Source organism: Callospermophilus lateralis, chromosome 4 (genome assembly GCF_048772815.1).
Source record: "Callospermophilus lateralis isolate mCalLat2 chromosome 4, mCalLat2.hap1, whole genome shotgun sequence".
NCBI classification, from domain to species: Eukaryota; Metazoa; Chordata; class Mammalia; order Rodentia; family Sciuridae; genus Callospermophilus; species Callospermophilus lateralis.
The window spans coordinates 79,388,244-79,532,422 of NC_135308.1; the positions used below are offsets into that span (position 1 = coordinate 79,388,244).

The 144,179-nt window shown below is 40.2% G+C and overlaps 3 protein-coding genes across 3 annotated transcripts in view; all 3 read right to left on the minus strand.

The window, feature by feature from the left end:
- Positions 1–12,642: 12,642 nt before the first annotated feature.
- LOC143398377 (uncharacterized) lies at positions 12,643–16,402 on the minus strand. The gene is made up of 4 exons (XM_076855335.1): positions 16,339–16,402; positions 15,406–15,441; positions 13,769–14,554; positions 12,643–12,653 (listed from the first exon to the last, which is right to left on the minus strand). The coding sequence occupies exons 1-4, from the start codon at positions 16,400–16,402 to the stop codon at positions 12,643–12,645; spliced, it is 897 nt and encodes a 298-aa protein (XP_076711450.1).
- A 1,914-nt stretch (positions 16,403–18,316) lies between these two features.
- LOC143398378 (uncharacterized) lies at positions 18,317–81,410 on the minus strand. The gene is made up of 7 exons (XM_076855336.1): positions 81,347–81,410; positions 56,136–56,171; positions 54,727–55,284; positions 35,513–35,592; positions 28,923–28,989; positions 27,898–28,080; positions 18,317–18,357 (listed from the first exon to the last, which is right to left on the minus strand). The coding sequence occupies exons 1-7, from the start codon at positions 81,408–81,410 to the stop codon at positions 18,317–18,319; spliced, it is 1,029 nt and encodes a 342-aa protein (XP_076711451.1).
- Positions 81,411–141,671: 60,261 nt separating this feature from the next.
- The window catches only part of LOC143398379 (uncharacterized), a 26,402-nt gene continuing 23,894 nt past the window's right edge, over positions 141,672–144,179 (minus strand). Inside the window, exons 5-6 of the mRNA XM_076855337.1 lie at positions 142,924–142,984; positions 141,672–141,817 (exon numbers count right to left, since the gene is read on the minus strand). Coding sequence (XP_076711452.1) covers positions 141,672–141,817; positions 142,924–142,984 — 207 coding nt within the window. The remainder of the gene's footprint in view (positions 141,818–142,923; positions 142,985–144,179) is intronic.

Genomic DNA, 144,179 nt, shown 5'->3' on the forward strand with positions numbered 1-144,179 from the left:
TCCTTCCCGTCCTCTCAAGGGGGGGAGCCCTTTCCCGGGTGGGCAGGGCCGTTAGCAGAGCCGGAAGGGCACAGGCCTTCTGTCGGGCCAGGCGGGGACCCTTCTGGCTGCGCTGGGCCGCCGGGGGCGCCCACAGAGCCAGGCAGACGGCACCCGCGTGGCTAAGAGCCCGGCGGGGTGACCCTTCGCAGAGCGGGCAGGCTGCCAGGAGTGCCGGGATGGTGGGAGCTGTCTGCCGGCCGGGCAGGGACCCTTCTCGACGAGCAGGGCCGCCGGGGACGCTTGTAAAGCCGGGTGACTGCAGCCGCGTGGCTAAGAACCAGGCGGGCGGGGTGGCTGTTCGCCGGGCGAGAGCAGGGCCGCCAGGGTAGCCGGGATGGCGGGAGCTGTCTGCTGGCCGGCCGGGGACCCTTCTGCCGCGCTGCTCTGGGCCGCCTGCCGCTTGCAGAAGCGGCCGGTGGCCGCGGGATTGGACTCTGAGCCCGCGCTGCCGGTCAAGTTTCACTTTTCTGGGGCAAACTGTCACGTCTAATAAAGTTACTAATTCTCGGCAGGTCTCCTTTCAACGGAATTTTGCTAGAAGATCCTCAGTAGGTAGAATGTAGCTGTTTTAATGGGTGTTTCTGATCCCGTTAATGTGGAGATATTGAAAGTGCTGCTTCCTCGCCGGCCGCCATGTTGGATCCCCCAAGAAATTAAACAAATATTTTACAGTTTTATGTCAAACTTATGTTTAAACTGTTGTAATAGTAGGATTGTAATTTTCAGGAGATCAAGATAATGACCACAAGGAATAAACATACAAGCTAAGAGCAGAGAAACCCTGAGTTCACTGATTCTCATTGAACATTCAGAAGTCAACACTAGTAGGTCTTAGATAAAGCATCCATCTTCTTACTGTCTTATAAGGAATGATTTTCAAACCATGAAGCCTTTGCAGACACTCAAACCATATCCAACCATAGCAAAGATCATAACAGATGATTTTCAAGTTTGAATTCCACACTTTTGTCAAGTAGCCCATATATATATTTGTGCATTTTTAATTCTGATTAGGTTTAAACATCCCCCAAGGTTCCACTTCAGAATTCTTAGAGAAAATGGACTAGGTAAGTAAAGAGGTTTCAGGTGGAAGAAGTTCAAACAGACAGCAATAATGGCCACTTTTCAATCCAGGGGCCCTGATTCTCTAAATTTGTAGAAACTGGAATTTCTAGAGAATTGATGAACTTAAAAAATTGAGAGTACCATTGCCACTGAGAGGAATTTTCCACCTTAAACATGTCATAGCCACTCCGTGTTTTCTGAGGAATCTCTAAGCTGCATTAGCTCAATTCACAATAGCCAAATTATGAAACAGAACTTGATGCCCTTCAAAGAATGGATAAAGAAAATGTGGTATATATACACAATAGAATATTGCTCAACCTTAAAGAAGAATGAAATTATGGCATTTGCAGGTAAATGCATGAATATGGACAATATCATGCTCAGTGAAATAAGCATGTCTGCCAAACGAAAGGCCAAATGTTTTCTCTGATGAGTTGATGCTAATTCACAATAATGGGGATGGGCTAGAGAAAAACAGAGGTACTTTGGATAAGGTAGATGAGAGTGAAGAGGGGGGAAGTGGCATGGGGGTAGAAAGGATTATAGCATGAATCAGGCATTATAACCCTATGTATATATCTGATTACTTGACCATTGTGATTGTATAAAATGTACATCTAGAAGAATGAGGAGTTATACTCCATTTGTGCACTACATATCAAAATGCACTCTACTATCATGTGAAATTACTTAGAAGAAAATTTTACAAAGGAATAAAATCATAGCCAGCCATTGTGGCACATGCCCTTAACTTAAGTGACTTGGGAGACTGAAGCAGGTGGATTGCAAGTTCAAGGTTAGCATAACCAAATGAGCAAGGCCCTAAGCAATACAGAACTCTATCAAAGTATACAGTAAAAAGGATAGTGATTGTAGGTCAGTAGAACAGCCCTGCTCTTTTCCATCGCCATTATGAAAAGGAAAAAGATATACATATATATTGTTTTTCTCTTCAATATATTGTAAACCATCATGGATCTGAAAAGTCTTAAAAAATTAGATGTGCTCCTTGTTATTCTCTAATGCTAAATGAAAAGTATCATATCAACTTGAATCTATATATTTACAAAGAACCGTAGTAGCAACATATTAGTAAGGGAGGAGTCAGTTTGGTGGGCCTTGCAATGAATTATTCCCAGTTGGGAAGGCAGCCTGGAGGCTTCTAGTAGGCCAGAAACAAGTGTGTAATTAATGACTGCCATCCCTCTGGTTGTCAATAGCCCCCTTTCTTTCCAAATGGCTGCATGGGAGAACAGAACATGGAAGATGTATTTGGAATCTGTATATATGGAGAGAATTTTTCCCTCCCCTAGCTCGCATGTGTGGGTGGCCACTATGAGTTCAGCTTATTGGTTAGTGGTATTGGGTGGTTGTGCCTCTATGATGGATGAGAGGGAAACAAAATCATACCCCACCACTTTCACCCCTTCATGTATAAAGGAGCTACCATCTGAGAACCAGATGAGGTCCAAAGAGGGTAGGGGTCCCTCACAAATAGTGGCAGGGCCGGGTAAAATAATCTCTAATACCTCCAGGCATTTGTGGACGAGATCCTGTGAGAGAGAAGATGAAAGGAGGGAGGCAGGGTTTAATAAAGAGCAGGACTAAAAAGAGATGGAGGGATTTTCATGGAATGAGACATGGAGGGATAGAACCCTAAAAGGAGGAACTGACTATAGCCTCTTGTAAGTGAGGAAATCCTTTAGATAGTGAGGAGATGAAATGGTTAGCAGGGAGCCGAAGGTAAGCTTCTATGCTTCTTTCTGGAGCTCATGGGCCACTGCTAGGGATCTGAGACATGGGGGACAGCCCCTGACTGGGGGTCAAGATGTTTGGATAGGTAGGCCACTGTTGCAAATGTGGGGCCATATTGCTGACCCAGAAACCCAGACTTTGTCCCTGTTTTTCATGTACATAGAGGGTGAAGGGTCGGGAGAGGTCAGGGAGGTGAAGGGTGGGTGCCTGGAGGAGGGCCTTTTTAAGGATTGTAAAGGGCTTCCAACCACTTAGGGTAGGGGTTCATCTTGGGGGCCTTTGGCCAGATTATATAGTGGCCTGGTGAGGAGGCAGAAATTAGGAATCCAGGCCTGAAGTACCCAGCCAAACCCAAGAAGGAGAGTATGTCATCTTTGGTCTTTGGTATCGTTATAGACAAAATAAGCTGTTTTTTGTCTACTGTAGTAGCCTTTTTCCCTTAAGAGATAGAGAACCCTAGATATGTGACCTCTTTACATGCTATTTGGACCTTTTGTGGAGAGGCCTGATATCCCTTTATGGCTAAGAAATTAAGTAGGAGAACTGTGTCATCTATTGAGTACACTTTGGATGGGCTACAGAGGAAAAGATCATCAACATATTGCAAGAGGGTGGATTTGGGGCACTGGGGTTGAAAAGACTGGAGGTTGGAGGTCAAGGTTTGTCCAAAGGGGTGTGGACTGTCTCAAAATTCCTGAGGAAGGACAGTCCAGGTTAGTTATCGAGAATGTCTGGTGGTGGGATCTGTCCAGGTAAAGGCAAAAAGATCTTGTAATTCGGGGGCAAGGGGAATGGAGAAGAAAGCATCCTTTAAATCTATGACTGAGAAGTGGGTGGCAGTGTTGGGGATCTGAGACAGCAGGGTGTATGGGTTGAGAACCAAAGGATGTATGGGCCTAATGGAGGTGTTATGAGTCATAAGTCCTGAACTAAGCAATAGGACCCTTTGGGCTTTTGTACCGCTAGTATGGGAGTATTGTAAAGGGAATTAGGTGGACGGAGGTACCCCTTGCAAAGAAGGTCCTGAATAATAGATTGTAGGACCAGAAGAGCTTTTGTGGACAAGGAGTATTGAGCCTGATTTGGTAAGGTGTTAGGATCTTTGTGATGAATGCTCACTGGTGAGCAGGAAACCGTGGAGGGGTTGTGGGTATCCTATACAATTGGGTCAACCCGGTTTGTAGGGAAGGGGTCCTTTTTCATGTCTGTCTCACAAGTGGAGCAGAATGGCCAGTCTTCTGCCAAAAGGGCCAGAAAAGATGAACAGGTGGATTCTGGGGCCTGACTGATGCCAGGAGCCCGGATGTTGATTGTTTTATTAAATTTAGAGAGAATATCTCGGCCGAGCAAAGAAACTGGACATTGTGGTATAAATAGGAACATCTGAGAGAATGGGAAGTTGTCTATGGAACAGAGTAATAGGGGAGTTTTTTTTTAATAGATGGTCTTTCCTCCTCCCCCGCCAATAGGAGAGGTGGATGGCACTGTTTGCCTCCAGAGTTCTGTCAGGATTGAGAAGATAGCCCCGGCATCAAGGAGAAAGTCAACCTTGCACCCATCCACCTGAATCCACACCCTGGGTTCTAGTTTATTAATTGTTATGCCTGGGGACAAGGACCTAAGGCTCCATCAATCTTCCATTGCTATGCCCAGAAGGTCAGAGGGTTCCCTGGCTATAGGCTTCCTACAGAATCTGGGACATTCAGAACACCAATGACTTGTTGTTGACATTTAGGGCATGGGTTACGCAGAGTGCGTGGTGCAGGGCATGACTTGGCCCAATGTCCCTCCTTGCCACACTTGAAGCAGGCACCTGGGGGGGGGTGATGATGGGCGGTGACCCAAGGAAGCCCCCAGCAACACCTGGGCGAACATTTGAAATTTACTGCGTTTGTTCCTGTGCTTGTGGTGCTCAATTGCCTCATCCCGGTTGTGAAAAACCTTAAAGGCTACCACCAAGATCTCAGTCTAGGGGGTGGCAGGGCTTGTTCAAGCTTTTTTCATTTGGACTGCATGTTGAGGTAGCTCTGCTAGAGGAAATTTGTCATAAGGACATGATGGCCATCTGGAGTTTGGGGATCTAGGTTAGTATCCTGCTGAAGGGCTTTTGAAAGCTGATCCAGAAATTTTGATGGGGTCTCCTCTCGGTTTTGAAGAATCTCTTTTAATTTTTGAAAATTGATAGCCTTAAGTGCCACTTTTTTGAGCCCAGCAATAATACATTCAGAGAATTGGTCCCTACTCTGTAAGCCAGCTTGTGTATTATAATCCCATTCAGGAGTTTGATTTTGGGCAGCAAGTAGCCCCAAGGTGATTGGGATTAACTGGGTGAGTTTCATCCATATGGGCTCTGGCATGTTCCCAGACTCTGGTACGTTCTTCAAGAAGAAGAGTATTAGCCAATAATATATATCATGATGAGTGAGTCTATAAGCCTGGAGGACCAATTGAAACTCTCTAATGTAAGTGGTGGGTCTTGTAGTGAATGAGCCCAACCTTTACTCTAGTTGCATGAGGTCATTTATAGAGAACGGGTCATGTACCCGGATAATGCCCTCATGTCCAGCAACCTCTCTTAATGGGGCCATGGTTTGTGGGACTAGGGAGTGGGACCTAGTTTGGGAAGGACTAAGAGTGTCTGGGGGAGAAGGGGGAGCCACCGGGGGAGGTCAGTAGGGAGGGGGATCATCTGCCAGATCGAAAGAAGTGTCAGTAGTGTCATTAAGGTAAGAGCTTAGGTCAGGGTAAGAAGAAGAAGAGAAAAAGCCTCAACATAGGGGATCTCCTTCCACTTCTTGGAGCGCTCTTAGAAGTGAAAGACCCCAGCCCAGAAACCCCAGGCCCCATTGTGAAACCATCAGGGCGTGTTGCTAACCCACTAAACACCGGAGAGGTCTATCTGTTAATCAGTTAAGGGTAGTCTATTGTGAAAGGACAGGATGGTTGGAAAAGAACAAAAAAAAAAAAAAAAAAAAAAAAACAGGTCCCAGGGCATTCTTAGGCAAATAGGAACTGATAACATAAAGTGAAGAACAACTTTGCCCTTTAAGTAATCTATATGCTGGGTTCAAAATAACCAATAAGAAACCTGTTGCTTACCGTGCACACGAAACCTGCCCCATTATCCTATAAAAGACCTGTACCCCAAAGCCCGGTGTGCCAGTTCACCAAAGCTCCGGCTGAGGTTTTGCTGAGCACCCGCAGGCGTCTGTGTCTGAATAAACCTCTTGCGTTTGCAGCCAGTGCCTCGTGCATCTTTCTTGGACAGGGAATCGGTGGGTCTTTCAGAAGTTAAACAGATCTCTGAGAATTGCAGGATCTAGGGATCCTCCTGGTGGCCATTGACTTTGATTGTCCAATTTATAATAAGGACAATCTTGTCTGCAGAAGTTCATGAGAGTATTGGGATTTATATGAATAGAGAGGGAGAGCCGATCCAGATTATCCAGGGGCATTTTAAGGGGGAGTTTGCAGAGAGGGAAGAAGAGGCACCCCATAATGGTCCCTAAAAAGGAAGTGGGAAGGTGAGAAGGGTCCGGACCGCAACAGAATTGGATGAGCCTCCTCACAGGCATTCCTGCAAGGGGGCTCAACCAATATGACTCAGGAGAGTTGGGGCCGGGAGGATGGTCAAGTCGTCACACGAGAGTCCTGCTGGCAGGCCCAGAATGGCCGGAAGTCATGGACCACCTGGCACCAGATTTTTCCAGTTATTTACCACAGGAGAGGGAAAAGGGTGGTTAAAGAGAGAGAGAGAGAGAGAGAGAGAGAGAGAGAGAGAGAGAGAGAGAGGATTGCCTGTTCTTCCACCCCTCAGGACCTCCCACTGATGAGCCGGGTTACAGAGAGTCCACTGTGATAGTGAATGTCGTGGTGGGGTGCTTTCTCTCCTCCAGAATGAGCAACAGAGATTTTCCGGACGATCATGGTCAAAGCCCCTGCATAGCCAGTCTGAAGTTGGATACCCACTAGGGGAACTCACCTACTGAAGAGTCGGGGTTGTGAGCAGGCTTTGAAAGAGTTGAGAAAGACGGCAAGTCTTGAGAGAGGGGGACCTCGAGCATCGAAGAATTTCCCTTTCCCATAAATAATCGGCACAAATGAAAAAACAATCAAGGATTGCCCTCAGAGAAAATGCCCTTTATTGAGGTAACTTTGCATATTTATGGGAGCAGGGGGTGGTCTGAAGTTGAAACAATTTAACAATTTAACAGTTTGGGCAGCTGGCATGGTGGGTAAGGATCATGTGAGTCAGCAGGACTTACCAGTGGATGGTGATGGGGAAGTTCTGATTGGTGGTAAGGATCATGTGAGTCAGCAGGACTCACCTTTGGATGACCCTTCTCAGGGGTTGAGAAGTTAGTCTTTGGAGCCAGGGTGACTCCCTACAGATCTCAAATATCTCAAGAAATTGAATGTGTTTCTTGATATTCTCTAATACTAAATGAAAAGTATCAGATCAACTTGAATCTATATATGTAAAAGAACTGTTTATAGGTGTAATATTTTCCACTATATGGTACTAACTAAGGAATTGATAACTCTGTTCAAAAACTGAAGAAAAATAATGCTTATGTAAATTGAAGAATGTCTCTCAAAACTATTAAAATGACCAGAAACATTATTCAAGTTTCTGTGACTAAAGTAAATCATTAGCAAATACGACAAGTGTCACTTTTTGATTTAATAAAAATATCTATTTGATCTAACATTTCAGCTTTCAGGATTATATGAGTGAAACATTTTGTCTTCCTTGGGTTTTACATCTTTAACGAATGTGAAGGTGACACCACTCTCTGTTCAATAACAAATGTATGAATGGAAATGCAGAATCTATTACTTCATGTACATCAAACAGCAATGAGAAGATACTGTTATGGTTTGGCTATGAGGAATCCCCCAAAAGTTTCTGTGTCAATGCAGGAAATGAAGTGATTATGAGAGTCATAATGTAAGCAGTGGATTAATTCATTTAATGAATTAATAATTTGAATGTATTACTGGGCCATAGCTGTAGTGAGTGAGCTGTGGATAGAAAAGTGTGTCACTGGGATATGCTTTTGGGATTATATATTTTGTCCCAGGCTCATCACACTGATTCCCAGCTGTCATGTGCTTAATAGTTTTTATCCAGTTTGTCCTATTGCCATGATGTTCTGCTAACCTTATGCCCAGAGAAGAGGCATAAAAAAACCATGAACTGAAACTCTAAAACCAAGAGTCAAAATTTTTTTTTTCCAACTGCTAGCAGCAGTTGGAAGCAAGAAGTGGGATCATTGCTGTGACAAACCAGACCATGTTGTATAGAGTTTTTAAAATTAGTTGTTGTGAGAGTTTTGAACAGTTTGGAGATGCAGGCTAAAGAAGGCTTAAAATGTTGTAAGCACAGCTTCATGAGTGATTCTGATGAGAGTTTCAATAATCAGAAAGCAGATAGAAATGAGAAGAGTAAGGAAAGTGTTCATGAGCTTTAAAGGGGAATAGGCACTCTGTTGGAAATTGGAACAGAGGAAGGACAGCTTACACCTGGGTAAAAAAGTTGACATGAGACATTCTGCAAGGTAAATTTAAATGTTATGCACTAATGAATCTGCAAGAGAAAATATCAAGACAGCATAGCATTCATGCACTAGCATAGGTGTTACTGGAAGCTTTCAGCCATGTTTACACTGAGAATCGGGAGCAAAAACAAGAAGAAAGACTTAAAACACTTGCAGTTTAGCAAAAGAAGAAATACTGGTAATGTGTGCTTGCTGAGGAGATTACCACCACTAATGAGAAATTGAGTGCTTGTATGAGATGATAAGAAAGATGCCTTGAAGGTATCTCAGGAATCAGCATGACCACATCCATTGCAGGTTCTGGTGTGTAAAGTAAAACCCCAGAGAACATGGGAAGACCCTGTTCTCACAGGGGTGCCTAGGAAGTTGTTTCCCCAGGATTTGTTTCACCATGCTCCATCATCCAGGCACTAAGAAGCTGCTATAGGCCTGGTCCAAGGGGCTTCAGTTTTTCTCCAGCAGGCACCAGACTGGTATTTTCCAGGTGGAGCTTATTTTTCAGGAATTCAGTATGCTGGAGTTAATGGGAAATTAAAACTTCCATCAAGATTTCCAAGGAAGGCCTGAGAGATGAAGCAAAGACTGACAGGGTTAGAAGTCCTGCATGCCACCCCTGAGAGGGTGATGTATGAAGCTATAAAGATGAAATTATGGGTGGAATGGGAAATGCCAGAATTAAGATACACCAGTGCTATGATATGTCATGTCCGCTGAGGAAAGACATTGTCTATGAACAGAGCCAGCTTAAGAGAGGGTCCATGTGGACTGAAACTGGCAAGGCCATAGGTGCGGGGTTGCCCAGGCCCCTTTGAGATCACACCTCATACCATAGGGCCCAAAAGCTGAATGTGGGATCCCTGGACCTAATGTTTACCTGCTGGGGTTTAATCTTATTTTTGTCCCAACCCTTCAGTGTGTTGCCCTATTCTTCCCTTTTGTAATGAAAGGTTTCCTCTGTGTCTTTATAAATTGGTTGCATAACTTGCTTTCAATTTGGGGGTTAGGACTCAAAGTCAAGATTTTCCCTTTAGTCTCAGAGCAGAATTGGGGCTTGGGTTTTGGGGAAGTGCTAAAATTGTTAAGGGTATGGGGACCCTGGAAATGGACTAATCGCATTTTACATTGTGAGATGAAGATGAGCTTTCTTGGACCAGGGTTAGAATGTTATGGTTGGGATATAAGGTATTGCCCAAGGGCCCCCGTGTTCAGGTGAAAAGTGAAATGATTCAATTCTAAAGCCAAAAAATAACCATAACCAGTGGATTAATCTAATGAATCAATAATTTGAATGGATAATCTTATGAATTAATTATTTAAATGAATTACCAAGTGGTAACTGCAGGCAGGTGGGTCATGGGTAGAGGAGGTGGGCCACTGAGACCATGCATTGGGTATTCTATATTTTGTTCCTATCTCCTTGTGTTCTCTCTCTCTCTCTCTCTCTCTCTCTCTCTCTCTCTCTCTCTCTCTCTGTCTCTCTCCCAGCTTACCTCTACCATTTCCTTCTGTCTTGATATTTTCCCTTGCCTTGGCAAAGAGAATGAAATTGGCTAAGCATAAACTGAAAGTCTTAAAGAGTGGTCCAAAATCAACTTTCCAAGTTTTTGTTGGCAGGTATTTCTGTCACAGAGATGAAAAGAATGACATAAGCATTCACCCAAAATACACATTTTACATGAATGCTGTTTTAGGGTACTTGTGAAATGGCAAAGAAGAAGCATCCTCTTTGCCTGCCTCATATCTGCTCAAAAACAGAATAGCAATTCTTTCTTGAAAATAACCTAAGACTTCAGTCATCACAGAAGTTGACACCAGTGCAAACTACAAACAAACTCTTTAAACTTCCTCTTTTCCTTTAAGGAATTTGTGAAATCTCCATGTGGAAGACATCCCCTCCTGTCAGCAAATACTAACATGCTTGTTATTTAGGACTGGAAGTTTACCATCAGGGAAAAGTGCACAAACCATCACTTTCTTCTCAAGGATGATAATAAAAACAGCAAAATCTAGGTATTTAACTTTTATAGTTTCACTCTGATGACAGGCAAATATTTCAGCCAGAATTAACATAAGATGATGGTTAGCTTTGTCAATCATGATAAAATTTTCATGAGTATTCTAAATGTAATTATTAATAACAGATGAATATGTGCAAGAAAGTTAAAAGTGTATTAAGGGGTTTTGGCACTGATTATATTTATAACATGTCTGTTAAAATATTTTCCAATTCTCAGACCTTGAACTCCTAAGTATTCATAAGTTCAGTTATGTAATGCATATTTAGGAAATATCTAAATCATTACTAATTTAGATTACCTAAGATAATTTTAATAGCTAATGGTAAACAGAAATATATCTACTCTTGTCTTACTACATGAAAAAGAAACACTACTCAATGTGCTAAGAATTCCATTCTGTGGCACAAAAATAGTTATAAAAGCACTAAATGTAACTTAATAAAATCAAAGAAAGTACATAAAAAATTCAAAATAAATAAGGAAAGCAGTTCTATATATGAGAAAGGTAAAACATGTTTCCAACAAGCAAAGAGATAAGTTCTGAAGTGACGAAAAGCAGAGGAATTCTTTTTGTTAATTAGAATTAATTGTTTCACAACAGGGAAAAAAACCAAATAGATATTAGAAAATCATAGTTATTTCTGGAATGGGAATTTTGAAAAACAAATTATATGTGCAATTAACCTAGCTAAGATTTGATTGCATTTATTCATAAATTATGATTTAAACTGGTTTATACTTCCAATATCGTATGGATTTTGGAAGAAAAAGTGAAGCGGTTTTGATCTCTGTTGAAATAATAAATTTCTCTGAGTATTCATCTTAAAATGTAGAGGATTTTCTTTTCCTTTCATGCAAATGGTCCAGGAAGCAAACATTTTGTTTCCTCAAGATACTTTCCATATGCTTCCTGTTGCATTTTATTCAGACCTTGACTTCTTAAGAAACGTGAGTCTTCCCAATATTACAACACCTCAGTTTCCATCTTAAAACTACCTCACCCAATTTTTTTTTGTAATATTTTGACACTTGGGTTTGTTTGAAATTGAGCCATGATTGTATTTAATCAAATGTTGTTAAACCTTTGAACAGGTTTGAATACTTCCAAAAATCATATTGTAATTCAAGACATTTGGTACTTTAAAGGATCTTAGAAAATTCTAGTGAGATTCAAAATATCTCAAGTTATTTTCACTTTAACCAAAATAGGGGGAGTAAAATTAATTAGGAATGAATTGTCATGGGATCCAACATTTTCAATCTCAGTTACTTGGGAATATAAAGTAGGAGTTGTATGAGTTCAAGGTCACCCTCAGGAACAAAGCAAGACCCTATATTAAATACCAAATAGATAATTAAATAATAAATAAAAATTATATAAAAAATTAATAAATAATCATATAAAATACCTGGAATGTTTCAATGTGTTATAATTTCTTTAAAGATACGATGTTTTAACTTTGTTGAGTAATATAAATCCACATCATTGAGTATGTCCAAGAAACTGTATGAAATTCTCAAATGCCTGATACATCATAGTGCGCTATGATCAGCCCAGTCACTACTCTATAAGCCTGATGATGACCCAGAGACTGAGGAAAACTAGAAGTCATGTCTGAAGGTCACCAAGTTTCATGTCTCAAAAAATGCACCTTACTGTCTATTGACCAAATTCCCACAGGTTCCAAAGAAAGGTGGGAATCTAGAGAGGGACAGGAATTAGGCAATGATGAACTCAGGAGAGAAATGATGGGTTCTAGGGGAAAGCTGGCTGAACCTCCATTCTCATTCTTGGAAAAAGGGGTCAAAGATTTTCACAATGTGTAGAACCTGTCAGCCTTTGCAAATTCCTCACTGATATTCTATATCCTTTCTTTCCTGAAAATTGACAACCATTTAGTACATATATTCTCAAATAGTTTTAAAGCTTGCACTTGTGATGTAAGGGATGCTGGAAACAAGGCAGTGATTACACTTGACTTGTGGATGAAGAAGGAGGGAAGCTTTCTGGAGGCCTCCATGAGGGAGGTGCAGGATATTCTTACACTGTGTCCATGACCTTCAGATTCCACACTCTCCCACCCCAGAAAGAGAGACAGCAATCAGAAAATGCATGCTGATTATTTTATTAGTCTATAGAGGACATGACTATGACCGTATTGTTCCAATGGCAGAATTTTCCAAAGGACATGGTCTTCTTAGTCACTCTCTGAAACAAAAAAAAGGGGGGAGAAATTTGTAAGGAAGATGTGACATGCAGGAGGTTTGTAAAATCTGGCTGGCATCACTAAAGGCCTGCAGGGGAGAGCCCATGTCCTCTTCTCCTGCTTCTCCTTCCACCCTGGTTAGACAACTTGCACTGAGCATGATCTACTTTCACACTTACAATATGAGGAATTAAAGATAACCCCTGGAAAGAGAGGTATAAGGATTGAAACTCAACAAGTTACATTTTTTCACTGTGTGAATGTGTGATTTTTAACACATCCCAATATCATGTTGAAGTCGCACCCCTTTCTCCACAGAAAAGCCCTCTTCACAATGGCTGTTTTTAGGACTGTCAACAAAAAAGTCTCTGCAAAAGAATCCAATGTAGATAAACTTCCTATTTTCATGTGTATGAATATTCCAAGAGGATATACCAAAAAATTAATGATCCAGATTTATGGTAGAGGTTTGGAGAAGGTAGGATAAGTGCATTCCTGATTTAGTTGAACACCTTTTTATTCAGTTGCACTTTCCAGTCAGGTGTAGATTAATTTGCCAAAAAGCATATAAAAATCGAGGGTTCATTGGAGCAGAGAGGTGAATTCACGTAGCAGGGATTCTGGACTGAGAGGCCCAGTGGTTGATAGAACTGATTTTTCATGGTCACAAGGAAACAGGAAATGGGCAATCATCTGAGTCTGAGCAAGGAGACACAGAACAAAGGGAGATCAATGCCCTGCCCCCCAAAAGCAACCATGCTCAGTAAACAATGACAGAAAGGACATTTGGTACAGGATGATAGATGATCAGAGTTACCTTCAAGAACTTAAATGGTCATCCTATACTGCCCAAGAATGCCTGATTATACACATTTAGAAATGGGTTCCATGACCATGTATTTTCAACATGTTTCCAGATGATTTGTTAGCACCTTCAATTTTGAGAAGCACAACAATTAGGGCCTTTGTTAGAGAGTGAGCTTAAAAAACAGTTGCCCCAGACTTCTATACCTGGGGTAGATTGCGCTGGGGAGGACGTTATAATCTATCCACTTGGGAAAGTGAAGGTGATGCCCAGGATTTTGCAAGATAATATGAGGCAGAAGCTCCCAATTACCTTCTGATTGGGGGGGTCCCTGCTGCTGTCCAGGACGAGGAGGGCGACCTTGCTGCTGCTGTTGCTGGCCTCCTTGCTGAGGGGGTCCCTGCTGCTGTCCAGGACGAGGAGGGCGACCTTGCTGCTGCTGCGGCTGCTGCTGGCCTCCTTGCTGGGGGGGTCCCTGCTGCTGGCCTCCTTGCTGGGGGGGTCCCTGCTGCTGGCCTCCTTGCTGGGGGGGTCCCTGCTGCTGGCCTCCTTGCTGGGGGGGTCCCTGCTGCTGGCCTCCTTGCTGAGGGGGTCCCTGCTGCTGTCCAGGGCGAGGAGGGCGACCTTGCTGCTGCTGCTGCTGCTGGCGTCCTTGCTGTGGGGGTCCCTGCTGCTGTCCAGGACGAGGAGGGCGACCTTGCTGCTGCTGCTGCTGCTGGCGTCCTTGCTGTGGGGGTCCCTGCTGCTGTCCAGGACGAGGAGGGCGACCTTGCTGCTGCTGGCCTCCTTGCTGGGGGGGTCCCTGCTGCTGGCCTCCTTGCTGAGGGGGTCCCTGCTGCTGTCCAGGACGAGGAGGGCGACCTTGCTGCTGCTGCTGCTGCTGGCGTCCTTGCTGGGGGGGTCCCTGCTGCTGTCCAGGACGAGGGGGATGACCTGGCTGCTGCTGATTGCCTCCTTCTGGTGGTCCCTGCTCTGAGTCATCACCTTCATCTTCATCTTCATTGTCATCTCCACCATCAGCAGGGGGTCTGGGTGGGCGTCCTCCAGGAGGTGGTTTATGAGGGACTTGTTCGGAGCTCTGGCTTGGGTCCTCAACCTCTGTGTGAGTACAGCACAAGAGTAGATGTGATTGCTGGTAGAAGAACCTCAGCAGGCACCTCTCTGGAATTGGTACACAGACCCTTTATTCTAGAACTTTCTTCTCAACTCTAACCTCCATTTCCATTTCCTCCTCACGGGGAGATCTCTTAACTGATATACTCATCACGTGGACTGTTTCATACCCAGATTTGAAAGTTTTTCGCCTCTGAATTTGCATTAAGGAAAATCTTTGATACCTTCCAGTTGCCAAGCAAAGCTAAGGGATTGTATATCTGAATGCTACCAGCTATCACTGCATGCAGTGATAACTTGTTGTCTATGAATTCATGTCAGACATGTAAGCCACATGTTGAATCAAGACATGTAGTCGTTTAGTGACCTACACTAACCTTGATAACATATAATAGAGTGAAGGAAACCCAAGGTGATGGGTCACAGGGAGTTGGTTTAGACTGTGCAGCATGTGTTGATCCTCTAGAAGTACTGATCAACAGTATCACAAGGTACACAGAAACAGAATTTTGTGCATTTCGTTCCAGAGCTCTATCATCCAAGGGATTTAGGAAGAACTGAATGACATCTGAGGATGCAGATTAGCTCATTTGCATTTTTCTGTCACCTCTCAGAAATTCTTTCTCTCTGGGAAACACCCTAACACTGCCCCTTGTTATCATGCTGTAGTTCTGGTCATTTTCCCAGAATAAATCTTTGGAAAGGCTTTTCATATTATTGAGGGAAATGACCTCCGTTAGTTGCTGAAAATAAAAATGATGGTAAGCAGAGGTGGTAGAAATGAACTTTCCTGAGGAACAGGAAGAGAAGGTCAACTGAGGATGAACTGGCCTTACCTGTTGATAGGGTGGAAGGGCCTTCATAGCTGACCTCTAGGAAATAAGAACAGATGAAGTGAAAAGTTAGTCACATATCTCTGGGGTCACCCATGTTCTACTGGGAAAGATGACTTCCAACCACAACCTGGACCCCTCTAAGAGAGATCAGCCATGCTCTCTGATGCTGATGGAAAGGGACGAAGATGTGAGAGAAAGGCCTGGTGGTGCCCCTCCTAGCCTCACCTTTCATGAAAATATGAAAACCATTTAGGTCTTAACTAGCATCTGTGGAACATTATGGTTAATATATGATAAGAGTTCTGGGTATTTCAATATCACACGTGGGTATTTTCTTTTTTTCCACCTCTTTAAACCCTTAGTGCTTCTTCACTTCATTTTTCGAGTATGGAAATCTTCCATGAACTTTTATTCCCACCTCATGCACACAGCTCATTGAAATACTGAGTGTAAGTCAGAGATAAATGAGAAATTGGGCCCTGGTATTTATCTCCATCTCTATAGACAGAGTCCAGTTTAGTCTCTGGATCTCTGTCTCTGACATAGCTCTGATGTTGGGATTTCTCCTTCCTGTGTCCTGCATCTGCTGTAGAGCCAGTAAGCCTGCAGCCTATCTGCTGGGAATACAATAATGTCTCCACAGCAGGCTTCCCTGTGTCAGTCTCCCACCTTCCTTGCATCTCTGACAACATGGAACAATCTTTCTTCAAATGCAAAACTTACATCTCCATGCTTCTGCTTGAAAATTTAGAGGGATGTTCCAACTTTACCTAAAAGTCTAAAGCCCTGGAATGAAACAGAGCCATATGTGGTATTACACTTTTCATAAAAACTCTGAAGTCCTGTCCGCATAATTTTGCCTCCCTCCCCTTCCCTCTCTGTAGTGTGGCTTTCTAAACCACAGAAGTTCCTACAATCCCCATTTGCTTTTACCTTCATTTGAGCTCCTTGCTGGGCTCAGGGCCAGCAAGGCCACTGTGAGCAGGACCACCAGCATCTTGGAGGATGTTCTGCAGTTGCTCCCAAATCTGTGCTGGGGGAAGCCAGGCAACTCCCTTTATAAGGAGGAGCAGAACAGTGGTGCCTCTGAGCTCCATGCTGGGTGACCTCACAGCTGACACACAAGGATGTCTTGCATCCTTGCTTTCTCTTTGGGACCTCAGCCCAGCAGGATGGGGTGGCCAGGAGGTTGTCAGTATGTCCTTTCTAGGAGGCACAGTATGTGAGTTGAGCAACAGTGTTGAAGCCAAACTGTCCTCACAATCAGCACCAATATTAGAACAGAAGATCCACAATTATGTGAATTTGTCTGTTTAATGAGACTATGAATCTGTCCTTCTACTGTGAATGTGTTTGTGGGAAGTTGTACTGCACACATGTTTTTTTTTTTTTTTTCTCTGTGTGTGTGTCAACAATGACCTTATTTGCAATGTTATTTGGTTGGTGCAAATTTGGGTTTTTAAAATCCAAACTTAGTCAATGAAGATGTAGGAGTCCCTATGTGTATTGAATATTGTGAAGGTGTGATGAGTTACTGCTATTTCTCCTCAGTTCTCTGATCAGTCAGGAGCTGCACATGAATACCTGTCAACGAAACATTGACCCTTAGCCTGCTAGAATCCAAAAAATTGCCCAGAAATCATAGGACTGGCTTCTATAGTGGAAGTCTTGATGTTGTACTAACACACATGGGCATAAAAAGTTCTGTTTTCACTAACATCTTTGGGTGGATTTAAAGCAAAGTTGTCAGATGATACCCTGTGAAATTTCCATAGCAGTGAAACACAGATAGACATTTCCAAGATGAGCAGTGCTATTCCACAATCTCACACTTGTTCAAAGCATTGCCATATTCCACAGTGTTCTTTAACACTTCCAGTGAAAATGGGTTGACATAATTATGCACTTCATTAATGCAGGCTCATAGCACCTGTAAAGTCTCAATTTCATTGCATTCACATTCTGTGTTACAGTCAGATTCTATCTGGTTGTCGGAGATTGGTATTCACAGTGAGGAACATTCTTTGCAATAATCTGATTGGTCTTCATTCCTACTCTCACAAAACTAGGTGATTTATTGTGCTCTGAGCTCATACTCCTGCATTTATTTATCATTTTATGTTTCCTCCCTCCTTCATTTTGGGAGAATTCCTTTATTTAATCTTACACATCAACTTTTATTCCATTCTTCACTAGCTGTGTTTCATTTTTTATTCCAGAATTCTGGAGCAGGGTACTGTGTTTCTAACAGGTCTCTGCATGACTTGCTGTACCATCTGCTATTCATTGTGCTCTCTAGTAGTTACCTGCTCACCCTTATCAGGGACAATCTAAACCCTTCTCTACTACCAGCTGCATCTCATCTTTTCAGACATTCTCCAGGTGTGTGCAAGTGTTCAGTTATGCAGGACTGGTGATGAGTTGAGGAAATTGTTTGGAGGTATGGCAGGGAGAGGTATGGGATTGGAAATGGTAAAGACAGGTCTCTTATGAAGCGAATGCAACTGGATCCTTTGTTGTGTATGTGAGTGAAATTTTTGCCTCATTTTTCCAGAGCATACTAAAGGAAGGCTTCTTAAATAATGGGGTTGCCTGCAGATATGAGTAACTCTTACAATGTGACCAGGCTGGTGGATATAATTATTATTATAATTAATATATGAAATGAAACATTGACCCTTATATATTAATATATATTGAGATATATTCCAGACGGGGTGATGGGGTGCATATTACAAATTGGCAATCCTTTGCAAACAATGTTAAAAAAAGAGACATTGTTCCTAGGCTAATGGGTTTATTGGGAGACACAGCAGAGCTGCTTTGGCCTGGCACATTCCTCTATTCACTGCCATGACAGCCTTATTTCTGCAGACACAATATGAGAAGAGAACCAGGTGATGAGTGGTCCTCACCAGACGACATATTGTAGATCTTCAGATGGGAAAGGAGCTACAGAGAGAGGGAGAAAAAGGGAGAGCCAGTCTGAGGTTCCTCCTGCTCCATGTGAACAACTATGGATGTTGCAGTCTGGTGGCAGTCATCCTTGTCCTTGGCTTAGTGGGTCCTGGCAGAGAGTTGGTGATTTTTCCAAATATCACTCATTCTGGGCCTCTTCCTGCCCTTTTCCTATATCAGCAATGCATGAAAGCAGCTAGTGTATCCTGAAAGAAAAATATCACATTTGAACGCACCAGACACAACCACACTGAGGCAATAGAGCACTGATAGAGCATCTGACAGTTAAGAAAGGTGTGGTTGAAGCCTTGAGCGAGGCCACAGCAGGAAGTTTTGGGAGCCCTAGGTGAGTACACCCCGTCCAGCAAGGGTCTTGTCTGAAATGTGTACTCTGTCTTGGTGTAGAATTATTCCAGTTAATCTGGATGCACAGAAGAGAATCATAGGCTGGAAAACACACTGGGAAGTTTAGAAAGATGCTGTCTGAAAACACAATAAAATGAGCTGGAGTTCAATTCACTAGTACAGTGAATCTGTTTTCAATGTCCAGTACACAAAAAACACATTCAAAATATGAACAAATGAAATATTCCAATATAGAAATCTAGATTTCTAATATGAATCACTCATCTTTCTTCATGTTGTCTGCCCAAAATAAACATGTGCTGGGTCTAATTAATGACATTAAATTATTTTCACTCAAATGTGGAGACTCTGGTCAGCATTTAAGTTATGTTCTCTTTATTAAAAAAAAAAAAAGGAAGGAGTAAAATTAAGTAGGATTGACAGAGCATTGGTTCCCACATTTATAATCTCAGGGTCTGGGAATATAAAATAGGAGGAGTGTGAGTTCAAGGTCAGACTCACCAGTATAGCAATATCCTACATTAAATAATAAATAGATAATTAAATCATAAATCAAAATTATATAAAATAACAAATAATTATATGAAATACTTAGAATTTTCAATATGTTATAATCTCTTGGGAAATAAGATATGTCTTTTCAAATTGTTGAGTCTTATAAATTCATATGATTGGTATTGATATTGGTATTGGTATTGACCCAAGAGATTGTATAAAATTCTCATATGCCTGATACATCATGGTGCATTATTATCAGCTACAGCTCTATTCTATAAACCTCATGATGGTCCAGAGACTGAAAAAAAAACTAAAAGTTATGTATGAAGGTCTCCAGGTTTCATGTCTTTACAAATCCACCCTACTGCCTATGTACCACATTCACACAGGTTTGGATGCAGAAACATGGGAATCTTGAGAGGGACAGATTTAAGCAATGATAAATCTGAGGAGAGAAAAGTTGCGTTCTAGGGAAAAGGTGTCTAAATTTACATCCCCATAATTGGAAAATGGAACAATGATTTTGGAAATGTGTAGAACCTCTCAGCCTGTGCAAATTCCTCACTGATATTCTATATCCCTTCTTTCTTGAAAATTTACAAACACCTTAGTACATATATTCTCCAAGACTTTTAAAGCTTGCAGTTGTCTTATGAACAGTAAGTGATGCAGGAAACACTGCAATAATTACACCTGACTTATGGATGAAGAGGAAGGGAAGCTTTCTGGAGGTATCCATGAGAGGAATCCAGGATGTTCTTACATGGTGTCTATGACCCTCACATTCCCCAGAAAGAGACAGCAATGAGAAAATGCATGCTTATTATTTTGTTGGTCTATAACTATTACTGAAGGACATTGTCTTTCTATTCCCCCTCTGAAACAAAACAAAAGGGGAAGGTTGTATCTACCATGCGGCCAGCGCAATGGTTTCATTAATGAGGTTCTTGGCATAAAAGTTAGCTAGCAGAGATCGAAATAAACACACAGACTCAGTTACCTTTTTCTATGACCAGGTCCCAGATGGCTCCCCTCTCTGGTTCCCTCCTCTAACCGCCCGGCAGGGCAGCAAGGATTACTCAGGGCTAGCAGGAGAGAGAGAGAGCGAGCACGCCAGGGAGTAGCCTTTTATTGGGGAGCAAGAAATTCAGGGGAGAATTCCATCCAATGAAGGTTGAAGGGGGGCCGCACTCCAAGGTCAGGGTCAGTGATTGGGCCTCCGGGGTCAGTGGTCAGTTACACCCCCACACGGACAGGTTCTCTCAACAGGAGAGGGCCGGGAAAGCTCCGACACAGCCAGAGCGCCTCAGACCCTAACCGGGAGTCACCCAGTCACGTGTGAGAATGGCTCCCGACATATTCCCCCTTTCTTTTCGCAAAAATGAGGCGGCGGTTCACTCTCTGGAGTTTTTGTATTTTTGTTCTGAAGACTCGCCATCCTACAATTACAATGCAATAAAGAATTAGCAGCAAAGAGAATAATCCAATAATGTACCAGGCCAAGTGTTTAAGAATGTTTCCAGGGTTGAATCCATTTAACTCCTTCAATATTTGGTTAGCCAAAGAAGAAGGATCTGAAAAATCAGCTCTATTATTTTGAATGTCTTGGATATGGTGATGAAGTTCCAGAATATCCAAGCTATTATTACTATTTTGCCAAATACCTAACAAATGGTTTTTAACCTTCTCCCAATCCCAGAGAGAAGCATTGTACTTGGCAGCTGTAACACACACATACTTATAATTAGCATGGCATTTAAGCCTTTCTTTAAATTTTAAGGCTGAAAGTTCATTACCTATGTCAATAACAGTTGCCTCTAAGGCGTTTAATTTAGTTTCAATCTTTTCATCAATATTTACTTGATTGCGCAGAGCCTTGGAAGTATTTTGAGTTAAATTATTAAGAAATTTTGCATGCTGAATATTTTGAGACAATGTCAGAGACGCAGAGACAGTTGATGCAATAAAAGAGACTAGTGCCAAAACACCAACAATTATAACTCCAATAGCACGTTTAGGTCTTGCCAGCTGGGCATGAATTTGTTATAAGACTTGTAAACCAGCATCAGCATACCATGGCTCTGAAATATTAGCAGGTAATAAAACGAAAGAGGGCTGACTAAGTATCAGCACTCCTTTTCCTCCATTATACCTAGTAATACAATTGGTATGGTTACATTTTTTACAAGTAACAATATATCTGTCATCTATCCATTTAACTTTTACATTTCCAATAATTAAAACATAAGGAGATTGGACACAAGCTCGTAAGCCATAGCAAGATCCCTCTTTACAGTTCTTGCCAATAAATCTTGGTAAGGGTTTGTCTGTAAAATGTAAGAATTCTGAGGCAGCAATTAAACGCCAAATATCTTTTTGAACACCACCTTTACTATAAGTCAAAATATTACTAACAAATCCTGCAGGTGTCATAGCAGAATTTCTTCGTAATTGTCTCTTATCAATTTTTGGAGACCAGTCTAAAATATACCCACTATATTTAGACACCTTATGTTGTACAGGAAAGGGATTTATACAATCCATCCATTTAGGAAAGGTGCCAATCTCAATTGTAGAACTATTTGGACAGTGGTGTATCTGTAGAGGCTTTGCAGAAATGACTGGCTTATTATGGGAAAGTCCCATCTTAATTACTGATCTAGTATTAGGTTTTAAATCTCCATAAATAGAATTATTTGTCAGTCTAGGTCTACCAATCGCTGTCTTTTCTTCGAATGATACTTTCAGACAGCCAGCATGTTTATCATGGGACCAACACAAGGGTAATTGGGCACTATAGCCAGAATAATTAAATCTAGTCACATGATTGGGAGTAATATGAGTATCTGTAAATCCTCCCATCATGAATGAGTCATTAGTAAATACTGGAATAGATTCTCTAGTCCACACAGCTGGGTGTACCAGGGGTGGATCTGGGAAATATGTCCAGTAAGTGTCTACTTGATCCCCCTTTACCTGACAGCCCAGTAGGGCAATTACTGTTGTTACCATCATCATTGGGGTCCTGTTTTCTCCTAGGTCTCGAAGTATTCGGGAAGCCTGGGTTGTTAGCTTCTTCACGTCTTTCCATGAAATCAGCTTTTTGGCTGGGTCAATCTGGTCTTTCCTCATCCTTTTCCGATATCTCCTCCTTCTGGATGGGGGCTCCTCTGGGTCGATCCTCAGTCGCTTGAATCTGGGTTCTATCTCTTCCATGTCTGATAGCACGTTCAGGCACCCAAATAGGATGAGAAGAATTTTCTGGGAAAATACAAGCATGCCCTCTGCCCCATATAAGCACTGGGTCTGGGCCCTTCCACTGACCGGTCTGTAAATCTTTCCACAAAACTCTGCCTAAAGGGCCTGTTACTGAGGGAGACATTTGTCTCTCAACAGCAGTGTGACCTTCTGCGTCACAGTTTAAAAAATTTAGAACAAACAAGGCATGATTAAGGCTATTTTGGGGAGTCATAAGCCTATCCCCCCTTTTTAATTTTTGTAATTGAAGTTTAATAGATAAATGAGCTCGTTCTACAATGGCTTGACCTTGGGGGTTATAAGGAATTCCTGTTTTATGATTAATTTTAAACTCTTGACAAAATTGTTGAAAAGAAGAGCTCACATAAGCTGGAGCATTATCTGTTTTAATCTGCATAGGGCATCCTAAAACAGAAAAAGCTGCTAGGCAATGAGAAATTACATTTTGAGAATTTTCCTTAGTACGTGCTGTGGCAAAAATAAATCTAGAATAAGTGTCCACTATGACATGCACATAACACTGCTTACCAAATTGAGGAATATGAGTTACGTCCATTTGCCAGATTTGATTTGGTTTTAATCCACGGGGATTTACCCCTGATGGCAGAGATGGAGTGTGAATAACACACTTAGGGCATTGGCTTACAATCTGACGAGCTTGTGCTCTAGTAATATTAAATTTTTTACATAAGCTAGAAGCATTTTGATGATGCAAGGAATGGGAAGCTAGTGCACAGTCATATGAAGACATCTGTTGACAAAAAGCTACGAGTTTGTCAATTTTGTTATTACCTGAAGCTAAAGGTCCTGGAAGATTAGTATGAGCTCGTATATGTCCTATGAAACATGGATATTTCCGCATTAGCACTGCCTTTTGTAAATTATGAAATAATTTAAATAACTCTTGTGATGAAGTATACCCAATAACTGAAGTTTCAATATTTTTAGTAACTCCGACTGCATATAAGCTGTCAGAATAAATATTAATAGGTTCATTTGTAAAGTAAGTTAAGGCACAAATCAGAGCTTGAAGCTCTGCTCTTTGGGCAGAAGTATAAGAAGTTTGTATTACCTCTGTGTGAACACGACTATAAAATCCTGCTTTACCTGAACTTGATCCATCAGTGAACACTGATAAGGCTTCATCTATAGGATGGGCACGTACAATCTTTGGAAAAATAAGTGACGTTAGTGATGCAAATTGTATAATCTTATCACGAGGATAGTGACTATCTATCTGGCCAGGAAAATCAGCAAAAGTTATTTGCCATGGGCTAGAAGTTTGAAAAAGCCAATTAATCTGTTGAACAGAAAATGGAATAATTATGATATCAGGTTCAGATCCAATTAATTGTAAAATCCTAGTTCTACCCTTAATTACTAATTGAGCTATAGAATCATGAAAAGGAATTAATGTTTTTTGAGGGGAGTGGGATAAATAAATCCACTCAATAACTCCTAATTTTTGCCATATGGCTCCTGTTGGTGTATGTTCAGTTGGAAATATTAATAAATACACCATTTCCTTAGGATCAACTCTAGTAAGCTGTGCATTTTTAATTGCATTTTCAACTTTCCTTAAAGCTGTTTTAGCCTCTAAAGTTAGCTGACGTGGAGAGGTTGGAGAAGGATTTCCTTGTAATATCTGAAATAAAGGACTTAACTCAGAAGTAGTTAGTTTTAAGGATGGCCTCAGCCAATTAATATCTCCTAATAGTTTTTGAAAATCATTAAGGGTATGTAACTCCTTAATTCTTATCTGAAGATTTTGAGGACGGATTGTACGTCCTTGAATTATCTGACCTAGATATTGAAAAGGTGACACTTTTTGAATTTTTTGAGGAGCTATGCATAAACCCATTGCTGTAAGCGAAGTCTCTAACTGAGTAAAAATTTCTGAAAGTACCTCTGGATTAGCATGAGCCAATAATATATCATCCATAAAATGAATAATATATGCATCAGGAAAGCTACTTCTTATGGGATCTATCGCTTGGTCTACGTATTTTTGGCACAGAGTAGGACTATTACGCATTCCCTGTGGGAGTACTTTCCAGCAATATCTCTTAACAGGTTCCTTAAAATTAATTGTTGGGACAGTGAAAGCAAATCTCTGACAATCTCCAGGATGTAACCTTATAGAGAAAAAACAGTCTTTTAAATCTATTACCATCAAGCTATAAACTAAAGGAATGGCTGTGGGAGAGGGAAGTCCTGGCTATAAGGATCCCATAGGCTGAATTGCATGATTTATTGCCCTTAAATCCTGCAGCAATCTCCAATTTCCTGACTTTTTCTTAATAACAAAAATAGGTGTGTTCCAAGGACTAAGCGTTGGTTCTATATGACCAGCCTGAAGTTGTTCCTCAACTAGTCTGTGAATTATTTTAAGCTTTTCCCCTGAGATGGGCCACTGAGAAATCCATATAGACTCCTCTGTGAGCCAGGTGATTTTTTTCAGCTGTCTTAGGGATCGGGGAAGTACTCAGGGCCCCTAATAAAAATTTTGGCTTGGAGCATTTACTAATCTTTGTCGTGGAGACTGGTTTGTAAACAGATACTCTTCCTGAAGGGTCTCCCTATCATCTCCAGGAAAATACCTTTGACTAACTTCCTCAACTGACCTTATAGAGTTAGGAGTAACTAATAACAATCCCATTTTGGTTAAAATATCTCTTCCCCATAGATTAGCTGGTAAAGGTTCTGTGCTGTCGCTATTTTGAATTTGGGCTTCTAAGTCACGTGGCTGAGAAGAACTCTGAGCCCCTCTAGGAACCTCTTCCGCATTTTCCTCTCCAGGAAGATCGTCTACCTCCCTTGGAGGGCTCTCTAGGACCTCGGAGGTATCTCCTTTCTGATATTGCTCTCCATACTCTCCCTGCAGAGTAGCCTGATTTTGCAAGTTTAAATTTACATTTTTAACTTTGGGCTTGGCCCCTAGCGCCTTCGTTTTTAAGGGGCTTAAAGGAAAAGGAATTAACGTAGGATTTTCCATTTGAATAGACTTGATAGCCCATTGAATGTCTTTTAGCAGGTCCTCAGGGGGCCACGAATCCTGGCCCATATATTTAAAAAGACAAACTTCCAAAGCTGTCCAGGTTCTCTGAATATTATCTATGCCTCCAGGTAATTCATTAGAAAGACAGACCTTTTGTAACTTTCTTCCTAATTTCTCCCAAGTAAGTAAATTTGGAGATTCTTGTTCACAAAACCAAGGACAATATTTACCTACAATCTCTAAGAATTGTAATAACTGAGCTTTCTTTATCTGTTTTCCTTTCTGATTAATTATACTGTCTAAAATAGTTACATTTCCTTATAGGTAGAAGTTGAATTTTTTATTTTAATTAATTTAACGTCTCTTTCCTTCAATATCTTAAGGTACTTTTGTGACCCAAATTGTCACCACTTCCTTTATCTTTACTTTTTTCTTTATCCTTATAGCGCGCGCTCCCACTCAATCTAGCTAATCTAGAATGCCCCCCTCGTGGGCGCCAATTCTACCATGCGGCCAGCGCAATGGTTTCATTAATGAGGTTCTTGGCATAAAAGTTAGCTAGTGAGATCGAAATAAACACACAGACTCAGTTACCTTTTTCTATGACCACGTCCGAGACGGCTCCCCTCTCTGGTTCCCTCCTCTAAACACCCGGCAGGGCAGCAAGGATTACTCAGGGCTAGCAGGAGAGAGAGAGAGCGAGCACGCCAGGGAGTAGCCTTTTATTGGGGAGCAAGAAATTCAGGGGAGAATTCCATCCAATGAAGGTTGAAGGGGGGGCCGCACTCCAAGGTCAGGGTCAGTGATTGGGCCTCCGGGGTCAGTGGTCAGTTACACCCCCACACGGACAGGTTCTCTCAACAGGAGAGGGCCTGGAAAGCTCCGACACAGCCAGAGCGCCTCAGACCCTAACCGGGAGTCACCCAGTCACGTGTGAGAATGGCTCCCGACAGTTGTAGGGAAGATGTGACATGCAGGAGTTTTCTAATCCATGCCTGACATCAACTGAAGCTCTGCAGGGGAGAGCCCACCTTCTCTGCTTCATTTTCTTACCATTCCCTTTTTGATTTCTTTTTCCTTCACTCTGGTTAGGCAGTAGCCTGGAGCCTGCTCTACATTGCTGCTTAAAAGCTGACGAGTAAAATATTATTCCTGGAAGGGGAATATTTATACATATTTAGAAATGGGTTCCATGACCATGTTATTCCAACATGTTCAGAGATTGAAACTCTACAAGTTTTAAGTGTGGATGTATGATTTTAACAACACATTCTAATATCATGTATAATTATGATGCATCAATAAAAATAATAATATTACTTCTACATTACTAATTCTGGGGACACTCTTGAAAATTGTCATAATTATATTTAAAAGAGGATGACTGCAACATTGAACCATAATACTAGTATTAAATAAGCATATTACCAGGAATTAATTAGAGAAATTATGGTTAGTATCTTCATGGAATACTTCATATCATTTCAAATTAATAGATAAGGAGGCAGAGGGAATGGATACGGGGGAATTTTAGAAAGCAAGCAATGAAAATTCAAAAATAAGACAGATTTTCATTTGGAAATAAGAATAAAGAACAACAGGATGAAATGAAGTAAGGGCTATGGTAGAATGATGAAAAGCTCTGAATGTATTGTAACATATGGCACTTGATGTGAGCAACATAGAGCAAAATTGAGGCATGTGCTTACATGTGTCTCAATGTTTTCAAGAGAACACATAAAAAAATTAATGATCCAGACTTATGTTGGGAGTTGTGAGGAGGTGGGATAAGGCTTTCCTGATTTAGTTGCATACTTCTCTATTCTGTTGAATATTCCAGCACAACATGGATCGATTTACAATACTGCATTGAAAAATCAAACTTATATTTGTCAGCACAGACTTGAATTCATGTAGCAGGGATTCTGAACTGAGAGCCCCAATGAGAGATAAAACTGATTAGTCCTGGTGACATGTACAGTAAATGTGAAAGTATTTCAGTCTGAGCTATGGGACAAGGACCAAAAGAAAACACTGCTGGTCTTCAAAAAGCAGTTACTTTCAGTAAATATTGGGAGAAAAGATGTTTGGTGCAGTATGACTCCAATCAGAATTACCTTGCAGAACTTAAAGGGTCATCCTACACTATGCAAGAATATTTATACATATCTAGAAATGGGTTCCATGACCATGTCCTTCCAACATGTTCGCAGATGATTTGTTAGCATCCTGAATTATGAGAAGCACAAGAGTTATGGCCTTTGCTGAAGAGTAAGCTTAAATCACAGCTGCCCCTGAATTCTAGACCTGGGGTAGATTGAGCTGGGGAACAGTTTATACTCTATCCACTTGGGAAAGTGAAGGGGATGTCCAGGGCTTTGCAGGATGATAAGTGTCAGGAAGCTCCCAATTACCTTCTGACTGGGTTGGTCCTTGTTGGTTTCCTGGATGAGGATGATTGTGTTGCCATTGTTGTTGCTTCTGGACTCCTTGAAAAGTCAGCTGGTGTTCAGGAGGAGGAGGTTTAGGAGGCTGCTGATTGCCTCCTTGTGGTGGTCCCTGCTGTGAGTCATCAACTTCATCTTCATCATTCTCATCTCCATGAACACCAGGGGGTCAGTGTGGGCATCCTCAAGGAGGGGGTCATTGAGGGCCTTGTTAAGACTTCTGGCTTGGGTCCTCCACCACTGTGTGGCTACAGTGTAAATGTAGATGAGATGCATGGTGGAAGATCCTCTTCACTGTACACCTCTCTGTCTTTGGCATTGAAAAAAAATTTTTTTCAGAACTTACCTCTCAATAGCAGTCTCCCTGGTTACCACTGTCTCCACATGAAACTCTCCTGTTATCCAAGGACACAGTTATAACATGTTGCCTATGAATCCAAGTCTGACACCTAAGCAAAATTTTGAATCAAGACATAGATGCTTAGTGACCTAGACCCATGTTGATAAAGTATAGGACTGTGTAGAGAAAAGATGGTGGTGGCTAACAAGGAACTCATCGATTATCTGTGGCATATAATCTGCTACAAGCCTCAGCTAAATGAAGAAACCCAGAGAAATGGGCCACAGACACATATTTCAATAAATAGTCATATAATTGGAGAGGGAAACATTGGGGGCTAAGGCAACTTTGAATGGTAAACTTTGAGTGATAAACTTTATATTACCACTGAGAAGTCAGAATTAGAACATATATAAATAATCTACCACCTCTCAGCATTTATCTGTCCCTGGGGCTATAGCAAATTATTCCTTTTGTCACTGAAGCCGTTCCCTGCCATTCCTGCTAATACAATCCAGAATCAAAATTTGGCAAGGTTTCTCTATGTTATTAGGGGAACTGACCTTCAGTATTTCCTGACAACAAAATGATGGTAATGAGACATTCCTGTGGAAATGGTAGAGAAGGTGGACTGAGGATAAACAGGCTTTACCTGTTGATAGGTCTGCCTTGCGACCATCACTGGCTTCATGAAAGCAGGTTTGGTTCATAAGTAATTTCTAGGGAAAATGAAATGAAGAGAAAAGACTCTCATTATCTTTAATACCAGCTCTGGGATGGCTTCTCCTAGTTCCGCCTGCAGCCACCTAATGCTGTGGCAAGGTTTACAGAAGAGACTAGCGAGAGACAGAGAACATGCCAGGGAGTGGACTTTTATTGGGGAACAAAAACTTCCCATCCAAAGAAGGTTAAAAGGGGGCAGCATCCCAAGGTCAAGGGTGACAATTGGGTGTTTGGGGCAGTGGCCAGGCATGCCTCTGCACAAACAAATTCTCAGAACTGGAAAAGGGTGGGGAAGGCTCTAACACAGTTGTGTCTAAGCACCTTCCACCCAGCCAGGGAGGTAACTCAAATACGTGCGAAGATGGCCTCACACATATTGCCCTTTTTTTCTTTTAAAAATCAGGGGATGATTTACTCTCTGGAGTCTCTGCACTCTCTCTCTCTCTGAAGACTCGCCATCCTATAATTACAACACAAAAAAGAATTCACAGCAAAGAGAATAATCCAATAATGTACCAGGCTGAGTGTTTAAGAATATTTCCAGGGTTAAATTCGTTTAATTCCTTCAATATTTGATTAGCCAAAGAAGCATCTGAAAAATCAGCTCTATTATTTTGAATATCTTGGATATGATGACGGAGCTCCAAAAGATCCAAGCTATTATTATTCTTTTGCTAAATACCCAACAAATTGTTCTTAACCTTCTCACAATGCCAGAGAGAAGCATTGTACTTGGCAGCTGTAACATACACATATTTATAACATGCATGGCATTTAAGACTTTCTTTAAAATTTAAAGGTGAAAGTTCATTACCTATATTTATAACAGTCGCCTCTAATGCGTTTAACTTAGTCTCAATCCTTTCATTAATATTTACTTGATTATGCCGAGCCTTGGAAGTATTTTGGGCTAAATTATTAAGAAATTTTGCATGTTGAATATTTTGAGATAAAGTTATCCATGCTGTGACTGTGGATACAATGAACAAAACCAAGGCCAAATTCCCACAATTATAATTCCAATGGCATGTCTAGCTGGATATGAATTTGCTGTAAGACTTGAAAACCACTATCAGTTACCATGGCTCTGAAATATTAGCAGGCAATAAAACAAAAGAGGGCTGATGAAGTACCAGCACTCCTTTTCCTCTATTATATCTAGTAATACAATTGGTTAGGTTACATTTGTTACATGTTACAACATATCTGTCATCTATTCATTTAACTTTTACATTTCCAATGATTAAACATACAGAGATTGGACACACGCTCATAAGCCATAGCAAGATTCCTCCTTACAGCTCTTGCCAACAAATTTTGGTAAAGTCTTTTCTGTAAAATGTAAGAATTGTGAGGTAGCAACTAAGTGCCAGACATCTTTTTGAATACCACATGCACTGTAAGTCAAAATATTACTAACAAATCCTGCAGGTGTCATAGAAGAATTTTTTCATAATTGTTTTTTATCAATTTTTGGAGACGAGTCTAAAATATACCCACTATTTTAGACATATTATGTTGTACTGGAAAAGTATTTATACAATCCATCCAGGTAGAAAAGGTGCCAATCTCAATTGTAGAACTATTTGGACAGTGAGGTATTTGTAGAGGTTTTGCAGAAATGACTGATTTGTTATGGGAAAGTCCCATTTTAATCACTGATCTTGTATAAGGTTTTAAGTCTCCATAAATAGTATGATTAGTCAGTCTAGGTCTCCCAACCGCTATGTATTCCTCAAATGATACTCTCGGACAGCCAGCATGTTTATCCTGAGACCAACACAAAGGTAATTGGGCACTGTAGTCAGAATAATTACATCTAGTCACATGATTGGGAGTAATATGAGTATCTGTAAATCCTCCCATCATGAATGAGTCATTAGTAAACAATGGAATAGATTCTCCAGTCCACACAGCTGGATATACCACAGGTGGATCTGGGAAATACACCAGTTAGTGTCTGCTCGACTCCCTTTTACCTGACAGACCAGCAGGGCAATCACTTTAGCTACCATCATCAATGGAGGCTTATTCCTTCCTAGGAGTGGAATTATTTGTGAAGCGTGTGTTGTCAGCTTCTTCACATCTTCCCATGAGATCAGCTTTTCAGCTGGGTCATGTTGCTTCCTCTTCATTCTTCTTTGATATCTCTTCCTTTTGAGTGGAGATCTCTCCGAGTTGATAATCAGTCATTTGAATCTCAGTTCTATCTCTTCCATGTCTGATTGCATGTTCAGGCACCCAAATAGGATGAAAAGCACCTTCTGGAAAAATACAAGCATGACCTCTGCCCCACATAATCACTGGATCTGGGCCTCTCCATTGACCAGTCTTTAAGTCTTTCCACAAAACTCTGCCTAAAGATCTGTTGTTTGAAAGACATATGTCTCTCAGCTGCAGTCTTACCTTCTGTGTCACAATTTAAAAAATTTAAAACAAACAAGGCATGGTTGAGGCTATTTTGGGGAGTCATAAACCTATTTCCCCCTTTTAATTTTTGTAATTGCAGCTTAATAGATAAATGAGCTTATTCCACAATGGCTTGACCTTGGGGGTTTTAAGAAATTCCTGTTTTATGGTCAATTTGAAACTCTTGGCAACATTGTTGAAAAGAAGAGCTTACATAAGCTGGTGCATTATCTGTTTTAATCTGTATAGGGCATCCTAACAGAGCAAAGGCTGCTAGGCAATGAGAAATCACATGCTGAGTATTTTCTTTTGTATATGCTGTAGCAAAAATAAATCTGGAATTTGTATCAACTATCACATGTACATAACATTGTTTACCAAATTGAGGAATATGAGTTACATCCATTTGCCATTTTTGATTGGTTTAAATCCACAGGGATTTACCGCTGATGGCAGGGATGGAGTGTGAATAACACACTTAGGGCAGTGACTTACAATTTGATGAGTTTGTTGTCTGGTAATATTGAATTTTTTAACATAAGCTAGAAGCATTCTTATGATGCAAGGAATGTGAAGTTTGTGCAAAATCATATGCAGACATCTGATGACAAACAGCTACTAATTTATCAATCTTGTCATTACCTGAAGTTAAATGTCCTGGAAGATTAGTGTGAGCTCATATGTGTCCTATGAAACATGGGTAGTTTTGCATTTGCATTGCCTTTTGTAGATTAGGAAATAATTTAAATAGCTCTTTTGATGAGGCATACCCAATAACTGAAGTTTTCATATTTTTGGTAACTCCAACTGCATGTAAGCCGTCAGAATAAATATTAATAGGCTTATTTGTAAAGTAATTTAAGGCACAAATGAGAGCTTGTACCTCTGCTCTTTGGGCAGAAGTATATGAGGTTTGTATTACCTCTGGGTGAACATGGCTATAAAAACCTGCTTTACCTGAGCTTGAACCATCAGTGAACACTGATAGGGCTCCATCTATGGGCTGGGCACGTACAATCTTTGGAAAAATAAGCAGTGTTATTGATGCAAATTGAAAAATTTTATCACGAGTGTAATGACTTTCTATCTGACCAGGAAAATCAGCAAAAGCTATTTGCCATAAACTAGAAGCTTGAAATAGCCAATTATTTTGATGAACAGAAAAGGGAATAATTATAATATCAGGTTAAGATCCAATTAATTGTAAAACTCTTGTTCTACTTTTATTTACTAATTTTCCAATAGAGTCATGAAAAGGAATGAATGTCTTTGGGAGAGTGGGCTAAATGAATCCACTCAGTAACTCCTAATCTTTGCCATATGGCTCCCATTGTGTTATGCACAGTTGGAAATATTGATAAATCTACTAGCTTTTTAGTATTAATTCTCATAAGCTGTGCATTTTAATTGCATTTTCAACCTTTTTTTAAAGCTGTACTGGCCTCTATTGTCAGCTGACATGGAGAGGTTAGAGAAGGATCTCCTTGTAATATCTGAAATAAAAGACTTAAATCAGAAGTAGTCAGTTTTAAGGATGGCCTCAGCCAATTAATATCTCCTAATAATTTTTGAAAGTCATTAAGGGTATGTAATTCCTCAACATTTATCTATAGATTTTGAGGATGAATTGTATGTCCTTGAATATTCTGAAATAAATATTGAAAGGGAGGCATCTTTTGTATCTTTTGAGGAGCAATGCACAAACCAATTGCTGTAAGTGAAGCCTCTAACTGAGTAAAAATTTCTGAAAGTACTTCTGCATTAGCATGAGCCAATAGTATAGCATACATAAAATGAGTGATATATGTATCAAGAAAGTTATCTCTTATAGGAGCTATCGCTTGAACCACAAATTTTTGACATAAAGTAGGACTATTACAAATCCCTTGAGGCAAGACCTTCCAGCAGTATCTTTTAACAGGTTCTTTAAAATTAATTGCTGAGAAAGTGAAAGCAAATTTTTCACAATCATCAGGATGCAACCTTACTGAGTAAAAACAATCTTTTAGATCTATTACCATTGAGGTATAGTTTAGAGCAATTGCTGTGGGGGAAGGAAGTCCGGGCTGCAAGGATCCCATAGGCTGAATTGCATGGTTTCTTGCCCTTAAATCCTGTAGTAACCTCCAATTACCTGGCATTTTCTTAATAAAAAAAGGGGTGTATTCCAAGGACTAAGCATTGATTCTATATGACCAGCCTGAAATTGTTCCTCAACTAACATATGAAATATCTTAAGTATATCCACTGAGATGGGCCACTGAGAAATCCATATAGGCTCTTCTGTGAGCCAGATGATCTCTTCTGCTGTCTTTTGTATTGGGGAGACACTCAGGGCCCCTAGGAAAAATTTTGGTTTGGAGTATTTACTAATCTCTGTCAAGGAGACTGGTTTATAAGCAGATACTCTCCTAGATAAGTTCCCTCATTATATCCAGAAGAAGCCCTTCATTAATTTCCTCAAATGATCTCATAGAATTTGGAGTTACTAATAACAATCTTATTTTGCTTAATATATCTCTTCCCCATAGGTTTACTGGTAAGGACTCTAACACATAAGGTTTTAAAACTCCACTGTTCCCATCAGGATCCTCCCAATGGAGATAATTTGCACTTTGAGCAGGCTGTGAGATTTGTGCAATTCCCTCTAGGTTAGTTGGTGCTATATATAAGGGCCAAATTTTAGGACAGAAAGGACTAAGATATGACTAAAGATATGTCAGCTCCTGTGTCCTCCATGCCTTTAATTTTTTTATGATTAATTTTAAGTTCCAGTAGGCGGCACTGCTGCCGCAATAATTGAGATTAGTACACTGTGTCTGGTGGTTTGGAAACTGAATTTACTTGTGGGTGTCCATCCGAATTACAGGGTAATAAAATCAATTGAGCAAATGTATTTTTTGGAGTAAGCCAAAGGGCATAATTTGACTTTACAGTAACACTTAATTCTCCTTCAAAATAAGAATCTATTACTCCAGGTATTACCTCGATGGCCCCTTTAAAATTGTTACGTCCCAAAATTAACCCTATACTTTCTCTGGGGAGTACCCTGAAAATCCCAGTAGGAATTTGTTGTGGCCCTAATTCAGGATTTAATTCAATTATCATTGAGGGTCCTAAAGAAACTGTGAGATTCACTCGGGTAAAAATGGTGGCTCCCGTGGTCGGCGGTGATGACGTTAAATTGCAAGACCTTCCTTCTAGTTCCCCTGATTTTTCTGCCAGGGGATGGGCCAACCACAAGTGTTTTGATTTCTTACCAGGCTGAAGTGACAGCTAGAAGTCACTGATCAGCGCCATCTTGGTCTGCCAAGTGGTCTTCCACCATGTGATATCTAATACCAACAGCAGAGGGAGCCCTGGGTTTAAAATTATAAGCATTACAGTTTTGCAAGTAAGGACCACTCCTTCCACAATGAAAGCACCTTCAGCGGGGTCTGCATACCAATTCTTGGGGCTACAGAGTTTGTTTTAAAGCTGCAGCAAGCATAATTATTTGTAAATGGGCTCAGGCAATTTTTGCATTTGAATAGACTTAATGGATCTCTGAGTACCTTTCAATAGATCTTCCATGGGCCACAGACTATGGCCCATGTAATCAAAAAGACAGATCTCTAATGCAGTCTAAACTTTTTGTATATTCTCAAAGTTTCCAGGTAATTCATTAGAAATGCAAATTTTATGTAATTTCCTTCTTAATTTGTCTCAAGTATGTAAATTTGGTGAATCTGGGTCACAAAACCAAGGGCAAAATTCACCTACAACCTTTAAGAATTGTAGCAACTGAGTCTTTTTAACTTGCTTTCCCATCTGATTAATTATTATCTCTATAATAGTCAAATACATGTCTTTATCAGTAGCAGTTAAATTCCCCTTATTAAGATTTTTAACGCCCCTTCACTCCAAAAGCTTCCTAGTACTTCCGCGACCCTAAAAAGGTCAAAAATTCCGTACTTTTTTACCCACTCCAAACTCAACCTAGTCAATTTACTTATGCCTCAGTCCTGGGTGCCACTACTGCACGTGACCAGCACTGGCTTCATGAAAGAAGGTTCAATTCATAAGTAATGGATAGGGAGTTTAAAATTAAAGAGGCAAGACTCTCATTACCTTTAATTCCAGCTCTAGGATGGCTTCTCGTAGCTCCCGCTTCCAGCCACTTAATGTGGTGGCGAGGTTTGCAGAAGAGACTAGGGAGAGAGAGAGAGAACATGCTAGGGAGTGGACTTTTATTGGGGAACAAACACTTCTGGGGAAAATCCCATCAAATAACGGTTATGGGGGGCAGCATCCCAAAGTCAGGGGTGAAAATTAGGTCTTTGGGGAAGTGGCCAGGCCCATCTCTGCTCAGACAAGACCTCAGACCTGGAAAAGGGTGGGGAAGGCTCTAACACAGCTGTGTCTAAGCGCCTCTCACCCAGCCAGGGAGGTAACTCAAATCACATGCGAGGATGGCCTCCCACAGATAGGTAAGCAGAAACTTCATAGTTGATCTCTAGGAAATAAGAAAGTGTGAAATGAAAAGTAAGTCACCAATCTAGTGTTCCCTGGATCCTACTGTGAAAGATGACTTCCTTTCCAACGTGGAAACCCTAATGTGAACTCTCATCCACCCTTTGTGATGCTGGTGAAAAGGGAGGAAGATGTGAGAGAAAGGCCTGGGGGTGCCTCTGCCTATTTGCCATCTTTGAGTGAAAATATGAAAACCATTTTGGGCTTCACTAGCATCAGTGAAATCTATCAACAATATTCTTTAAATATTTTTCAAATTTCAATGTCAAAGTTAGTATTTTTTTAACCCCTTTCTTTTTTAAACCCTTTGCTCCCATTTACTGCTTTTCCACGTTTGGAAACCAGCAATGAATCTTTGCATCCAGGGGTGCTAATAGTTCTCACAGAACAGTGAAACACTGAATATATATAGTTTAGAGGCAAATGAGAAAGTAATTGGGCCCTGATATTTTTAAGTCACTCAGTAGAGAGAGTCCAGTTTAGTCTGTAGATCTCCATCTCTGACATAGGCTGATGCATGGATTTCTCCTTCTTTTTCCTGCATCTGCTTGCACTACAATAATGCCTCCCCAGGAGGCTTCTCTGTGCCAGTCCCCCCACTTTCCTGTATCTCTGACAAGAGGGAGACACCTATCCTCAAATGTGAATTTTTCCTTTGAAGGGGCGAGCACTTCCAATTGTATCTGAAATCTGAAATCCTACCAGGAATTGGGGACATAACTAGACTTACACTTTTCTTAAACATTCTACAGACCTGTCCTTCTTATAATCTTTCCTCCCTCACCCTCCCTCTCTGCATTCAGATTTCCTAAGCCCAGTGGTCACAATCCTCCTCCTTTCTTATACCTCCACTTGAGCTCTGGGCTGGGCTTAGGGCAGAAAGGCCACTGTGCGCAAGACCACCAGCATCTTGGAGGAGACTCTGAAGTTGTTCCCAAGTCTGTGCTGGGGGAAGCAGGGCAGCTCCCTTTATAAGGAGGAGTAGAACAGTGGAGCCCTTGAACTCCATGCTGGGTGACCTCATTGCTTTCTCTTTGGGGCACACCAGGAGGATGGGGTAGGCAGCAAGTTGTTAGTGTCTCCTTTCTGAAACATACAACATGTGATTTGGGCAACAGTGTTGAAAATTGGTTGCACATTCAGTACAGATATTAGAACTGAAGGTCTGTCATTATTTGAGTTTTACTCTGTATTATGATAGTGTGATTCATCTGCACTGTGTTCTGTTTTGCTAGGACTTTCATCCTATCCAAGTGTCCCTGTTTATGTCAACACTAAGTGTATACCAAAAAGGAATATGGTCACTATGTCTGAATATATTTATAACTCTACCCCATCTAACATGATGGATATATCCACAAGAGAAAGGGGAGTACAGGGAAACAATATTGATCATATTATATAATTACATTGATGCATGTATTAGCTAACTAAAAATCCCACTATCATAAATAATTATAATACACTGATACATTGATGAGAAAATAATGCTTTATATTCATGTTCTTTTCTGCAGTCTTATTAATTTTAAAAAAGTGAACCTTCTCAACATTAAATGCCTGTTTTCATCATGCCGCTACATAAGTTATGCATTTGCCTTAGAAACCTTTCTCACTTTAGTGTGGTTTTACAGTAAGGTGTGTTTTTATTTATTGAAGTATTTAAAACTATTTTTTTTGCATTTGACTACTTTCTAAAATCAAAAGTAAATGAACTCTTTTTGTCTTTTTGTATGAGGAGATTCTAGAGAGTCTTGGAATATCCCCCAAATAACTTACTTTCTGTTCTAATTAAGGTAAGATATTACCTTAATTAAGATTTCAGTTTTTTCATTTGATTCCATCCCATTTATTGATTCTTGGTTTTACTTGTTGTGCTATAGAAGTCTTATTAAGGAAGTTGGGGTCTAATCCCACATGAAGAAGATTAGGACCTACTTTTTCTTCTATTAGGTGCAGAGTCTCTGGTTCCTTGATTTATTTTGAGATAAGATTTGTGCATGGTGACAGACAAGGAGTTAATTTCATTTTGTTGCATACGGATTTCCAGTTTTCTTAGCACCATTTGTTGAAAATGCTATCTTTTCTCTAGTGCATGTTGTTGGCACCTTTGTCTGACATAAGATAATTGTAATTTTGTGGGTTAGTCTCTATGTCGTCTATTCCACACTATTGCTCTACCAGTCTGTTTGGGTGTCAATACCATGCTGTTTTTGTTACTCTTGCTCTGTAGTATAGTTTAAGGTCTGGTATACCAATACCACCTGCTTCACTCTTCCTGCTAATGATTGATTAAGCTATTCTGGATCCCTTATTTTTCCAGATGAATTTCATGATTTCCTTTTCTATTTCTAAGAAGGATTCCATTAGGGTTTTGATCAGAATGGCATTAAATCTATATATACCATCCTTGGTAGGATGGTCATTTTGTTAATATTAATTCTGCTTAACCCAGAGAAAGGCAGATCTCTTCATCTTCTAAGGTCTTCTTTGATTTCTTTCTTTATGGTTCTGTAGTTTTCATTGTATATATCTTTCACCTCTTTCATTAAGTTGATTCACAAGTATCTTTTTTTTGAGGTTTTTATGAGTGGTTAGTTTTCCTCATTTCCTTTTTAGAGGCTTTGTCTCTAATATACAGAAATGCTTTTGATTTATGGGTGTTGATTTTGTATCCTGCTATTTTGCTGAATTCATTTACTAGTTCTAGAAATTTTCTGTTGGAACTTTTAGGGTCTTCTAGGTACAGAATCATATTTTCAGCAAATAGTGCTAATTTGTGTTTTTCTTTACCTATGCGTATTCCTTTAATTTCTTTCATCTGTCTAATTGCTCTTTCCAGTGTTTCAGCAACTATGTTAAACAGAAATGGTGAAAGAGGGCATCCCTGTCTTGTTGCAGTTTTTAGATGGAATGCTTTCAACTTTTCTCCATTTGCAATGATATTGCCCTTGAATTTAGCATGCAAACCTTTTACAATATTGAGTCATGTTCCTGTTATTTCTAGTTTTTCTAGTGTTTTGAACATGAAATGGTGCTGTCTTTTGCTGAAAGCTTTTTCTGTATCTATTGAGATGATGACATGGTTCTTATCTTTAAGTCTATTGATGTAATGATATACATTTATTTTTTTCTGTATGTTGAACCAACGTTGCATTTTTGGCATGAGTCCCCACTTGATCACGGTGTAAGACAGCTTTTCATGGTGTGCATGCATGGACAAAGAGGAAAGAGTGAGACTGAACATAGAAGAAGAAAAAGAAATGTCATTTATCTCTGAAGCTTCTTCTGCAAATGCACTTATCTCATTGACATCTTCTCTTTCCTGAAGAGGAAAATGATTCTGTATTCACAATCAATGGTAAATTCCCAGTGTCATTCCAGAAAAAGAAAGTCATTTAATATTTATTTGAAAAATGAGGTTTATTTGATAATACAGAATGGAGCAACTGGGCAACAAAAATGTTATTCAGATGCAAACAGTACCATGGAAATACAGGAAGAGAGTGTTCTAAGTAAGACAGGATTATAAGTTCTGTCTATTATTGCTGAGAAGCAAGTTCAAAAGAATATAGAGCCTGCTCCAGTGGCACACACTTGCAATCTCAGTATCTCTTGGGAGGATGAGACAGGTGGATCATGAGTTCAAGCCAGCCTCAGGAACAGAGAGTAGTTAAACAACTCAGTGAGACCCTACCTCTAAATATAATAATAATAATAAAAGGGTATTGGTATGTGGCTCAGGTTTTGAGTGCCCCTGAATTCAATCCTCTGTACACCCAGCAAAATAAGACAATTGACAAATTCCATTGATTGCAGCCAGGTCGAAATCTTTCTTTACCTGGATGGAATCTGTTTCAGTAGACTGATGGGGACAGTGTCTTTGTCTAGGGGTATGGGGATGCCTTTTATTTTGATTCATTAGTATGTTGGCTAAACAAGTTATAATGTGGTTCTGCTGAATGAGGAAATGTGAAGTGCTCACATTCTTGCAAATTAGAGGAGATAAAGCCAGGATGCAGCTAAGTAAGATAATCTAAAGAGCATCTGATCAGGGATGCCAAATTGAGTAGGTACTTGCGCACCAAACTACCTTCCTTAGAATGAAGAATGCCAGATGAGAAATCATAGTGTCTAGATTTCATATACTAAAGGAAAAAAAGTATTGAAAAACTCTGGAGGAGAAGAGATGGTCATGTAACTCCTTCTTGAACTCCAGGCAGGCAAGTTGGGAGATACCTACTCTTGTGGGGCAAAGAGGGAATTCAGGCCAGGATTTAAACTTCAAACCCAGTATTAGGCATAGTTTGATGAATCCCACTTCCAGGCAGATGCTCACAATCCCTCTCTAAAGCCCATTCTTAAAGCCTGACTTGCTATACCTGCATTGAACAAGTGGCCAAGGGGCTGCTGCCAGCATTCCTTACTCACCTTGGAAGAAGAGGGGATGTAAGGGTCCACTACTGGAAAACAGGGCAAGAAATATAGGGCAGGCTTCTGTCTTGAAGTTGAGTGTCCATCATGGAGAAACTCACCACTGGGCAGACATCAAAACTGCTTTTCTTATAGCAGATCCTGTGTAAGACAGTCTTGAGATCTGTCTGCCATTAGGAAAAGAACACTCTTACCAGGTGAACTGTGTTGAGTTCAGGCGTCCATTATTCCCCAACTTGGAGTGGGGCTGGCTCATACTCAAAGCCTGGATACTACATACACCTGCAGTTTTCACACTCAGTTGTGAATTAATCATGACATGGAAGCCAAGGTACTGCCTGCACTAACACTACTGACAATTTTATTGTCATTGTGTGAAGTAAGACTTTGATTCCAGAGGGTAATAAAAACTGCTGGGCATAATACTTGGAACTCAGGACCAGTCTGGTTCAATCTAATAGTGGGCAGAGTCTAAAAGCACACACAGCCAGACTAGTGCACATGGTTGAGCCTCTCAAATAAACCTGTACAAGGGAGAGACAAATAAGCCCATTCTAACAGAGTTCCATTGTATCCCAGGTGACCTATGACTGGTTGCAGTAGTTTTGGCTCAGGAATTCACAGACTTATTGGTGATCAAGAAAGGGGTGTTTTGTCCTTCCCAGTGTTTCACTAGTCTCAGAGAGCCTTAAGTTCTGAATGTAACAGCATTAAGGTGTGCATGGCCATAGTTCTGGCAGAGTCCTGTGACCTGTCACCCACCCCTAGATGATTCTTTACAGAGTAGAACAGAAATAAGCAGTGACTGATCACAGGCAGGTGACTGATGATGAAAACTCTTTGCATTCTCCAGCTCCAGAGAGAAGGTTGAAGGGACAAAGTACCATTCTGAGGTGCTCAACCTGTTTGTTTGGGACATACCAGGTAGGAATTGGGAGCTAACTTGGACTTAAATTGCCCTCTGCTGCTGAAATAGTGACAACACACCAAAACCAACCCACAGTACACCTCTACTTTGGTCATCCTTGAGTGCTAAAAGAGCAGAAGTGAATAGAGACTCAGAGAAAAGAAGAAGCCTTCTTGGATTTATGGCAAGATAATCACAATGGCTTTCACATTGTGAAGACTGGTATAAGTACCCATCCTTGAATAGGCATAGTATCTTTCATACCAAAAAGCTTACAAAGCTTTCAGGGAATCAGGGCCTTATTTATAGGTTAAAGTAAATTGACAGACTCTGACCAGAAAATATCCCAGATGAGCAAAGGTGTACATGAAGAAACTAACATATCTGATTTATGGAAAATGAAGAAGCTTCAAGAGAACCCAGAGAAATAATTCAATATTATAGCAGAAAATCTTAATAGAGAGATGGAAACAATTAAAAGATCTAACTGAAATTCTCAAAGTGAAAAATACATGTTTATGGAATTAAAAACATTATAAGAAGAATCAATACCAGAAATGGTTACACAAAAAGAAAAATTAATTATTTTGTATTGTGGATTTGAAATTGCAAAGTTAGTGGAGAAAGATGGAAAAATATTAAAGTAGAAGGAAGAAATGTGGTGGAAACTGGAACAGAATTCATAGTAAATATTCTAACTATTGGGGTTTAAGAGGGACTTGAAATACCCAAGTTGTGAAACATATGTCAAAAGAGATCATGGCAGAAAACTTCCATAGATAGAGGAAGATATAAATTCAAGGTACAATTAGGTCAATCAGTTAGACTTGACTCAAATCCACACCAATTAATATTAATAATAAATAATTAATATCAACAAAACTTGTGACCAAGAGTCAAAAAAATTTGTTTTTCCAACTGCTAACATAGCAGTTGGAAGCAAGAAGTGGGATCATTGCTGTGACTAACCAGACCATGTTGTATAGAGTTTTTAAAATTAGTTCTTGTGAGAGTTTTGAAAAGTTTGGACATGCAGGCTAAAGAAGGATTAAAATGTTGTAAGCACAGCTTCATGAGTGATTCTGATGAGAGTTTCAATAATCAGAAAGCAGATAGAAATGAGAAGAGTAAGGAATGTGTTCATGAGCTTTAAAGGGGAATAGGCACTCTGTTGGAAATTGAAACAGAGGAAGGACAGCTTACACCTGAGTAAAAAAGTTGACATGAGACATTCTGCAAGGTAAATTTAAATGATATGCACTAATGAATCTGCAAGAGAAAATATCAAGACAGCATAGCATTCATGTACTAGCATAGATGTTACTGAAAGCCCTCAGCCATGTTTACACTGAGAATCCAGAGCAAAAATAAGAAGAAAGATTTAAAACACTTGCAGTTTAGCAAAAGAAGAAATACTGGTAATGTGTGCTTGCTGAGGAGATTACCACCACTAATGAGAAATTGAGTGTTTGTATGAGATGATAAGAAAGATGCCTTGAAGGTATCTAAGGAATCAGTATGACCACATCCATTGCAGGTTCTGGGGTGTAAAGTAATACCCCAGAGAACATGGGAAGACCCTGTTCTCACAGGGGTGCCCAGGAAGTTGTTTCCCGAGGATTTGTTTCACCATGCTCCATCATCCAGGCACTAAGAAGCTACTACAGGCCAGGTCCAAGGGGCTTCAGTTTTGCTTCAGCAGGCACCAGACTGGTATTTTCCAGGTGGAGCTTATTTTTCAGGAATACAGTATGCTGGAGTTAATGGGAAATTAAAACTTCCGTCAAGATTTCCAAGGAAGGCCTGAGAGATCAAGCAAAGAGTGACAGGTTTAGAAGTCCTGCATGCCACCCCTGAGAGGGTGATGTATGAAGCTATAAAGATGAAATTATGGGTGGAATGGGAAATGCCAGAATTAAGATACACCAGTGCTATGATATGTCATGTCTGCTGAGGAAAGACATTGTCTATGAACAGAGCCAGCTTAAGAGAGGGTCCATGTGGACTGAAACTGGCAAGGCCATAGGTGCTGGGTTGCCCAGGCCCCTTTGAGATCACACCTCATACCATAGGGCCCAAAAGCTGAATGTGGGATCCCTGGACCTAATGTTTACCTGCTGGGGTTTAATCTTGTTTTTGTCCCAACCCTTCAGTGTGTTGCCCTATTCTTCCCTTTTGTAATGAAAGGTTTCCTCTGTGTCTTTATAAATTGGCTACATAACTTGCTTTCAATTTGGGGGTTAGGACTCAAAGTCAAGAGTTTCCCTTTAGTCTCAGAGCAGAATTGGGACTTGGGTTTTGGGGAAGTGCTAAAATTGTTAAGGCTATGGGGACCCTGGAAATGGACTAATCGCATTTTACATTGTGAGATGAAGATGAGCTTTCTTGGACCAGGGTTAGAATGTTATGGTTGGGATATAAGGTGTTGCCCAAGGGACCCCGTGTTCAAGTGAAAAGTGAAATGATTCAATTCTAAAGCCAAAAAATAACCATAACCAGTGGATTAATCTAATGAATCAATAATTTGAATGGATAATCTTATGAATTATTTATTTATTTATTTATTTATTTATTTTTTAAATTAATTTTTATTGTTGCTTGTTCAAAGCATTACATAGTTCTTGATATATCATATTTCATACTTGGATTCAAGTGGGATATGAACTCCCATTTTTACCTCGTATACAGATTGCAGAATCACATCAGTTGCACAACCATTGATTTACATATTGCCATTCTGGTGTCTGTTGTATTCTGCTGCCTTTCCTATCCTCTACTATCCCCCCTCCCCTCCCCTCTTCTCTCTCTACCCCCTCTGCTGTAATTCATTTCTCCCCCTTATATTTTTTCCTCTTTCCCCTCACTTCCTCTTGTATGTAATTTTTTATACCCCTGAGGGTCCCCTTCCATTTACATGAAATTTCCCTTCTCTCTCCCTTTCCCTCCCACCTCTCATCCCTGTTTAATGTTCATCTTCTTCTCATGCTCTTCATCCCTACTCTGTTCTTAGTTACTCTCCTTATATCAAAGAAGACATTTGGCATTTGTTTTAAAGGGATTGGCTACATTCACTTAGCATAATCTGCTCTAAATTCTATGATTTTGTCATTTTTTTAATGCAGAGTAATACTCCATTGTGTATAAATGCCACATTTTTTTTATCCATTCGTCTATTGAAGGGCATCTAGGTTGGTTCCACAGTCTTGCTACTGTGAATTGTGCTGCTATGAACATGGATGTAGCAGTGTCCCTATAATGTGCTCTTTTTAGGTCTTTAGGGAATAGACCAAGTAGGGGAATAGCTGGATCAAATGGTGGTTCCATTCCCAGCTTTCCAAGAAGTCTCCATACTGCTTTCCAAATTGGCCGCACCAATTTGCAGTCCCACCAGCAATGTACAAGAGTACCCTTTTCCCCACATCCTCGCCAGCACTTGTTGTTGTTTGACTTCCTAATGGCTGCCAATCTTACTGGAGTGAGATGGTATCTTAGGGTGGTTTTGATTTGCATTTCTCTGACTGCTAGAGATGGTGAGCATTTTTTCATGTACTTGTTGATTGATTGTATGTCCTCCTCTGAGAAATGTCTGTTCAGATCCTTGGCCCATTTGTTGATTGGGTTATTTGTTATCTCATTGTCTAATTTTTTTAGTTCTTTGTATATTCTGGATATTAGGGCTCTGTCTGAAGTGTGAGGAGTGAAGTTTTGTTCCCAGGTCGTAGGCTCCCTATTTACCTCTCTTATTGTTTCTTTTGCTGAGGAAAAACTTTTTAGTTTGAGTAAGTCCCATTTGTTGATTCTAGTTATTAACACTTGTGCTATGGGTGTCCTATGGAGGAATTTGGAGCCCGACCCCACAGTATGTAGATCATAGCCAACTTTTTCTTCTATCAGACGCCATGTCTCTGATTTGATATCAAGTTCCTTGATCCACTTTGAGTTAACTTTTGTGCATGGCGAGAGAAAGGGATTCAGTTTCATTTTGTTGCATATGGATTTCCAGTTTTCCCAACACCATTTGTTGAAGATGCTATCCTTCCTCCATTGCATGCTTTTAGCCCCTTTATCAAATATAAGATAGTTGTAATTTTGTGGATTGGTTTCTGTGTCCTCTATTCTGTACCATTGGTCCACCCGCCTATTTTGGTACCAGTACCATGCTGTTTTTGTTACTATTGCTCTGTAGTATAGTTTGAAGTCTGGTATAGCTATACCGCCTGATTCACTCTTCCTGCTTAGCATTGTTTTTGCTATTCTGGGTCTTTTATTTTTCCATATGAATTTCATGATTGCTTTCTCTATTTCTACAAGAAATGCCATTGGGATTTTGATTGGCATTGCATTAAACCTATAGAGAACTTTGGGTAATATCGCCATTTTGATGATATTAGTTCTACCTATCCATGAACAGGGTATATTTTTCCATCTTCTAAGATCTTCTTCTATTTCTCTCTTTAGGGTTCTGTAGTTTTCATTGTATAAGTCTTTCACCTCTTTTGTTAAGTTGATTCCCAAGTATTTTATTTTTTTTGAGGATATTGTGAATGGGGTGGTTGTCCTCATTTCCATTTCAGAGGATTTGTCGCTGATATACAGGAATGCCTTTGATTTATGTGTGTTGATTTTATATCCTGCCACTTTGCTGAATTCATTTATTAGCTCTAATAGTTTCTTTGTAGACCCTTTTGGGTCTGCTAGGTATAGAATCATGTCATCTGCAAATAGTGATAATTTGAGTTCTTCTTTTCCTATTTTTATGCCTTTAATTTCTTTCATCTGTCTAATTGCTCTGGCCAGTGATTCGAGAACTATGTTGAACAGAAGTGGTGAGAGAGGGCATCCCTGTCTTGTTCCAGATTTTAGAGGGAATGCCTTCAGTTTTTCTCCATTCAGAATGATGCTAGCCTGAGGCTTAGCATAGATTGCTTTTACAATATTGAGGTATGTTCCGGTTATCCCTAGTTTTTCTAGAGTTTTGGACATAAAGGGATGCTGTACTTTGTCGAATGCTTTTTCCGCATCTATCGAGATGATCATATGGTTCTTATTTTTAAGCCTATTGATGTGGTGAATAACATTTATTGATTTCCGTATATTGAACCAACCTTGCATCCCAGGGATAAATCCTACCTGATCATGGTGCACATTTTTTTTGATATGTTTTTGTATTCGGTTCGCCAGAAGTTTATTAAGGATTTTTACATCTAGGTTCATTAGAGATATTGGTCTGTAGTTTTCTTTCTTTGAATTGTCTTTGTCTGGTTTAGGAATCAGGGTGATGTTGGCCTCATAGAATGAATTTGGAAGTTCTCCCTCTTTTTATATTTCCTGAAATAGCTTGAAAAGTATTGGTATTAGTTCCTCTTTAAAGGTTTTGTAAAACTCTGCTGTATACCCATCCGGTCCTGGGCTTTTCTTAGTTGGTAGTCTTTTGATGGTTTCTTCTATTTCCTCAATTGATATTGGTCTGTTTAGGTTGTCAATATCCTCCTGACTCAATCTAGGCAGATCATATGACTTAAGAAATTTATCGATGCCTTCACTATCTTCTATTTTATTGGAGTAAAAGGATTCAAAATAATTTCTGATAATCTTCTGTATTTCTGAAGTGTCTGTTGTGATATTGCCTTTTTCATCCCATATGCTAGTAATTTGAGTTCGCTCTCTTCTTCTCTTCATTAGCGTGGCTAAGGGTCTGTCAATTTCATTTATTTTTTCAAAGAACCAACTTTTAGTTTTGTCAATTTTTTCAATTGTTTCTTTTGTTTCGATTTCATTAATTTCAGCTCTGATTTTAATTATTTCTTGTCTTCTACTTCTTTTGCTGTTGTTTTGCTCTTCTTTTTCTAGGATTTTGAGTTGAAGTATTAGATCATTTATTTGTTGGTTTTTTCTTTTTTTAAGGAATGAACTCCAAGCAATAAATTTTCCTCTTAGAACTGCTTTCAATGTGTCTCATAGATTCTGATATGTTGTGTCTGTGTTTTCATTTATCTCTAAGAGTTTTTTAATTTCCTCCTTGATGTCTTCTATAACCCATTGATCATTCAGTAACGTATTGTTCATTCTCCAAGTGATGCATGATTTTTCCTTACTTCTTTTATTATTGATTTTCAATTTCATTCCATTATGATCAGATAAGATGCATGGTATTATCTCTACTCCTTTATATTGTCTAAGAGTTGCCCTGTGACATAATATATTATCTATTTTGAGAAGGATCCATGTGCTGCTGAGAAAAAAGTGTAACTGCTTGATGTTGGGTGGTATATTCTATATATGTTAATTAAGTCTAGGTTATTAATTATGTTATTGAGTTCTATAGTTTCCTTATTCAACTTTTGTTTGGAAGATCTGTCCAGTGGTGAGAGAGGTGTGTTGAAGTCTCCCATGATTATTGTATGGTGGTCTATTAGACTCTTGAACTTGAGAAGAGTTTGTTTGATGAACATAGCTGCACCATTGTTTGGGGCATATATATTTATGATTGTTATGTCTTGTTGGTGTATGGTTCCCTTGAGCAGTATGTAGTGTCCCTCTTTATCCCTTTTGATTAACTTTGGCTTGAAATCTATTTTATTTGATATGAGTATGGACACTCCTGCTTGTTTCCGAAGTCCATATGAGTGATATGATTTTTCCCAACCTTTCACCTTCAGTCTATGTATGTCTTTTCCTATCAAATGTGTCTCCTGAAGGCAGCATATTGTTGGGTCTTGTTTTGTGATCCAATCTACTAGCCTGTGTCTCTTAATTGGCGAGTTTAAGCCATTAACATTTAGGGTTATTATTAAGATATGGGTTGTTCTTCCAGCCATATTTGTTTATTTATGTTACTAAACATGGTTTGTTTTCCTCTTTGATTATTCCCCCCCCCTTTACTGTACTACCTCCCGCTGTTGGTTTTCATTGATATTTTCCATTTCCTCTTCCTGTAATATTTTGCCAAGGATGTTTTGAAGAGATGGTTTTCTAGCTGCAAATTCTTTTAACTTTTGTTTATCATGGAAGGTTTTAATTTCATCTTCCATCCTGAAGCTTAATTATGCTGGATACACAATTCTTGGTTGGAACCCATTTTCTTTCAGTGTTTGAAATATGTTATTCCAGGATCTTCTAGCTTTCAGAGTCTGTGTTGAAAGATCAGCTGTTATCCTGATTGGTTTACCCCTAAATGTAATCTGCTTCCTTTCTCTTGTAGCTTTTAAAATTCTCTCCTTATTCTGTATGTTGGGCATCTTCATTATAATGTGTCTAGGTGTGGATCTCTTATGATTTTGCACATTCGGCGTCCTGTAGGCTTCTAGGATTTGGGATTCTGTCTCATTCTTCAAGTCTGGGAAGTTTTCTCGTATTATTTCATTGAATAGATTGCTCATTCCTTTGGTTTGGACCTCTATACCTTCCTGTATCCCAATGACTCTTAAGTTTGGTCTCTTTATGTTATCCCATATTTCTTGAATGTTCTGCTCATGGTTTCTTAACAGCTTTGCTGAGCTGTCTATGTTCTTCTCCAGTGGAAATACTTTGTCTTCATTGTCTGATGTTCTATCTTCTAAGTGTTCTACTCTGCTGGTAGTATACTCAATTGAGTTTTTAAGTTGGTTTATTGCTTCCTGCATTTCCAGGATTTCTGTTTGTTTGTTTTTTATAACCTCTATCTCCCTGTATATTTGATCTTTTGCTTCTTGGATTTGTTTATGTAATTCATTGTCGAAGTGGTCGAAGTGGTCTTTCATTGTCTGATTTAGCTGTCTAATGTCTTCCTTGAGACTCCTAATCATCTGAAGCATGTATATCCTGAATTCTTTATCTGACATTCCATATGCTGCAGATATTACCTCTTCTAAAGTTGAGTTGACCTGCATTGCTTGTGGTCCTTTCTTTCCTTGTCTTTTCATACTGATCACATTTCTTTCTGCTTGGTGAAACTGTTGTGTTATTGATTTTTTCCCCTATATATTTATATTGCTCTTGTATAGTTGCAAAGCCTCCCTCACAGGCTTTGGCGGTGGTTCTGCCCCTCCTCCAATTGGGGCAATGTGCCTACCACGCCAGCAGGCCGCTGGGCCTGTACTTTCGGTGGGCCTGTTCTTTCGGTGGTCACAGGTCCACCTACCTTGCAGGCGTGAGCAGCGGCTCTGCACCTCCGCTGGCCGCTAGGCCTGTTCTGTCTGTTGGTTGCAGGTCTGTCTACCTAGCAGGCTCTGGTGGCGGCTCTGACCCTCCCCCAACCGGGGCGATGTGTCTGGCGGGCCACTGGGCCTGTTTTGTCAGTGGTCACGGTTCCGCCTACCTTGCAGGCACGTGGGGCAGCTGTGCCCCTCCGAAGGTTGCTGGGCCTGAACTGCCGGTGGGTCACAGGTCTGCCTACCTTGCAGACTTGGGGGGGTGGCTCTGCCGCTCTGCGGATTGCTGTGCCTGTTCTGCTGATCGGTCATGGGTCCACCTACCTTGCAGGCGCCCGGCAGCTCTGCCCCTCCCCCAACCAGGGCGATGTGTCTGGCGGGCCACTGGGCCTGTTTTGTCGGTGGTCACGGTTCCGCCTACCTTGCACACGCGTGGAGCAGCTGTGTCCCTCCGAGAGTTGCTGGGCCTGACCTGCTGGTGGGTGGCAGGTGTGCCTACCTTGCAGGCGCGGGGGTGGCTCTAACGCTCCACGGGTCGCTGGGCCTGATCTGCTGGTGAGTCGCAGGTCTGCCTACCTTGCAGGCACCAGGCAGCTCTGCCCCTCCCCCAACCGGGGCTGGGCGATGTGTCTGGCCGGCCACTGGGCCTGGTCTGTTGGTGGTCACAGTTCTGCCTACCTAGCAGGCGCGTGGGGCAGCTGTGCCCCTCCGCAGTTTGCTGGGCCTGACCTGCTGGTGGGTCTACCTTGGAGGCTCGGGGGGTGGCTCTGCCGCTCTGAGGATTGCTGTCCCTGTTCTGCTGGTGGGTCGCGGGTCCGCCTACCTTGCAGGCGCCTGGCGGCTCTGCCCCTCCCCCAACCAGGGCGATGTGTCTGGCGGGCCACTGGGCCTGTTTTGTCGGTGGTCACGGTTCCGCCTACCTTGCACGAGCATGGAGCAGCTGTGCCCCTCCTCGGGTTGTTGGGCCTGACCTGCCGGTGGGTGTCAGGTGCACCTAACTTGCAGGCGAGGGGGGTGGTTCTGCTGCTCCACGGGTCGGAGGGCCTGATCTGCTGGTGAGTCGCAGGTCTGCCTACCTTGCAGGCGCCCAGCGGCTCTGCCCCTCCCCCAACCAAGGCGGGGCGATGTGTCTGGCCGGCCGCTGGGCCTGTTCTGTCAGTGGTCACAGTTCCGCCTACCTAGCAGGCGTGTGGGGCAGCTGTGCCCCTCCGCAGGTTGCTGGGCCTGACCTGCCAGTGGGTCGCAGGTCTGCCTACCTTGAAGGCTCGGGAGGTAGCTCTGCCGCTCTGCGGATTGCTGTGCCTGTTCTGCTGTTCGGTCGCGGGTCCGCCTGAATTAATTATTTAAATAGATTACCAAGTGGTAACTGCAGGCAGGTGGGTCATGGGTAGAGGAGGTGGGCCACTGAGATCATGCATTGGGTATTCTATATTTTGTTCCTATCTCCTTGTGTTCTCTCTCTCTCTCTCTCCCAGCTTTCCTCTACCATTTCCTTCTGTCTTGATCTTCTCCCTTGCCTTGGCAAAGAGAATGGAATTGGATAGGCATAAACTGAAACTCTTAAAGAGTCATCCAAAATCAACTTTCAAACTTTTTCTTGTCAGGGATTTCTGTCACAGAGATGAAAAGAATGACATAAGCATTCACCCAAAATACACATTTTACATGAATGCTGTTTTAGGGTATTTGTGAAATGTCAAAGGAAAAAGCATCCTCTTTGCCTGCCTGATATCTGCTCAAAAACAGAATAGCAATTTTTTTTGAAAATAACCTAAGACTTCAGTCATCACAGAAGTTGACACCAGTGCAAACTACAAACAAACTCTTTACACTTCCTTCTTTTCCTTTAAGGAATTTGTGAAATCTCCATGTGGAAGACATCCCCTCCTGTCAGCAAATACTAACATGCTTGTAATTTAGGACTGGAAGTTTACCATCAGGGAAAAGTGCACAAACCATCACTTTCTTCTCAAGGATGATAATGAAAACAGCAAAATCTAGGTATTTAACTTTTATAGTTTCACTCTGATGACAGGCAAATACTCCAGCCAGAATTAACATGAGATGATGGCTAGCTTTGTCAATCATGATAAAATTTTCATGAGTATTCTAAATATAATTATTAATAACAGATGAATATGTGCAAGAAAGTTAAAAGTGTATTAAGGAGTTTTGGCACGGATTATATTTATAACATGTCTATTAAAATATTTTCCAATTCTCAGACTTTGAACTTTTAAGTATTGATAAGTTCAGTTATGTAATGCATATTTAGGAAATATCTAAATCATTACTAATTTAGATTACCTAAGATAATTTTAATAGCTAATCGTAAACAGAAATATATCTACTCTTGTCTTTTTTACATGAAAAAGAAAAACTACTCAATGTGCTAAGAATTCCATTCTGTGGCACAAAAATAGTTATAAAAGCACTAAATGCAACTTAATAAAATCAAAGTAAGTAAATGAAGAATTCAAAATAAATAAGGAAAACAGCTCTATATATGAGAAAGGTAAATCATGTTTCCAACAAGCAAAGAGACAAGTTCTGAAGTGATGAAAAGCAGAGCAATTCTTTTTGTTAATTAGAATTAATTGTTCCACAACAGGGAAAAAAAACAAATAGATATTAGAAAATCATAGTTATTTCTGGAATGGGAATTTTGAAAAACAAATTATATGTGCAATTAACCTGGCTAAGATTTGATTGCATTTTTTCGTAAATTATGATTTAAACTGGTTTACACTTCCAATAGCGTATGGATTTTGGAAGAAAAAGTGAAGCGGTTTTGATCTCTGTTGAAATAATAAATTTCTCTGAGTATTCATCTTAAAATGTAGAGGATTTTCTTTTCCTTTCATGCAAATGGTCCAGGAAGCAAAGATTTTGTTTCCTCAAGATACTTTCCATATGCTTCCTGTTGCGTTTTATTCAGACCTTGACTTCTTAAGAAACGTGAGTCTTCTCAATATTACAACACCTCAGTTTCCATCTTAAAACTACCTCACCCAATGTTTTTTTGTAATATTTTGACACTTGGGTTTGATTGAAATTGAGCCATGATTGTACTTAATCAAATGTTGTTAAACCTTTGAACAGGTTTGAATACTTCCAAAAATCATATTGTAATTCAAGACATTTGGTACTTTATAGGATCTTGGAAAATTCTAGCGAGATTCGAAATATCTCAAGTTATTTTCACTTTAACCAAAATAGGGGGAGTAAAATTAATTAGGAATGAATTGTCATGGGATCCAACATTTTCAATCTCAGTTACTTGGGAATATAAAGTAGGAGTTGCTTGAGTTCAAAGTCACCCTCGGGAACAAAGCAAGACCCTATATTAAATACCAAATAGATAATTAAATAATAAATAAAAATTATATAAAAAACTAATAAATAATCATATAAAATACCTAGAATGTTTCAATGTGTTATAATTTCTTTAAAGATACGATGTTTTAACTTTGTTGAGTAATATAAATCAGTATCATTGATGTATGTCCGAGAAACTGTATGAAATTCTCAAATGCCTGATACATCATAGTGTGCTATGATCAGCCCAGTCAATACTCTATAAGCCTGATGACGATCCAGAGACTGAGGAAAACCAGAAGTCATGTCTGAAGGTCACCAAGTTTCATGTCTCAAAAAATGCACCTTACTGTCTATTGACCAAATTCCCACAGATTCCAAAGAAAGGTGGGAATCTAGAGAGGGACAGGAATTAGGCAATGATGAAATCAGGAGAGAAATGATGGGTTCTAGGGGAAAGGTGGCTGAACCTCCATTCTCATTCTTGGAAAAAGGGGTCAAAGATTTTCAAAATGTGTAGAACCTGTCAGCCTTTGCAAATTCCTCACTGATATTCTATATCCTTTCTTTCCTGAAAATTTACAAGCATTTAGTACATATATTCTCAAATAGTTTTAAAGCTTGCACTTGTGATGTAAGGGATGCTGGAAACAAGGCAGTGATTACACTTGACTTGTGGATGAAGAAGGAGGGAAGCTTTCTGGAGGCCACCATGAGGGAGGTGCAGGATATTCTTACACTGTGTCCATGACCTTCAGATTCCACACTCTCCCACCCCAGAAAGAGAGACAGCAATCAGAAAATGCATGCTGATTATTTTATTACTCTATAGAGGACATGACTATGACCGTATTGTTCCAATGGCAGAATTTTCCGAAGGACATGGTCTTCTTATTCACTCTCTGAAACAAAAAAAAAAAAGGGGGGGGGAGGAGTTTGTAGGGAAGATGTGACATGCAGGAGGTTTGTAAAATCTGGCTGGCATCACTAAAGGCCTACAGGGGAGAGCCCATGTCCTCTTCTCCTGCTTCTCCTTCCACCCTGGTTAGACAACTTGCACTGAGCATGATCTACTTTCACACTTACAATATGAGGAAATAATGATAACTACTGGAAGGAGAGGTATGAGGATTGAAACTCAACAAGTTACATTTTTTCACTGTGTGAATGTGTGATTTTTAACACATCCCAATATCATGTTGAAGTGGCACCCCTTTGACCACAGAAAAGCCCTCTTCACAATGGCTGATTTTAGGACTGTCAGCAAAAGAGTCTCTGCAAAAAATCCAATGTAGATAAACATCCTATTTTCATGTGTATGAATATTTCCAAGAGGATATACCAAAAAATTAATGATCCAGATTTATGGTAGAGGTTTGGAGAAGGTAGGATAAGTGCATTCCTGATTTAGTTGAACACCTTTTTATTCAGTTGCACTTTCCAGTCAGGTGTAGATTAATTTGCCAAAAAGAATATAAAAATCGAGGGTCCAATTGGAGCAGAGAGGTGAATTCACGTAACAGGGATTCTGGACTGAGAGACCCAGTGGTTGATAGAACTGATTTTTCATGGTCACAAGGAAACAGGAAATGGGCAATCATCTGAGTCTGAGCAAGGAGACACAGAACAAAGGGAGATCAATGCCCTGCCCCCCAAAAGCAACCATGCTCAGTAAACAATGACAGAAAGGACATTTGGTACAGGATGATAGATGATCAGAGTTACCTTCAAGAACTTAAATGGTCATCCTATACTGCCCAAGAATGCCTGATTATACACATTTAGAAATGGGTTCCATGACCATGTATTTTCAACATGTTTCCAGATGATTTGTTAGCACCTTCAATTTTGAGAAGCACAACAATTAGGGCCTTTGTTAGAGAGTGAACTTAAATCACAGTTGCCCCAGACTTCTATACCTGGGGTAGATTGCGCTGGGGAGGACGTTATAATCTATCCACTTGGGAAAGTGAAGGTGATGCCCAGGATTTTGCAAGATAATATGAGGCAGAAGCTCCCAATTACCTTCTGATTGGGGGGGTCCCTGCTGCTGTCCAGGACGAGGAGGGCGACCTTGCTGCTGCTGCTGGCCTCCTTGCTGAGGGGGTCCCTGCTGCTGTCCAGGACGAGGAGGGCGACCTTGCTGCTGCTGTTGCTGGCCTCCTTGCTGAGGGGGTCCCTGCTGCTGTCCAGGACGAGGAGGGCGACCTTGCTGCTGCTGCTGCTGCTGCTGGCCTCCTTGCTGGGGGGGTCCCTGTTGCTGTCCAGGACGAGGAGGGCGACCTTGCTGCTGCTGCTGCTGCTGGCCTCCTTGCTGTGGGGGTCCCTGTTGCTGTCCAGGACGAGGAGGGCAACCTTGCTGCTGCTGGCCTCCTTGCTGGGGGGGTCCCTGCTGCTGTCCAGGACGAGGGGGATGACCTGGCTGCTGCTGATTGCCTCCTTCTGGTGGTCCCTGCTCTGAGTCATCACCTTCATCTTCATCTTCATTGTCATCTCCACCATCAGCAGGGGGTCTGGGTGGGCGTCCTCCAGGAGGTGGTTTATGAGGGACTTGTTCGGAGCTCTGGCTTGGGTCCTCAACCTCTGTGTGAGTACAGCACAAGAGTAGATGTGATGGCTGGTGGAAGAACCTCAGCGGGTACCTCTCTGGCCTTGGTACACAGACTCTTTATTCTAGAACTTGCCTATCAACTCTAACCTCCATTTCCATTTCCTCCTCACGGGGAGATCTCTTAACTGATATACTCATCACGTGGACTGTTTCATACCCAGATTTGAAAGTTTTTCGCCTCTGAATTTGCATTAAGGAAAATCTTTGATACCTTCCAGTTGCCAAGCAAAGCTAAGGGATTGTATATCTGAATGCTACCAGCTATCACTGCATGCAGTGATAACTTGTTGTCTATGAATTCATGTCAGACATGTAAGCCACATGTTGAATCAAGACATGTAGTCGTTTAGTGACCTACACTAACCTTGATAACATACAATAGAGTGAAGGAAACCCAAGGTGATGGGCCACAGGGAGTTGGTTTAGACTGTGCAGCATGTGTTGATCCTCTAGAAGTACTGATCAACAGTATCACAAGGTACACAGAAACACAATTTTGTGCATTTCATTCCAGAGCTCTATCATCCAAGGGATTTAGGAAGAACTGAATGACATCTGAGGATGCAGATTAGCTCATTTGCATTTTTCTGTCACCTCTCAGAAATTCTTTCTCTCTGGGAAACACCCTAACTCTGCCCCTTCTTATCATGCTGTAGTTCTGGTCATTTTCCCAGAATAAATCTTTGGAAAGGCTTTTCATATTATTGAGGGAAATGACCTCCGTTAGTTGCTGAAAATAAAAATGATGGTAAGCAGAGGTGGTAGAAATGAACTTTCCTGAGGAACAGGAAGAGAAGGTCAACTGAGGATGAACTGGCCTTACCTGTTGATAGGGTGGAAGGGCCTTCATAGCTGACCTCTAGGAAATAAGAACAGATGAAGTGAAAAGTTAGTCACATATCTCTGGGGTCACCCATGTTCTACTGGGAAAGATGACTTCCAACCACAACCTGGACCCCTCTAAGAGAGATCAGCCATGCTCTCTGATGCTGATGGAAAGGGACGAAGATGTGAGAGAAAGGCCTGGTGGTGCCCCTCCTAGCCTCACCTTTCATGAAAATATGAAAACCATTTAGGTCTTAACTAGCATCTGTGGAACATTATGGTTAATATATGATAAGAGTTCTGGGTATTTCAATATCACACGTGGGTATTTTCTTTTTTTCCACCTCTTTAAACCCTTAGTGCTTCTTCACTTCATTTTTCGAGTATGGAAATCTTCCATGAACTTTTATTCCCACCTCATGCACACAGCTCATTGAAATACTGAGTGTAAGTCAGAGATAAATGAGAAATTGGGCCCTGGTATTTATCTCCATCTCTATAGACAGAGTCCAGTTTAGTCTCTGGATCTCTGTCTCTGACATAGCTCTGATGTTGGGATTTCTCCTTCCTGTGTCCTGCATCTGCTGTAGAGCCAGTAAGCCTGCAGCCTATCTGCTGGGAATACAATAATGTCTCCACAGCAGGCTTCCCTGTGTCAGTCTCCCACCTTCCTTGCATCTCTGACAACATGGAACAATCTTTCTTCAAATGCAAAACTTACATCTCCATGCTTCTGCTTGAAAATTTAGAGGGATGTTCCAACTTTACCTAAAAGTCTAAAGCCCTGGCATAAAACAGAGCCATATGTGGTATTACACTTTTCATAAAAACTCTGTAGTCCATTGTCATAATCTTGCCTCCTTCCCCTTCCCTCTCTGTAGTGTGGCTTTCTAAACCACAGAAGTTCCTACAATCCCCATTTGCTTTTACCTTCATTTGAGCTCCTTGCTGGGCTCAGGGACAGCAAGGCCACTGTGAGCAGGACCACCAGCATCTTGGAGGATGTTCTGCAGTTGCTCCCAAATCTGTGCTGGGGCAACCTAGGAAACTCCCTTTATAACAAGAAGAACAGTGGTGCCTTTGAGCTCCATGCTGGGTGACCTCACACCTGACATACAAGGATGTCTTGCATCCTTGCTTTCTCTTTGGGAACTCAGCCCAGCAGGATGGAGTGGACAGGCAGTTGTCAGTATGTCCTTTCTAAGAGGCACAGCATGTGAGTTGAGCAACAGTGTTGAAGCCAAACTGTCCTCACAATCAGCATGAATATTAGAACAGAAGTTCCATAATTATGTGAATTTGTCTGTTTAACAAGACTATGAATCTGTCCTTCTACAGTGAATGTGCTTGTGGGAAGTTTTACTGCACACATGTTTGTTTGTTTTCTCTGTGTGTGTGTGTCAATAATGACCTTATTTGCAATGTGATTTGGTTGGTGCATGTGTTTTTAAAACCCAAACTCAGTCAATGAAGATGTGTGAGTCCCTATGTGTATTGAATATTGTGAAGGTGTGATGAGTTACTGCTATTTCTCCTCAGTTCTCTGATCAGTCAGGAGCTGCACATGAATACCTGTCAACGAAACATTGACCCTTAGCCTGCTAGAATCCAAAAACTTGCCCAGAAATCATACGACTGGCTTTTATAAGGCAAGTCTTGATGTACTAACACACATGGGCATAAAAAGTTCTGTTTTCACTAACATCTTTGGGTGGATTTAAAGCAAAGTTGTCAGATGATACCCTGTGAAATTTCCATAGCAGTGAAACACAGATAGACATTTCCAAGATGAGCAGTGTATTCCACAATCTCACACTTGTTCAAAGCATTGCCATATTCCACAGTGTTCTTTAACACTTCCAGTGAAAATGGGTTGACATGATTATGCACTTCATTAATGCAGGCTCATAGCTCCTGTGAAGTCTCAATTTCATTGCATTCACATTCTGTGTTACAGTCAGATTCTATCTGGTTGTCGGAGATTGGTATTCACAGTGAGGAACATTCTTTGCAATAATCTGATTTGTCTTCATTCCTACTATCACAAAACTAGGTGATTTATTGTGCTCTCAGCTCATCCTCCTGCGTTTATTTATCATTTTATGTTTCCTCCCTCCTTCATTTTGGGAAAATTCCTTTATTTAATCTTACACATCAACTTTTATTCCATTCTTCACTAGCTGTGTTTCATTTTTTATTCCAGAATTCTGGAGCAGGGTACTGTGTTTCTAACAGGTCTCTGCATGACTTGCTGTACCATCTGCTATTCATTGTGCTCTCTAGTAGTTACCTGCTCACCCTTATCAGGGACAATCTAAACCCTTCTCTACTACCAGCTGCATCTCATCTTTTCAGACATTCTCCAGGTGTGTGCATGTGTTCAGTTATGCAGGACTGGTGATGAGTTGAGAAAATTGTTTGGAGGTATGGCAGGGAGAGGTATGGGAATGGAAATGGTAAAGATAGGTCTCTTATGAAGCGGATGCAACTGGATCCTTTGTTGTGTATGTGAGTGAACTTTTTGCCTCATTTTTCCAGAGCATACTAAAGGAAGGCTTCTTAAATAATGGGGTTGCCTGCAGATATGAGTAACTCTTACAATGTGACCAGGCTGGTGGATATATATATATATATATATATATATATATATATATATATATATATATATATATATATATTAATGAAACATTGACCCTTATATATTCATATATATATAGATATATTCCAGATGGGATGATGGGGTGCATATTACAAATTGGCAGTCCTTTGCAAAGAATGTTAAAAAAAGAGACATTGTTCCTAGGCTAATGGGTTTATTGGGAGACACAGCAGAGCTGCTTTGGCCTGGCACATTCCTCTATTCACTGCCATGACAGCCTTATTTCTGCAGACACAATATGAGAAGAGAACCAGGTGATGAGTGGTCCTCACCAGACGACATATTGTAGATCTTCAGATGGGAAAGGAGCTACAGAGAGAGGGAGAAAAAGGGAGAGCCAGTCTGAGGTTCCTCCTGCTCCATGTGAACAACTATGGATGTTGCAGTCTGGTGGCAGTCATCCTTGTCCTTGGCTTAGTGGGTCCTGGCAGAGAGTTGGTGATTTTTCCAAATATCACTCATTCTGGGCCTCTTCCTGCCCTTTTCCTATATCAGCAATGCATGAAAGCGGCTAGTGTATCCTGAAAGAAAAATATCACATTTGAACACACCAGACACAACCACACTTAGGCAATAGAGCACTGATAGAGCATCTGTCAGTTAAGAAAGGTGTGGTTGAAGCCTTGAGCGAGGCCACAGCAGGAAGATTTGGGAGCCCTAGGTGAGTACACCCCGTCCAGCAAGGGTCTTGTCTGAAATGTGTACTCTGTCTTGGTGTAGAATTATTCCAGTTAATCTGGATGCACAGAAGAGGATCATAGGCTGGAAAACACACTGGGAAGTTTAGAAAGATGCTGTCTGAAAACACAATAAAATGAGCTGGAGTTCAATTCACTAGTACAGTGAATCTGTTTTCAATGTCCAGTACACAAAAAACACAATCAAAAATATGAACAAATGAAATATGCCAATATAGAAATCTAGATTTCTAATATGAATCACTCATCTTTCTTCATGTTGTCTGCCCAAAATAAACATGTGCTGGGTCTAATTAATGACATTAAATTATTTTCACTCAAATGTGGAGACTCCGGTCAGCATTTAAGTTATGTTCTCTTTATTAAAAAAAAAAAAAAAAGGAAGGAGTAAAATTAAGTAGGATTGACAGAGCATTGGTTCCCACATTTATAATCTCAGGGTTTGGGAATATAAAATAGGAGGAGTGTGAGTTCAAGGTCAGACTCACCAGTATAGCAATATCCTACATTAAATAATAAATAGATAATTAAATCATAAATCAAAATTATATAAAATAACAAATAATTATATGAAATACTTAGAATTTTCAATATGTTATAATCTCTTGGGAAATAAGATATGTCTTTTCAAATTGTTGAGTCTTATAAATTCATATGATTGGTATTGATATTGGTATTGGTATTGACCCAAGAGATTGTATAAAATTCTCATATGCCTGATACATCATGGTGCATTATTATCAGCTACAGCTCTATTCTATAAGCCTCATGATGGTCCAGAGACCATCTGAAGTCTCCAGGTTTCATGTCTTTACAAATCCACCCTACTGCCTATGTACCAGATTCACACAGGTTTGGATGAAGAAACATGGGAATCTTGAGAGGGACAGATTTAAGCAATGATAATTCTGAGGAGAAAAAAGTTGGGTTCTAGGGAATAGGTGTCTAAATTTACATCCCCATAATTGGAAAATGGGAACAATGATTTTGGAAATGTGTAGAACCTCTCAGTCTGTGCAAATTCCTCACTGATATTCTATATCCCTTCTTTCTTGAAAATTTACAAGCACCTTAGTACATATATTCTCCAAGACTTTTAAAGCTTGCACTTGTCTTATGAACAGTAAGTGATGCAGGAAACGCTGCAATAATTACACCTGACTTATGGATGAGGAGGAAGGGAAGCTTTCTGGAGGTATCCATGAGAGGAATCCAGGATGTTCTTACATGGTGTCTATGACCCTCACATTCCCCAGAAAGAGACAGCAATCAGAAAATGCATGCTGATTATTTTGTTGGTCTATAACTATTACTGAAGGACATTGTCTTTCTATTCACCCTCTGAAACAAAACAAAAGGGGAAGGTTGTAGGGAAGATGTGACATGCAGGAGTTTTCTAATCCCTGCCTGACATCAACTGAAGCTCTGCAGGGGAGAGGCCACCTTCTCTGCTTCACTTTCTTACCATTCCCTTTTTTATTTCTTTTTCCTTCACTCTGGTTAGGCAACTAGCCTGGAGCCTGCTCTACATTGTTGCTTAAAAGCTGAGGAGTAAAAGATTATTCCTGGAAGGGAAATATTTATACATATTTATAAATGGGTTCCATGACCATGTCCTTCCAACATGTTCAGAGATTGAAACTCTACAAGTTTTAAGTGTGGATGTATGATTTTAACAACACATTCTAATATCATGCATTATTATGATGCATCAATAAAAATAATAATATTACTTCTACATTACTAATTCTGGGGACACTCTTGAAAATTGTCAAAATTATATTTAAAAGTGGATGACTGCAACATTGAACCATAATACTAGTATTAAATAAGCATATTACCAGGAATTAATTAGAGAAATTATGGTTAGTATCTTCATGGAATACTTCATATCATTTCAAATTAATAGATAAGGATGCAGAGGGAATGAATACGAAGGAATTTTAGAAAGCAAGCAATGAAAATTCAAAAATAAGACAGATTTTTATTTGGAAATAAGAATAAAGAACTACAGGATAGAATGAAGGAAGGACTATGGTAGAATGATGAAAAGCTCTGAATGTATTGTAACATATGGCACTTGATGTGAGCAACATAGAGCAAAATTGAGGCATGTGCTTACATGTGTCTCAATGTTTCCAAGAGAACACATAAAAAAAATTAATGATCCAGACTTATGTTGGGAGTTGTGAGGAGGTGGGATAAGGCTTTCCTGATTTAGTTGCATACTTCTCTATTCTGTTGAATATTCCAGCACAACATGGATCGATTTACAATACTGCATAGAAAAATCAAACTTATATTTGTCAGCACAGACTTGAATTCATGTAGCAGGGATTCTGAACTGAGAGCCCCAATGAGAGATAAAACTGATTAGTCCTGGTGACATGTACAGTAAATGTGAAAGTATTTCAGTCTGAGCAATGGGACAAGGACCAAAAGAAAACACTGCTGGTCTTCAAAAAGCAGTTACTTTCAGTAAATATCGGGAGAAAAGATGTTTGGTGCAGTATGACTCCAATCAGAATTACCTTGCAGAACTTAAAGGGTCATTGTACACTATGCAAGAATATTTATACATATCTAGAAATGGGTTCCATGACCATGTCCTTCCAACATGTTCGCAGATGATTTGTTAGCATCCTGAATTATGAGAAGCACAAGAGTTATGGCCTTTGTTGAAGAGTGAGCTTAAATCACAGCTGCCCCTGAATTCTAGACCTGGGGTAGATTGAGCTGGGGAACAGTTTATACTCTATCCACTTGGGAAAGTGAAGGGGATGTCCAGGGCTTTGCAGGATGATAAGTGTCAGGAAGCTCCCAATTACCTTCTGACTGGGTTGGTCCTTGTTGGTTTCCTGGATGAGGATGATTGTGTTGCCATTCTTCTTGTTACTGGACTCCTTGAAAAGTCAGCTGGTGTCCAGGAGGAGGAGGTTTAGGAGGCTGCTGATTGCCTCCTTGTGGTGGTACCTGCTGTGATTCATCAACTTCATCTTCATCTTCATTCTCATCTTCACCAACACCAGGGGGTCAGTGTGGGCATCCTCAAGGAGGGGGTCTTTGAGGGCCTTGTTAAGACCTCTGGCTTGGGTCCTCCACCACTGTGTGGCTACAGTGTAAATGTAGATGAGATGCATGGTGGAAGATCCTCTTCACTGTGCACCTCTCTGACCTTGGCATTGAAAATAATTTTTTTCAGAACGTACCTCTCAATAGCAGTCTCCCTGGTTACCACTGTCTCCACATGAAAATCTCCTGTTATCCAAGGACACAGTCATAACATGTTGCCTATGAATCTAAGTCTGACACCTAAGCAAGATGTTGAATCAAAACATAGATGCTTAGTGACCTAGACCCATGTTGATAAACTATAGGAGTGTGTAGAGAAAACAAGGTGGTGGCTCACAAGGAACTCATTGATTATCTGTGGCATATAATTATCTGCTACAAGCCTCAGCTAAATGAAGAAACCCAGAGAAATGGGCCACAGAGACATATTTCAACAAATATTCATACAATTGGAGAGAGAAACTTTGGGGGGTAATCAACTTTGAATGGTAAACTTTGAGTGGTAAACTTTATATTACCACTGAGAAGTCAGAATTAGAACATATATAAATAATCTACCACCTCTCAGCATTTATCTGTCCCTGGGGCTATAGCAAATTATTCCTTTTGTCACTGAAGCCGTTCCCTGCCATTCCTGCTAATACAATCCAGAATCAAAATTTGGCAAGGTTTCTCTATGTTATTAGGGGAACTGACCTTCAGTATTTCCTGACAACAAAATGATGGTAATGAGACATTCCTGTGGAAATGGTAGAGAAGGTGGACTGAGGATAAACAGGCTTTACCTGTTGATAGGTCTGCCTTGCGACCATCACTGGCTTCATGAAAGCAGGTTTGGTTCATAAGTAATTTCTAGGGAAAATGAAATGAAGAGAAAAGACTCTCATTATCTTTAATACCAGCTCTGGGATGGCTTCTCCTAGTTCCGCCTGCAGCCACCTAATGCTGTGGCAAGGTTTACAGAAGAGACTAGCGAGAGACAGAGAACATGCCAGGGAGTGGACTTTTATTGGGGAACAAAAACTTCTGGGCTAAATCCCATCCAATGAAGGTTAAGGGGGGGCAGCATCCCAAGGTCAGGGGTGACAATTGGGTGTTTGGGGCAGTGGCCAGGCATGCCTCTGCACAAACAAATTCTCAGAACTGGAAAAGGATGGGGAAGGCTCTAACACAGTTGTGTCTAAGCACCTTCCACCCAGCCAGGGAGGTAACTCAAATACATGCGAAGATGGCCTCACACATATTGCCCTTTTAAAAAAAAAAAAAAAAAAAAAGCAGGCGATGATTTACTCTCTGTAGTCTCTGCACTCTCGCTCTGAAGACTCGCCATTCTATAATTACAACACAAAAAAGAATTAGCAGCAAAGAGAACAATTCAATAATGTACAAGGTCAAGTGTTTAAGAATATTTCCAGGGTTTAATCCATTTAAGGAAGATGTGAGAGAAAAGCCTGGGGTGAATATGCCTACTTGCCATCTTTGAGTGAAAATATGAAAACCATTTTGGGCTTCACTAGCATCAGTGAAATCTATCAACAATATTCTTTAAATATTTTTCAAATTTCAATGTCAAAGTTAGTATTTTTTTTAACACCTTTATTTTTAATCCCTTTGCTCCCATTTACTGCTTTTCCACGTTTGGAAACCAGCAATGAATTTTTGCATCCAGGAGTGTGTAAATTGCTGCAGTCTGGCTGCAGCAAAATAACCGGGGCATGACGAACAACTTGTGTACATTGATACAGGAGGAATGGGAGCCATTTATTGTAGGACAGGAGGTGTATATATACATTCCACATAGCTTATCTTAATTAACATAAACTAGATACAGTAGTCAACCAATAAGGAATCTCCACACTTAATGGCTCCATGGCGTTACTTCAGAAACCACTCCCTCTGGCAAAATGCCAGGCCCCGTCCTGACTTGTTTACAGACTCTAACATTTCTCCCTTTTGTTTAATTTCAATAATGACCATAGTGGTTTTTACACAAACAGATAAATATTCTGCTACAAGCAGAAGGGGAGGATACAAAATGCCACAATACCAAGCCAATTGATGGCTCCATGCAAGAAGTCCTTGGAAAAATTATACCAGCAATGACATCATTAGCAAAGATACTGAGTTACAATTTGTTGTAGATTACAGTTTGTTGTCTCAGTCCAGGTAAAGCAGTGTGTCAATAGATTACCTCACAGTCCAGGTAAGTTCTGCAGGCAGCTAGCTTAAGTCAGTCCCAGTAAGTTCTGCAGGCAGCTAGCTTGATTTGAAGTCTCCTCCAGTTCTCAGCAACACTGGAAATTCTTTCACCCTCATCCTCACCGGCACTGGGACAAAGGCAGAAACTCTGGCAATGCTGGCTAAAGAAAATCCTGTAGCATTCCACTAAGAAAACAACCTTCTGAACAATTTAGTACATTATCTCAGGGTTTTTTTTTACATTTGAAATAAGCCTTAATAGTGCTCATTACTCATTAGCTTCCAGGTGTGGGAGAACCATTGTAGTTAGTGGCCTTGGAAATGATCAAACTTAGGCCCTCTTCCGCCTGCACCATCCCAGGCAGCCCCAGATGGCCTTGGGGAGAGTCCAGGGACTGTTCTGGACTCAAACTGCCACTGGGCACAGGGAGCAAGAGCCTGTGAGACTGTGCCTCCAGGTCAGGTCTAGATTTGATCTCGCAGCACTGGAAGAGCTGGCTGCCACCACTTGGAAAGTCCTTGCTGTGCCATGACTGGCTCACGCACGTGGCAGCCACCGCTCCAATTCATGCACCCTCTGGTAACAAAAAGTATTCAGTAATAGCCTTTTGCTGCAACTTTTTTCCTGATAATCCTTCCTACTCTGAACTTTATTTTTCTTTCTGACTAGAGTTCCTGGGCTTCCATCAACACATGCCCTAACTATTCTTGGTTCCATTGGGGTGCCTCCTTCCCTTAGTAATTTAGTAACACCCCTTCCATATTTTCATCACAAAGACAATACAAAACACTGAGACAAAACAAGACACAAACATACTGTATCAATCTTCTCCATTTTCTCAAAATGCCCATTTTTCCTCTCACCCTATCGGCCTAGGGACGAGCAGATTTGCCCCCGTCCTATCTAGGGACTGGCAGCTTTTTTTTTTTTCTTCATCACTTATCACCGAGTGTCCCAGGGCTCCACGTATGGGCCACCAAATGCCGCAGTCTGGCTGGGCACAAATCACGAGCCACTGAAACAGGAACAAACTTTATTTCTGAACTCTACCAGCACACTCCACACACGCTCCCGGGAAATCTGCCGAACCTCCATGTGGGTCAGCTAGGAACCAGCAGCTGGTAATATCCTCAGGAAATTACTCATCCTGCAATTCCCCAACCAATGGGAACTCTCCAGGAATCCCCATGAGAACTCCAAAGTAGCGTGAGAACTGCAAAGTAGCAGCAGAGGCGGATAGTAATGCCTTGCCTGTCAATCAATACCATTGGCAAAATGCCAGGGGATATTCCGACTCAGTTGTGGCTCTCAGCAGCAAATAGTTCTCACAGAACATTGAAACACTGAATGTATATAGTTTAGAGTCAAATGAGAAAGTAATTGGGCCCTGATATTTTTAAGTCACTTAGTAGAGAGAGTCCAGTTTAGTCTATAGACCTCCATCTCTGACATAGGCAGATGCATGGATTTCTCCTTCTTTGTCCTGCATCTGCTTGCAGTACAATAATGCCTCCCCAGCAGGCATCTCTGTGCCAGTCCCCCCACTTTCCTGTGTATCTGTGACAAGAGGGAGATACCTTTCCTCAAATGTGAATTTTCCTTGCCATGCTTCTGGTTGAATTTTTCTTTTGAAGGGGCGAGCACTTCCAATTGTATCTGAAATCTGAAATCCTACCAGGAATTGGGGACATAACTAGACTTACACTTTTCTTAAACATTCTACAGACCTGTCCTTCTTATAATCTTTCCTCCCTCACCCTCCCTCTCTGCATTCAGATTTCCTAAGCCCAGTGGTCACAATCCTCCTCCTTTCTTATACTTCCACTTGAGCTCTGAGCTGGGCTCAGGGCAGAAAGGCCACTGTGCGCAAGACCACCAGCATCTTGGAGGAGGCTCTGAAGTTGTTCCCAAGTCTGTGCTGGAGGAAGTGGGGCAGCTCCCTTTATAAGGAGGAGTAGAACAGTGGAGCCCTTGAACTCCGTGCTGGGTGACCTTACTGCTTTCCCTTTGGGGCAGCCCAGGAGGATGGGGTAGGCAGCAAGTTGTTAGTGTCTCCTTTCAGAAACATACAACATGTGATTTGGGCAACAGTGTTGAAGAAAATTGGTTGCACATTCAGTACAGATATTAGAACTGAAGGTCTGTCATTATTTGACTTTCACTCTGTATTATGATAGTGTGATTCTTCTGCACTGTGTTCTATTTTGCTAGGTCTTTCATTCTTTCCAAGTGTCCCTGTTTATGTCAACACTAACTTTATAGTCAAAAATGATTATGGACACTATGTCTGAATATATTTACAACTCTAACCTCATCTAACATTATGGATATGTCCACAAAAGAAAGGGGAGTACAGGGAAACAATATTGATCATATTATATTATTACATTGATGCATATATTAGCTAACTAAAAATCCCACTATCATAAATAATTATAATACACTAATACATTGATTAAAAAATAATGCTTTATATTCATGTTTTTTTCTGCAGTCTTATTAATTTTTTTAAAAAATGAACCTTCTCAACATTAAATGCCTGTTTTCATCATGCCGCTACATAAGTTATGCATTTGCCTTACAAACCTTTCTCATTTTAGTATGGTTTTACAGTGAGGTGTGATTTTATTTATTGACGTGTTCTAAACTTTTTTTTGCATTTGACAACTTTCTAAAATCAAAAGTAAATGAACTCTTTTTGTCCTTTTGTATGAGGAGATTCCAAGGAGTCTTGGAATAACCCCCTAATAACTTACTTTCAATTCTAATTAAGGTGAGATATTAACCTAATTAAGATTTCATTTATTTACATCCCATTTATTGATTCTTGGTTTTACTTGTTGTGCTATAGGATTCTTATTAAGGAAGTTGGGGCCTAATCCCACATGAAGAAGATTAGGGCCTACTTTCCCTTCTATTTGGTGCAGAGTCTCTCTGGTTTAATTCCTACATCCTTGATCCATTGGGAGCTAAGTTTTGTGCACAGTGACAGACAGGGATTTAATTTCATTTTGTTGCATAGGTATTTTCAGTTTTCTCAGTACCATTTGTTGAAAATGCTATCTTTTCTCTGGTGCATGTTGTTGGCACCTTTGTCTGACGTAAGATAATTGTAATTTTGTGGGTTAGTCTCTATGTCTTCTATTCCATACTATTGCTCTACCAGTCTGTTTGGGTATCAATACCATGCTGTTTTTGTTACTCTTTCTCTGTAGTAGAGTTTAAGGTCTGGTATACCAATACCACCTGCTTCACTCTTCCTGCTAATGATTGATTAAGCTATTCTGAATCTCTTATTTTTCCAGATGAATTTCATGATTTCCTTTTCTATTTCTAAGGGAAATGACATTGGGATTTTGATCAGAATGGCATTAAATCAATATAGTGCTTTTGGTAGGATGGTCATTTTGATAATATTAATTCTGCCTAACCCAGAGAAAGGTAGATCTCTTCATCTTCTAAGGTCTTCTTTGATTTCTTTCTTCTTTGTAGTTTTCATTGTATATATCTTTCACCTCTTTCATTAAGTTGATTCCCAAGTATTTTTTTTAAGTTATTATGAGTGGGTAGTTTTCCTCATTTCCTTTTTAGAGGCTTTGTCTCTGATATACAGAAATGCCTTTGATTTATGTTTGTTGGTATTGTATCCTGCTATTTTGCTGAATTCATTTACTAGTTTTACAAATTTTCTGTTGGAAACTTTAGGGTCTTCTAGGTGCAAAATTATATTTTCAGCAAATAGTGCTAATTTGTGTTTTTTGTTACCTATCTGTATTCCTTTAATTTCTTTCATCTGTCTTATTGCTATGTCCAGTGTTTCATCAACTATGTTAAACAGAAGTGATAAAAGAGGTCATCCCTCTCTTGTTGCAGTTTTTAGAGGGAATGCTTTCAACTTTTCTCCATTTGCAATGATATTGTGCTTGAATTCAACATACATACCTTTTACTATTTGAGACATGTTCCTGTAATCCCTAGTTTTTCTAGTGTTTTGAACATGAAGGGATGCTGTCTTTTGTTGAAAGCTTTTTCTGCATCTATTGAGATGATGACATGGTTCTTATCTTTAAGTCTATTGATGTGATGATTTACATTTATTGATTACAGTATGTTGAACAAACCTTGCATTTTCAGCATGAATTCCCACTTAATCATGGTGTAAGACAGTTTTTCATGGTGTACATGTATGGACAAAGAAGAAAGAATGAGATTGAACATAGAAGAAGAAAAAGAAATATCATGGATATCTCTGAAGCTTCTTCTGCAAATGCACTTATCTCATTGACAAAGATGGAGCCATTTATCTTTCATGAAAAGGAAAATGATTCTGTATTCACAATCAATGGTAAATTCCCAGTGTCATTTCAGAAAAAAGTAAGTCATTTAATATTTATTTGAAAAATGAGGTTTATTTGATAACATAGCATGGAGCAACCGGGGAACAAAAATGTTATTCACATGCAAATAGTACCATGGAAATACAGGAAGAGAGTGTTCTAAGTAAGACAGGATTATAAGTTCTGTCTATTATGGCTGAGAAGCAAGTTCAAAAAATATACAGCCAGGTGCAGTGGCACACACTTGTAATCTCGGCATCTTTTGGGAGTATGAGACAGGTGGATCATGAGTTCAAAGCCAGACTCAGGAACAGGGAGGTTCTAAGCAACTCAGCGAGAACCTACCTCTAAATAAAGTAATAATAATAATAAAAGGGTCTTGGTATGTGGCTCAGGTTTGAGTGCCCCTGAGTTCAATCCTCATTATGCTCCCCAAAATAAGACAATTGAAAAATATCCATTGATTGCAATCAGATGGAAATCTTTCTTTACCTGGATGAAATCTGTTTTAGTAGACTGATGGGGACAGTGTCTTTGTTTAGGGGTTTAAGGCTGCCTTTGTTTTGATTCATTAGCATGTTGGCTAAAAAAGTTATAATGTGGTTCCGCTGAATGAGGAAATGTGAAGTGCTCACATTCTTGCAAATTAGAGGAGATAAAGCCAGGATGCAGCTAACTGAGATAATCTCACAAGCATCTGATCAGGGACGCCAAATTGAATAGGTACTTGTGCACCAAACTACCTTCCTTAGAATTAACAATGCCAGATGAGAAATCATAGTGTCTAGATTTTGTATACTACAGGAAAAAAAGTTTTGAGAAACTCTGGAAAAGAAGAGATGGTCATTTAACTCCTTCTTGAACTCCAGGCAGGAAATTGGGAGATACCTACTGCTTGTGGGACAAAGAAGGAACTCAGGCCAGGATTTAGGCTTTGAACCCAGTATTAGGCATAGTTTGATGAATCCCACTTCCAGGCAGATGCTCACAATCCTTCTCTAAAGCCCGTTCTTAAAACAAGACTTGCTATACCTGCATTGAACAAGTGGCCAAAGGCTGCTGCCAGCACACTTTACTCACCTTGGAAGGAGAGGAGATGTAAGAGTCCACTACTGGAAAACAGGGCAAGAAATATAGGACAGATTCTGTCTTGAAGTTGAGTGTCCATCATGGAGAAACTCACCACTGGGCAGACATCAAAACTGCTTTTCTTATAGCAGATCCTGTGTGAGACAGTCTTAAAACCTGTCTGCCATTAGGAAAAAAACACTCTTACCAGGTAAACTGCGTTGAGTTCAGGCTTCCATTATTTCGCACCTTGGAGTGGGGCTGACTCATACTCAAACCCTGGATACTGCATATACTTACAGCTTTCACACTCAGTTGTGAGCTAATCATGACATGGAAGCCAAGGTACTACCTGCATAAACACTACTGACAATTTTAGTGTCATTATGTGAAGTAAGACTTTGACTTCAGAGGGGAAGACAAACAACTGGGCACAATACTTGGAACTCAGGACCAGTCTGGTTCAATCTAATAGTGGGCAGAGTCTAAAACCAAACACACCAGACTAGTGCATGTGGTTGAGCCTCTCAGATAAACCTTTACAAGGGAGAGACAAATGAGCCCAGTCTAACAGAGTTCCATTGTATCCCACGTGACGTATGGCTGTTGCAGTAGTTGTGGCTCAGTAATTCACAGACTTATTGGTAATGAAGAAAGGGGTGTCTTTTTCCTTCCCAGTGTTTCACTAGTCTCAGAGAGCCTTAAGTTCTGAATATAACAGCATTAAGGTGTGCATGGCCATAGTTCTAGCAGAGTCCTGTGAACTATCACCTCTAGATGATACTTTACAGAGTAGAACAGAAATAAGCAGTGACAGATCAAAGGCAGGTGACTGATGATGAAAACTCTTTGCATTCTCCAGCTCCACAGACAAGCTTGAAGGGATGAAGTACCATTCTGAGGTTTTCAACCTGTTTGTTTGGAACATACCAGATAGGAATTGGGAGCTAACTTGGACTTGGATTGCCCTCTGCTGCTGAAATAGTGACAACACATCAAATCCAACCCACAGTACACCTCTACTTTGGCCATCCTTGAGTGCTAAAAGAGCAGAAGTGACTAGAGACTCAGAGAAAAGAAGCAGCCTTCTTGGATTAATGGCAAGATAGCCACAAAGGCTTTCACGCTGTGAAGTCTGGTAAAAGTAACTATCCTTGAATAGGCATAGTATCTTTCATAACAAAAAGCTTCCAAAGCTTTCAGGGAATCAGGTCTTATTTATGGTTAAAGTAAATTGACAGACTCTGACAAGAAAATATCCCAGATGGGCAAAGATGTACATGAAGAAACTAACATATTTGATTTATGGAAAATGAAGAAGCTTCAAGAGAACCCAGAGAAATAATTCAATATTATAGCAAAAAAAAAAAAAAAACTTAATAGAGAGATTGAAGCAATTAAAAAATCCATCTGGAATTCTTGAAGTGAAAAATACACTAACTGGAATTAAAAACATTATAAGAAGAATCTATACCAGAATTGGTTACACAAAAAGGGAAATCAATTATTTTGTATAGTGTATTTGAAATTTCAAAGTTAGTGGAGAGAGAAGGAAAAACAATAAAGTTGAAGGAAGATATATGGTGGAAACTGGAACAGAATTAATAGTAAATATTCCAGCCATTGAGGTTTAAGAAGGAATTGAAATACCCAAGTTGTGAAACATATGTCAAAAGGAACATGGAAGAAAACTTCCAATATTAGAGGAAGATATAAAATCAATGTACAATGAGGTCAATCAGTAAGGCTTGACTCAAATCCACACCAATAAATATTAATACTAATTAATTAATATCAATACCTGTGACCAAGGTCACAGTTAAAGAGAGAATTCTCAAACCAGTAAGAAAAGGGGGAGAGGGAGCACTTAAGTGTGTCCCAGTTGGCCAGACAACCAACTTCTCCAGAAAACCTTTTTGACAAGTAAAGAAAGACATGAATATTTCATGGTAATAAATGGAAAAAAAAACGTGAACCAAGAATCCTGTACCTAGCATAGCTCTCCTTTAAAAATTAAGAAGAAATAAAGACATTCTAAGAGAATTAAAAGTGACCTGATTTATCACCACTAGAGTGATCATATAAGATTTGTGAAATGGAGTTCCTCAAACTGAGACTGAAACCTCAATGACTAAGAAGAGAACATAAGAAACAATAAGAGTCACTGGTTAGAGTAGGTAATAAGAAAAATAGAAAATGCCTTGATATTGAAAACACAGTGAGTAAGCCATTTATGTCTTTACTATGAGATTGAAATAAAACAGTTAAGAATAATAATTACAACAGTATGTTAACAAAAATGGGCAGATATTAAATGGGACATCAAAAGTTCAAAATGAGCCTGCTCATGGTTTTATATTAGTATATATTATGTTTCTTTTTTCCCATCTTATATTATGGTGATATCATTTCAAAATAGCTTTTTGAAGTCAATAGCAACTGTGGTTAGATTCAAGCAAAAGTTTGTAATTGGCAAATTCAAGGCTATACATGAAAAATCAAAAGATACTACTAGATAAGTCACTTCAGTAGAACAGAAAATTATAAGAGAAAAAGAAAGAAACACAATGAAATGACAAATAAGCTACAAATTTTGCTTTTCTAAGTCCTACATACTGAAAATTACCTGGAATATAAATGGTTAAAGTATTCAATTAAAAGACATGTTTTGATCAAATGAGTTAATAAAAATATTCAAGTATGTGTTGCCTATAAAAATCTCTATAAACATGCATAGGCTGAGATTAAGAAATTAAAAAAAATTTACAGTTTTATGTCAAACTTATGTTTAAACTGTTGTAATAATAGGATTGTAATTTTCAGGAGATCAAGATAATGACCACAAGAAATAAACATACAAGCTAAGAGCAGAGAAACCCTGAGCTCACTGATTCTCATTGAACATTCAAAAGTCAACACTACTAGTGTCTACTAGGGTCTTAGATAAAGCATTCATATTCTTACTGTTTTATAAGGAATGATTTTCAATGATTAAATTTCAAACCATGAAGCCTTTGCAGACACTCAAACCATATCCAACCATAGCAATTTCATAACAGATGATTTTCAAGTATGAATTCCACACTTTTGTCAAGTAGCCCATATATATTTTGTTATAGTTAAAGCTTCGTCCCAGGGTTTCATAAACTGACATCCAGACCACTCGTGTATAATCGAATCAGGCTTTTATTGAAGCACACCAGTGGCGGCTGACCAGAACATAAAGCTATTCCCCTGATCAACCCCGAACAATTGCAAGAGCACTCCTTATAAGCCTGAAAACTGCAAAAGGGATGTTCCAGGGGTCTAGCCAATGCAAGCAAGCCAGGTTACAGAAGTGGGACAGTGCAGTCAAGTGGAGGGAAGCCTAACCAATCACAGTTTTCCCAGTCACCCCAGTTACAGAAACAGAGCCCCCTTACCCTAGTTACAGAAACAATGCCCCATTAGGTAGTTCCGTGTTCTTAAAGGTTTCTATAGCAAAAGGAAAACAACATTTTGCCCCAGTCATGACTCTTCTACCTTCATGGTTGTTTTACAGGATGAAATCATAGAACCAAATATAGTTACATTTGCTCCTAGTATCACATTCCCCACTGGTTTTAGTAGGTTTGATGTCAATCTTGCACATCATTAGGCCTCAGTTTTTGTTCCAACCTTCTGTGTCTAAGGGACTATACTGGGCTCACAAGACCATAAGTGTGACCTCACCTACATTCTTGTGTATATGGTTTAGGAGGGTTTTTAAGAGGCATGGTCCTACAGTAATACCAATCAGGAGAAGGACTAGGGAACCAAATATGCCTGAAATGATAGTAGTCAACCAAGGGGACCATGAGAATAGGTTTTTGGAACCAATTGTCTAAAGTTTAAATTTACATCTGTTTGATGTCTAAGGGACTTGAAATTTCTAAAGCAGAAGATCCAACTATTTCCAAACCAGCCAGGAGGGGAACTAAAATGGGGCAGCCAGTCTATGTTGATAAATCAGTGGACCCTGGCCTTTTAATAAGTTCAGGTGTTCTTTTCCTTTTACTCCATCAAAATAGTAGGTTACATAGTTCAGTGTATTAACAGCTTGAAGATTTAGGCAAGGAGTTCAACGTGGGACCCAGGAAACACAAGTTTTGGTGAACAGGGAGAGTTGTCCCACTTATAAGTTGGGTTGTGGAAGCAAGTGTCTTTTTCTGGGAGATCACCCAGGGTGATCTTGGGAGCAGTTTCCCAGTACAATTTCCTGAGCTAGACATATTTGTGACCATCTATATTGACTGTAATTTTTTTTTTTTTTTTTTTTTTTAATATTAGGGAACTCAAACTGCTGTAAGAGAAAGGGGCGATGACCATTCTTGCTACTTCCAGCTGAAAGGGGGCAATGTGCAGTGGGCAAGCAGTTTTTGGAGTCCCTTTTTAGAAACTGAGTGGTTCAAGGAGTCCATGGTAAAAATCTGGTTCAGGAAGAACATGATGTAAATTCACCTGGGGTGGGCACTTCTATGAGAGAAACAAAAAGACATGAGTGCTGAAGTAAGATTAATACAAAATAGTAGTTGTAGCATCTGGAACCTATTTATGAATATCATGAAAATGACAGAAATTAATAATTGTTTACCAAGAGGTGAATTAAAACCTGAGAAATTGTCCCCATAACAAGGCCTAACAAAGCCTAATAAGGCACTTTTTTTAGGGAACATAAATCTTTAACATTGTCAGAGTTATCAGGAATGTAGACACAACATTTAGTTAAGTTAGGTAATGTCATCTGATTTTTGTAAAACATCTTTTTGGCATGACCTCTGTGTTCAGTGAAGATCCTTTTGTTACTTAGGGATAGATACTTCTATTGATAAACATTGATTACATCTACTTATGTAGGAAGTTAGGAAGATCTGTAGGACTTACACTGAATAAAATGTTTATTGGTAGTTATCAGGCATTTTTGCCTAAGAATTTTTCTTCTATTGTCTCCAGTCTTATTTATTTTGGGGGATGCTAACACTAGTGTTCATTTTAAGCTACATTAAAATAACTGTTGTTTCTTTTTAAATGTCCAGGAATGGCTGTGCTTTGAATTTAACTATTTTGCTAGGTGTTTAAGACCAAGCTGGTCAAACTGACCTTGTTCCTATCTATTGGTAAGAGTCAGCTGAGTTTCCTTAGAGGACATTCTTGGGGAATGTGTGAGTAGCATTTTAGCCTTGTTAGTGTCATCTGCATTAGGATGGGTCAAGGTCTTGTTGACCATATGGCTTCCCTTGGAAGCATCAGGCATGTCTACTTTTTAAATGTCCCTCCTCTTTTGCAGCATGTATACTCATTGGCTTTCTGTTCTCCAGTGGTCTCATTAATCTCCCTTATCGGGAGGTTATGTGGCCCGGAGTTGCAAAGCTTTTTCCCCTGTCCTGGGTTCAGGCTGATTTAGAGGGCAAGAGCCAAATATTGGTTTCTTTGGCCCCTTTATTTTAACCTTAATATTTAAATTTGGCCTTAAACAAATTCAGCAATTCAGTTTTACCAGTTTTAAAGTAAGAATGCTGGGCTTTAACTGTACAGTTAATTTTTACATAATACAATATCCTTATTTTATTTATTAATTTATGTAATGCTGAATATCTGCCTGAAGGCAGAAGATGACACCTTAGCTTCTACTGTATGATCCAATCACTGTATGACAACAAGGCAGCTTGCAGACTCAGACCCCATCAGATTTTGGCTATAAAAACTCTCTCTTGCCAGGTCCTCCTCTCTTGCTCTCTCCTTTTTCTCTCATTTTCCCTGTCTCTCATTCTCCCTCTCACTTTTTTGCACTTTCCTTTCTCTCTCTCTCTCTCTCTCTCTCTCTCTCTCTCTCTCTCTCTCTCACTTTCCTTTCTCTCTCTCTCTCTCTTTCTTTGTGTTAATCAGACACTGTCACAGTAAAGGTCTCTTGGTTGCTCTAAGTGTAGTAGTCATGGTCACTTTTTTTAGTTATAATGAAAATACAAAGTGAAATTAACAATAGTAAAAACATATTAACTTGTATATAATTTTGAACCTTGGCTGAGTTACACATTATATTTTCTATTTGAGATCACAGTAATCTTTCCAATAAACTAATCTTTGAATATAACTATAAATTAACTGAAATCTGGCCTACTTTGAAGTTATTTTGATATGCTGTAAGGTGGGAGGCAGAGCCTTATCTCAGATAAGGCAGGGATCTTCACAATCTTAGGTAAAGTGTTTTAGTTTTAAAGCTGATCTTTGTCTCTCTTTTAGATATCAATTTATAAAGTTTACATATATTGCTTTCTGACTCTGTATGAATGTTAGCTAGCACAATATGACATATATTTGAAACATTAATTAAGGAAAGGCTGAGAGCCCTTAACATTTTTTTTTCGTGTGGAAAAGTGGCAAAATGTTTTATAATATTAATATTTAAACAGATCAGGCTTTCATTATCTTTTAAAATACCTTTAAATTTTTACATCTTAGTGTAAAGTTAACATAAGATTTGGTTATAAAACATCAAATAATATAAATTCTACCATGCGGCCAGCGCAATGGTTTCATTAATGAGGTTCTTGGCATAAAAGTTAGCTAGCAGAGATCGAAATAAACACACAGACTCAGTTACCTTTTTCTATGACCAGGTCCGAGATCGCTCCCCTCTCTGGTTCCCACCTCTAACTGCCCGGCAGGGCAGCAAGGATTACTCAGGGCTAGCAGGAGAGAGAGAGAGACCATGCCAGGGAGTAGCCTTTTATTGGGGAGCAAGAAACTCAGGGGAGAATTCCATCCAATGAAGGTTGAAGGGGGGCCGCACTCCAAGGTCAGGGTCAGTGATTGGGCCTCCGGGGTCAGTGGTCAGTTACACCCCCACACGGACAGGTTCTCTCAACAGGAGAGGGCTGGGAAAGCTCCGACACAGCCAGAGTGCCTCAGACCCTGACCGGGAGTCACCCAGTCACGTGTGAGAATGGCTCCTGACAATAAATAAATTTCCAATAAAATCTATTATCTTTATAAGTTTAAATTACCATTACAGACAATTTTAGTTTGGAGAATACCAGCTTGATAAAATGTTCCTTTAAACCTTTCACCTTAAAGACTTGTTTACCTGAAAGACATTAACACATTTAATCCATAAAGAAGAGTAATGTACCACACCTTCATTGACGGCTTTATATTAACCAAAGTTAGCTTTTAAAGGAATATCTAGACTTTGTAATGTAGGACAATACTTTAAAATAACAGTTGCTATTTAGCCACAGAAGTAAAAACCTTAGTTTCTCCAAGATTACTTTTTCTTTTTCTAGGGGATAAAACTTAACAGATATAATGTAATTAATATTTTTAGAAGTTTTCGTCAATTTAACATATAAATATATCAGTACATTATTATTTGTCCTTAGGGAACAACCTTGAATATTTTAAATATTTGTGTTACATATATAACCAACTTAGTTACATATAAACCTTTAATATTTGTCTTTTATTTATAGACCTTTATGTTACTTAATTAGACCCTTTTGTTGTTTACTTAGATGTATTATTATTATACTTTATCACATAAAGATTTTTACCTGGATATGTTTTTCATTAAATGTATTTTATATTTAGAACTTTTAAAATAATTTTTAACCCATTGATCCTTTTTTGTTTGTACCTTGAAAAATTAACCCTTATAAATTTTTGAATTTAGATAAATTAATTTATATTAATAAGGTGAAATATATGTAATTTACAGTAGTTTAATTGAAATACAGTTGAAACCTCTTGACTCCTTGTATGTACAATTATACCTGTTAGGACTTTGTAACTTAGAGTAACCTTTTTTTTATAATAACACAAAATAATTTCAAATTTTTTTTAGTTTACAAATTTATTAAACACCAACATTGTTTAAGTATTTTACCTTATGTGATTTAAGGAGTTAAGAGTACTTGATATTATATTTAACAGTCAGCATTTTAACTTTGTAAACCAATTAGATGTCTCTAACAAACATATCCATGATTAATTTTATAAATGTTTAGATAAAATTTATGTATCTTTTTTTAAAAAAAACAAGGTATCAGACAAGTGCATTCAATAGTATTAGTAATCTTTTGTTGTTTTTGTTGAATAAAAATCCTAGAGACAAGGATATGGATATCAGACATTAACATTTTAACAGCTGTTTAACCATCTAGAAACAAAGCTGTGTATTAGTAACTTTAAAGATATTTGTACTTTTATTTATTTTCCCAATTTAAATTGAACCTTTTAAATTTTATTAAACAAAAGTATTTGGATCCATTTTTTTAAAATTTTAACATAGGTATATTGGCTCAAAATGATGTGTTTAACAAATATAGAATTTTCCAAGTTTTCTAACCTTTTTCCTGAGGTGGTCCTGTTCATGAAAGCTGAAAAGAGTTGAGGGAACTTAGACAAATGAAGGGGGTTTATTTTTCCCTGGAGGAACATCCCAAAGATGCAGCTTCATTGGTCTCCTCGGAGAGTCCCCCAGGTTGGGGTCCCATTTTAAACTGTTTTTTCTGGTTTCTTGGATAGCGGCCACCAACTTTTAGCCTGACATTGAAAAATCTTTAAACCATTTTTTAATAGTTGGGAGTTATTCATGCTTGCAAATACTAAGAGACAAAAGCCAAATTTTTTAGACAAAATTATGCTTTTTGTTATACAATTTAGGAATCATAAATTTATAAATACTTTAGTTTTAATCTGTCCTCTATAGGAACTGACATGATTTACCCAGTTGGCCACTGGCCCAGTTCCTAAATGAAGACAATCCTAGAATCCTTTTTCTTTTTACCATTAGCTTTTACTTTTGACAATCCTTTTAGTCCTGTTGGCAGCACTTTACATTTTAATGCAAGCTGTAGTGAGCACACTTAAAACCGTTTTAACCATATTTTTTTCCATTAGAAACAAACTGAGGTAGAAATTATCACAGAACACAAAGGGAACAAACAAAAACAAACCAACAGACAAAGTCCTGAAAATTGTTAAGAAAACAAGTTAAAGGGGTCCAGGTAGGGATCTCTGTAGTGCTTCCTTGTCTCTGATGTCGGTGGAGCAAAGGAGTCCTGGTGAAGGAAGAGTGGTTATGAACAAGAAAAGGGCCCACGCACAACACACGGACAAACACAAGACAAATGGCCAGCGAACAGACATGGGACAAATGATAAACAGCAAGACAACACTGGAGAAATGACAAACAGCCTAACAGACACAGGACAAGCAACAATAGCTGAGGTCACTCAGAGAGACCTCTAATGGGGCAGAGACCACGTCTCCTCCTGCCCCCAGACAGATGAGGCCTCCCAGGGAGGCCTCCAGTGGGCCCCAGATACAGACAGATGAGGTCTCACAGGGAGACCTCCAGGGAGACAGTGACAATATATCGTCCTGTCCTGGGGAAGGTGTAAGGGACTGCATCCAACCTGACCTTTTCCCCCAGAGAAGAGTCGACTCACCAGAACTGACAGCTGGCAGGAGGCTTTCCAGAGCATTCTAGGACAGATTGGAGTCACCCTCAGAGTGAGGCTGAGGAAGGTCTCTCAGGAGCTCCCCACTACTCCGGGGCTGAAGTCCAAAGGCCTGTCATTGGAGGCAAATTTGGCATGAGGGTAGGGAAGAAATGGATCCCAGACAAGCCCCCAAATGTTATAGGTAAAGCTTCATCCTGGTGTTTCATAAACTGACTACCAGACCACTCACATATACTCGAATCAAGCCTTTATTGAAACACACCGGTGGTGGCTGACCAGAACATAAAGCTATTCCCCTGACCAGCCCTAAACAATTGCAAGAGCACTCCTTATAAGCCTGAAAACCACAAAAGGGATGTTCCAGGGGTCTAGCCAATGCAAGCAAGCCAGGTTACAGAAGCAGGACAGTGCAGTCAAGCAAAGGGAAGCCTAACCAATCAGAGTTATCCCAGTCACCCCAGTTACAGAAACAGAGCCCCGTTACCCTGGTTACAGAAACAATACCCCATTAGGTAGTTCCATGTTCTTAAAGATTTCTATTGAAAAAGGAAAAGAACATTTTGCCCCAGTCATGACTCTTCTACTTGGCATGGTTGTTTTACAGGATGAAGTCATAAAACAAAATGGAGTCACCTTTGCTCCTACTATCACAATTTGAGCATTTTTAATTCTGATTAGGTTTAAACATCCCCCTAGTTTCCACTTCAGAATTCTTAGAGAAAATGGATTAGGTAAGTAAAGAGGTTTCCAGTGGAAGAAGTTCAAACAGACAGCAATAATGGCCACTTTTCTATCCAGGGGCTCTGATTCTCTAAACTTGTAGAAACTGGAATTTCTAGAGAATTGATGAACTAATTTAAAAAACTGAGATTACCATGGCCATTGAGAGGAGTTTTCAACCTTAAACATATCATAGCCATTCCATGTTTTCTGAGGAATCTGTATGCTTCTTTTAGCTCAATACACAATAGCCAAGTTATGAAACCTAACTTGATGCACTTCAAACAATGGATAAAGAAAATGTGGCATATATACACAATAGAATATTTCTCAACCTTAAAGAAGAATGAAATTATGGCATTTGCAGGTAAATGGAGGAGCTTGAGAATATGCATAAGCCAGTCCCCAAACCAAAGGACAAATGTTTTCTCTGATGAGTAGATGCTAATTTACAATAATTGGGATGGGCTAATGAAAAAAAAAATAGAGGTACTTTGGATTAGGTAGAGGAGAGTGAATAGGGGGGAAGTGGCATGGGGGTAGGAAGGATTGTAGCATGAATCAGGCATTTTAACCCTTTGTACATATCTGATTACTTGACCACTGTGATTGTATAAAATGTACATTAGAAGAATGAGAAGTTATACTCCATTTATGCACAACATATCAAAAAACATTCTACTGTCATGTAAAACTAATTAGAACACATTTTTACAAAGGAAAAAAATCATAGCCAGCCATTGTGGCACATGCCTGTAACTTCAGTGACACGGAAGGCCGATGCAGGTGGATTGCAAGTTCAAGGCTAGCATTACCAAATTATCAATGCCCATTTACTGAGGCAACTCTGCATGTTTATAGAGCCGAGTGTGGTCTGATGATTGAAACAGTTTAACAATTTAATGGTTTTGGCAGCTGGCATGTGTTTTTTTCTGACTGGTGGGTAAGGATCATGTGAGTCACTAGGACTCACCATTGGACAGCTCTTCTCGGGGAGTGGGGAGCTTAGTCTTTGGAGCCTGGGCGACTCCCAACATTACCCCCTCTTGGTTATTAAATGAGAGTGAGCATCAACTCACTCTGGTTGCTTCCTGCTGAAATGGGGTGGTGTGGGAGAAAGAGAGGAGGGAAGTAAGGAGCTCCCACAGAAGACAGGTATCAACCAAGGTTCCTTGCCACCACAGATCCATGATGATGTCAGTCCATTCAGCATAGATCTCCACTGGAGTATCATCAGTAGCCAGGAGTTGGTAATTCCTGAGGAGAAGCTGATTACAAGATTGATTAGAAATTTTATCCACCTGAGTCTGAATGAACTTTATGATAGGGGAAAGGAAAAGGCACAGGGAGTTTTTATAGCCCAAATCTAATGGGGTCTCTGGGTCTGCAAGCTGTCTTGTTGGCACAAGAGGGGTTAAGTGTTCAACCTTGAGTGGCGGGGGGGGGTTTGAGTGTTGAGCCTTGAACAGGGACTTGGGCATCTAGGCTTGAAGGAAACAGGTGATAAAGAACCAGACAGAGGGTTTGAGAAGCCAGGTCATTCTGCAGCTAACTTTGTTTGGCATTCCCTGTAAGCCCTGCAGACCAGCCGGTCCTGCACCTAAAACTCTCAATTCCACACTTCATTTCTAGTCCTATCTAGCTCCCTCTCCTCTCTCTTAAGGCGGCTCTTCAAACATTCTCCTACCTGGGTGTACCATCTTGCTTCTCTCTTTGCCTTTCTCGAAGGGGGCCAAGGGAGGATGGTGGCCCATTGTTACCATATTTCCCTTTGAGAGCACTCAGATCTCTCCAGGTTTTATGTGAAACACCTCAACATTAAATACTGATACTTGAAATTCTTCTGAAACTGGCAGGGTAAACAAAACACACATGTTTCTCCTTAGGCAGAGAAGGCAACTGGTAAAGTGTTCTTGTATGATCACACTTATTCTGGGGTCTCCATGCTCTAGACACCTAAGTGGTTTGTTAGAAGGACACCACAATGGTCCCACTACCAGCCAGATTTAATCAAGTAGGTGGGGTGTCTGGCTGGAGGGGGACCATAGTATCACTTGCCTTGAATCTTCAGACATAGTGTGAAGAAAGGACCCAAGAAGGGCCAGAAATAAGGGGGAGCATTGACAAGAGTACTTAATGACAGGTGACGATCGTTGGCTCTTCTGATGAAGGTGTAGGAGTGCTGGGCTTTAGCCTGGGAGTATAAATCCATGGGATAAGTTGGTTATTAGGTAGTTTGATTTTGGCCACTGAAGGTGTGCACAAAATCACCTAAGGGGGCCCTTCCATTTGGGTTTTAGAGGGGGCTTTCCCCGCGGTGGGCAATAGTAAACAAGTTGAACAAGTGTTAATGAGGTATGGTTTTGAGAGAGAGACTGGGGTCAGGAAGGAGCCAGTCTTGATAGCACCAGAGTTCAGAGCATAGATGGAAGAGGAGGGGCAGGCCATAGGTTTCGGAGATGGGTAGGGGTTCTGTAGGCAATCTGGGGGGAACGAGGGGACGGCCATACATGACTTCGAAAGGTGAGAGATTAGAAGGCTTCTTTGGCAAGGTCCTAATTCGCTATAAAGCCAAGGGTAGCAAATTTATCCAGTCCAGGTTTAATTCCATGGTGAGCTTGATGAGCGTCTCTTTAAGGGACCGATTGGTCCTTTTGACCTTTCCAGAAACCTGGGGGCAGTAAGGGCAATGGAAATGCCATGGGAATAATAGCGTGTGAGCCAGACCCTGAGTTATCTGCAAGGTGAATTCTGGGCCATTATCTAATTGGATAGAAGTGGGCATCCCAAAATGGGGGATTATGTGAGTAAGCAATAGATCAACTACTGTAGAGGCCCATTTGTTACAAGTGGGAAAGTCTTCAACCCATTCCGAAAAAGTATACACCATTACAAGAAGATATTTTATGTTTTTTACTCAGGGCATGTTGGTGAATTAAATCTGCCAGTCTGCAGCTGGGGTATGACCACGGGCCTGATGAGAAGAGAAAGGTTTAGGTTTTCATGGAGTATTGGTATTGGTTTTCTGGCAGGTCTGACAAGCGGAAGTTATCTGTTGTAGGAGGGTCTTATCACATGGGTAAAGGTGAAAAAGGAGTGAAGGAAAGTAGTAAGACTCTGTGGATTAGAAAGGAATAGAGAATGAAGAAACTGGAAGAGTTGCTGGGGATCTTTGGGCAAATCCCCGGTGGTAACAAAGAGTAGAGGAGAGGAGATAAAGCTTTGTAGGGCAGCCGATGGAGCTGCTTGATAGGCCTTGGAATTCCCCATAGTAGTAAGGGAGGAGTCAGTTTGGTGGGCCTAGCAATGGATTATTCCCAGTTGGGAAGGCAGCCTGAAGGCTCCTAGTAGGCCAGAAATAAGTGTGGAATTAATGACTGCTCTCCCTCTGGTAGTCAATAGCCCCCTTTCTTTCCAAATGGCTGCGTGGGAAATCAAGACATGGGAGACATATTTGGAATCTGTATATAGGAAGAGGGTTTTTCCTCCTCTAACTTGAATGCTGTGGTGGCAGCTATGAGTTCAGCTTGTTGGTTGACAGCATTGGGTGGAAGAGGTTTTGCCTCTATGATGGATGAGAGGGAAACAACAGCATACTCCACCACTTTAACCCCTTCATGTATAAAGGAGCTACCATCTGAGAACCAGACGAGATCCAAAGAGGGCAGGGGTCTCTCATAAATAGTGGAAGGGCAGGGTAAAATCATCTCTAATACATCCAGGCATTTGTGGACTAGATCTTGTGAGGGAGAAGATGGGAGGAGGGAGGCAGGGTTTAATGAAGATCTGTACTAAAAAGAGATGGAGGGATTTTCAAGGAATGAGACAAGGAGGAATAGAAACCTGGAAGGAGGAAGTGACTGTAGCTGCTTGTAAGTGAGGAAATCCTTTAGATGGTGAGGAGATGAGATGGCTAGCAGGGAGCCAAAGGGAAGATTTTATGCTTCTTTCTGGAGGTCATGGGCCACTCCTAGGGCTCTGAGACATGGGGGCCAGCCCCTGACAGTGGGGTCGAGATGTTTGGATAGGTAGCTACTGGTGCAAATGTGGGGCAATATTCCTGACCCAGAATGCCCAGACTTTATCCCTGTTTTTTATGTACATAAACGGTGTAGCGTCGTGAGAGGTCAGGGAGATGAAGGGTGGGTGCCTAAAGAAGGCCCTTTTTATGGATTATAAAGGGCTTCCTACCACTTAGGGTAGGGGTTCATCTTGGGGGCCTTTGGCAAGATTATATCGTGGCCTGGTGAGGATAAAAAAATTAGGAATCCAGGCCCTGAAGTACCCAGCCAAACCCAAGAAGGAGAGTATGTCATCTTTGGTCTTTGGTGTAGGTACAGACACAATAACCTGTTTTCTGTCTACTGTAATGGCCTTTTTCCCTTGAGAGATAGAGAACCCTAGATATGTGACCTCTTTACATGCTATTTGGGCCTTTTGTGGAGAGGCCTGATATCCCTTTATGGCTAAGAAATTAAGTAGGAGAACTGTGTCATCTATTGAGTGCACTTTGGATGGACTACAGAGGAGAAGATCATCAACATATTGCAAGAGGGTAGATTTGGGACACTGGGGGTGACTAGATTGGAGGTTGGAGGTCAAGGTTTGTCCAAAGGGGTGTGGACTATCTCAAAATTCCTGAGGAAGGACAGTCCAGGTTAGTTGTCGAGAATGTCTGGTGGTGGGATCTGTCCAGGTAAAGGCAAAAAGATCTTGTGATTCGGGGGCAAGGGGAATGGAGAAGAAAGCATTCTTTAAATCTATGAATGAGATGTGGGTGGCAGTGTTGGGGATCTGAGACAGCAGGGTGTATGGGTTGAGAACCAAAGGATGTATTGGCCTAATGGAGGTGTTATGAGTCATAAGTCCTGAACTAAGCAATAGGACCCGTTGGGCTTTTCTACCACTAGTATGGGAGTATTGTAAGGGGAATGAGTTGGATGGAGGTACTCCTTGCAAAGAAGGTCCTGAATAATAGATTGTAGGACCAGAAGAGCTTTTGTGGACAAGGAGTATTGAGCCTGATTGGGTAAGGTGTTAGGATCTTTGAAATGAATGCTAACTGGTGAGCAGGAAACCGTGGAGGGAGTGTGGGTATCCTATACAATTGGGTCAACCAGGTCCGTAGGGAAGGGGTCCTTTTTCAGATCTGTATCACAAGTGGCGCAAAATGGCCAGTCTTCTGCCAATAGGGCCAGAAAAGATAAACAGGCCAATTCTGGGCCCTGACTGATGCCAGGAGCCCGGATGTTGATTGTTGTATTAAATTTAGAGAGAATATTTCGGCCGAGCAAAGAAACTGGACATTAGGGCATAACTAGGAACATCTGAGAGAATGGAAAGTTGTCTATGGAACAGAGTAATAGGGGAGACTTTTTTGGATAGATGGTCTTTCCTCCAACCCTGCCAATAAGAGAGGTGGATGGCACTGTTTGCCCCCAGAATTCTGTCAGGACTGAGAAGATAGCCCCGGCATCAAGGAGAAAGTCAACCTTGTGCCCATCCACCTGAATCCACACCCTGTGTTCTTGTTTATTAATTGTTACGGCCGGGGACAAGGACCTAAGGCTTCATCAATCTTCCATTGCTATGCCCAGAAGGTCAGAAGGTTTCCTGGCTATAGGCTTCCTACAGAATCTGGGACATTCAGAACATCAATGACTTGTTGTTGACATTTAGGGCATGGGTTACGCAGAGTGCGTGGTGCAGGGCATGATTAGCCCAATGTCCCTCCTTGCCACACTTGAAGCAGGCACCTGGGGAGGTGGTGATGATGGGCGGTGACCCAAGGAAGCCCCCAGCAACACCTGGGTGAACATTTGAAATTTACTGTGTTTGTCCCTGTGCTTGGGGTGATTGATTGCCCCATCTAGGTTGTGAAAAACCTTAAAGGCGACCACCAAGATCTCAGTCTGGGGATGGCAGGGCTTGTTTAAGCTTTTTTCGTTTGGCCTGGATGTCAATGTAGCTCTGCTAGAGGAAATATGTCATAAGGACATGATGGCCATCTGGGGTTTTGGGATCTAGGTTAGTATCCTGCTGAAGGGCTTTTGAAAGCTGATCCAGATATTTTGATGGGGTCTCCTCTCAGTTTTGAAGAATATCTTTTAATTTTTGAAAATTGACAGCCTTAAGTGCCACTTTTTTGAGCCCAGCAATAATACATGCGGAGAATTGGTCCTTACTCTGTATGCCAGCTTGTGTATTATAATCCCAGTCAGGAGTTTGATTTGGGGCAGCAAGTAGCCCCAGGGTGATTGGGATTAATGGGTGAGTCATCCATTTGGGCTCTGGGAAGTTCCCAGACTCTGGTACGTTCTTCAAGAAGGAGAGTATTAGCCAATAACATATATATATATATATCTCATGGTGAGTGAGGCTATAAGCTTGGAGGACCCATGGAAACTCTCTAATGTAAGTAGTGGGTTCTGTAGTGAATGAGGCCAACCTTTACTCTAGTTGCATGAGGTCATTCATAGAGAACGGGACATGTACCTGGATAATGCCCTCAGGTCCAGCAACCTCTCTTAATGGGGCCACGGTTTGTGGGACTAGGGAGCGGGACCTAGTTTGGGGAGGACTAAGAGTGTCAGGGGGAGCAGGGGGAGCCACCAGGGGAGGTCTGTAGGGAGGGGGATTATCTGCCAGATCGAAAGAAGTGTCAGTAGTGTCATTAAGGTAAGAGCATAGGTCGGGGTAAGAAGAAAGAGAAAAAGCCTCAACATAGGGGATCTCCTTCCACTTTTTGGAGTGCTCTCAGAAGTTAACCACATCTCTGAGAATTGCGGAAACTAGGGATCCTCCTGGTGGCCATTGAATTTGATTGTCCAATTTATAATAAGGCCAATCTTGTGTGCAGAAGTTCATGAGAGTCTTGGGATTTATATCAGGAGAGAGGGAGAGCCAATCCAGATTATCCAGGGGCATTTTAAAGGGAAGTTTGCAGGGAGGAAAGAAGAGGCACCCCAAAATGGTCCCTAAAAAGGAAGTGGGAAGGTGAGAAGGGTCCGGACCGCAACAGAATTGGATGAGCGTCCTCACAGGCGTTCCTGCAAGGGGAGCTCAACCAATATGACTCAGGAGAATTGGGGCGGGGAGGACGGTAAATTTGTCACTCAAGAATCAAGCCGGCAGGCCCAGAATGTCCGGAAGTCATGGACCACCTGGCATCAGGCTTTTCTGGTTATTTAGGACAGGAGAGGAACAAGGGTGGTTAAAGAGAGAGAGAGAGAGAGAGGATTGCCTGCTCTTACACCCTTCAGGACCTTCCACTAATGAGCCAGGTTACAGACAGTCTACCATGATTATGAAGGTCCTGGTGGGGTGCGTTCTCTCCTCCAGAATGAGCCACAGGGGTTTTCAGGACAATCACGGTCAAAGCCCCTGCATAGCCAGTCTGAAGTTGGATACCCACTAGGGGAACTCACCAACTGAAAAGCCAGTGTTGTGAGCAGCGTTCAAAAGAGTTGAGGAAGATGGCAAGTCTTGAGAGAGGGGGACTTCCAGCAGCAAGGAATTTCCCTTTCCCGGGTCTTGTCACCAATGAAAGAACTATCAAGGATTGCCATCAGAGAAAATGCCCCTTTATTGAGGCAGTTCTGCATATTTATAGGAGCAGGGGTTGGTCTGAGGTTGAAACACTTTAACAATTTAACAGTTGGGCAGCTGGCATGGTGAGTAAGGATCATGTGAGTCAGCAGGACTTACCATGGGTGGTAATGGGGATGTTCTAATTGGTGGGTGAGGATCATGTGGGTCAGCAGGACTCACCTTTGGATGGCCCTTCTTGGGGGTTTGAGAAGTTAGCCTTTGGAGCCAGGGTGACTCCCTACAGATCTCAAATATCTCAAAAAATTGAATGTGTTTCTTGATATTCTCTAATATTAAATGAAAAGTATCAGATCAACTTGAATCTATATATGTAAAAGAACTGTTTATAGGTGTAATATTTTTCCACTATATGGTACTAACCAAGGAATTGATAATCCGTTCAAAAACTGAAGAAAAATAATGCTTATGTAAATTGAAGAATGTCTCTCAAAACTATTAAAATGACCAGAAATATTATTCAAGTTTCTGTGACTTAAGTAAATCATTAGCAAATATGACAAGTGTCACTTTTTGATTTAATAAAAATATCTATTTGATCTAACATTTCAGCTTTCAGGATTATATGAGTGAAACATTTTGTCTTCCTTGGGTTTTACATCTCTAATGAATGTGAAGGTGACACCACTTTCTGTTCAATAACAAATGTGTGAATGGAAATGCAGAATCTATTACTTCATGTACATCAAACAGCAATGAGAAGATACTGTTATGGTTTGGCTATGAGGAATCCCCCAAAAGTTTCTGTGTCAATGCAGGAGATGAAGTGATTATGAGAGCCATAATGTAAGCAGTGGATTAACTCATTTAATGAATTAATAATTTGAATGTATTATTGGGCCATAGCTGTAGGTGAGTGAGGTGTGGATAAAGAAAGTGTGTCACTGGGATATGCTTTTGGGATTATATATTTTGTATATAATATATAACAGGCTCCTCACACTGTTTCCAAGCTGTCATGTGCTGAATAGTTTTTATCCAGTTTGCCCTACTGCCATGAAGTTCTGCTGACCTTGTGCCCAGAGAAGAGGCATAAGCCAACCATGAACTGAAACTCTGAAACCAAGAGTCAAAAAAATTTGTTTTTCCAACTGGTAACATAGCAGTTGGAAGCAAGAAGTGGGATCATTGCTGTGACTAACCAGACCAAGTTACATAGAGTTTTTAAAATTAGTTGTTGTGAGAATTTTGAAAAGTTTGGAGATGCAGGCTAAAGAAGGCTTAAAATGTTGTAAGCACAGCTTCATGAGTGATTCTGATGAGAGTTCCAATAATCAGAAAGCAGATAGTAATGAGAAGAGTAAGGAATGTGTTCATGAGCTTTAAAGGGGAATAGGCACTCTGTTGGAAATTGGAACAGAGGAAGGACAGCTTATACCTGGGTAAAAAAGTTGACATGAGACATTCTGCAAGGTAAATTTAAATGTTATGCACTAATGAATCTGCAAGAGAAAACATCAAGACAGCATAGCATTCATGTACTAGCATGGGTGGTACTTGAAGCTTTCAGCCATATTTACACTGAGAATCCAGAGCAAAAACAAGAGGAAAGATTTAAAACACTTGCAGTTTAGCAAAAGAAGAAATACTGGTAATGTGTGCTTGCTGAGGAGATTACCACCACTAATGAGAAATTGAGTGTTTTTATGAGATGATAAGAAAGATGCCTTGAAGGTATCTCAGGAATCAGCATGACCACATCCATTGCAGGTTCTTTGGTGTAAAGTAAAACCCCAGAGAACATGGGAAGACCCTGTTGTCACAGGGGTGCCTAGGAAGTTGTTTCCCCAGGATTTGTTTCACCATGCTCCATCATCCAGGCACTAAGAAGCTACTATAGGCCAGGTCCAAGGGGCTTCAGACTGGTATTTTCCATGTGGAGCTTATTTTTCAGAAATACAGTATGCTGGAGTTAATGGGAAATTAAAACTTCCATCAAGATTTCCAAGGAAGGCCTGAGAGATGAAGCAAAGACTGACAGGGTTAGAAGTCCTGCATGCCACCCCTGAGAGGGTGATGTATGAAGCTATAAAGATGAAATTATGGGTGGAATGGAAAATGCCAGAATTAAGATACACCAGTGCTATGATATGTCATGTCCGCTGAGGAAAGACATTGTCTATGAACAGAGCCAGCTTAAGAGAGGGTCCATGTGGACTGAAACTGGCAAGGCCATAGGTGTGGGGTTGCCCAGGCCCCTTTGAGATCACACCTCATACCATAGGGCCCAAAGCTGAATGTGGGATTCCTGGACCTAATGTTTACCTGCTGGGGTTTAATCTTGTTTTTGTTCAACCCTTCAGTGTGTTGCCCTAGTCTTCCCTTTTGTAATGGAAAGGTTTCCTCTGTGTGATTATATATTGGCTGCATATAACTTGCTTTCAATTTGGGGGTTAGGACTCAAAGTCAAGAGTTTCCCTTTAGTCTCAGAGCAAAATTGGGAGTTGTGTTTTGGGGAAGTGCTAAAATTGTTAAGACTATGGGGACCCTGGAATTGGACTAATCGCCTTTTGCATTGTGAGATGAAGATGAGCTTTCGGGATCCATGGTTGGAATGTTAAGGTTTGGTTATAAGGTGTCACCCAAGGGCCCCCGTGTTCAAGTGAAAGGTGAAATGATTCAATGAAAAAACCTATAACTTAATTATTGGATTAATCTAATGAATCAATAATTTGAAAGGATAATCTAATGAGTTAATAATTTAAATGGATTACAAAGTGGTAACTGCATGCATGTGTGTCATGGGTAGAGGAGGTGGGCCACTGAGATCATGCATTGGGTATTCTATATTTTGTTCCTATCTCCTTGTGTTATCTCTCTCTCTCTCTCTCTCTCTCTCTCTCTCTCTCTCTCTCTCTCTCTCTCCCCCCAGCTTACCTCTATCATTTACTTCTGTCTTGATATTTTCCCTTGCCTTGGCAAAGAGAATGGAATTGGCTAAGCATAAACTGAAACTCTATTAAAGAGTCAACCAAAATCAATTTCCAAGTTTTTGTTGTCAGGTATTTCTGTCACAGAGATGAAAAGAATGACATAAGCATTCACCCCAAAATACATATTTTACATGAATGCTGTTTTAGGGTACTTGTGAAATGGCAAAGGAAGAAGCATCCTCTTTGCCTGCCTCATATCTGCTCAAAAACAGAATAGCAATTCTTTCTTGAAAATAACCTAAGACTTCAGTCATCACAGAAGTTGACAACAGTGCAAACTACAAACAAACTCTTTAAACTTCCTCTTTTCCTTTAAGGAATTTGTGAAATCACCATGTGGAAGACATCCCCTCCTGTCAGCAAATATTAACATGCTTGTTATTTAGGACTGGAATTTTACCATCAGGGAAAAGTGCACAAACCATCTCTTTCTTCTCAAGGATGATAATGAGAACAGCAAACTCAGAGCGAGCCTGCATAAAGACTTGGGGAAAACTAGAGACACCTGACCTTCAACTCCCCCTCCAATCAGCGGCAAAAAGAAAAGCTGTCTAGCCAGCGCTGGGGGAGGGGCAAGCGGAGAAAATCAAAACAATAGAGTGCTGGGGTTCCCATTAGCCACCCTCCACACCCAACAAACAGCAGGCCCAGAGTACAGTTTGAACTTCCGAGAGCCATCACTTAGGGGAAATCTGGTCCAGCAGGAGAAGCCAAGAGTAGTGGGAGAAACCAGGGGTCTAGAGGCCAGGCCCTCACGACTGGGCGGCTGGAAACCGCAGGCCTGCCAGCGACAGTCCACCCACTGCCCGCGTAACTGGGCGGCTGGAAAACGCCCACCCGCTGGCTACCGACCACGCGACTGGGTGGCTAGAGATCACCCACCTGCCGGCGACAGGCCGGCCTGCTGCCTGCGCGACTGGGCAGCTGGAGATCGCCTGCCTGCCATGACCGGGAGCTGAAACCAACCAGAGACAGTCCAGTCACACACCCCAGTCGGACACCCCGGCAAGGAGCCTGGGGCCCGTCATAGCAGAGATGTTACATCACTGGAGCTCGGCCGTCGGAATTCCTTCCCAGCGGAATCCACATTAGCAAGCATAGTTTGCCAACACAAAGGAGAGACAACAGAGACATACAAAGCCAAAACAAATCTATAGAAGAGAGCAGAAACACAGCAATCAAATAGAGCTGGAAAGTAACATGAACATCATGAGAAAACAAGGAAAAAAGGGAGTACAAACAATGCAGGACAACTTAATTCTACAGGAGGACCTAGAAGCATCAGAAACAAAGTTAGGGAAAGAACTCAAGGCATACCTAACTCAAATGGAAAGGAATATTAGAGAAGACATGAGACAGCAAGTCCAAGCAATAAAATTATATTTTGAAAATAAATTAAACAAACAAATTCAAATGGCAACGAACGAGCTTTACCAGGAGATAGAGATCTTAAAAAAAATCAAACAATAATCCTAGAAATGCAGGAAACTACAAACCAAATTAAAAACTCAAACGAGAACATTACAAATAGACTAGATCAAGTAGAAGTCAGAACATCAGATAATGAAGACAAGGTTTATCGACTTGAAAAGAATATAGTCAACACAGAAAAGATGCTTAAATCCCACGAGCAATCTATTCAAGAGATATGGGATGTCATTAAAAAAAACAAATTTGAGAGTCATCAGGATAGAAGAAGGCATAGAGATTCAAACCAAAGGAATGGACAGCATACTAAATGAAATAATTCTAGAAAACTTCCCAGAGATGAAAGATGGAATGGATTGCCAAATCCTGGAAACCTATAGGACCCCAAACATTCAAAACCATAATAGACCAACTCCAAGACATATAATTATGAAGATAGCCAACATACAGAACAAGGAGAAAATATTAAAAGCTACGAGAGAAAGGAGGTAGATTACATTCAGGGGTAAACCAATTAGGTTAATGACTGATTTTTCATCACAGACTTTGAAAGCAAGAAGAGCGTGGAACAATGTATTTCAAATGCTGAAAAATAATGGCCTCCAACCAAGAATACTTTATCCAGCAAAATTAAGCTTCAGATTTGAAAATGAAATTAAAATCTTTCACGATAAACAAAAGTTAAAAGAATTCACAGCAAGAAAACCAGCACTGCAAAGCATTTTGAGCAAAATACTACAAGAAGAGGAATTAAAAAATTGTGCCCAAAACTAATAGCGGGAGGTATCTCAGTAAAGGGGGAGGAAAAAAACCAAAAAGTAAAACTAGCCAAACTAAAATAAATAAATAAATAAACATGAGTGGAAGTACAAATCATATTTCAATTGTAACCTTAAATGTTAATGGCCTAAACTCACCAATCAAGAGACATAGGCTAGTAACCTGGATCAAAGAAACAAATCCAACAATATGCTGCCTTCAGGAGACTCATATGATAGGAAAAGACATACACAGGCTGAAGGTAAAATGTTGGGAAAATTCATACCACTCACATGGCCCTCGGAAGCAAGCAGGAGTTGCCATACTCATATCGAATAAAATCAACTTCAAACCTACGTTAATCAAAAGGGATAAAGAAGGACACTATACACTGTTAAAAGAAACCATCCACCTACAAGACATAACACTTATCAATTTGTATGCACCAAACGATGGAGCTGCAATGTTCATAAAACAAACTCTCCTCTAGTTCAAGAGTCAAATAAACTGCAACACAATAATTATGGGTGACTTCAACACACAGCTCTCGCCATTAGACAGATCCTCTAGACAAAAACTGAATAAAGAAACTATAGAACTCAACAGCACAATCAATAACCTAGACTTAACTGATATATATAGAATATATCAACCATCATCAAGGGGATACTCGTTCTTCTCAGCAGCACATGGATCCTACTCAAAGATAGACCATATATTATGCCATAGGGCAAATCTTAGTAAATATAAAGGCGTGGAGATAATACCATGCACCATATCTGATCATAATGGAATGAATTTGGAAATCAATGATAAAAGAAGGAAGGAAAAATCATACATCACATGGAAAATGAACAATATGTTACTGAACGGTCAATGGGTTACAGAAGACATAAAGGAGGAAATAAAAAAATTCTTAGAGACAAATGATAATACAGACACAACATACCAGAATCTATGGAACACAATGAAAGCAGTTTTAAGAGGGAAATTCATTTCTTGGAGTTCTTTCCTCAAAAAAAAAAAAAAAAGAAAAACCAACAAATAAATGAACTCACACTTCATCTCAAAGCCCTAGAAAAGGAAGAGCAAAACAACAGCAAATGTAGTAGAAGACAAGAAATAATTCAAATTAGAGCAGAAATCAATGAAATTGAAACAAACAAACAAAAAAACCATTGAAAAAAATCGATAAAACTAAAAGTTGGTTCTTTGAAAAAATAAATAAGATAGACAGGCCCTTAGCCATGCTAACGAAGAGAAGAAGAGAGAGAACTCAAATTACTAACATACAGGATGAAAAAGGCAATATCACAACAGACACTACAGAAATACAAAAGATAATTAGAAAGTATTTTGAAACCCTATATTCCAATAAAATAGAAGATAGTGAAGATATCGATAAATTTCTTAAGTCATATGATCTGCCCAGATTGAGTCAGGAAGACACACACAATTTAAACAGACCAATATCAAAGGAAGAAATAGAAGAAGCCATCAAAAGATTACCAACCAAGAAAAGCCCTGGACCGGATGGGTATACAGCAGAGTTCTACAAAACCTTCAAAGAAGAATTAATACCAATACTTTTCAAGCTATTTCAAGAAATAGAAAAAGAAGGAGCTCTTCCAAATTCATTCTATGAGGTCAACATCACCCTGATCCCGAAACCAGACAAAGACACTTCAAAGAAAGAAAACTACAGACCAATATCTCTAATGAATTTGGATGCAAAAATTCTCAATAAAATTCTGGCGAATCAAATACAAAAGCATATCAAAAAACTTGTGCACCATGATCAAGTAGGATTCATCCCTGGGATGCAGGGCTGGTTCAATATACGGAAATCAATAAATGCTATTCACCACATCAATAGACTTAAAGACAAGAACCATATGATCATCTCAATAGATGCAGAAAAATCATTTGACAAAGTACAGCATCCCTTTATGTTCAAAACACTAGAAAAACTAGGGATAACAGGAACTTACCTCAACATTGTAAAAGCTATATATGCTAAACCTCAGGCTAGCATCATCCTAAACAAAGAAAAACTGAAGGCATTCCCTATAAAATCTGGAACAAGACAGGGATGCCCTTTATCACCACTTCTATTCAATTTAGTTCTTGAAGTACTAGCCAGAGCAATTAGACAGACAAAAGAAATTGAAGGCATAAAAATAGGAAAAGAAGAACTTAAATTATCGCTATGTGCGGATGACATGATACTATATTTAACAGACCCAAAAGGGTCTACAAAGAAACTGCTAGACTTAATAAATGAATTCAGCAAAGTGGCAGGATATAAAATCAACATGCATAAATCAAAGGCATTCCTGTATATCAGCAACAGAACTTCTGAAATGGAAATGAGGAAAACCACTCCATTCACAATATCCTCAAAGAAAATAAGATAATTGGGAATCAACCTAACAAAAGAGGTGAAAGATTTATACAATGAAAACTACAGAACCCTAAAGAGAGAAATAGAAGAAGATCTCAGAAGATGGAAAAATGTACCCTGTTCATGGATAGGCAGAACTAACATCATCAAAATGGCGATATTACCCAAAGTTCTCTACAGGTTTAATGCGATGCCAATCAAAATCCCAATGGCATTTCTTGTAGAAATAGAAAAAGCAATCATGAAATTCATATGGAAAAACAAAAGTCCCAGAATAGCAAAAGCAATTCTAAGCAGGAAGTGTGAATCTGGAGGTATAGAGATACCAGAGTTCAAACTGTACTACAAAGCAATAGTAACAAAAACAGTGTGGTACTGGTACCAAAACAGGCAGGTGGACCAATGGTACAGAATAGAGGACACAAAGACTAATCCACAAAGTTACAACTATCTTATATTTGATAAAGGGGCTAAAAACATGCAATGGAGGAAGGATAGCATCTTCAACAAATGGTGCTGGGAAAATTGGAAATCCATACGCAACAAAATGAAACTGAATCCCTTTATCTCGCCATGCACAAAAGTTAACTCAAAATGGATCAAGGAGCTAGATATCAAATCAGAGACACTGTGTCTGATAGAAGAAAAAGTTGGCTACAATCTACATACTGTGGGGTCGGGCTTCAAATTCCTTAATATGATGCCCATAGCCCAAGAGTTAATAACAAGAATAAACAAATGGGACTTACTTAAACTAAAACGTTTTTTCTCAGCAAGAGAAACAATAAAAGAGGTAAATAGAGAGCCTACTTCATGGGAATAAATTTTTACCCCTCACACTTCAGATAGAGCAATAATATCCAGAATATACAAAGAACTCAAAAAGTTAAACAATAAGATAACAAATAACCCAATCAACAAATGGGCCAAGGACCTGAACAGACACTTCTCAGAGGAGGACATACAATCAATCAACAAGTACATGAAAAAATGCTCACCATCTCTAGCAATCAGAGAAATGCAAATCAAAACCACCCTAAGATACCATCTCACTCCAGTAAGATTGGCAGCCATTAGGAAGTCAAACAACAACAAGTGCTGGCGAGGATGTGGGGAAAAGGGTACATGTTGAGAGCCACAGCCGAAGGGGCCCCAGCAAACTTTCAGACTGCCAGCTGATGAGCTGAAGGGGCCCCAGCAAACTTTCAGACTGCCAGCTGATGATTGGCTCACAGCGGCCCCAGCAACATCTAGCTGATTGGCTCCTCTGCGGTGATGCTCATTGGGCTGTTTCCCTGCCCTTTCAGACCACGGAGCTGCTCATTGGGGGACTTTTTTGGCTCCGCCCATGCGACCCAGCCAATCGGCCTCAAGAACAGGAGGATTATGGGAGGAACAGGTTGTTGGGGTGTGTGGCTTGTGGGAAGCCGGTGGTGGCAGTTGGGCTCTGAGGGTTTTTTCCTGAGGAGCTGTTTTGTTTATCATGTGTGGTTCTAAAAATAAAGTTAGTTTCTTTTGACAAGTGACTCCTGAATTGTGCCCAGCCAGACTGCGGCATTTGGTGGCTCGCACGGGGAGCGACTGAAGGTAAGTAAACCGCTTGCCCCTGAGGGCAGGGCGAGAGGATGGGGAGCCATTTTAAGATTCCTCTTTTGTTTTGCTTCATTTTTGTTTTAAGTTGCCTGTCCCTGGAGATGAGTGAGACGGAAGAAAAACCGCTCACTTCTGAGGAAAAACTATTTACGTCTGAGGAACAGATAGGGAGAAAGGACGGATGCACATGTAAGGAGGATAGAAAGGCTATAATGAATTTTTGTTGTTCCATTTTTATTTCATTCTGTCTCGGTTTTGTTTGGTGTTATCTTGTTGGGTTGTATTATAGTAGAAATAAGGGATCACAAACTAGTAAAAAACAAACTGAAAGAGTGTTAAGTAAATTGTTAGAGGAAGAAGGCATCTCAGTAAAATCAAGAACAGTCAGGGCATACGTTGATACAATGCAAAAATGTAGCCCATGGCTTTTTAAGGAGGAGTTGTTAAATATATCACAATGGAACCATCATGGTGAAGATTTAAAAAGAATAGAAAAGAACAGCCCAGGAACCCTGCCAGTTGGCACATTGGCATTGTGGGCATTGGTATCTGGTTTTCTTAGTCCAAAACCTTCAATTCAGACAAAGGTAGAGGAAGGAGAAGACATATTGATTCAAGTAAAAGAGGAGGTCTCTCAAGTTAGTCAGAAAGAAGAAAAGATTCAAGTAAAAGAGAAGGTCTTTCGAGCTAATCAGACAGAGAAAGAAAGTTTAGAGCAGAAAAAGCCATCAGGGGGAAAGTTACAAAAGGAGACTGCTACTAAAACCTTTCTATCACCAGAGGGCTTAAGTGTCCAACCAACAGCACCACCTCTACAGGAGACTGCTACTAACACCTTTCTATCACCAGAGGACGTAAGTGTCCAACTGACAAGGCCACCTTCATATGCTGAGAGGCCCCCAACCCCCGCAGTGGATAGTTCAGATCCTGAGACAGGATCTCAAGTATTAACATGCCCTGTATTTGAGGTAGGAGGGCAGCGAATTTACCATACTTTAAATTTCAAAACAGTGAAGCAGCTAAAAGAGGCTGTAACAACCTATGGTCCTCAAGCACCCTTCACTGTAAGCTTGGTCAAATCCATTACCAACTTGAATATGACGCCAGCAGATTGGGCTAATATGTGTAAAGCTGTGCTAAATGGAGGACAATACCTGTTATGGAAGGTTGCCAATGAGGAATTTTGCAAGGAGACGGCTAGGCGAAATGCAGCTGGTTATCCTCAGAGAAATCTAGATATGTTGTTAGGAAAGGGACCTTATGAGGATCAGCAGCAACAAATTGCATATGATCCTGGTGTATATTTACAAATTGCTGTAGATGCAGTTAAGGCATGGAAGACTTTACAAGGACATGGAGGTTTACAAGGTCAATTATCTAAGATAATACAAGGAACTAATGAATCTTATGCTGAATTTGTAGATAGGCTTATTCAAACAGCTACCAGAGTTTTTGGGAATACAGAACAAGCAATGCCATTAATAAAACAACTGGCTTATGACCAAGCGAATCGTTGGTGCAGAGATATCAGACCATGGAAACATGAAGATTTAAACACATATATTAAATTATGTAGAGACATTAATGAACAAGAGCAAGTCATGGCAACTGCAGTAAAACAGGCTTTAGATGCCAGAGACATTAATGAACAAGGGAAAATTGTGGCAGCTGCAGTAAAACAGGCTTTAGATGCCAGAGACATTAATGAACAATGGCAAATTGTGGCAGCTGCAGTAAAACAGGCTTTAGATTCCAGGCCAAGAACATGCTACAATTCTGAACAAACAGGACATTTTAAAAGGAATTGCCCCATAGGAGGAGGGTTTAACAAAACTAGGTATCAAAGGAGTAGAATACCGGGTATTTGCCCACGATGCCGTAGAGGGAGACATTGGGCTAATGAATGCCATTCTCAAACCACCATAGAGGGTACTCCATTATCAAAAAACGAACAAGGACCAAGTGTTTATCCATGATATCGTGGAGAAAGGCATTGGGCTCCATTGCCAAAAAATGGACAGGGGGGCCCAATGCTCTGGGGCCCAAAACCACAAATATACGGAGCACTAGAGGAACCCAGCAACCCCATCAGGGTAGTGCCCAGGACACATTGTCCATCAGATCCCTCATCAGACAAACCAGAGGGAGTGCAGGGTTGGACATCTGCGCCTCCGCCAGATCAGTACTAACTCCAGAGATGGGAGTTCAAATCATTCCCACAGGGGTGAAAGGACCTCTTCCCAAAGGAACAGTAGGCTTATTATTGGGACGCAGCTCTTCTACTCTAAAAGGACTTATGATAAGTCCTGGGGTAATTGATCCCGATTATGAAGGTGAAATAAAAATTATAGCCAGTTCTCCAAATGGTATATCAGTAATTTCACCAGGAGATAGAATAGCACGTTACTAATAATACCAAGCCTACATGATAAATTTTCCAGTCGTGCTATAGAAAGAGGTTCCAAGGGATTAGGCTCCACAGGTGTAGATTGGGCTATGCTGTCTTTAAATTTAGATTCTCGCCCCATGCTAAAACTAAATATTCAAGGACATGAATTTAATGGGCTACTGGATACAGGTGCAGGCATTAGCATCATCTCTCGTCAAGAATGGCCAAAACATTGGCCATTACAACAAGCCACTCAAACGCTTCGAGGCCTAGGAGTGGCGACTAATCCCCATAGAAGTGCAATGGTATTAGATTGGAAGGATCCTGAAGGATGTGAAGGAACTATACAGCCATATGTATTGGATCATCTTCCTATAAATTTATGGGGACAAGATGTCCTAGATCAATTAGGTTTGACATTAACAAATAACATCAACCAAAATGCACCCACTATTATGACTAGACAAGGTTTTAGGAAAGGAAAAAGATTAGGAAAACAAGAACAAGGTATAGCAGCACCAATACAAATAGATCAAGGAACATACAGACATGGGTTGGATTTTCAGAAAGGGCCACTGAGACAATAAAAATTACTTGGAAATCAGAAAGACCAGTATTGGTTCCTCAGTGGCCCCTGACTAAAGAAAAGATACTAGCAGCCCATGATCTGGTCAAACAACAATTAGCAGAAGGACATATACAACCTTCTGTATTTCCCCATAATACTCCCATTTTTGTCATCAAAAAGAAATCTGGTAAATGGAGATTATTGCAAGATTTAAGAGCCATTAATAATGAGATGGTTATTATGGGACCTGCTCAATCGGGGATTCCTCAATTGTCTGCTTTGCCAAAAACTTGGTATGTTTTAGTTATAGATATTAAAGATTGTTTTTTTTTTAAATTCCAATTCATCCTGAGGATAGTCCACGTTTTGCATTTACTATCCCTGCACTGAATCATGAAGGTCCTGATCAGAGATATGAATGGAAAGTACTCCCTCAAGGGATGGCTAACAGCCCAACTATGTGCCAAATTTATGTTAACAAAGCAATCCAGCCACTTAGAAATCAAAATCCTGAACTACAAATATTTCACTATATGGATGATGTATTATTAGCACACAAAGCTAAAAACACATTGCTAGACTGTTATGCCACACTTACAAACTTATTAAAAAATTATAATCTAGAGATAGCAATAGATAAAGTACAATTAAATTTTCCAATTAATTATTTAGGAGTTCTATTATCCTCAACCATGGTCCGTCCACCAAAAATTCAAATACGAGTAGATCAACTCAAATCACTTAATGACTTTCAAAAGTTATTAGGAGACATAAATTGGATAAGGCCTTATCTAGGTATACCAACAGGAGAGTTGGGACCTTTATTTGATATCCTAAAAGGTTCATCAGATCCAAATTCACCCTGAATGTTAATGCCTGAAGCAAGAAAGGCATTAAAAATCATTGAAACTTATCTGGAAAATATGCATTTGGATAGAATTGTTATAAGTTTGCCTTTATTATTTATTGTACTACCAACAAAAAATATTCCTACAGGAGTATTTTGGCAAGAAGGCCCATTATTATGGATACATTTATCTTATTCTCCTAACACTATTCTTACTAGGTATCCTGAGGCTGTAGGACAATTAATACTCAAAGGAATAAAAGCAGCAAAGGGAGTGTTTGGAATTTCTCCCAATAAAATTATTACTCCATATACTATGAATCAAATTGATGAGTTAGCTAATGAGTTAAATACTTGGGCAATAATCATGTGCAAATCTAATGTTTCATTTGATAACCACTTACCATCTAATCCTTTATTGTCTTTTTGGTCATCGCATCCTGTAATTTTTCCAAAAATGACAAGAAAAACACCTATCGGGAATGCTCCAAATATATTCACTGATGGATCAAATAATGGTACAGCAGCAATAGTTACACCTGATCAAACTTTTACATTTTTAGTACCCAAACAATCAGCTCAAAAGGTAAAGCTTAAGGCAGTATTACAGGCTTTTGTGATGTTTAAAAATTCTGTATTTAATTTATTTTCCGATAGTCAGTATATAGTTAATGCTATAGTATCCCTTGAAGATGCTGGTAGGATTTCCCCTTCCTCTACTATTTTCTTTTTGCTTTCCACTATACAAAGTCTAATCTGGGACAGAAAAGATCCATTCTTTATAGGACATATCAGGGCACATACAGGATTGCCTGGAGCCCTTAGTTTGGGCAATGATTTAGCAGATAAAACTACACATGACATACATATTTTCTCTACACTAGAAGAAGCTATAAATTTTCATAAAAAGTTCCATGTCAATGCTAATACTTTACAAAAGCGTTTTAAAATAACTAAGGAACAAGCTAGACAAGTAATAAAACAATGTCAAAATTGTGTGACCTTTTTACCACAAGTTAATCTTGGAGTCAATCCTAAAGGATTGATACCTAACCATATTTGGCAGATGGACGTCACACACTTGCCAGAATTTGGAAAACTAAAATATTTGCATGTTACAGTTGATACTTCTTCTGGATTTTTGATGGGCTCCCTTCATGCCGGAGAAAAAACTAAAGATGTTATAGCTCATTGCTTACAAAATTTTGCCACTGTGGGCATTCCAAAACCGTTAAAAACAGATAATGCCCCTGGTTATACTTCTACCTCTTTTAAACAATTTTGCTCATCATTTGGCATTACTCATATAACAGGAATCCCATACAATCCACAGGGACAAGGCATAGTTGAAAGAGCTCATCAAACTATTAAAATATACTTATTAAAGCAAAAAGAAGGAATTGGGAAGGGGTATATATTCCCCAAAGATAAACTTAAAATAACCTTTTTTACTCTAAACTTTTTAAATTTGGATTCATCAGGGCTTAGTGCTGCGGAAAGGCATATGTGTCCAAAAAATGTATATAAGCCCAAGGTACTTTGGAAGGATATTCTAACAGGACAATGGAAAGGTCCTGACCCAGTAATTGTCTGGAGTCGGGGGTCTGTTTGTGTGTTTCCACAGGGAGAACAGCAGCTGATTTGGATTCCAGACAGATTAACTAAGGTCCTGACCCAGTGATTGCCTGGAATCGGGGGTCTGTTTATGTGTTTCCACAGGGAGAACAGCAGCTGATTTGGATTCCAGACAGATTAACTAAGGCGATTTCTACAGACCAAAAAGAAGATGTGATATCCAGAACTCCAGTTTGGTTATTCTTACATCTGCGACAGAACCAGAATGCTTTTTTCAATATCTATTTTATTATTGCCCTTTCCCATATTTTTTTTTTTGAGCTCATACAGACCTAGGTTAATGTTTTGCTGATCAGTTCTATTTTTTGACTATAGAGTTTTTAAACATTGCAATGGAGATTTCTCCTGTAAAAAGTTATAAGGCCTTTACTATTATGTTATGTGTCGTATGTATTATGTGTGCACACTTGTGTTTTGTGTTTGAATGTACGTATGTCCATATGTCATATATGATGAGCGCTCATGAAAAAATGGATCCAAATAATTTTTTTTATTCACGTGATTTAAATGGTTTAATTTAAATTGGGTAAACAGCTGTTGAAGATTGTTTTAAAATGTGAACAAAAAAGGAGGTTAACAGATCTGTTTGTTTACTTTCACCTTTCCTTTTCATTATATTTAATAATTCTCTTAAAGATAATGTAAATTGTTAAGAAAATTGTTTTCTTTTAATGCCTTCTGGAACGTTACATAATTTTTTCTTTAGTCATTATTGCCAAAATTTCTATCTTCATCCCAGTGCCGGTGAAGACAATGTAAATTGTTAAGAAAATTGTTTTCTTTTAGTGCCTTCTGGAATGTTACATAATTTTTTCTTTAGCCATTATTGCCAGAATTCCTATCTTCAGTGAAGACAATGTAAATTGTTGAGAAAATTGTTTTCTTTTAGTGCCTTCTGGAATGGTATATAATGTTATATAATTTTTCTTTAGCCATTATTGCCAGAATTCCTATCTTCATCCCAGTGCATGAAGACAAAGATAAAACCAATCTACAGCTTCTGCAATACCCATCACTGAACTGCTTGCAGAACTTGCCTGGATTATGTATCACTTATATGCATTGTGAACTCACTTGTATGCATTGTGAACTATCTGTTGGTGCAGCAACTTCTGGTAGTGTTGGGGTATTTATGCTGATGGTGTCATCGGTGGTACGATTTTTCCAAAAGGAGCCGTCAGCTGGCTTGGTGTATCTTCCTCCCTTCTGTTTGTCATGATCGTTCAGCTAAAATTTGGGGGCCAACAGAGGTGAGGCAAAGAACCTCACCCCCCCGCTGGTACGAAGACCTCTACACAGGTGTGGCTGTATACTGGACTGGTAGTCAATGACGGGTAAGATCCAATTACTATGGTACCAACCTAAGACAGGAGGCTGACGCCTTGAGGTCAGCTCATCCAATAACGGGTAAGGACCATATGTACTATTGGACAACCTAAGGCAGGCACGGTCCCTAAGGCACATGCTTGTTGTTTAAACAGAGAGGGGGAGATGTTGAGAGCCACAGCCGAAGGGGCTCCAGCAAACTTTCAGACTGCCAGCTGATGAGCTGAAGGGGCCCCAGCAAACTTTCAGACTGCCAGCTGATGATTGGCTCACAGCGGCCCCAGCAACATCTAGCTGATTGGCTCCTCTGCGGTGATGCTCATTGGGCTGTTTCCCTGCCCTTTCAGACCACGGAGCTGCTCATTGGGGGACTTTTTTGGCTCCGCCCATGCGACCCAGCCAATCGGCCTCAAGAGAAGGAGGATTGTGGGAGGAACAGGTTGTTGGGGTGTGTGGCTTGTGGGAAGCCGGTGGTGGCAGTTGGGCTCTGAGGGTTTTTTCCTGAGGAGCTGTTTTGTTTATCGTGTGTGGTTCTAAAAATAAAGTTAGTTTATTTTGACAAATGGCTCCTGAATTGTGCCCAGCCAGACTGCGGCAGGTACACTTGTACACTGCTGGTGGAACTGCAAATTGGTGAGGTCAATTTGGAAAGCAGTATGGAGATTCCTGGGAAAGCTGGGAATGGATCCACCATTTGACCCAGCGACCGCCCTTCTCGGACTATTCCCTGAGGATCTTAAAAGAGCGTACTATAGGGATACTGCCACATCAATGATTATAGCGGCACAATTCACAATAGCTAGACTGTGGAACCAACCTAGATGCCCTTCAATAGATGAATGGATAAAAAAATGTGGCATCTACACAATGGAGTATTATGCAGCACTAAAAGATGACAAAATCATAGAATTTGCAGGGAAATGGATGGCATTAGAGCAGATTATGCTAAGCGAAGCTAGCCAATTCTTAAAAAACAAATGCCAAATGTCTTCTTTGATATAAAGAGAGCAACTAAAAACAGAACAGAAAGGAAGAGCATGAGGAAAAGACTAACATTAAACAAAGACGAGAGGGGGGAGAGAAAGGGAGAGAGAAGGGAAAGCATATGGAAAAGGTAGGAGACCTTCAATGTTACGCAAAATTATGAGAGGTTGTGAGGGGAAAGGGGGGGGGAACAAGGGAGAGAATTGAACAACAGCAGAGGAGGTAGAGAGGGAAGATGGGAGGGGAGGGGAGGGGAGGGGGGATAGTAGGGAATAGGAATGGTAGCAGAACACAACAGTCACTAATATGCCATTATGTAAAAATGTGAGTGTGTAACCGATGTGATTCTGCAATTTGTATTTGGGGTAAAAATGGGAGTTCATAACCCAATCTAGTCAAATGTATGAAAGATGATATATCATGAGCTCTGTAATGTTTTGAACAATCAATAAAAAAAAATTAAAAAAAAACCCATGCTTGTTATTTAGGACTGGAAGTTTACCATCAGGGAAAAGTGCACAAACCATCACTTTCTTCTCAAGGATGATAATGAAAACAGCAAAATCCAGGTATGTAACTTTTATAGTTTCACTCTGATGACAGGCAAATACTCCAGCCAGAATTAACATGAGATGATGGATAGCTTTGTCAATCATGATAAAATTTTCATGAGTATTCTAAATATAATTGTTAATAACAGATGAATATGTACAAGAAAGTTAAAATGTATTAAGTGGTTTTGGCACTGATTATATTTATAAAATGTCTGTTAAAATATTTTCCAATTCTCAGACCTTGAACACCTAAGTATTGATAAGTTCAGTTATGTAATGCATATTTAGGAAATATCTAAATCATTACTAAGTTAGATTACCTAAGATAATTTTAATAGCTAATCATAAACAGAAATATATCTACTCTTGTCTAACTACATGAAAAAGAAACACTACTCAATGTGTTAACAATTACATTCTGTGGAACAAAAATAGTTATAAAAGCACTAAATGCAACTTAATAAAATCAAAGAAAGTAAATGAAGAATTCAAAATAAATAAGGAAAGCAGCTCTATATATGAGAAAGGTAAAACATGTTTCCAACAAGCAAAGAGATAAGCTCTGAAGTGACGAAAAGCAGAGCAATTCTTTTTGTGAATAAGAATTAATTGTTTCACAAAAGGGAAAAAAACTAAATAGATATTAGAAAATCATAGTTATTTCTTAAATGGGAATTTTGAAAAAAAATTATATGTGCAATTTACCTGGCTAAGATTTGATTGCATTTATTCACAAATTATGATTTAAACTGCATTACACTTCCAATATCATATGGATTTTGGAAGAAAAAGTGAAGTGGTTTTGATCTCTGTTGAAATAATAAATTTCTCTGAGTATTAATCTTAAAATGTAGAGAATTTTCTTTTCCTTTCATGCAAATGGTCCAGGAAGCAAAGATTTTGTTTCATCAAGATACTTTCCATATGCTTCCTGTTGTGTTTTATTCAGATCTTGAGTTCTTAAGAAACGTGAGTCTTCTCAATATTACAAACCTCAGTTTCCATCTTAAAACTACCTCACCCAATTTTTTTTGTAATATTTTGACACTTGGGTTTGTTTGAAATTGATCCATGATTGTATTTATTGAAATGTGAACAGGTTTGAATCCTTCCAAAAATCATATTGTAATTCAAGACATTTGGTACTTTATAGGATCTTGGAAAATTGTACCGAGATTCAAAATATCTCAAGTTATTTTCACTTTAACCAAAATAGGGGGAGGAAAATTAATTAGAAATGAATTGTCATGGATTCCAACATTTTCAATCTCAATTACTGGGGAATATAAAGTAGGAGTTGCGTGAGTTCAAGGTCACCCTCAGGAACAAAGCAAGACCCTATATTAAATACCAAATAGATAATTAAATAATAAATAAAAATTATATAAACAACTAATAAATAATTATATAAAATAACTAGAATGTTTCAGTGTGTTATAATTTCTTTAAAGACATGATGTTTTAACTTTGCTGAGTAATATAAATCTGTATGATTGATGTATGTCCAAGAAACTGTATGAAATTCTCAAATGCCTGATACATCATAGCACGCTATGATCAGCCCAGTCACTACTCTATAAGCCCAAGGATGATCCAGAGACTGAGGAAAACCAGAAGTCATGTCCGAAGGTCGCCAAGTTTCATGTCTCAGAAAATGCCCTTACTGTCTATTGACCAAATTCCCACAGGTTCCAAAGAAAGGTGGGAATCTAGAGAGGGACAGAATTAGGCAATGATGAACTCAGGAGAGAAATGATGGGTTCTAGGGGAAAGGTGCCTGAACCTCCATTCTCTTTCTTGGAAAAAGGGGTCAAAGATTTTCAAAATGTGTAGAACCTCTCAGCCTTTGCAAATTCCTCACTGATATTCTATATTCTTTCTTTCCTGAAAATTTACAAGCATTTAGTACATATATTCTCAAATAGTTTTAAAGCTTGCACTTGTGATGTAAGGGATGCTGGAAACAGGGCAGTGATTACACCTGACTTGTGGATGAAGAAGGAGAGAAGCTTTCTGGAGGCATCCATGAGGGAGGTGCAGGATATTCTTATACTGTGTCCATGACCTTCAGATTCCACACTCTCCCACCCCAGAAAGAGAGACAGCAATCAGAAAATGCATGCTGATTATTTTATTAGTCTATAGAGGACATGACTATGACCGTATTGTTCCAATGGCAGAATTTTCCGAAGGACATGGTCTTCTTATTCACTCTCTGAAACAAAAAAAATAAAGTGGGGGGGGGGAGTTTGAAGGCAAGATGTGACATGCAGGAGGTTTGTAAAATCTGGCTGGCATCACTAAAGGCCTGTAGGGGGGAGCCCATGTCCTCTTCTCCTGCTTCTCCTTCCACCCCGATTAGACAGCTTGCACTGAGCATGCTCTACATTCACACTTACAATATGAGGAAATAAAGACAACTACTGGATGTAGAGGAAGAGGATTGAAAGTCAACAATTTACATTTTTCACTGTGTGAATGTGTGGTTTTAACACATCCCAATATCATGTGTCATTATAAAGTATCCATAAAATTGTTAACATACACCATGTCATGGGTAATTATCATGGATCAATAAAAATATAAGAAGAATATTTCTGGGTACTAATTTTGTGGATGGTATTGAAGATAGTCATGATCAGATGTACAAAGGGAATAACTGCAAAGTCCAACAATAGTAGGGGTATTACACATGGCTTGTATAGAGAAGGTTTGAATCAGTAACATCATGAATTACTAAAAATTTCAAAATAATAAACAAATAAGGAGGCAAAAAGATGGAGAAGGAGGAGGTATTCTGAGAAGAAAAATGAATAAATTCAAAAATTAAGGGAGAAATTTGTTTAGAAAGAAGAAAAAAGAACAAAAGGAAGAAAAAAGGAGGAGGGAAGGATGATGGTGAAATGATATGTGTATCTCATGAACTGCTCTGAAATCGTTATAATTCCTTTTAATATGGTCCTTAAAAGGAGAAGCAATGAGATCTGAGTAGAATTTATGATACTCATTTGTAGAGTAAAATAGAGAGATGTGCTAATATGTGTATGAATATTTCCAAGAGGATATACAAAAAAAATAATGATCCAGATTTATGGTGGAGGTTATGAGTAGGTAGGATAAGTGCATTTCTGATTTAGTTGAACACCTTTTTATTCAATTGGACTTTCCAATCAGGTGTAGATTAATTTCCCAAAAATCATATAAAAATCAAGTGTCCAATTAGGAGCACAGAGGTGAATTCACATGGCAGGGATTCTGGACTGAGAGGCCCAGTGGTTGATAGAACTGACTTTTCATGGTCACAAGGAAACAGGATATGGGCAATCATCTGAGTCTGAGCAAGGAGACACAGAACAAAGGGAGTTCAATGCCCTGCCGCCCAAAAGCAGCCATGCTCAGTTCACACTGACAGAAAGGACATTTGGTAAAGGATGACAGATGATCAGAGTTACCTTCAAGAACTTAAATGGTCATCCTATACTGCCCAAGAATGCCTGATTATACACATTTAGAAATGGGTTCCATGACCGTGTACTTTCAACATGTTTCCAGATGATTTGTTAGCACCTTCAATTTTGAGAAGCACAACAATTAGGGCCTTTGTTAGACAGTGAGCTTAAATCACAGCAGCCCCAGAATTCTAGGGTAGACTGGGTAGACTAGCGGGGGAGGGCTTTATACTCTATCCACTTGGAAAAGTGAAGGTGATGCCCACGGATTTGAAGGATGATATGAGGCAGAAGCTCCAATTACCTTCTGATTGGGGGGGTCCCTGCTGCTGTCCAGGACGAGGAGGGCGACCTTGCTGCTGCTGCTGGCCTCCTTGCTGGGGGGGTCCCTGCTGCTGTCCAGGACGAGGGGGATGACCTGGCTGCTGCTGATTGCCTCCTTCTGGTGGTCCCTGCTCTGAGTCATTACCTTCATCTTCATCTTCATTGTCATCTCCACCATCAGCAGGGGGTCTGGGTGGGTGTCCTCCAGGAGGTGGTTTGTGAGGGACTTGTTCGGAGCTCTGACTTGGGTCCTCAACCTCTGTGTGAGTACAGCACAAGAGTAGATGTGATGGTTGGTGGAAGAACTTCAGCGGGCACCTCTCTGGCCTTGGAACACAGACTCTTTATTCTAGAACTTGCCTATCATCTCTAACCTCTATTTCCATTTCCTCCTCACGGGGAGATCTCTTAACTGATATACTCATCACGTGGACTGTTTCTTACCCAGATTTGAAAGTTTTTCTCCTCTGAATTTGCATTAAGGGAAATATTTGATACCCTCCAGTTGCCAAGCAAAGCTAAGGGATTGTATATCTGAATGCTACCAGCTTTACTTCTGCATGCAGTGATAACTTGTTATCTATGAATTCATGTCAGACATGTAAGCCACATGTTGAATCAAGACATGTAGTCGTTTAGTGACCTACACTAACCTTGATAACATATAATAGAGTGAAGGAAACCCAAGGTGATGGGCCACAGGGAATTGGCTTAGACTGTGTAGCATGTATTGATCCTCTAGAAGTACTGATCCACAGTATCACAAGGTACACAGACACACAATTCTGTGCATTTTGTTCCAGAGCTCTATCATCCAGGGGATTTAGGAAGCACTGCATGACCAATGAGGATGCAGATTAGCTCATTTGTATTTTTCTGTCACCTCTTAGAAATTCTTTCGCCCTGGGCAACAGCCTAACTCTGCCTTTTGTTATCAAGCTAGTAGTTCTGGTTATTTTCCCCAGAATAAATCTTTGAAAAGGCTTTTTATATTATTGAGGAAAATGACCTCCGTTAGTTGCTGAAAATAAAAATGATGGTAAGGAGAGGTTGTAGAAATGAACTTTCCTGAGGAAAAGGAGAAGAAGATCAACTTAGGATGAACTGGCCTTACCTGTTGATAGGGTGGAAGGGCCTTCATAGCTGACCTCTAGGAAATAAGAACAGATGGAGTGAAAAGTTAGTCACCAATCTCAGAGGTCACTCAGGTTCTACTGGGAAAGGTTACTTCCAAACACAACCTGGACCCCCTCTAAGTGAACTCAGCCGTGCTCTCTGATTCTGAGGAAAATGGAGGAATATGTGAGAGAAAGGCCTGGTGGTGCCCGTGCTTAGCCTTGCCACTTTCATGAAAATATGAAAACCATTTAGGTCTTAACTAGCATCTGAACATTATGGTTAGTATATGATAAGAGTTCTGGATATTTCAATATCACAAGTGGGTATTTTGTTTTTTTCCACCTCTTTTAAACCCTTAGTGCTTCTTCACTTCATTTTTTGAGTATGGAAATCTTCCGTGAATTTTTAGGCCCACCTCATGCACGCAGCTCATTGAAATACTGATTGTAAGTCAGAGATAAATGAGAAATTGGGCTCTGATATTTATCTCCCTCTGTATAGACAGAGTCCAGTGTTTTCGCTGGATCTCTGTCTCTGACATAACTCTAATGTTGGGATTTCTACTTCCTGTGTCCTGCATCTGCTGTCGAGCCTGGAAGCTTGCAGCCTGTCTGCTTGGAACACAATAATGTCTCCACAGCAGGCTTCCCTGTGTCAGTCTCCCACCTTCCTTGCATCTCTGAAAACATGGAACAATCTTTCTTCAAATGCAAAACTTACATCTCCATGCTTCTGCTTGAAAATTTAGAGGGATGTTTCATCTTTATCTAAAAGTCTAAAGGCCTGGCATGAAACAGAGCCATAGGTCATATTACAGTTTTCATTAAAACACTGTAGTACTGTCCTCATAATCTTCCCTCGCTCCCCTTCCCTCTCTGTAGTTTGGCTTTCTAAACCACAGAAGTTCCTACAATCCCCATTTGCTTTTACCTTCATTTGAGCTCCTTGCTGGGCTCAGGGCCAGCAAGGCCACTGTGAGTAGGACCACCAGCATCTTGGAGGAGGTTCTGCAGTTGCTCCCAAATCTGTGCTGGGGGAAGCCAGGCAACTCCCTTTATGAGGAGGAGCAGAACAGTGGTGCCTTTGAGCTCCATGCTGGGTGACCTCACAGCTGACACACAGGATGTCTTGCATCCTTGCTTTCTCTTTGGGACCTCAGCCCAGCAGGATGGGGTGGACAGAAGGTTGTTAGTGCCTCCTTTCTAGGAGGCACAGTATGTGAGTTGAGCAACAGTGTTGAAGCCAAACTGTCCTCACAGTCAGCACCAATATTAGAACCAAAGTTTCATAATTATGTGAATTTGTCTGTTTAATGAGACTATGAATCTGTCCTTCCACAGTGAATGTGTTTGTGGGAAGTTGTACTGCACACATGTTTTTTTGTGTCAACAATGACCTTATTTGAAATGTGATGTGGTTGGTGTGTGTGTTTTTAAAACCCAAACTCAGTCAATGAAGATGTATGAGACTCTATGTGTATTGAATATTGTGAAGGTGTGATGAGTTACTGCTATTTCTCCTCTGATCTCTGATCAGTCAGGAGCCACACATGAATACGTGGTAACAAAACATTGACCCTTAGCCTGCTAGAACCCGAAAAGTTGTCCAGAAATCATAGGACTGGCTTTTATAAGGGAAGTCTTGATGTTGTACTAACACACATGGGCATAAAAAGTTCTGTTTTCACTAATATCTTTGGATGGATTTAAAGCAAAGTTGTCAGATGATACCCTCTGAAATTTCCATAGCAGTGAAACACAGATAGACGTTTCCAAGATGAGCAGTGCTATTCCACAATCTCACACTTGTTCAAAGCATTGCCATATTCCACAGTGTTCTTTATCACTTCCACTGAAAATGGGTTGGGCATAATTATGCACTTCATTAATGCAGGCTCATAGCACCTTTGAAGTCTCAATATCATTGCATTCACATTCTGTGTTACAGTCAGATTCTATCTGGTTGTCTGGAATTGGTATTCACAGGGAGGAACATTCTTTGCAATAATCTGAGTGGTCATCATCCCTACTCTCACAAAAATAGGTGATTTATTGTGTTCTGAACTCAACCTCCCTGCATTTATTTATCATTTTATGTTTCCTCCCTCCTTCATTTTGGGAGAATTCCTTTATTTAATCTTACACATCAACTTTTATTCCTTTCTTCACTAGCTGTGTTTTATTTTTTATTCCAGAATTCTGGAGCAGAATACTGTGTTTCTAACAGGTCTCTGCATGAATTGCTCTACCATCTGCTATTCATTGTGCTCTCTAGTAGTTACCTGCTCACCCTTATCAGGGATGATCTAAAACCTTCTGTACTACCAGCTGCATCTCATCTTTTCAGACATTCTCCAGGTGTGTGCAAGTGCTCAGTTATGCAGGGCTGGTGATGATTGAGGGGCTTGTTTGGAGGTATGGCAGGGAGAGTTATGGGATTGGAAATGGTAAAGAGTTCTCTTATCAAGCGGGTGTAACTGGATCATTTGTTGTGTAAGTGAGTGTCCTTTTTGCCCTTTGTCCAGGGTATAAAAGGAAGGCTTCCTAAATAATGGGGTTGGCTGCAGATATGAGTAACTCTTCAAGGTGACCAGGCTGGTGGAGATATATATATATATATAATCATATATATTTGGATATATTTCATATGGGGTGATGGGGTGTATATTACAAGTTGGCAATCCTTTTCAGACAATGTTAAGAAAAGAGACATTGTCCCTCGGCTAATGGGTTTATTGGGAGACAGCAGAGCTGCTTAGGCCTGGCACATTCTTCTATTTACTGCCATGACAACCTGATTTCTGCAAACACAATATGAGAAGAGAACCAGGTGTTGAGTGGTCCTCATCAGATGACATACTGTAGATCTTCAGATGGGAAAGAAGCTACAGAGAGAGGGAGAAGAAGGGAGAGCCACTCTGAGTTTCCTCCTGCTCCATGGGAACAACTATGGATGTTATAGTCTTCTGGCAGTCATCCTTGTCCTTGGCTTAGTGTGTCCTGTCAGAGAGTAGGTGATTCTTCCAAATATCACTCATTCTGGGCCTTTTCCTGCCCTTTTCCTATATCAGCAATGAATGAAAGCGGCTAGTGTATCCTGAAAGAAAAATATCCCTTTTAAATGCACCAGACACAACCACACTGAGGCAATAGAGCACTGATAGAGCATCTGTCAGTTAAGAAGGGTGTGGTTGAAGCATTGAGCAAGGCCACAGCAGGAAGTTTTTGGAGCCCTACATGAGTAGACACCTTCCAGCAAGGGTCTTGTCTGAAATGTGTACTCTGTCTTGGTGTAGAATTATTCCAGTTAATCTGGATGCACAGAAGAGGATCATAGGTTGGAAAACACACTTGGAAGCTTAGCAAGATGCTGTCTGAAAACACAAAAAATGAGCTGGAGTTGAATTCACTAGTACAATGTATCTGTTTTCAATGCCCAGTACACAAAAAACAAAATAAAAAATATGAACAAATGAAATATGCCAACACAGAAATCTAGATTTCTACATCTGAATCACCCATCTTTCTTTGTGTTGTCTGCCCAAAATAAACATATGCTGGGTCTAATTAATAACATGAAAATATTTTCACTCAAGTGTGGAGACTTGGTCAGCATTTAAGTTATGTTCTCTTTATTAAAAAAAAAAGGAAGGATTAAAATTAAGTAAGATTGACAGGGCATTGGTTCCCACATTTATAATCTCAGGGTTTGGGAATATAAATTAGGAGGAATGTGAGCTCATGGTCAGACTCACCAGTATAGCAATATCCTACATTAAATAATAAATAGATAATTAAATCATAAATCAAAATTATATAAAATAACAAATGAATAATTATATGAAATATGTAGAATTTTCAATATATTATAATCTCTTGGGAAATAAGATGTCTTTTCAAAATGTCGAGTCTTATAAATTCATATGATTTGTATTGATATATGTATTGGTATTGGCCCAAGAAATAGTATAAAATTCTCATGTGCCTGATACATCATGGTGCACTATTATCAGCTACAGATCTATTCTATAAGTCTCATGATGGTCTAGAGACTGCAAAAAAACTAAAAGGTATGTATGAAGGTCTCCAGGTTTCATGTCTTTACAAATCCACCCTACTGCCTATATACCAGATTCACACAGGTTTGGATGAAGAAACATGGGAATCTTGAGAGGGACAGATTTAAGCAATGATAAATCTGAGGAGAGAAAAGTTGGGTTCTAGGGAAAAGGTGTCTAAATTTACATCCCCATAATTGGAAAATGGGAACAATGATTTTGGAAATGTGTAGAACCTCTCAGCCTGTGCAAATTCCTCACTGATAATCTATATCCCTTCTTTTTTGAAAATTTACAAGCACCTTAGTACATTTATTCTCCAAGACTTTTAAAGCTTGCAGTTGTCTTATGAAAAGTAAGTGATGCAGAAAACGCTGCAATAATTACACCTGACTTATGGATGAAGAGGAAGGGAAGCTTTCTGGAAGGATCCATGAGAGGAGTCCAGGATGTTTTTACACTTTTCTCTATAACCCTCACATTCCAAGAAAGAGACAGCAATCAGAAAATGCATGCTGATTATTTTGTTGGTCTATAATTATTACCGAAGGACATTGTCTTTCTATTCTCTCTCTGTAACAAACAAAAGGGGAAGGTTGTAGGGAAGATGTGACATGCAGGGGGTTTGCGGTTTTTTCTGATTGGTGGGTAAGGATCATGTGAGTCACTAGGACTCACCATTGGACAGCTCTTCTCGGGGAGTGGGGAGATTAGTCTTTGGAGCCTGGGCGACTCCCAACATTACCCCCTCTTGGTTATTAAATGAGAGTGAGCATCAACTCACTCTGGTTGCTTCCTGCTGAAATGGGGTGGTGTGGGAGAAAGAGAGGAGGGAAGTAAGGAGCTCCCACAGGAGGGCAGGGAAGACAGGTATCAACGAAGGTTCCTTGCCACCACAGATCTATGATGATGTCACTCCATTCAGCATAGGTCTCCACTGGAGGTATCATCAGTAGCCAGGAGGTGGTAATTCCTGAGGAGAAGCTGATTACAAGTTTGATTAGAAATTTTATCCACCTGAGTCTGAATGAACTTTATGATACGGTAAAGGAAAAGGCACAGGAAGTTTTTATAGCCCAAATCTAATTAGGTTTCTGTGTTTGCAAGCTGCCTTGTTGGCACAAGAGGGGTTAAATGTTCAACCTTGTTGGGAGGTTGAGTGTTGAGCCTTGAACAGGGGCTTGGGCATCTAGGCTTGCAGCAAACAGGTGATAAAGAACCTGACAGAGGGTTTGAGAAGCCAGGTCATTCTGCAGCTAACTTTGTTTGGCATGCCCTGCAGGCACTGCAGACCAGCTGGTCCTGCACCTAACACCCTCAATTCCTCTCTTCATTCCTAGTCCTATATAGCTCCCTTTCCTCTCTCTTAAGGCTGCTCTTCAAACATTCTCCTACCTGGGTGTACCATCTTGCTTCTCTCTTTGCCTTTCTCGAAGGGGGCCAAGGGAGGATGGTGGCCCATTGTTACCATATTTCCCTTTGAGAGCACTCAGATCTCTCCAGGTTTTATGTGAAACACCTCAACATTAAATACTGATACTTGAAATTCTTCTGAAACTGGCAGGGTAAACAAAACACGCATGTTCCTCCTTAGGCCAAGAAGGCAACTGGTAAAGTGTTCTTGTATGATCACACTTATTCTGGGGTCTCCATGCTCTAGACACCTAAGTGGTTTGTCAGAAGGACAACACAATGATCCCCCTACCAGCCAGATTCAATCAAGTAGGTGGGGTGTCTGTCTGGAGGGGGCCCATAGGGTCACTTGCCTTGAATCTTCAGACATAGGGTGAAGAGAGGACCCAAGAGAGGCCAGAAATGAGGGGGAGCATTGACAAGAGTACTTAATGACAGGTGAGGATCTTTGGCTCTTCTGATGAAGGTGTAGGAGAGCTGGGCTTAAGCCTGGAAGTATGAATCCATGGGGTAAGTTGGTTATCAGGTAGTTTGAGTTTGGCCACTGAGGGTGTGCACATAATCACCTGAGCAAAGCCCTTCCATTTTGGATTTTGAGGGGGATTTCCCCGCTGTGGGCAATAGTAAACAAGTTGACCAAGTGTTGACAAGGTAGGGTTTTGAGAGAGACTGGGGTCAGGAAGGAGACAGTCTTGCTAGCACCAGAGTTCAAATCATAGATGGAAGAGGAGGGGCAGGTCATAGGTTTCGGAGATGGGTAGGGGTTCTGTATGCAATCCGGGAGGAATGAGGGGACGACCATACATGACTTTGAAAGGTGGAGATTAGAAGGCTTCTTTGGCAAGGCCCTAATGCGCTATAAAGCCAAGGAGAGCACCTTTACCCAGTCCAGGCTTAATTCCATGGTGAGCTTGGTGAGGGTCTCTTTAAGGGACCGATTGGTCCTTTCAACCTTTCCAGAAGCCTGGGGGCAGTAAGGGCAATGGAAAAGCCAAGGGAGTGATAGTGTGTGAGCCAGTCCCTGAATTATCTGCAAGGTGAATTCTGGGCCATTATCTGATTGGATAGAAGTGAGCATCCCCAAAACGGGGATTATGTGAGTAAGGAATAGATCAACTACTGTAGAGGCCCGTTTGTAACAAGTGGGAAAGTCATCAACCCATCCCGAAAAAGTATACATCAATGCAAGAAGATATTTTATGTTTTTTACTCAGGGCATGTTGGTGAATTAAATCTGCCAGTCTGTAGCTGGGGTATGGCCACAGGCCTGAAGAGAAGGGAAAGGTTTAGGTTTTCATGGAGAATTGGTATTTGTTTTCTGGCAGGTCTGAGAAGCGGAAGTGATCTGTTGTAGGAGGGTCTTATCACATGGGGAAAGGTGAAATGGAGTGAAAGAAAGTAGTAAGACTCTGTGGATTAGAAAGGAATAGAGAATGAAGAAACTGGAAGAGTTGCTGGGGATCTTTGGGCCAATCCCCAGTGGTAACCAAGAGTAACAGAGTGGAGATAAAGCTTTGTAAGGCAGCTGCCGGAGCAGCTTGATTGGCCTTGGAATTCCCCATAGTAGTAAAGGAGGAGTCAGTTTGGTGGGCCTTTCAATGAATTATCCCCAGTTGGGAAGGCAGCCTGGAGGCTCCAAGTAGGCCAGAAATAAGTGTGGAATTAATGACTGCTCTCCCTCTGGTAGTCAATAGCCCCCTTTCTTTCCAAATGGCTGCGTGGGAAATCAAGACATGGGAGACATATTTGGAATCTGTATATAGGAAGAGGGTTTTTCCTCCTCTAACTCGAATGCTGTGGTGGCAGCTATGAGTTCAGCTTGTTGGTTGACATCATTGGGTGGAAGTGGTTTTGCCTCTATGATGGATGAGAGGGAAACAACATCATACCCCGCCACTTTAACCCCTTCATGTATAAAGGAGCTACCATCTGAGAACCAGACGAGGTCCAAAGAGGGCAGGGGTCTCTCATAAATAGTGGAAGGGCAGGGTAAAATGATCTCTAATACCTCCAGGCATTTGTGGACAGGATATTGTGAGGGAGAAGATGGGAGGAAGGAGGCAGGGTTTAATAAAGAGCAGGACTGAAAAGAGATGGAGGGATTTTCAAGGGATGAGACAAGGAGGGATAGAACCCTGGAAGGAGGAAGTGACTGTAGACTCTTGTAAGTGAGGAAATTCTTTATTTGGTGAGGAGATGAGATGGTTAGCAGGGAGCTGAAGGTAAGCTTTTATACTTCTTTCTGGAGGTCATGGGCCACTGCCAGGGATCTGAGACATGGTGCACAGCCCCTGACAGTGGGTTCAAGATGTTTGGATAGTAGGCCACTGTTGCAAATGTGGGGCCATATTCCTGACCTTAAACCTCAGACTTTGTCCCTGTTTTTTATACATAAAGGGTGAATGTTCAGGAGAGGTCAGGGAGATAAAGGGTGGGTTCCTGGAGTAGGGCCCTTTTATGGATTGTAAAGGGCATCCTACCACTTAGGGTAGGGGTTCATCTTGGGGGCCTTTGGCCAGAGTATATAGTGGCCTGGTGAGGAGAGAGAAATTAGGAATCCAGGCCTGAAGTACCCAGCCAAACCCAAGAAGGAGAGTATGTCATCTTTGGTCTTTGGTGTCGTTATAGACACAATAAGCTGTTTTTTGTCTATTGTAACGGCCTTTTTCCCTTGAGAGATAGAGAACCCTAGATATGTGACCTCTTTACATGCTATTTGGGCCTTTTGTGGAGAGGCCTGATATCCCTTTATGGCTAAGAAATTAAGTAGGAGAACTGTGTCATATTGAGTGTGCTTTGAATGGGCTACAGAGGAGAAGATCATCAACATATTGCAAGAGGGTGGATTTGGGGCACTGGGGGTGACTAGATTGGAGGTTGGAGGTCAAGGTTTGTCCAAAGCGGTATGAACTATCTCAAAATTAATGAGGAAGGACAGTCCAGGTTAGTTGTCAAGAATGTCTGGTGGTGGGATCTGTCCAGGTAAAGGCAAAAAGATCTTGTGATTCGGGGGCAAGGGGAATGGAGAAGAAAGCATCCTTTAAATCTATGACTGAGAAGTGAGTGGCAGTGTTGGGGATCTGAGACAGCAGGGTGTATGGGTTGAGAATCAAAGGATGTATGGGCCTAATGGAGGTGTTATGAGTCATAAGTCCTGAACTAAGCAATAGGGCCCTTTGGGCTTTTCTACCACTAGTATGGGAGTATTGTAAGGGGAATGAGCTAGATGGAGGTCCCCCTTGCTAAGAAGGTCCTGAATAATAGGTTGTAGGACCAGAAGAGCTTTTGTGGACAAGGGGTATTGAGCCTGAATGGGTAAGGTGTTAGGATCTTTGAGATGAATGCTAACTGGTGAGCAGGAAACCGAGGAGTGGATGTGGGTATCCTATACAATTGGGTCAACCAGGTTCATAGGGAAGAGGTCCTTTTTTATGTCTGTCTCACAAGTGGAGCAGAATGGCCAGTCTTCTGCCAAGAGGGCCAGAAAAGATGAATAGGCCTATTCTGGACCCTGACTGATGCCAGGAGCCCGGATGTTGATTGTTGTATTAAATTTAGAGAGAATATTTCGGCCGAGCAAAGAAACTGGACATTAGGGCATAAATAGGAACATCTGAGAGAATGTGAAGTTGTCTATGGAACAGAGTAATAGGGGAGACTTTTTTGGATAGATGGTCTTTCCTCCTACCCTGCCAATAGGAGAGGTGGATGGCATTGTTTGCCCCCAGAATTCTGTCAGGACTGAGAAGATAGCCCCGGCATCAAGGAGAAAGTCAACCTTGTGCCCATCCACCTGAATCCACACCCTGTGTTCTTGTTTATTAATTGTTATGGCCGGGGACAAGGACCTAAGGCTCCATCAACCTTCCATTGCTATGCCCAGAAGGTCAGAGGGTTCCCTGGCTATAGGCTTCCTACAGAATCTGGGACATTCAGAACACTAATGACTTGTTGTTGAAATTTAGGGCATGGGTTACACAGAGTGCTTGATTCAGGGCCTGCCTTGGTCCAATGTCCCTCCTTGCCACACTTGAAGCAGGCACCTGGGGGGGTGTTGATGATGGGCGGTGACCCAAGGAAGCCCCCAGCAACACCTGGGCGAACATTTGAAATTTACTGTGTTTGTCCCTGTGCTTGCAGTGCTCGATTTCCTCATCCTAGTTGTGAAAAACCTTAAAGGCTACCACCAAGATCTCAGTCTGGGAGGTGGCAGGGCTTGTTCAAGCTTTTTTCATTTGGCCTGGATGTCGATGTAGCTCTGTGAGAGGAAATATGTCATAAGGACATGATGGCCATCTGGAGTTTCGGGATCTAGGTTAGTATCCTGCTGAAGGGCTTTTGTAAGCTGGTCCAGAAATTTTGATGGGGTCTCATCTTATTTTTTAGAATCTCTTTTAATTTTTGGAAATTGACAGCCTTAAGTGCCACTTTTTTGAACCCAGCAATATTACATGCAGAGAATTGGTCCCTACTCTGTATGCCAGCTTGTGTATTATAATCCCAGTCAGGAGTTTGATCTGGGACAGCAAGTAGCCCCGAGGTGATTGGGATTAACTGGGTGAGTTTCATCCATATGGGCTCACAAGTTCCCAGACTCTGGTACGTTTCTCAAGAAGGAGAATATTAGCCAATAACATGTATGTATCTCATGATGAATGAGGCTATAAGCCTGGAGGACCCACTGAAACTCTCTAATGTAAGTGGTGGGATCTGTAGTGAATGAGCCCAACCTTTACTCTAGTTGCATGAGGTCATTCATAGAGAATGGGACATGTACCCGGATAATGCCCTCAGGTCCAGCAACCTCTCTTAATGGGGCCACAGTTTGTGGGACTAGGGAGTGGGACCTAGTTTGGGGAGGACTAAGAGTGTCAGGGGGAGCAGGGGGAGCTTCCGGGGGAGGTCGTTAGGAGGGGGTCATCTGCCAGATCGAAAGAAGGGTCAGTAGTGTCATTAAGGTAAGAGCATAGGTTGGAGTAAGAAGAAGAAGAGAAAAAGCCTCAACATAGGGGAACTCCCTCCACTTTTTGGAGTGCTCCCAGAAGTTAACCAGATCTCTGAGAATTGCGGGATCTAGGGATCCTCCTGGTGGCCATTGACTTTGATTGTCCAATTTATAATAAGGCTAATAAGGCCAATCTTGTGTGCAGAAGTTCATGAGAGTCTTTGGATTTATATGAGAAGAGAGGGAGAGCCGATACAGATTATCCAGGGGCATTTTAAGGGAGAGTTTGCAGGGAGGGAAGAAGAGTCACCCCATAATGGCCCCTAAAAAGGAAGTGGGAAGGTGAGAAGGGTCCGGACCGAAACAGAATTGGATGAGCCTCCTCACAGGCGTTCCTGCAAGGGGGCTCAACCAATATGACTCAGGAGAGTTGGGGCCAGGAGGATGGTCAAGTCGTCACACGAGAGTCCTGCTGGCAGGCCCAGAATGGCCGGAAGTCATCGACCACCTGGCACCAGGCTTTTTGGGTTATTTAGAAAAGGAGAGGGACAAGGGTGGTGAGAGAGAGAGGATTGCCTGTTCTTCCACCCCTCAGGACCTCCCGATCATGAGCCGGTTTCCAGAGAGTCCACCATGATCCTGAACGTTGTGGTGGGGTGCATTCTCTCCTCCAGAATGAGCGACGGGGGTTATCCGGATGATCACGGTCAAAGCCCCTGCATAGCCCCTCTGAAGTTGGATACCCACTAGGGGAACTGACCAACTGAAGAGCCGGTGTTGTGAGCAGCACTTGAAAGAGTGGAGGAAGACGGCAAGACTTGAGAGAGGGGGACCTCGAACATCGAGGAATTTTCCTTTCCCGGGTCTCGGCACCAATGAAAGAACAATCAAGGCATGCCTTCAGAGAAAATGCCCGTTTATTGAGGCAGCTTTGCATATTTATGGGAGCAGGGGGTGGTCTGAGGTTGAAACACTTTAACAATTTAACAGTTTGGGCAGCTGGCATGGTGGGTAAGGATCATGTGAGTCAGCAGGACTCACCTTTGGATGGCCCTTCTCGGGGGATTGAGAAGTTAGTCTTTGGAGCCAGGGTGACTCCCCACAGATCTCAAATATCTCAAGAAATTGAATGTGTTTCTTGATATTCTCTAATACTAAATGAAAAGTATCAGATCAACTTGAATCTATATATATATAAAAGAACTGTTTATAGGTGTAATATTTTTCCACTATATGGTACTAACCAAGGAATTGATAACTCTGTTTAACAACTGAAGAAAAATAATGCTTATGTAAATTGAAGAATGTCTCTCAAAACTATTAAAATGACCAGGAATATTATTCAAGTTTCTGTGACTTAAGTAAATTATTAGCAAATAAAACAAATGTCACTTTTTTATTTAATAAAAATATCTATTTGATCTAACATTTCAGCTTTCAGGATTATATGAATGAAACATTTTGTCTTCCTTGGGCTTTACATCTCTAATGAATGTGAAGGTGACACCACTCTCTGTTCAATAACAAATGTGTGAATGGAAATGCAGAATCTATTACTTCATGTACATCAAACAGCAATGAGAAGATACTGTTATGGTTTGGCTATGAGGAATCTCCCAAAGTTTCTGTGTCAATGCAGGAAATGAAGTGATTATGAGAGCCATAATGTAAGCAGTGGATTAACTCATTTAATGAATTAATAATTTGAATGTATTATTGGGCCATAGCTGTAGGTGAGTGAGGTGTGGATAAAGAAAGTGTGTCACTGGGATATGCTTTTGGGATTATATATTTTGTCCCAGGCTCCTCACACTGTTTCCAAGCTCTCATGTGCTGAATAGTTTTTATCCAGTTTGCCCTACTGCCATGAAGTTCTGCTGACCTTGTGCCCAGAGAAGAGGCGTAAGCCAACCATGAACTGAAACTCTGAAACCAAGAGTCAAAAAAATTTGTTTTTCCAACTGCTAACATAGCAGTTGGAAGCAAGAAGTGGGATCATTGCTGTGACTAACCAGACCAAGTTGCATAGAGTTTTTAAAATTAGTTGTTGTGAGAATTTTGAAAAGTTTGGAGATGCAGGCTAAAGAAGGCTTAAAATGTTGTAAGCACAGCCTCATGAGTGATTCTGATGAGAGTTTCAATAATCAGAAAGCAGATAGAAATGAGAAGATTAAGGAATGTGTTCATGAGCTTTAAAGGGGAATAGGCACTCTGTTGGAAATTGGAACAGAGGAAGGACAGCTTACACCTGGGTAAAAAAGTTGACATGAGACATTCTGTAAGGTAAATTTAAATGATATGCACTAATGAATCTGCAAGAGAAAACATCAAGACAGCATAGCATTCATGTACTAGCATAGGTGTTACTGGAAGCTTTCAGTCATGTTTACACTGAGAATCCAGAGCAAAAACAAGAAGAAAGATTTAAAACACTTGCAGTTTAGCAAAAGAAGAAATACTGGTAATGTGTGCTTGCTGAGGAGATTACCACCACTAATGAGAAATTGAATGTTTTTATGAGATGATAAGAAAGATGCCTTGAAGGTATCTCAGGAATCAGCATGACCACATCCATTGCAGGTTCTGGGGTGTAAAGTAAAACCCCAGAGACCATAGGAATACACTGTTCTCACAGGGGTGCCTAGGAAGTTGTTTCCCCAGGATTTGTTTCACCATGGTCCATCATCCAGGACTAAGAAGCTACTATCGGCCTGGTCCAAAGGGCTTCAGTTTTTCTCCAGCAGGCACCAGACTGGTATTTTCCATGTGGAGCTTATTTTTCAGGAATACAGTATGCTGGAGTTAATGGGAAATTAAAACTTCCACCAAGATTTCCAAGGAAGTCCTGAGAGATGAAGCAAAGAGTGACAGGGTTAGAAGTCCTGCATGCCACCCCTGAGAAGGTGATGTATGAAGCTATAAAGATGAAATTATGGGTGGAATGGGAAATGACAGAATTAAGATACACCAGTGCTATGATATGTCTGCTGAGGAAACAAATTGTCTATGAGCAGAGCCAGCTTAAGAGAGGGTCCATGTGGACTGAAACTGGCAAGGCCATAGGTGCGGGGTTGCCCAGGCCCCTTTGAGATCACACCTCATACCATAGGGCCCAAAAGCTGAATGTGGGATTCCTGGACCTAATGTTTACCTGCTGGGGTTTAATCTTGTTTTTGTCCAATCCTTAAGTGTGTTGCCCTAGTCTTCCCTTTTGTAATGAAAGGTTTCCTCTGTGTCTTTATATATTGGCTACATATAACTTGCTTTCAATTTGGGGGTTAGGACTCAAAGTCAAGTGTTTCCCTTTAGTCTCAGAACAGAATTGGGACTTGGGTTTTGGGGAAGTGCTAAAATTGTTAAGGCTATGGGGACCCTGGAAATGGACTAATCACATTTTACATTGTGAAATGGAGATGAGCTTTCTTGGACCAGGGTTGGAATGTTAAGGTTTGGATATAAGGTGTCGCCCAAGGGCCCCCTTGTTCAAGTGAAACGTGAAATAATTCAATGAAAAAACCTATAACTTAATTATTGGATTAATCTAATGATTCAATAATTTGAATTGATAATCTAATGAATTAATTATTTAAATGGATTACCAAGTGGTAACTGCAGGCAGGTGGGTCATGGGTAGAGGAGGTGGGCCACTGAGATCATGCATTGGGTATTCTTTATTTTGTTCCTATCTCCTTGTGTTATCTCTCTCTCTCTCTCTCTCTCTCTCTCTCTCTCTCTCTCTCTCTCTCTCTCTGTCTGTCTCTCTCTCCCAGCTTACCTCTACCATTTCCTTTTGTCTTGATATTCTCCCTTGCCTTGGCAAAGAGAATGGAATTGGATAGGCATAAACTGAAACTCTTAAAGAGTCATTTAAAATCAACTTTCAAACTTTTTCTTGTCAGGCATTTCTGTCACAGAGATGAAAAGAATGACATAAGCATTCACCCAAAATACACATTTTACATGAATGCTGTTTTAGGGTACTTGTGAAATGGCAAAGGAAGAAGCATCCTCTTTGCCTGCCTCATATCTGCTCAAAAACAGAATAGCAATTCTTTCTTGAAAATAACCTAAGACTTCAGTCATCACAGAAGTTGACACCAGTGCAAACTACAAACAAACTCTTTAAACTTCCTTCTTTTCCTTTAAGGAATTTGTGAAATCTCCATGTGGAAGACATCCCCTCCTGTCAGCAAATATTAACATGCTTGTTATTTAGGACTGGAAGTTTACCATCAGGGAAAAGTGCACAAACCATCACTTTCTTCTCAAGGATGATAATGAAAACAGCAAAATCCAGTTATTTAACTTTTATAGTTTCACTCTGATGACAGGCAAATACTCCAGCCACAATTAACATAAGATGATGGTTAGCTTTGTCAATCATGATAAAATTTTCATGAGTATTCTAAATATAATTATTAATAACAGATGAATATGTGCAAGAAATTTAAAAGTGTATTAAGGGGTTTTGGCATTGATTATATTTATAAAATATCTGTTAAAATATTTTCCAATTCTCAGACCTTGAACTCCTAAGTATTGATAAGTTCAGTTATGTAATGCATATTTAGGAAATATCTAAATCATTACTAATTTAGATTACCTAAGATAATTTTAATAGCTAATGGTAAACAGAAATATGTCTACTCTTGTCTTACTACATGAAAAATAAACACTACTCAATGTGCTAAGAATTCCATTCTGTGGCACAAAAATAGTTATAAAAGCACTAAATGCAACTTAATAAAATCAAAGAAAGTACACAAAGAATTCAAAATAAATAAGGAAAGCAGCTCTATATATGAGAAAGGTAAAACATGTTTCCAACAAGCAAAGAGATAAGCTCTGAAAGATTTGTTTTTGTGACGAAAAACAGAGCAATTCTTGTTGTTAATTAGAATTAATTGTTTCACAACAGGGAAAAAAAACTAAATAGATATTAGAAAATCATAGTTATTTCTGGAATGGGAATTTTGAAAAACAAATTATATGTGTGATTCACCTGGCTAAGATTTGATTTCATTTATTCACAAATTATGATTTCAACTGGTTTACACTTCCAATATTGTAAGGGTTTTGGAAGAAAAAGAGAAGTGGTTTTGATCTCTGTTGAAATAATAAACTTCTCTGAGTTTTCATCTTAAAATGTAGAGGATTTTCTTTTCCTTTCTTGCAAATGGTCCAGGAAGCAAAGATTTTGTTTCATCAAGATACTTTCCATATGTTTCCTGTTATGTTTTATGGAGACCTTGACTTCTTAAGAAACGTGAGTCTTCTCAATATTACAATACCTCATTTTCCATCTTACAACTACCTCACCTAATGTGTCTGCATAATATTTTCACACTTTAGGTTTGTTTTAAATTGAGCCATGATTGTATTTATTGAAATGTAGTTAAACCTTTGAACAGGTTTGAATTCTTCAAAAAATGATATTCTCATTCAAGCCATTTTGTACTTTATAGGATTTTGGAAGATTCTATCAAGTTTCAAAATATCTCAAGTTATTTTCACTTTAACCAAAATAGGGGGAGTAAAATTAATTAGGATGAATTGTCATGGGATCCAACATTTTCAATCTCAGTTACTTGGGAATAAAAAGTAGGAGGAGCTTGAGTTCAAGGTCAGCCTCAGGAACAAAGCAAGACCCTATATTAATTACCAAATATATAATTAAATAATAAATAAAAATTATATAAAACAACTAATAAATAATTATATAAAATACCTAGAATGTTTCAATGTGTTATAATTTCTTTAAATATACAATGTTTTAACTTTGTTGAGTAATATAAATCCATATCATTGATGTATGTCCAAGAAACTGTATGAAATTCTCAAATGCCTGATACATCATAGTGCGCTATGATCAGCCGAATCACTACTCTATAAGCCTGATGACGATCCAGAGACTGAGGAAAACCAGAAGTCATGTCTGAAGGTTGCCAAGTTTCATGTCTCAGAAAATGCCCTTATTGTCTATTGACCAAATTCCCACAGGTTCCAAAGAAAGGTGGCAATCTAGAGAGGGACAAAATTAGGCAATGATGAAATCAGGAGAGAAATGATGGGTTCTAGGGAAAAGGTGCCTGAACCTCCATTCTCATTCTTAAAAAAAGGGGTCAAAGATTTTCAAAATGTGTAGAACCTCTCAGCCTTTGCAAATTCCTCACTGATATTCTATATTCTTTCTTTCCTGAAAATTTACAAGCATTTAGTACATATATTCTCAAATAGTTTTAAAGCTTGCACATGTGATGTAAGGGATGCTGGAAATAGGGCAGTGATTACACCTGACTTGTGGATGAAGAAGGAGAGAAGCTTTCTGGAGGCCTCCATGAGGGAGGTGCAGGATATTCTTATACTGTGTCCATGACCTTCAGATTCCACACTCTCCCACCCCAGAAAGAGAGACAGCAATCAGAAAATGCATGCTGATTATTTTATTAGTCTATAGAGGACATGACTATGACCGTATTGTTCCAATGGCAGAATTTTCCGAAGGACATGGTCTTCTTATTCACTCTCTGAAACAAAAAAAAAAAGGGGGGGGGGAGGAGTTTGTAGGGAAGATGTGACATGCAGGAGGTTTGTAAAATCTGGCTGGCATCACTAAAGGCCTACAGGGGAGAGCCCATGTCCTCTTCTCCTGCTTCTCCTTCCACCCTGGTTAGACAACTTGCACTGAGCATGATCTACTTTCACACTTACAATACGAGGAAATAAAGATAAATACTGGAAGGAGAGGTATGAGGATTGAAACTCAACAAGTTGCATTTATTCACTGTGTGAATGTGTGATTTTTAACACATCCCAATATCATGTTGAAGTGGCACCCCTTTCTCCACAGAAAAGCCCTCTTCACAATGGCTGATTTTAGGACTGTCAGCAAAACAGGAATTAGGCAATGATGAAGTCAGGAGAGAAATGATTCTTTTCTCTATGCAAAAGAATCCAATATAGATAAACTTCCTATTTTCATTGTATGAATATTTCCAAGAGGATATACCAAAAAATTAATGATCCATATTTATGGTAGAGGTTTGGAGAAGGCAGGATAAGTGCATTCCTGATTTAGTTGAACACCTTTTTATTCAGTTGCACTTTCCAGTCAGGTGTAGATTAATTTGCCAAAAAGCATATAAAAATCGAGAGTCCAATTGGAGCAGAGAGGTGAATTCACGTAACAGGGATTCTGGACTGAGAGGCCCAGTGGTTGATAGAACTGATTTTTCATGGTCACAAGGAAACAGGAAATGGGCAATCATCTGAGTCTGAGCAAGGAGACACAGAACAAAGGGAGATCAATGCCCTGCCCCCCAAAAGCAACCATGCTCAGTAAACAATGACAGAAAGGACATTTGGTACAGGATGATAGATGATCAGAGTTACCTTCAAGAACTTAAATGGTCATCCTATACTGCCCAAGAATGCCTGATTATACACATTTAGAAATGGGTTCCATGACCATGTATTTTCAACATGTTTCCAGATGATTTGTTAGCACCTTCAATTTTGAGAAGCACAACAATTAGGGCCTTTGTTAGAGAGTGAGCTTAAAAAACAGTTGCCCCAGACTTCTATACCTGGGGTAGATTGCGCTGGGGAGGACGTTATAATCTATCCACTTGGGAAAGTGAAGGTGATGCCCAGGATTTTGCAAGATAATATGAGGCAGAAGCTCCCAATTACCTTCTGATTGGGGGGGTCCCTGCTGCTGTCCAGGACGAGGAGGGCGACCTTGCTGCTGCTGTTGCTGGCCTCCTTGCTGAGGGGGTCCCTGCTGCTGTCCAGGACGAGGAGGGCGACCTTGCTGCTGCTGCTGCTGCTGCTGGCCTCCTTGCTGGGGGGGTCCCTGCTGCTGGCCTCCTTGCTGGGGGGGTCCCTGCTGCTGGCCTCCTTGCTGGGGGGGTCCCTGCTGCTGGCCTCCTTGCTGGGGGGGTCCCTGCTGCTGGCCTCCTTGCTGGGGGGGTTTCTGCTGCTGGCCTCCTTGCTGGGGGGGTCCCTGCTGCTGTCCAGGACGAGGGGGACGACCTGGCTGCTGCTGATTGCCTCCTTCTGGTGGTCCCTGCTCTGAGTCATCACCTTCATCTTCATCTTCATTGTCATCTCCACCATCAGCAGGGGGTCTGGGTGGGCGTCCTCCAGGAGGTGGTTTGTGAGGGACTTGTTCGGAGCTCTGACTTGGGTCCTCAACCTCTGTGTGAGTACAGCACAAGAGTAGATGTGATGGCTGGTGGAAGAACCTCAGCGGGCACCTCTCTGGCCTTAGTACACAGACTCTTTACTCTAGAACTTGCCTATTAACTCTAACCTCCATTTCCATTTACTCCTCATGGGGAGATCTCTTAACTGATATACTCATCACATGGACTGTTTCTTACCCAGATTTGAAAGTTTTTCTCCTCTGAATTTGCATTGAGGGAAATCTTTGATACCTTTCAGTTGCCAAGCAAAGTTAAGGGATTGTATATCTCAATGTTCTAGCTTTACTTCTGCATGCAGTGATAACTTGTTATCTATGAATTCATGTCAGACATGTAAGCCACATGTTGAATCAAGACATGTAGTCGTTTAGTGACCTACACTAACCTTGATAACATATAATAGAGTGAAGGAAACGCAAGGTGATGGGCCACAGGGAATTGGCTTAGACTGTGTAGCATGTATTGATCCTCTAGAAGTACTGATCCACAGTATCACAAGGTACAGAGACACACAATTCTGTGCATTTTGTTCCAGAGCTCTATCACCCAGGGGATTTAGGAAGCACTGCATGACCACTGAGGTTGCAGACTAGCTCATTTGCATTTTTCTGTCACCTCTCAGAAATTCTTTCTCTCTGGGAAACACCCTAACTCTGCCTTTTGTTATCAAGCTAGTAGTTCTGGTCATTTTCCCAGAATAAATCTTTGGAAAGGCTTTTCATATTATTGAGGGAAATGACCTCCGTTAGTTGCTGAAAATAAAAATGATGGTAAGCAGAGGTGGTAGAAATGAACTTTCCTGAGGAACAGGAAGAGAAGGTCAACTGAGGATGAACTGGCCTTACCTGTTGATAGGGTGGAAGGGCCTTCATAGCTGACCTCTAGGAAATAAGAACAGATGAAGTGAAAAGTTAGTCACATATCTCTGGGGTCACCCATGTTCTACTGGGAAAGATGACTTCCAACCACAACCTGGACCCCTCTAAGAGAGATCAGCTATGCTCTCTGATGCTGATGAAAAGGGACGAAGATGTGAGAGAAAGGCCTGGTGGTGCCCCTCCTAGCCTCACCTTTCATGAAAATATGAAAACCATTTAGCTCTTAACTAGCATCTGTGGAACATTATGGTTAATATATGATAAGAGTTCTGGGTATTTCAATATCACACGTGGGTATTTTCTTTTTTTCCACCTCCTTTAAACCCTTAGTGCTTCTTCACTTCATTTTTCAAATATAGAAATCTTCCATGAACTTTTAGACCCACCTCATGCACACAGCTCATTGAAATACTGAGTGTAAGTCAGAGATAAATGAGAAATTGGGCCCTGGTATTTATCTCCATATCTATAGACAGAGTCCAGTGTAGTCTCTGGATCTCTGTCTCTGACATAGCTCTGATGTTGGGATTTCTCCTTCCTGTGTCCTGCATCTGCTGTAGAGCCAGTAAGCCTGCAGCCTATCTGCTGGGAATACAATAATGTCTCCACAGCAGGCTTCCCTGTGTCAGTCTCCCACCTTCCTTGCATCTCTGACAACATGGAAAAATTTTTCTTCAAATGCAAAACTTACATCTCCATGCTTCTGCTTGAAAATTTAGAGGGATGTTCCAACTTTACCTAAAAGTCTAAAGCCCTGGCATGACACAGAGCCATATGTGGTATTACACTTTTCATAAAAACTCTGTAGTCCTGTCCTCATAATCTTGCCTCCCTCCCCTTCCCTCTCTGTAGTGTGGCTTTCTAAACCACAGAAGTTCCTACAATCCCCATTTGCTTTTACCTTCATTTGAGCTCCTTGCTGGGCTCAGGGCCAGCAAGGCCACTGTGAGTAGGACCACCAGCATCTTGGAGGACGTTCTGCAGTGGTTCCCAAATCTGTACTGGGCAACCTAGGAAGCTCCCTTTATAACGAGGAGAAGAACAGTGGTGCCTTTGAGCTCCATGCTGGGTGACCTCACACCTGACATACAAGGATGTCTTGCATCCTTGCTTTCTCTTTGGGAACTCAGCCCAGCAGGATGGAGTGGACAGGCAGTTGTCAGTATGTCCTTTCTAAGAGGCACAGCATGTGAGTTGAGCAACAGTGTTGAAGCCAAACTGTCCTCACAATCAGCACGAATATTAGAACAGAAGTTCCATAATTATGTGAATTTGTCTGTTTAACGAGACTATGAATCTGTGAATGTGTTTATGGGAAGTTTTACTGCACACATGTTTTGTTTTGTTTTGTTTTCTGTGTGTGTGTGTCAACAATGACCTTATTTGCAATGTGATTTGGTTGGTGCATGTGTTTTTAAAACCCAAACTCAGTCAATGAAGATGTGTGAGTCCCTATGTGTATTGAATATTGTGAAGGTGTGATGAGTTACTGCTATTTCTCCTCAGTTCTCTGATCAGTCAGGAGCCACACATGAATACCTGTCAACGAAACATTGACCCTTAGCCTGCTAGAATCCAAAAAATTGCCCAGAAATCATAGGACTGGCTTTTATAGGGGAAGTCTTGATGTTGTACTAAAACACATGGGCATAAAAAGTTCTGTTTTCACTAACATCTTTGGGTGGATTTAAAGCAAAGTTGTCAGATGATACCCTGTGAAATTTCCATAGCAGTGAAACACAGATAGACATTTCCAAGATGAGCAGTGCTATTCCACAATCTCACACTTGTTCAAAGCATTGCCATATTCCACAGTGTTCTTTAACACTTCCAGTGAAAATGGGTTGGCATAATTATGCACTTCATTAATGCAGGCTCATAGCACCTGTGAAGTCTCAATTTCATTGCATTCACATTCTGTGTTACAGTCAGATTCTATCTGGCTGTCTGAGATTGGTATTCACAGTAAGGAACATTCGTTGCAATAATCTGATTGGTCTTCATTCCTACTCTCACAAAACTAGGTGATTTATTGTGCTCTGAGCTCATCCTCCTGCGTTTATTTATCATTTTATGTTTCCTCCCTCCTTCATTTTGGGAGAATTCCTTTATTTAATCTTACACATCAACTTTTATTTCATTCTTCAATAGCTGTGTTTCATTTTTTATTCCAGAATTCTGGAGCAGGGTACTGTGTTTCTAACAGGTCTCTGCATGACTTGCTGTACCATCTGCTATTCATTGTGCTCTCTAGTAGTTACCTGCTCACCCTTATCAGGGACAATCTAAACCCTTCTCTACTACCAGCTGCATCTCATCTTTTCAGACATTCTCCAGGTGTGTGCAAGTGTTCAGTTATGCAGGACTGGTGATGAGTTGAGGAAATTGTTTGGAGGTATGGCAGGGAGATGTATGGGATTGGAAATGGTAAAGATAGGTCTCTTATGAAGCGGATGCAACTGGATCCTTTGTTGTGTATGTGAGTGAAATTTTTGCCTCATTTTTCCAAAGCATACTAAAGGAAGGCTTCCTAAATAATGGGGTTGCCTGCAGATATGAGTAACTCTTACAATGTGACCAGGCTGGTGGATACACACACACACACACACACACACACACACACACACACACACACACACATATATATATATATATATATATAGTAACAAAACATTGACCCTTATATATTCATATATATTGAGATATATTCCAGATGGGGTGATGGGGTGCATATTACAAATTGGCAGTCCTTTGCAAACAATGTTAAAAAAGAGACATTGTTCCTAGGCTAATGGGTTTATTGGGAGACACAGCAGAGCTGCTTTGGCCTGGCACATTCCTCTATTCACTGCCATGACAGTGAATAGAGGAATGTGCAGACACAATATGAGAAGAGAACCAGCTGATGAGTGGTCCTCACCAGATGACACATTGTAGATCTTCAGAGGGGAAAGGAGCTACAGAGAGAGGGAGAAGAAGGGAGAGCCAGTCTGAGGTTCCTCCCGTTCCATGTGAACAACTATGGATGTTGCAGTCTGGTGGCAGTCATCCTTGTCCTTGGCTTAGTGGGTCCTGGCAGAGAGTTGGTGATTTTTCCAAATATCACTCATTCTGGGCCTCTTCCTGCTCTTTTCCTATATCAGCAATGCATGAAAGTGGCTAGTGTATCCTGAAAGAAAAATATCACTTTGGAACGCACCAGACACAACCACACTGAGGCAATAGAGCACTGATAGAGCATCTGTCAGTTAAGAAAGGTGTGGTTGAAGCCTTGAGCGAGGCCACAGCAGGAAGTTTTGGGAGCCCTAGGTGAGTAGACACCCTCCAGCAAGGGTCTTGTCTGAAATGTGTACTCTGTCTTGGTGTAGAATTATTCCAGTTAATCTGGATGCACAGAAGAGGATCATAGGTTGGAAAACACACTGGGAAGTTTAGCAAGATGCTGTCTGAAAACACAATAAAATGAGCTGGAGTTCAATTCACTAGTACAGTGAATCTGTTTTCAATGTCCAGTACACAAAAAACACAATCAAAAATAAGAACAAATGAAATATGTCAACATAAAAATCTAGATTTCTTATATGAATCACTCATCTTTCTTTGTGTTGTCTGCCCAAAATAAACATGTGCTGGGTCTAATTAATGACATTAAATTATTTTCACTCAGATGTGGAGACTCCGGTCAGCATTTAAGTTATGTTCTCTTTATTAAAAAAAAAAAAAAAAGGAAGGAGTAAAATTAAGTAGGATTGACAGAGCATTGGTTCCCACATTTATAATCTCAGGGTTTGGGAATATAAAATAGGAGGAGTGTGAGTTCAAGGTCAGACTCACCAGTATAGCAATATCCTACATTAAATAATAAATAGATAATTAAATCATAAATCAAAATTATATAAAATAACAAATAATTATATGAAATACTTAGAATTTTCAATAAGTTATAATCTCTTGGGAAATAAGATATGTCTTTTCAAATTGTTGAGTCTTATAAATTCATATGATTGGTATTGATATTGGTATTGGTATTGGCCCAAGAGATTGTATAAAATTCTCATGCCTGAAACATCATGGTGCATTATTATCAGCTACAGCTCTATACTATAAGCCTCATGATGGTCCAGAGACTGAAAAAAAAATAAAAGTTATATATGAAGGTCTCCAGGTTTTATGTCTTTACAAATCCACCCTACTGCCTATGTACCACATTCACACAGGTTTGGACGAAGAAACATGGGAATCTTGAGAGGGACAGATTTCAGCAATGATAAATCTGAGGAGAGAAAAGTTGGGTTCTAGGGAAAATGGGTCTAAATTTACATCCCCATAATTGGAAAATGGGAACAATGATTTTGGAAATGTGTAGAACCTCTCAGCCTGTGCAAATTCCTCACTGATATTCTATATCCCTTCTTTCTTGAAAATTTACAAGCACCTTAGTACATATATTCTCCAAGACTGTTAAAGCTTGCACTTGTCTTATGAAAAGTAAGTGATGCAGGAAACACTGCAATAATTACAACTGACTTATGGATGAGGAGGAAGGGAAGCTTTCTGGAGATATCCATGAGAGGAATCCAGGATGTTCTTACATGGTGTCTATGACCCTCACATTCCCCAGAAAGAGACAGCAATCAGAAAATGCATGCTGATTATTTTGTTGGTCTATAACTATTACTGAAGGACATTGTCTTTCTATTCACCCTCTGAAACAAAACAAAAGGGGAAGGTTGTAGGGAAGATGTGACATGCAGGAGTTTTCTAATCCCTGCCTGACATCAACTGAAGCTCTGCAGGGGAGAGCCCACCTTCTCTGCTTCACTTTCTTACCATTCCCTATTTGATTTCTTTTTCCTTCACTCTGGTTAGGCAGTAGCCTGGAGCCTGCTCTACATTGTTGCTTAAAAGCTGAGGAGTAAAATATTTTTCCTGGAAGGGGAATATTTATACATATTTAGAAATGGGTTCCATGACCATGTCCTTCCAACATGCTCAGAGATTGAAACTCTACATGTTTTAAGTGTGGATGTATGATTTTAACAACACATTCTAATATCATGTATAATTATGATGCATCAATAAAAATAATAATATTGCTTCTACATTACTAATTCTGGGGACACTCTTGAAAATTGTCATAATTATATTTAAAAGAGGGTGAGTGCAACATTGAACCATAATACTAGTATTAAATAAGCATATTACCAGGACTTAATTAGAGAAATTATGGTTAGTATCTTCATGGAATACTTCATATCATTTCAAATTAATAGATAAGGATGCAGAGGGAATGGATACGGGGGAATTTTAGAAAGCAAGCAATGAAAATTCAAAAATAAGATAGATTTTCATTTGGAAATAAGAATAAAGAACAACAGGATGGAATGAAGGAAGGACTATGGTAGAATGATGAAAAGCTCTGAATGTATTGTAATATATGGCACTTTTTTATTTTTATTTTTTTTCATCTTTTATACATTTGATTCAAGTGAGTTATGCATTTCCATTTTTACCCCAAATACAAATTGCAGAATCACATCAGTTACACATTCACAATGTTTACATAATGCCATATTAGTGATTGTTGTATTCTGCTGTCTTTCCTATCCCCTACTATCCCCCCTTTCCTCTCCTCCCATCTTCCCTCTCTACCTCATCTGTTGTTGTTCCGTTCTCGCCTTCCCCCCCCATTTACCCTCACAACCTCATATATGTGATTTTGTATAACAATGAGGGTTTCCTTCCGTGTCCATGCAATTTCCCTTCTCTCTCCCTTTCCCTCCCATCACTCGTCTCAGTTTAATGTTAATCTTTTCCTCATGCTCTTTCCCCCTGTTTAGTTCTTAGTTGCTCTCCTTAAATCAAAGAAGACATTTGGCATTTGTTTTTTAAGGATTGGCTAGCTTCACTTAGCATAATCTGCTCTAATGCCATCCATTTCCCTGCCAATTCCATGATTTTGTCATTTTTTAGTGCTGCATAATACTCCATTGTGTATTGATGCCACATTTTTTTTATCCATTCATCTATTGAAGGGCATCTAGGTTGGTTACACAGTCTAACTATTGTGAATTGTGCTGCTATGATCATTGATGTGGCAGCATCCTATAGTATGTTCTTTTAAGGTCCTCAGGGAATAGTCTGAGGAGGGTGATAGCTGGGTCAAATGGTGGTTCCATTCCCAGCTTTCCCAGGAATCTCCATACTGCTTTCCATATTGGCCACACCAATTTGCAGTCCCACCAGCAATGTACAAGTGTACCCTTTTCCCCACATCCTCGCCAGCACTTATTGTTGTTTGACTTCCTAATGGCTGCCAATCTTACTGGAGTTAGCTGGTATCTTAGGGTGGTTTTGATTTGCATTTCTCTGACTGCTAGAGATGGTGAGCATTTTTTCATGTACTTATTGATTGATTGTATGTCCTCTTCTGATAAGTGTCTGTTCAGGTCCTTGGCCCATTTGTTGATTGGGTTATTTGTTATCTTATTGTTTAATTTTTTGAGTTCTTTGTATATTCTGGAAATTAGGGCTCTATCTGAAGTGTGAGGAGTAAAGATTTGTTCCCAGGATGTAGGCTCCCTATTTACTTCTCTTATTTTTTCTCTTGCTGAGAAAAAACTTTTTAGTTTAAGTAATTCCCATTTGTTTATTCTTGTTATTAACTCTTGGGCTATGGGCGTCTTATTAAGGAATTTGGAGCCTGACCCCACAATATGTAGATCAGAGCCAACTTTTTCTTCTATCAGGTGCAGGGTCTCTGATTTGATATCAAGCTCCTTGATCCATTTTGAGTTAACTTTTGTGCATGGCGAGAGAAGGGGATTCAGTTTCATTTTGTTGCATATGGATTTCCAATTTTTCCAGCACCATTTGTTGAAGATGCTATCCTTCCTCCATTGCATGTTTTTAGCCCCTTTATCAAATATAAGAAAGTTGTAATTTTGTGGATTGGTTTCTGTGTCCTCTATTCTGTACCATTGATCCACCTGCCTGTTTTGGTACCAGTACCACACTGTTTTTGTTACTATTGCTTTGTAGTACAGTTTGAACTCTGGTATCGCTGTACCTCCAGATTCACACTTCCTGCTTAGAATTGTTTTTGCTATTCTGGGTCTTTTGCTATTACATATGAATTTCATGATTGCTTTATCTATTTCTACAAGAAATGCCGTTGGGATTTTGATTGGCATCGCATTAAACCTGTAGAGAACTTTGGGTAATATCGCCATTTTGATGATGTTAGTTCTGCCTATCCATGAACAGGGTACATTTTTCCATCTTCTAAGATCTTCTTCTATCTCTCTCTTTAGGGTTCTGTAGTTTTCATTGTATAAATCTTTCACCTCTTTTGTTAGGTTGATTCCCAAGTATTTTATTTTTTTTGAGGATATTGGGAATGGAAAGGTTTTATACATATTTAGAAATGGGTTCCATGACCATGTTATTCCAACATGTTCAGAGATTGAAACTCTACAAGTTTTAAGTGTGGATGTATGATTTTAACAACACATTCTAATATCATGTATAATTATGATGCATCAATAAAAATAATAATATTACTTCTACATTACTAATTCTGGGGACACTCTTGAAAATTGTCATAATTATATTTAAAAGAGGATGACTGCAACATTGAACCATAATACTAGTATTAAATAAGCATATTACCAGGACTTAATTAGAGAAATTATGGTTAGTATCTTCATGGAATACTTCATATCATTTCAAATTAATAGATAAGGAGGCAGAGGGAATGGATACGGGGGAATTTTAGAAAGCAAGCAATGAAAATTCAAAAATAAGACAGATTTTCATTTGGAAATAAGAATAAAGAACAACAGGATGAAATGAAGAAAGGGCTATGGTAGAATGATGAAAAGCTCTGAATGTATTGTAACATATGGCACTTGATGTGAGCAACATAGAGCAAAATTGAGGCATGTGCTTACATGTGTCTCAATGTTTTCAAGAGAACACATAAAAAAATTAATTATCCAGACTTATGTTGGGAGTTGTGAGGAGGTGGGATAAGGCTTTCCTGATTTAGTTGCATACTTCTCTATTCTGTTGAATATTCCAGCACAACATGGATCGATTTACAATACTGCATAGAAAAATCAAACTTATATTTGTCAGCACAGACTTGAATTCATGTAGCAGGGATTCTGAACTGAGAGCCCCAATGAGAGATAAAACTGATTAGTCCTGGTGACATGTACAGTAAATGTGAAAGTATTTCAGTCTGAGCTATGGGACAAAGACCAAAAGAAAACACTGCTGGTCTTCAAAAAGCAGTTACTTTCAGTAAATATTGGGAGAAAAGATGTTTGGTGCAGTATGACTCCAATCAGAATTACCTTGCAGAACTTAAAGGGTCATCATACACTATGCAAGAATATTTATACATATCTAGAAATGGGTTCCATGACCATGTCCTTCCAACATGTTCGCAGATGATTTGTTAGCATCCTGAATTATGAGAAGCACAAGAGTTATGGCCTTTGCTGAAGAGTGAGCTTAAATCACAGCTGCCCCTGAATTCTAGACCTGGGGTAGATTGAGCTGGGGAACAGTTTATACTCTATCCACTTGGGAAAGTGAAGGGGATGTCCAGGGCTTTGCAGGATGATAAGTGTCAGGAAGCTCCCAATTACCTTCTGACTGGGTTGGTTCTTGTTGGTTTCCTGGATGAGGATGATTGTGTTGCCATTGTTGTTGCTTCTGGACTCCTTGAAAAGTCAGCTGGTGTTCAGGAGGAGGAGGTTTAGGAGGCTGCTGATTGCCTCCTTGTGGTGGTCTCTGCTGTGAGTCATCAACTTCATCTTCATCTTCATTCTCATCTCCACGAACACCAGGGGGTCAGTGTGGGCATCCTCAAGGAGGGGGTCATTGAGGACCTTGTTAAGACTTCTGGCTTGGGTCCTCCACCACTGTGTGGCTACAGTGTAAATGTAGATGAGATGCATGGTGGAAGATCCTCTTCACTGTACACCTCTCTGTCTTTGGCATTGAAAAAATTTTTTTTCAGAACTTACCTCTCAATAGCAGTCTCCCTGGTTACCACTGTCTCCACATGAAACTCTCCTGTTATCCAAGGACACAGTTATAACATGTTGCCTATGAATCCAAGTCTGACACCTAAGCAAAATTTTGAATCAAGACATAGATGCTTAGTGACCTAGACCCATGTTGATAAAGTATAGGACTGTGTAGAGAAAAGATGGTGGTGGCTAACAAGGAACTCATCGATTATCTGTGGCATATAATCTGCTACAAGCCTCAGCTAAATGAAGAAACCCAGAGAAATGGGCCACAGACACATATTTCAATAAATAGTCATATAATTGGAGAGGGAAACATTGGGGGCTAAGGCAACTTTGAATGGTAAACTTTGAGTGATAAACTTTATATTACCACTGAGAAGTCAGAATTAGAACATATATAAATAATCTACCACCTCTCAGCATTTATCTGTCCCTGGGGCTATAGCAAATTATTCCTTTTGTCACTGAAGCCATTCCCTGCCATTCCTGCTAATACAATCCAGAATCAAAATTTGGTAAGGTTTCTCTATGTTATTAGGGGAACTGACCTTCAGTATTTCCTGACAACAAAATGATGGTAATGAGACATTCCTGCGGAAATGGTAGAGAAGGCAGACTGAGGATAAACAGGCTTTACCTGTTGATAGGTCTGCCTTGCGACCATCACTGGCTTCATGAAAGCAGGTTTGGTTCATAAGTAATTTCTAGGGAAAATGAAATGAAGAGAAAAGACTCACATTATCTTTAATACCAGCTCTGGGATGGCTTCTCCTAGTTCCGCCTGCAGCCACCTAATGCTGTGGCAAGGTTTACAGAAGAGACTAGCGAGAGACAGAGAACATGCCAGGGAGTGGACTTTTATTGGGGAACAAAAACTTCTGGGCTAAATCCCATCCAATGAAGGTTAAAAGGGGGCAGCATCTCAAGGTCAGGGGTGACAATTGGGTGTTTGGGGCAGTGGCCAGGCATGCCTCTGCACAAACAAATTCACAGAACTGGAAAAGGGTGGGGAAGGCTCTAACACAGTTGTGTCTAAGCACCTTCCACCCAGCCAGGGAGGTAACTCAAATATGTGTGAAGATGGCCTCACACATATTGCCCTTTTTGTCTTTTAAAAACCAGGGGATGATTTACTCTCTGGAGTCTCTGCACTCTCTCTCTGAAGACTCGCCATCCTATAATTACAACACAAAAAAGAATTCACAGCAAAGAGAACAATCCAATAATGTACCAGGCTGAGTGTTTAAGAATATTTCCAGGGTTAAATCCATTTAATTTCTTCAATATTTGATTAGCCAAAGAAGCATCTGAAAAATCAGCTCTATTATTTTGAATATCTTGGATATGATGACGGAGCTCCAAAAGATCCAAGCTATTATTATTCTTTTGCTAAATACCCAACAAATTGTTCTTAACCTTCTCACAATGCCAGAGAGAAGCATTGTACTTGGCAGCTGTAACATACACATATTTATAACATGCATGGCATTTAAGACTTTCTTTAAAATTTAAAGGTGAAAGTTCATTACCTATATTTATAACAGTCGCCTCTAATGCGTTTAACTTAGTCTCAATCCTTTCATTAATATTTACTTGATTATGCCGAGCCTTGGAAGTATTTTGGGCTAAATTATTAAGAAATTTTGCATGTTGAATATTTTGAGATAAAGTTATCCATGCTGTGACTGTGGATACAATGAACAAAACCAAGGCCAAACTCCCACAATTATAATTCCAATGGCATGTCTAGCTGGATATGAATTTGCTGTAAGACTTGAAAACCACTATCAGTTACCATGGCTCTGAAATATTAGCAGGCAATAAAACAAAAGAGGGCTGATGAAGTACCAGCACTCCTTTTCCTCTATTATATCTAGTAATACAATTGGTTAGGTTACATTTGTTACATGTTACAACATATCTGTCATCTATTCATTTAACTTTTACATTTCCAATGATTAAACATACAGAGATTGGACACACGCTCATAAGCCATAGCAAGATCCCTCCTTACAGCTCTTGCCAACAAATTTTGGTAAAGTCTTTTCTGTAAAATGTAAGAATTGTGAGGTAGCAACTAAGTGCCAGACATCTTTTTGAATACCACATGCACTGTAAGTCAAAATATTACTAATAAATCCTGCAGGTGTCATAGAAGAATTTTTTCATAATTGTTTTTTATCAATTTTTGGAGACGAGTCTAAAATATACCCACTATTTTAGACACCATTTGTTGTACTGGAAAAGTATTTATACAAATCTATCCAGGTAGAAAAGGTGCCAATCTCAATTGTAGAACTATTTGGACAGTGAGGTATTTGTAGAGGTTTTGCAGAAATGACTGATTTGTTATGGGAAAGTCCCATTTTAATCACTGATCTTGTATAAGGTTTTAAGTCTCCATAAATAGTATGATTAGTCAGTCTAGGTCTCCCAGCCGCTATGTATTCCTCAAATGGTACTCTCGGACAGCCAGCATGTTTATCCTGAGACCAACACAAAGGTAATTGGGCACTGTAGTCAGAATAATTACATCTAGTCACATGATTGGGAGTAATATGAGTATCTGTAAATCCTCCCATCATGAAGGAGTCATTAGTAAACAATGGAATAGATTCTCCAGTCCACACAGCTGGATATACCACGGGTGGATCTGGGAAATACACCAGTCAGTGTCTGCTCGACTCCCTTTTACCTGACAGACCAGCAGGGCAATCACTTTAGCTACCATCATCAATGGAGGCTTATTCCTTCCTAGGAGTGGAATTATTTGTGAAGCGTGTGTTGTCAGCTTCTTCACATCTTCCCATGAGATCAGCTTTTCAGCTGGGTTATGTTGGTTCCTCTTCATTCTTCTTTGATATCTCTTCCTTTTGAGTGGAGATCTCTCCAGGTTGATAAGCAGTCACTTGAATCTCAGTTCTATCTCTTCCATGTCTGATTGCATGTTCAGGCACCCAAATAGGATGAAAAGCACCTTCTGGAAAAATACAAGCATGACCTCTGCTCCACATAATCACTGGATCTGGGCCTTTCCATTGACCAGTCTTTAAGTCTTCCCACAAAACTCTGCCTAAATGGCCTGTTGTTCGGAAGACATATGTCTCTCAGCTGAAGTCTGACCTTCTGTGTCACAATTTTAAAAATTTAAAACAAACAAGGCATAGTTGAGACTATTTTGGGGAGTCATAAACCTATTCCCCCCTTTTAATTTTTGTAATTGCAGCTTAATAGATAAATGAGCTTATTCCACAATGGCTTGACCTTGGGGGTTATAAGAAATTCCTGTTTTATGGTCAATTTGAAACTCTTGGCAACATTGTTGAAAAGAAGAGCTTACATAAGCTGGTGCATTATCTGTTTTAATCTGTATAGGGCATCCTAACAGAGCAAAGGCTGCTAGGCAATGAGAAATCACATGTTGAGTATTTTCTTTTGTATATGCTGTGGCAAAAATAAATCTGGAATTTCTATCAACTATCACATGTACATAACATTGTTTACCAAAATGAGGAATATGAGTTACATCCATTTGCCATATTTAATTGGTTTAAATCCACAGGGATTTACCCCTGATGGAAGAGATGGAGTGTGAATAATACACTTAGGGCAGTGACTTACAATTTGATGAGTTTGTTGTCTGGTAATATTGAATTTTTTAACATAAGCTAGAAGCATTCTTATGATGCAAGGAATGTGAAGTTTGTGCAAAATCATATGGAGACACCTGATGACAAACAAGTACTAATTTATCAATCTTGTCATTATCTGAAGTTAAAGGTCCTAGAAGATTAGTGTGAGCTCCTATGTGTCCTAGAAAACATGGGTATTTTTGCATTTGCACTGCCTTTTGTAGATTATGAAATGATTTAAATAGCTCTTTTGATGAGGTATACCCAATAACTGAAGTTTCAATATTTTTGGTAACTCCAACTGCATGTAAGCCATCAGAGTAAATATTAATAGGCTTATTTGTAAAGTAATTTAAGGCACAAATGAGAGCTTGTACCTCTGCTCTTTGGGCAGAAGTATATGAGGTTTGTATTACCTCTGGGTGAACATGGCTATAAAAACCTGCTTTACCTGAGCTTGAACCATCAGTGAACACTGATAGGGCTCCATCTATGGGCTGGGCACGTACAATCTTTGGAAAAATAAGCAGTGTTATTGATGCAAATTGAAAAATTTTATCACGAGTGTAATGACTTTCTATCTGACCAGGAAAATCAGCAAAAGCTATTTGCCATAAACTAGAAGCTTGAAATAGCCAATTATTTTGATGAACAGAAAAGGGAATAATTATAATATCAGGTTAAGATCCAATTAATTGTAAAACTCTTGTTCTACTTTTATTTACTAATTTTCCAATAGAGTCATGAAAAGGAATGAATGTCTTTGGGAGAGTGGGCTAAATGAATCCACTCAATAACTCCCAATCTTGGCCATATGGCTCCCATTGTGTTATGCACAGTTGGAAATATTAATAAATATACTAGTTTTTTAGTATTAATTCTCATAAGCTGTGCATTTTAATTGCATTTTCAACCTTTTTTTAAAGCTGTACTGGCCTCTATTGTCAGCTGACATGGAGAGGTTAGAGAAGGATCTCCTTGTAATATCTGAAATAAAAGACTTAAATCAGAAGTAGTCAGTTTTAAGAATGGCCTCAGCCAATTAATATCTCCTAATAATTTTTGAAAGTCATTAAGGGTATGTAATTCCTCAACATTTATCTATAGATTTTGAGGATGAATTGTATGTCCTTGAATATTCTGAAATAAATATTGAAAGGGAGGCATCTTTTGTATCTTTTGAGGAGCAATGCACAAACCAATTGCTGTAAGTGAAGCCTCTAACTGAGTAAAAATTTCTGAAAGTACTTCTGCATTAGCATGAGCCAATAGTATAGCATCTATAAAATGAGTGATATATGTATCAAGAAAGTTATCTCTTATAGGAGCTATCGCTTGAACCACAAATTTTTGACATAAAGTAGGACTATTACAAATCCCTTGAGGCAAGACCTTCCAGCAGTATCTTTTTTAACAGGTTCTTTAAAATTAATTGCTTTGAGAAAGTGAAAGCAAATTTTTCACAATCATCAGGATGCAACCTTACTGAGTAAAAACAATCTTTTAGATCTATTACCATTGAGGTATAGTTTAGAGCAATTGCTGTCGGGGAAGGAAGTCCGGGCTGCAAGGATCCCATAGGCTGAATTGCATGGTTTATTGCCCTTAAATCCTGTAGTAACCTCCAATTACCTGACTTTTTCTTAATAACAAAAAGGGGGGTGTTCCAAGGACTAAGCATTGATTCTATATGACCAGCCTGAAATT

Excerpts from the sequence above, each read along its gene's own strand:
- LOC143398378 (XM_076855336.1), bottom strand. The coding sequence starts at position 81,410 with ATGTTGGGAGTCGCCCAGGCTCCAAAGACTAAGCTCCCCACTCCCCGA. Across the intron at positions 56,172-81,346 it reads CCGAGAAGAGCTGTCCAATG|AGGTCAGCTATGAAGGCCCT; the intron begins GTGAGTCCTAGT and ends CTTATTTCCTAG. Across the intron at positions 18,358-27,897 it reads AGGACCAACCCAGTCAGAAG|CTCCTTTCCCATCTGAAGAT; the intron begins GTAATTGGGAGC and ends CTCTCTCTGTAG.
- LOC143398377 (XM_076855335.1), bottom strand. The coding sequence starts at position 16,402 with ATGCTGGTGGTCCTGCTCACAGTGGCCTTGCTGGCCCTGAGCCCAGCA. Across the intron at positions 15,442-16,338 it reads AGCAAGGAGCTCAAATGAAG|AGGTCAGCTATGAAGGCCCT; the intron begins GTAAAAGCAAAT and ends CTTATTTCCTAG. Across the intron at positions 14,555-15,405 it reads CCCTTCCACCCTATCAACAG|AGGTTGAGGACCCAAGCCAG; the intron begins GTAAGGCCAGTT and ends GTACTCACACAG.